This window comes from Falco rusticolus, chromosome 3 (genome assembly GCF_015220075.1).
Source record: "Falco rusticolus isolate bFalRus1 chromosome 3, bFalRus1.pri, whole genome shotgun sequence".
NCBI lineage: Eukaryota > Metazoa > Chordata > Aves > Falconiformes > Falconidae > Falco > Falco rusticolus.
The window spans coordinates 21,252-143,147 of NC_051189.1; the positions used below are offsets into that span (position 1 = coordinate 21,252).

At 42.3% G+C, this 121,896-nt stretch overlaps 4 protein-coding genes and 1 non-coding gene across 7 annotated transcripts in view; 2 read left to right on the forward strand and 3 right to left on the reverse strand.

Moving 5' to 3' along the window:
* Positions 1-17,297, reverse strand: part of LOC119144062 — a 19,566-nt gene extending 2,269 nt beyond the window's left edge. The window contains exons 1-7 of the mRNA XM_037378912.1: positions 17,204-17,297; positions 13,518-13,755; positions 12,532-12,676; positions 11,485-11,518; positions 907-992; positions 376-464; positions 143-260 (exon numbers count right to left, since the gene is read on the reverse strand). Of these exons, the coding sequence (XP_037234809.1) occupies positions 143-260; positions 376-464; positions 907-992; positions 11,485-11,518; positions 12,532-12,608 (404 nt within the window). The 5' untranslated portion in view covers positions 12,609-12,676; positions 13,518-13,755; positions 17,204-17,297. The remainder of the gene's footprint in view (positions 1-142; positions 261-375; positions 465-906; positions 993-11,484; positions 11,519-12,531; positions 12,677-13,517; positions 13,756-17,203) is intronic.
* A 25,711-nt stretch (positions 17,298-43,008) lies between these two features.
* Positions 43,009-81,315, forward strand: LOC119144781 (heat shock factor protein 5-like). Of its 3 annotated transcripts, none has more exons than XM_037380556.1 (4): positions 43,009-43,019; positions 54,483-54,857; positions 63,217-63,735; positions 81,006-81,315. In XM_037380556.1, the coding sequence occupies exons 3-4, from the start codon at positions 63,226-63,228 to the stop codon at positions 81,066-81,068; spliced, it is 573 nt and encodes a 190-aa protein (XP_037236453.1). In that variant the 5' UTR covers positions 43,009-43,019; positions 54,483-54,857; positions 63,217-63,225; the 3' UTR covers positions 81,069-81,315. The 3 variants fall into 3 exon arrangements, 2 of the variants coding, with proteins under 2 accessions (XP_037236453.1, XP_037236451.1); XR_005103210.1 differs by lacking the exons at positions 43,009-43,019; positions 54,483-54,857 and adding exons at positions 58,202-58,257; positions 73,989-77,818; XM_037380554.1 differs by lacking the exons at positions 43,009-43,019; positions 54,483-54,857 and adding an exon at positions 58,202-58,257.
* TRNAL-CAA lies at positions 51,249-51,356 on the forward strand. Its single transcript has 2 exons — positions 51,249-51,286; positions 51,311-51,356. It is a non-coding gene; the product is annotated as a tRNA-Leu (tRNA).
* LRRC6 (leucine rich repeat containing 6) lies at positions 78,024-109,335 on the reverse strand. Its single transcript, XM_037380553.1, is given in 12 exon segments — positions 78,024-80,574; positions 80,576-80,610; positions 87,423-87,518; positions 88,318-88,387; positions 89,933-89,998; positions 92,729-92,806; positions 96,400-96,588; positions 97,708-97,907; positions 98,911-99,083; positions 101,071-101,148; positions 105,930-106,097; positions 109,290-109,335. Coding segments are annotated over 12 exon segments (1,212 nt in total). The 5' UTR covers positions 109,300-109,335; the 3' UTR covers positions 78,024-80,525.
* A 4,905-nt stretch (positions 109,336-114,240) lies between these two features.
* On the reverse strand, positions 114,241-120,496 carry TMEM71 (transmembrane protein 71). Its single transcript, XM_037382375.1, is given in 8 exon segments — positions 114,241-114,340; positions 114,501-114,554; positions 115,066-115,141; positions 115,685-115,864; positions 116,382-116,551; positions 117,305-117,517; positions 118,622-118,679; positions 120,169-120,496. Coding segments are annotated over 8 exon segments (915 nt in total). The 5' UTR covers positions 120,233-120,496.
* Between the last annotated feature and the right edge of the window lie 1,400 nt (positions 120,497-121,896).

The window sequence follows — 121,896 nt, forward strand, 5'->3', positions numbered from 1 at the left end:
CACAACAGGGGAAACAAGCACATAAGAGCCATGCGGCACATGTCAGGGACCTTGCCGCGTCCCTGCAGCCGGAGTGTCCGGAGGGGATGTCTCTCCTCCACGGGTGCAGGTTCCCTTTCATCCCTTCCCACCAGGGTCTCACCTCTCAGAAGTCTTCTTGCCCAAGTCTTTCTGTCTTGTGCCTGGCCCCTGACTTGGCAGTGCAGCAAGGGAAAGCTTCCTCCGTCTCTGCAGCAGCTTGCCAGGATGCGCCTCTGCACCTGGCAAAGGAGGAAACTCAGCAGAGCAGCCCCCTGGGGAGTGCCTTTTGACGGAGCTGTGGTCACCCAGCGCGGGGCAGGGCCTCAGCTGGGCAGCAGAGACCTGTTCCCATACCTTGTCTGAGCCTGGACTTTGCTGCAGCCTTCTTGGCCCAGGCGGACAAAGCCTTGGCCACTGCTCTGCTGACCACCGTAAAGCAAAACCTGGGCAGTAAATGATGACACAGGCTTGAAGAAGGGTGACCCCTACCCTCTTGCAGCTTCCCAGCACTAATCCTCACGACTCTCGTGTGAGGCACGGCACCTCCCTTCCTTGTGGCCATGCAGCCATGCATGGGTTTTATTAGCAATCTCCCCCCAACACCGGGCGGCGTAGCTTAAAGCCCTCCCTGTGTGCAGATGGCTCTCTCTGACGGGAGTGACGGGCAGGCTGGGCATGAGAAACGCAGTGACGCTGCCCGGCCACTCCAGGAGAACACACGTGTAACCCCAACTCATCGTAAGTTAACCAGAAACCAGCCCCTTCAGGTCAGGCCCCCTCCCAGACTCAACGTGCAACGCCGAGCCCCGGCAAGGCGCACTCCTGATCAGGAGCTGGGAATCCGCCCGCTTGGTCAGTCGAGGGCTGCAGAGGAAACGCACTCACCTGGGGAAGGCGTGGGCAGGAGCAGCCTGCATCCCCCGAGTGCTGGTTGCTCCAGCGGAGACGGCTGCACCGGGCATCCTCAGCCTCTGTAAAGTGACACAGAGCTGCTAGAAGGTTTCCAAGGCACTTTGCTCTTGGCTCCCAAAGGAAGCAGACCTGTCTCCTGCTCCAAAAGGAAGCCACTTTTCCAAACCCCTCCTCCAAATCTTCCGCCGTGAACATGAGCCCTTGCTCTGCTCTGGAGAAGCTGCACTCCGTGTCCCAGCTGGAAAAGCCCCTGTGCCGGCTCCCCTGCCAGCCCCCAGGGCAGCACTCGGCCCCACAGGGAGTTGCCGCTCGGCTCCCAGAGCTGGCTGGGGAGCGCACTGCTCCGGCCATGGACCATCCTGTGTTTTAACCATCATTATTTCAAAAACACCAGCCGCCTTCTCAGGGTCGTCTCGGTAATTTCCTGCGGTTGCTTTTGCAATTCTTCAACTCTGTTATTGAAAACGGGACCGTCACCGTAATGGGTCCTTCATTTCCCACAGCCTGGCGCAGGGGAGCCTGTATCACTTCCCCTGGTTTGGCCCGCTCCCACCCTGCGGCTGGGCTAAAACCTTCTGCCCCACTAAATCGCTCTCCCTCATCACAGCCACTTCCCTGTGTGAAATGTGTTCATTTGATTCGTGTCGATATAGAACAATGCTAGGACCGCAGGATGAAATGTAACCTTCTGTCTGACAGACCCTTGTATAACCACACGCTTAAGAAAAACAGAGTGATCAATGTCTATAGTTCCTGTATCTTGCAAAGAACATCTGGCTACATACCTCATTTCTGTATCTTAAAAAGGACATCTGGTTACACACCCTGATATGCAGGCTGAGCTGCTAACAGCAGAGTGTTAAGTAAGAGAAGTTTACAGGGCGCACGCGTAAAATCTAGGGTCATCCTAAGGGTGAGCCGAGGAAGACTGCTGACTTCATCCACCGACCGCCAGACAGGGGTTAAGAAGACCCTCGGAGATAGAAAGAGCATGCGCCACGAAGTACACGCCTGTTCCAAGGACCCATTGACATAAACCGACCCTTTCTTAGAAATAGCTAGGAATATGTCTTAGTTTAGGAAATATAAACCAAAAATAAACTTTGTACAGCGCGCGTCTTGGTGGAGCGGAGGCTCCCGGCGCACCCAGCGCTGTTTGCTTGCCTCTATTTGCTTAATAAATTGCAAACTTTGATTGTAATCCTATTTTGGGACTAAGTTCTTTTCACACCTGGGGGCTCATCCGGGATGGCTTTGGTTCCTGAATTCTGACTTGATCAAGGAGGGGCGCCCCACCATTTGGTGGCTCCTGTTCGAGTCAGGTCGGGACTAACGCCATCCTGAACCTGAATAAAGGCAAGCAAAGAATTTGATTTTTTTAATGAGCTCCCTTGCTGGCTGCAGCACTATATTTTCCCCGTAATTCTGCGTGCAAAGATCCGAACGAAGACAGAGTCGTAAGTATTTAAGGCGCATACCGTTCCCTTGGGTGGGATTCGGTTGCCTGTGTGTGTAAGAGTGTGACTGAGACGGAACTTTGTTCCAAAGCCATTGTGGAGGTCTTCTAACCGCGGTTCCAATCTCCCGCGAGGGACTTGGCCGGTGAAGGACCAAAGCGATTCCTATAGGATTCGTGGGTGGGTGATGGGTCCTAAACCCCCTGCAAGACACTCCTACTAAGGTAACCAAGGGCTGTAGGAATTGCCACAGTAAAATTCCTAGATGGGCCAGACAAAATCGAAGACCAGGGACCACGAGAAAGGGAGCAAATTGCCAGACATACCACCAGAAAGTCCATTAGCAATAATGATTAGAAATTGGAACAACAATTCCATATTGTTGGCCCCATAAAAGGAAAAAGTAAATTAAAAATGATCCAGTATTGTATGGTAGAATGGCCAAAGGAGCCTATAAGACCACATGTCTTTTGGCCTGTTTTCGGTTCTTTTGAAGACTGGATTTGCCAGGCCTTAAATATGCATGTTAATTCAAAGGAACCTTTTAGTCAGGAGGAAAGTGATTATGCAGGATTATGGATCAGGACTTCACGTCCTTTTCCAGCCTCAATACTTACACTAAAAGCAGAAGAAGAAAAACAGGAAAGAGAAAAAGATGATAAATGGGAGCCATTAGATAACCTACCACCTCCATATCTTAACAATCCACCCCCGGCGGCAGCTCCCCCTCCGGTGGCCGTGGTATCTCCACCAGTACCACCGTTGCCCCTGCCTCCACCACCAACAGCACCCGAATTAGATCGACCCCCGGCTGCACGTATGAGAAGTAGGACTGCCGTATCTGAGGGAGCTTCTCTATATCCCTTACGAGAGGTACCCCTCGGAGGCAATCAGGGAGGCATCGGGTTTGTGGCAGTCCCATTAAATACTACAGATGAAAGAAATGGGGACCCTGTTAGGTGATCCCTTCGGAGCAGCTGAAAAACTGGACCAGTTCCTAGGCCCCAACACTTATACTTGGGAAGAAATACAGTCCGTTTTAGGGATCTTATTTACTGCTGAGGAGAAGGGAACGATTAGGCAAGCTGGAATGAGAATTTGGGAAAGACAGAATCAGGCAGGACCCCCGGGAGACCACAAATGGCCAAATGTGGATCCCCACTGGGATCATCAACAACGCCAAGGAAGACAGAATATGAGGGACTTGAGAACATTAATCATACAGGGAATAAGGGAAGCGGTTCCCCGAGGGCAAAACATTAATAAAGCATTTAATGAACAACAAGGGAGAGATGAATCTCCAACAGAATGGTTGGAGAGATTAAGGAAAAGCCTACAAATGTATTCTGGAATTGATCCGAGTACAGTGGCCGGAACCACACTCCTTAGAACACAATTTGTGGCTAGATCCTGGGGGGACATAAGAAGGAAATTAGAAAAGTTGGAAGACTGGCAAGAGAGAGGATTAGAAAAGTTACTTAGGGAAGCACAGAAAGTATATGTTAGGAGAGATGAGGAAAAACAAAAAGCAAGAGCCAAAATCTTTGTAGCAGCAGTAAGAGAAAGCCAGAGAAATAAGACCCCGTCTGGAGAGAGAAGGGAAAAGGGAATAGAGAAAACACCCAGGGGACAATCTTATCGAGAAAGATCCACAATTCCTGTCTGTTACTATTGCAATAAGAAGGGACATGTTCGGAAGAACTGTCGCAAGCGGGAACAGGATGAGAAAGTATTCAAAGAAGAACAGAGGTGTCAGGGGCTATATCTTCTGGGGACTTCAACATCAACAGAGCCCTTGATAAAATTATTAATCGGTCCCCATAAGGAGGAAGTTTTATTCTTAGTGGACACAGGGGCTGAAAAATCCACTATTAGAAAACTTCCAAAAGGAATAGAAAAAGGGAAGAGTTATATGTCAGTAGTAGGGGCAAGAGGAGAACCTTTTCAAGTACCTGTCTTGAAAGATGTAGAAGTAGAAACAGAGAAAAAAAATTGTCTTAATGGTTTACTTTTGCTCCCTGAAGCGGAGTACAACTTACTAGGAAGGGATCTGATTTTGAAACTAAACTTGAGGATGCAGAGTCAAGGGGACAAACTGCAGATTAAATTTCACACTTTAACACAAGAGGATGAAGAAGCCATTAACCCTTCAGTATGGTATAAGGAGGGGGAAACTGGAAAGATAGAAATGGGCCCCATAAAAGTGCAAATAATAGATCCGCATTGTCCCATTAGAGTCAAACAATACCCTATACCAATGGAGGGTCGAAAGGGATTAAAACTTGTACTTGACAGACTTCTGGAAAAAGGAACTTTAGAACCACGTATGTCACCTCATAATCCACCCATCCTCCCTGTAAAGAAATCTGATGGGTCATACAGGATGGTACAGGACCTGAGAGCTGTCAATCAGCAAACAATCACTAAACTCCCTGTAGTGGCAAATCCTTATACTTTACTGAGCCATCTATCCCCCAAACATACTTGGTAGAGCGTAATAGATTTGAAAGATGCCTTTTGGGCCTGCCCCCTGGGTGAGAGATCCAGAGATTATTTTGCCTTTGAGTGGGAGGACCCTGAAACGGGATGAAAACAACAATTAAGATGGACTGTACTACCAAAGGGGTTTACAGAATCACCAAATTTATTTGGACAAACTTTAGAGAAAATCTTACAAGATTTTACATTACCCAGGGAGGTAAAATTATTGCAATATGTGGACGATCTATTAGTAGCAGGAGAAACTGAAGAAGGAACCCGAGAAACTACTATTAAGTTGTTAGATTTTCTAGGAGAAAAGGGATTAAAGGTGTCTCGATCAAAATTACAGGTTGTAAAACAGGAAGTGAAATATTTAGGGCATTGGCTGAGTAAGGGAAGAAAGAAGTTGGATCCTGACAGGGTATCTGGGATCCTAGCCTTAAGACCCCCACAAACTAAAAAGGGAATTTGGCAGGTATTGGGATTATTAGGATATTGTAGACCATGGCTTGAAAGCTACAGCGAAAAGGTTAAATTCTTATATGAGAAATTAATAACCAACTTCAGGGATTCACAGAAGATGATCAGAAATTTGAGGAAATAAAAAGGGCATTAATGCAAGTGCCTGTATTGAGCCTCCTAGATCTGGGAAAACCTTTTTATTTTTTTTGTGAATACATCAAACCAGACAGCATATGGAGTCCTTACTCAAGACTGGGCAGGAATTAAGAAACCCGCGGGGTATTGTTCTAAGTTACTTGATCCGGTAAGTAGAGGATGGCCTGCTTGTCTCCAAGCTTTGGTCGCTACAGCATTACTAATAGAGGAAGTTAGGAAGATTACCTTTAGTGCTCCTTTAAAGGTGTATACTCCACACAATGTCAGAAGTGTTTTACAACAGAAAGCGGAAAAATGGTTAACAGATAGCCGGATCCTAAAGTAGGAAGCAATACTAATTGACTCCCCTGACTCAGAACTGAGGGTAACCTCTGCTCAGAGTCCAGCACAGTTTTTGTTTGGAGAACCATCGGAGAAATGACAACACAACTGTTTAGAGGTAATTGAAACCCAGACGAAGGTAAGGCCAGATTTAAGGGATACTGAATTGGAGAAAGGAGAAGCACTGTTTACAGATGGCTCCTCCCGGGTATGGAAGGGAAAATAAAATCAGGATATGCAAGAATTAATAAGGACCTAGAACCTGTGGAATCAGGACCTTTGAGTCCATCATGGTCAGCTCAGGCTTGTGAGCTGTATGCCCTGTGTAGGGCCCTGGAATTGTTAAAAAAGGGGAAAAGCGGGACTATATTTACAGATTCTAAATATGCATATAGGGTGGTCCACGCTGTTGGAAAAATTTGGGAAGAAAGAGGTTTAATTAATACTCAAGGGAGGAATTTTATACATCAGGAATTAATAGTAAGAATTTTAAGGGCATTAAGAGAACCAAGGGAGATAGCAGTGGTACGTGTGAGAGGACACCAAAAGGGATTAGATTACCAAACCAGAGGAAATAATTTAGCAGATAAAGAAGCCCAGGAAGCAGCCTTGAGGACTCAGGACGTAGCACAGGAGGAAGAAAGACAAGAGGAAGAAGAAAAGAAGTTTACCCCTGAGGAACAAACAAAATTGGAGAGAATAGGAGCTAAGTTAGAACAAGGAAAATGGACCCTGCCCGATGGGCGAGAGATGTTGCCAAAAGCCTATGCTAGGCAAATATTGGAACATTTGCATGCACAACACATTGGGGTACAAAGGCGTTAAGTGATCATTTCCTTAAACAATTTGGCTGCATTGGGATTTTTGAAATAGCAAAGCAAATCACACAGGGTTGCTTAACTTGTCGGAAGATAAATAAGACAGTGTTTCGACAAGTAGCCATGGGGGGGAGAAAACCAGCTTGCAGACCTTTTGAGAAAGTACAAGTTGATTTCACTGAATTACCAAAGGTAGGGAGGATAAAATATTTGTTGGTAACAGTAGATCATTTAACACAATGCGTAGAAGCTTATCCTGTAGCACGAGCTACGGCACAAACAGTGGTAAATATTTTATTAGAGCATTTGATACCTAGATATGGGATAATCCAGTACGTTGATTCTGATCAGGGCACACACTTTACTCCCAAGATAATTAAATTATTATGTCAATCATTAGGTATTCAGTGGGAATACCACATTCCGTGGCACCCACAAAGCTCGGGGAAAGTAGAAAGAATGAATCAAACAATAAAACAACAATTAGCTAAGTTAATGATCGAGACACAAATGCCCTGGACAAAATGTTTACCATTGGCACTTTTAAACATAAGAACTAAACCACACAGTGAGACTGGATTATCGCCATATGAAATGTTATATGGCATGCCTTATTCTCAAGGGATGCCTCTAGGGAACAGTGTAGTTGAGGATCATAGTATCCAAAAATATATCATTACCATCGGAAAGAGATTAAAAGAGCTGAGAGAAATTGGGATGATGGCTCAAACACCACCTCTAGGTTTTGCAATGCATCAGTTGAAAGCGGGAGATGAGGTGTTGATAAAAACATGGGAAGAAGAAAACCTATCTCCCCTCTGGTGATTTGAAGAATCAGTCAGCAATATGCAGGCGGGCGGAGGTTATCTTTATTCGGCAGCGCTGGGTGCATGGGGGATCGCTCCACCAAAGTCATGCACACCGAGGGGGCTTTTCAGTCCCCCCTTTATACAAGCTACTCAGACGTCTTCATTAGTTTTCCAAGAAATTGTTTATATATTCATTACAATTCTGAGAATCCATTTACATATCTCGTGCCTGCGCAATGTCCTTGAGGAGTTGTCTCTACGCAGACTCTATTCCTTAGCGGCCATGTTTAAAGTCTCCATCTTCGCCACATCGCATGTACAACAGGAATCTAAGACAAAATGTCCCTTCTAAAGATAATCAACCCAAGCACTTAGCAGTCTGTGCATCCGTCATGTGGCAATAAGGGTCCTTGGACATTTCCCGACTTTCAACTAAACATAGGTGTGTCATCCTTTAGATAAGTGGTACGGCATTCACTATTCACTGGGAAGGACCTTTTCTTGTTTTATTAACTACAGAAACAGCTGTAAGAACTGCTGAGAAAGGATGGCCACATGTTTCGCGAGTAAAAGGTCTGGTGAAGGAGTGGAAAATAACATCGGAACCAGGAAGAACTAAACTAACCATCAGAAGAACTTGACGAAGCCTTCATCAAAGAGCATAAGCTAAGTTGCTGTGGGAATTTCATTGTAATTACTCCTGTAGAATTAAGCAGTAACCGGGAACAGTTAAGAGCCAGTAATGTATTAATGTATAGGAGGATTGACAAAAAGTCGTACCCTCTCAAGCCCCTGGAGAGGAGCCGGTACTAGTGCCTGTCCGTCGTGTAAACAGTGTTGTTTATTTTTAAGGGCTAAGTGTTCCAAATGTTTTAAGTATATTACTTCCCCAGGAGGAGGACAGGAACACTATCTAAATAACAGCTTAGAGTTTCGGTGTATTCGGTACAAAGCCACCACCCCCTTCCATAACCTACCCTGGGTAAGGTTTTATTGTTGTTGATTTAATCAAGAAGTGTTTTTAGGAAATAAGAGGCAGTAATAAGCTATCCACAATATATACCAAAATTTTTGGGACGCAGCATACAAATTATCTCATCTGGCTGTTTAAAAGAGGCGATCCCTTAAGATTAACGAAGAGGGCAAGACCGCATAGGGAACTGGTGCTGCGGCTTGGAAGGTCTGCCAAGGGCTGCAACCCCTTCGGGCTGTGACCATCGATCGCTATAGCCCTTACCGGACCTCTTCTAGTCCTGCTTGGGGTGAGTTCCTTAACCCAGGCTACGACCAACAACTGCAATCAATGTATAGTAACTACTAGAAGGGGACGGGTAAGTTCCCAAACCTTGGTGTCTCATACGGTCTATGACTGTAAAGACCAGAAAATAGGAAACTGCATTCATAACCAAACCCAGTATGCTCTGTGCAGAAAAGGTAACAGGACCGTCTGCTATGATCCAAAAGAACTCCCTTCTCAATATTGGGTGGAAATTAAGACAAATTCGGAAGTAGGTAGATTAATTGGAACAAGTCGGGTTATAACCAATTTGAACACGTCAGTATCAGTAATCTTTGATGCATGTGATATTATAGATGATGATCCAGACACTAATTGTGGGAGTTTGGAGTGGAGACGGTACTATAGTAATCAACCAAAATACATCTGCCCCGGCGGACATCAATGTCAAATAAACCCTGATCATGTACCTAGTCAAACCGCGAGGTATCAATTGGCACACCTATGCCGAAGAAGGGGATGGTCCTGTGTATGTTGGGATACTGCAGGCTGGGGATATGATAATCCACGTGGAAGTTTACAAGCTTCAATCACAAGGGTACAAACAGACAGTAATTGTACAACCCGTACCTGCAATCTAGTAAATTTAACCTTATAAATTTAGAGATTTGGAAACAGAAGAAAGTAACCAAAATTGGACTTAAGATATATGGACCTGGAGAAGACCCGGGAGTAGTTATTAATATTAAAATCAAAGAAAGGATAAAAGAGTCAGTGCAACATAGACTGTTATTCAACTCATTTTATCATGAAACAGAAACAGGAGTAAAATACGAAATTCCCACAGTTGCTAAAAATCTATTTATAAATCTTGCTGAAAACATTGCTAAGTCATTGAATATAACTAATTGTTATGTTTGTGGTGGAACAAATCAAGGTGAACGATGGCCATGGGAGGCTATGGAGAGCAACATCAGCAATCCCCAAGCATGGGAAACAATGAAAAAGGGTAATAGAAAACAACAATGGGTACTCCAAACGAGTATAGTTGGAAGACGTTGTTGGCAAAATCTAAAAAACCAAACGAAGACAAGTAGGTAACCTGGAGTGTGAAGGAGGTTACCTATGGAATGAAACTCAGAATAGCTGGGATAAATGGGGAAACCCACGGGAAATGAATCATCAATTTAAGAACTGGACCAATGGAACAAACACACCAAACGGTTGGCCAACTCCTGAAGGACGTTACTGGATTTGTGGCAAACTAGCCTATGCATATTTACCAAAGAACTGGACAGGATCCTGTGTATTAGGAACTATAAGACCCAGTTTTTTCCTGTTACCCAGAGTTCGGGGAGAGCGATTAGGGGTCCCAGTATATGCTGAAGCTGATGAGCTAAGGAAAAGGCGCCATAAACGAAGCTTACAAATGGAAATTGGAAATATAATGAATGGCCTCCTGAAAGAATCATTGCCTATTATGATCCAGCTACGTGGGCAGAAGATGGATCCTGGGGTTATAGGACCCCAATATATATGCTTAATAGAGTAATTAGGCTACAAGCTGTAGTAGAAATAGTTGTGAATAAAACCGGAGATGCACTTGGATTAATTGCAAAACAAAATACCAAAATCACTTAGCTCTGGATTGTTTGTTAGCACAAGAAGGAGTCGTCTGCGGAAAATTTAACCTTAGTAATTGTTGTTTAGAGATTGATGATGAAGGAAAAGCCGTAAATCAGCTGATAAAAGAAATGAAGAAAATTCCACATGTCCCAGTTCAAACTTGGAATGTAATCAATCTAGAAGGATTGGGGGGGGGAGTGAAATTTATAGGCGGTGGTTGGCTTACTAAAATTGGGATCATTGTATTGGGGATATGTGGAGGATTGCTAATCATTCCATGTTTAACACCTTGTTTTACCAGATTAATACACTCGGTTATACAAGGGATACAAATATCTGCGGTACCTGTTCACCCAGAACCAGGGAAAGAGAAAACCCATTCCCTGATGATAATAAAACCAAAAAAAGATCCAAAATTGACACCAATTCGACAAGTGTTGACTCGACTGGAAACGAAAACACGAATCAATACCATAAAAAAGAAGATGGGGGATGGTGAAATGTGTTCATTTGATTCGTGTCGATATAGAACAATGCTAGGACCGCAGGATGAAATGTAACCTTCTGTCTTACATACCCTTGTATAACCACACGCTTAAGAAAAACAGAGTGATCAATGTCTATAGTTCCTGTATCTTGCAAAGAACATCTGGCTACATACCTCATTTCTGTATCTTAAAAAGGACATCTGGTTACACACCCTGATATGCAGGCTGAGCTGCTAACAGCAGAGTGTTAAGTAAGAGAAGTTTACAGGGCGCATGCGTAAAATCTAGGGTCATCCTAAGGGTGAGCCGAGGAAGACTGCTGACTTCATCCACCGACCGCCAGACAGGGGTTAAGAAGACCCTCGGAGATAGAAAGAGCATGCGCCACGAAGTACACGCCTGTTCCAAGGACCCATTGACATAAACCGACCCTTTCTTAGAAATAGCTAGGAATATGTCTTAGTTTAGGAAATATAAACCAAAAATAAACTTTGTACAGCGCGCGTCTTGGAGGAGCGGAGGCTCCCGGCGCACCCAGCGCTCTTTGCTTGCCTCTATTTGCTTAATAAATTGCAAACTTTGATTGCAATCCTATTTTGGGACTAAGTTCTTTATCACAACAACATAAACACAGTTCCCATTTAAGTGATTAAAAACTGATAGAAACCGTTTATCAAGAAACCAGTTTTACAGTACCTTGTTCTTTTCACTCCCGGTTGTTGCTGCAGGTCTAGAAAACAGAAATATATTTCAGTACTGAAATGCTTACATTGATTATGAATAACACTACAGTTGCTTTGAAAACTTCACTGCAGAAATGAATTAAACTAAAATCTAGTATAACAACTTTGTTAGATGTAGTTGAAGACTGAAACAGTTACTGTCTACCATTATGTCTATTGGAAGGCTATTTTTCCTGCAAGATATTAAGCAAGTAGTTGAAATAACTATTCTCTCAGCTTCACACAAAGTGACAGAAATCTTACAGCTACAGACATGTAGCTATACGGTTACGTGCATTCCCTGTTTAATACCAGGGGTTTAGCTCTCTTCAGTACTGAGAATCCTTCTCCTACAGGTCAAAGAACTGTAATTTTGGATTCTCTGGTGTCCTAGGTCAAAGAACTGTAATTTTGGATTCTCTGGTGTCCTGGGTCTGGCTGGGATGCAGTTTATTTTCTTCACAGCAGCCCACACAGCGCTGTGTGTTAGATTTCTGACCAAAACAGCGGTGATAACACACCAGATTTTTAGCTAGTGCTGAACAGTGTCAACAACTTCTCTTTCTCACTTGGCCACAACCCACACAGGTAAGTTCAGGGTGGGCAAGAAGTCAGGAGGGTACGCAGCTGCAAGAGAAAAGGTGGAGCGGGGAGCAGGGCAAAAAATCCTGAGATACCTGCAGTGAAAGAGGAATTTTGCTTTTCTGTAAGTCTCTCCTCGCCCTTTTTAAACACATGTAATACTTCTATGCCTGTGCACACACTCATGTAATTAATCAGAATTTGTGCACGTGACCTCGTTGTTGACTTGGCCAGCATGTTCAAGGCACTCTAAACAAAAAAGAAGTGTTTGTCAACACAAAGCGCATCAGGTAGTGTGGTCACACGAAAGAATAAGAATCTTCATATGCATCAGATTTGCCAAAAAACCCCAAATACAACAAAAACCCCAAACTTGCCTCCAGCTCTCAGGTCAGTTTTTATCAGTAAGTTTTATTTTCAACATTCCTTATATGCATACCTTCCTTCATCCTGAGACGTTTCACTGGAAGTGCTATCGTCCGGTACTTGACCATGATTGCCACTGGAAGAGCTCATCTGCTGATGAGCCTTCTGCTTTGAAGGCTGTCTTTTACTTTCCTTTGCACCTTTGGCATTCAGGGCAACTTTAGTGCATTACACGGAAAGAAAGAAAAAAATCACCGAGTGAGTAGGTTTGCAAAAAGTATTTCTGTGAAACAGACATACTTAAGATGATGTCCAGAAACAACTGAGACGACAAATATCTATGATAAAACCACAGACTTGACTGCAAAGATCATGGAAGATGCCCAAGTGCTTAAAAAACCTGCCCCTAGGAGTGAGGGGGACACATGGAATCTGAGCTAGATCCAGGTTAAGCTGGACTATATCCAAATAGCCACGGTACAGAAAGCATCTAGAGCAGAGATTCCTTGAAGGACAGACAGGAAAAAACTCCTGCTTAGGTTTACATAAAAAGATGTGTGCCTTCTTTAGACTTTTGAGACCGGTTCGGTAATATCATCTTCTCCTGACAAAGGGCATATTAACTTAATGAAAACACCAACTGCACGGAGATCACTAAAATCACCTAGAAAAGGGAGTAGTAGCAAACCCCAAGTTCCTACTTTTCTTTTCTAGGTGGCCGTTTCCTACAAAAGTAACTGCTTTTTCCAGTCTGCTTTTCTTTCTGGTTTTGAAGATGCATTTTGCCTCAGTATTAACATGTAAATCACAGGAATTTGGGTGGGTTTTGTTTTCTTTTTTTGTCCCCTTTTCTTTTTTTAGAGCAGGCAATAAAATTGAACCTCCATCGTGAGCTTCGTGTTTTCTAAAAAGAAATTTTCTTCGCTTTTTGAGAAGCAGTGGACTACTCACTAGGGCTTTCACCCCTGGGGAAACTACTTCAACTACTACAGTATTAGAAAACCTAAGACACTTACATAGCACTACAAATAAGAATTAGAGATTATTTCCTTAGCTTACCCTTTCATTGGCATTTTAATCAATTTTGAGCTCTCCCCAGATGAAAAACTCTTTTTGTTTTTTTCTTCTATAGTGTTTTCATTCTCCATTTTCAAACAGGCGTTCTTCCTTAGAGTAATCTTTTGCTTCATTTGCCAATTAGTCATGTTGCCTGGTGGTGTATTTAATTTATCCAGGCATTCCTGTTTTGCCACCGCCTGTGCTCTTGAACATCTTTCTTTGCTTTTTTCTTCTCAACCTATAAAAACAAAGTTAAGCTTCATGTATTTCTTAGTATTTCTAGAAGACAGAAACACCACATCCAAGATGGATTGATTCAGGGTTTACCTTTGAAATAATACAAAATGAAATCTTTTTTTTAATCCATAGAGAAGCATTTTCACAAAATTACACTACAAAGTGTATTATGTCATTGAGAGTTCTTCAAATTCACTCATCATGAAAGACATAACAAAAATACAGCCCTTAGAAAGGAAACAATAGTGTCTCTTAAAACATGAACAACAAAAAAGTGAAAGCATTACAGATGGACAGTTAGAAGGACTGCAGCGTTAGTTGTAACACCACCAGAAAAAAATCAAGTGGAACTGTGCTGGGCTACTGCTCCCTGAACAAGGGGAGGAAAGAAAAAAAAGATCCCAAACCCACAAACACAAATGGTTTCACAGGAAAGAGGAACTTTCACAAAAGACAATGAAGACACACCATGCAGATAGCACAGCACATGAATTAATAGTCAAGACCCTGTTCAGAAGCTATTTTCATTCTTTGATTCAGAATCAGAACCGACATATTTATATGGATTTCTTTTTATGGCAATGAAGTGATAACTACTTGCACTGGAACCGAGTGCCACCTGCTGTTAAACTGGAACAATAATGCATTCCGTTTTCCAAAAATGGGGAAAAAGACAACTCTCCACTGCCCTCTTTATTCACCAGTCACCTATTTCCATTAGAACAAAACCCAATTTGTAGGAAGCATCTTCCCTTCGTGACAAATAGCTGAAGTGAACAGGACCATTGATCCGGAGCGAGATTAAAGAATAAAGGAGTAGCAGGTGAACTACCTCTTTTGGCAGCTGTACCTTCTCTTTCTCCAAAGCCAGGACTACTACTTGCAGCATTCCTACCTTACCCTTAAATCTTCCCGTATCTTGTTTTAGTTCTTCATCAAGATTCCTTTTCAGCATGGCACATGATTGCTGAGCATTTGCAAAAAGACTTTCCATTTCTGTTTCTCCTATTTTGTTGTCGATAAAGCAGTCCCTGGGAAAATCGTCACTAAATCCAGAGTCTTTTCCAGGTTCCCTCTCTGTTACAAAAAGTGCATTTTCATCACGTGTAGAAACTGGTCTTATTTTAGGAATCATATTAGAAACGTCATCCAAAAGACTTGGGTTTTAAGCTGTATCTCAGGAAGTATTCACAACCTCCCACTGCATTTCTGCTGCTTCCATCTTCATTCTCTTCCATTTCCATAAGAGGCTTTTTTTTTCTCTCTCTCCATTTGCTAGAGGCACCTTTGTATCATTGATATTATTTGTGCAATCTTCTTCATCCGTACTCCAGGTATCTTCCGTGTTTGCATTTCAGTTATCTTGATCAGAAAGGACACCAAGACTCGGATTACAGTTTCCATTTTGGGTACTTTCCCACCTAGCATAAGTTTAATATCTCCAAATTCACCTTTACTTTCTAAGCTGTTACTTGACTCTGTTGCATGAGATGAAACAACATGAGAACTCTTCAATTCATCGCTGAAGCCATCTTCTGACACTTCTTCCACAAGGGAAGTAGTTTTCCCAGCTTCTTTAATTTCACCAAACAGCTGCTTTAGTTCTGCTGTAACGTTTTGAAAACTTGTTTTCAATTCCCTTTTCTCATTTTCAACCCACATTCTTGCATACCTTTCTTCCCAAGGTTTTGAACGTAACTGCTTGTCAGCACTGTGCAATTCCTCATTTTCCGATGTAAAATTTCTGCCTTATCAGTGGGATTTTCACGTGCTGGTTTTTTCTATCAAGTTGGTAGTTTCTAAAATATATTTATCCTTAAGTAAACAGCTACAGACAGAAAGATTATCAAGAAAAAACAATACAGTTAATCGATGCAATTCCTGTTGCAAACTCATCCTATAATAGAAATAAGGCATTTTGAAAGCCATTTTTATAATAAAAATCAAGGGATACTAAATGAAAGGTTCACTGCGTCACCATCTTCTTAACAAGAGAAGGACTCGGAAACAACAGTTTCTTGGGTTAGATTTGCCTAGGCATTAGCGCTGCTTTTACCTTTTCGCCTGCTCGCTTTCTGTAACTGCCGGCATTTGTCACAGAGCATGTTTATTTTTCACGCTTTATTGCTTTAATACCATTTTTCATTAAAACTGCCAACATTTTTCTCACCCACCCTCCTCCCTCCATCGCGCTCTACTGTCTGGCATTGTACAGTCCCCGGCCGTCTAAGCTAACCCAAGGGGAATGAACATGACAAGCTTTTTACCGTTCACCACACAGAGAACTGGCTAAGGGAGGATTATTTCTTCACCCAAGCTTCAGAAATAATAAATTCCACTCCAAGGTGCAAAGGAAAGGATTTATTAGGGAAACCTGCCTGCTCCTGCCCTCATCCCAGGAATCAGGAACCCAAGCTCGCAGGAAAACCGCACCATGCCTTAACCCTACCCAGCCCCCTCAAGCCCCTGTCCCCACGCTGTTTCTCAACAGCTCCGACTGCTTCTGCCCCGTGTCACAGTCCTGCCCACACGCCTCCTCGGCTCGTGGTGCCTTCTGAACAGGGCCTGCAGCCCTGGTGTCCCAGCGGGCTGAGACCCTCACGCTCCTCGCGCTCCTCTCGTCAGCCAGGCCCTGTTCCCCCGCGGCAAAGACCCCTCCGCTCACAAGAGGGAAGGAGCACCTCAGCCAGCCACCACCTGTCTCACCCTCCCCCTTCCCAAGCTCACTGGCCAACTACTACCGCCTTGCAACAGGCTTAAGTCCTGCGCTTTGCCTGCTAGAATTAGGCACGTCCCTCTCTCGTGATGCCCGGCTGTGGGGTGGAAATCATTTGCTACGCTGTCCCTTCGGGTGTTCCAGAGGACGCCAGACCCCGCTGCGCAGCCCTGCCCCGCACGCCCAACACAAGCAGGACGCCTGCCTTATTCCCCTCTAGGATACCCTCTGAGAAACCCTTTTCAAACACTTCACGTGGCCAAACAAGAGCGTATTTTGCAGAGGCTGGGGCAGCATCAGAAAGGTCACCACATTTCAAGGCGTTCTCTTTGATCTTTGTCTTACAAAGAGGAAGACCGGCATGTTTCATCAATCAGATCAGCCTATTACAGACAAATCTCCCTCTTCACTTGAACGTGCGTTTTGCACAGGCAAAAAAACCCGCATTTGCCCGCACTGTTTCTCAGCAGTGCACAAGAGGAAAAACACCGCTCAAAATTTAAGCAAACCAACTGAAACCAAATCAGTGTAACAGCAAGCATCCGGCATAGTGACAAGGATTTTACCCCACCATAAGAAGACTGTATCCAACTTTACTTCAGACTGTGATACAGCCTTCACCTACAGGACTCTCCCTTCAGCATTATTCACTGACTGGTAAGTTTTCTTAACCTTAGTGTATAGTACAACTTACTGAATCAGACTGCAATCCAAAATACTTGGGTTTACATACCCACACCCCATAATATTCAATGGCATCCTTCACGTCTTCTTTCTCAGCTGATGATGACGTATGAAAGGTAGATCCTGAGTTCTCACGTGCAGTGAAAAACCACACATTTTTATAACCAGCATGACTTAATACTACTTATTTACACCTAGAGTGCATCTTGAATCATTCTACTTGTGACAAAAATCTTAACACAAAATAAAACATCCCCTCAAATTTGTGCACTCCTAGAGAGAAAATTATCATCATACAGATTGAAGATGCATCTGTGTGAAATCCTTTCTTCCAGGGCATTATACCTTTTAACGTATACGGGAAATTGGCTGAAAATCACTATATATGGTCACAACTAGGCCATTCCTGTTTCTTAAACATGCACAACCTCTCTCTCTCTCATACGTAGATATACACCTCTGTATCTCTGACACACTGTGCGCCACACAGGATTCCTCCAGCAATTTCCGTTTCCCTGTGTGTTGTGCACAGAAAATCACGAACAACAAAGTCACAGGCTTGAAATCTTCAAGACCCCAGCTTTATTCCTTGCCCGACACAAATGTGTCTCTAGACATGGATCTAGACAGAGTATTTCAGTCAAACTGCTGCCCTGACAATAGATGCCTGAGCAGAAGACCCACTGATGTTGCTGGAAAACTGAATTGTACTTCCAGACATTGCGATACGGATCCTGTAGAAGTGATCTTGTAGAAAAGAAAAAAAAAAAAAATCACTACGAAAAGTTATATAAATGTATTACTGACATGGAACAAGACAAACAGAGCGCAAGTGCTATCGGCTGCTCTCCAGAAGAGTTGCACCCTGGGTTTCTTCTCCCTTCTCTGTCGGTATTTCAGCTGCTGCTCACAGACTGGAGTGACGCTGACACAACATGGCACATCCCAGGGTGACAGCGGGTGGGTTACATGAGAGCGGCTGCCATTGCTTCCCCGCTCCCCCAGCACCCAGCGGTTCTCACAGCGCGCAACAGACGAGCAAAACCCGTTTCAGGCCGGGCTGGGAAGGCGAGGGGCAGGGAGAGGTCACTCACGGACTGACACAAACGCCCACACAGCCCCAGCCCGAGCCCCAGCCCAGCCTTCCCGGCCCTGGCACTTTGCGTTCAGGGGGGCAACTCTCACGGGAACCGGGGGGCTGGTGTCAGTGGCCTCACACAGGGACCATCTGCTTCTGACATGACAAACGGGCTCTTCCCCGTCAGGCTCTCCTCTCCCTCCTGACCCTTGCCCACAGGTTCACAGACAAACCACAGCCGCCCCACTCGGGCTAAGGATCCTCTCACTAGGAAGCACACCCGGGAGGAGGCGGCACACGGGCTTGGGCTCCCAGGCTCCCGGGAGCACAGATAATGCAGATTGAAAACTTGACATCTGGTCGTCTTCAGCTCACCTAGGTTTTTGTGCATCTTCATAGCTCCTCCCAACTCACTTCACACGCCATTTGTCTGACAGCAGAGGAGCAGGTAATCCTGACACTTAATTTCCACCAGTTCAAAGGGAAACAGCTGGTGCTGAAACCCCTTTTATTCCAGGAGTCCTAGCGCTGCAGCTGAAAAGTGCTTATAGGTATAATTTCTAATGATGGGTGTCTTCAACATAGAATGATTGCTTGCCACGTTTTTCTAGCCTCGGTATCTCTGGCAAAATACATGTGCAAATCTTACTGCATAAAGTACCAAGTCCCTCAGCATTTCTAGAGGCCACATTCCTCCTCAGGGCGGGGAAGGGAGAATCACTTCCCTATTTCCCTGCCTGCTGGTTTCAGATGAGGTGCGACACTTCACAGCAGTGCTGGGGGTAAAGCTGGACGGCGTTATGCAAACCTAAATACTCTGCCTGGCTCCAGAAGGCTGCGGGTCTCCCCAGGCTCTTTTACACACGCTCCATCGCTGCTATCGCTTCAGCAGCGGTTTTACCTCCCAACAGAGACTTCCTTAAAAACGTGTTCTGACTATCCTGAACAGTGGATTGTATCTCACAGTTTCATTGATTTGCACAGCAGAATCCTGCAGTTTCCGTTGAAGCTAACAAAGACCGTGTGCTTTCAAACCCAAGCACATCCAGCGCCTCCACCATAACTCTGAATTAGAGCTATTGCCTAAACCACTACATGCTGCACACGCTGCCCGTGCCAGCCCTGGCTAGCCCAGCCCTGTTTTACCGATTCATCCAGGCACTTGCATCAGTGCCTCTGACTTGGTGCATTTACACATGAGAAACCAGGCCTTTCTGACCAACACCCATGCACCGGTTATTTTTTAATTAATGACACATTACTAATAGTCAAAATCACTTGCGCCGCAGATTTTCCCTGAATTTCTTCACAGCATCACCTATGATTGCTGTTGTCAAATACATGACTGCTGCTTTCTTTACCTGCAGGAAGCTTGGCACAACACGTACAATATTGTACAACATACAGCTCCAGCTGACAGTCAGACCAGAATGACCTTCCTGCAGTGCAGGCGGGCTGCATGTCTCCAGTAGCCCCCACAGCCCCAGCCTGCACTGCTTTAGAGACAGCAAAGATCCGCGCTGATGAGAAACGCTCTCACGCACATGGCATTTCACCTTGTCCACGGATTTGAAACATGGGTTGCTTCGCAAAATTTAATTTTATGGTTTCGTTCCAAGGCAAAACAGACTGTCCAACAACTTTTGACTTACACTAAAAACCATAAATATCCACCGTCCGTATGAACGGATACATGCCAGGATATGTACTGCTGATGAATTTTTTCACATGTTGCTGGGGAGCAATACCTGCACGTGTTCATCTTTTTGTCCATCTCTGCTGGGATTCCTTCTAGCTGGGTACGTTGCATCTCAGGGTTGTATGGAGGGGATTACCTCCAAGCAGCGGGACAGATCACCAGCCACCCCTGTCGCTCCTAAACTGCCTCTGCTGAGCATCTCAGTGCCTCCCACAGTGGCGGCTTGCTCAGGAAGAGGTGGCCTGTGATGGCTCCTCTCCAGTGCACATGCCCACAGGACCACTGAGCAAAGGACTATCCCACACCATCCTCCCCCTCTCTGAGAAAGAAAGCACGTACCTATCTATGGCTAATCTCCCTTCTGAAGCAGTACAGCTCAGCTGAGACCTCAGACTGCTTTTCTGCAGCACCTGGGATTCTTACCAACACTGTCTCCGTGGACTCTACCCGGACTCAGTTTTGTGCAGAGGAGGTGTTTACTGCCGCATGCGCAACAGCAACGGCAAGGGCAGGCAGCGCAGCGATCTCCTGTTACCGAACGTGCTGCTCTGGGACTCCCAAACAGGCGGTCAGTTATATCCCTGGCAAAGTTCTCCAGCAAAGCCACCCCCGATTTGTACCCACCTCAGCTGTACAAACACGGTGTAAACAGACGCGCAGCGGCTCTTTACCTCCAGCACTCTATGTCCCTTTCCTTCCCATGTCACCACCACCTGCAAAAGCGCTCACGGAAATGAGCAAACCCCACCCGCCAGAAAGAGGCAGGGCTTTCAAAGGGAAGGAGGGTATTCAATGGAAGCTGCAGATGTGCCCTGCCTGGAGAAGGCACCACTGGCAACCCCTCCTCTGTGAGAGCTGGGGAGATGCAGAGGGGGAGGAAGGCAGGCGTCGGGGAGGAACTAGAAGCCCTGGTTTGCTACTGCTGCAGTAGCCCTGGCTGTGGGGACAATAGAGCTCACCATGAAATGACGATCAACCAAAACATTTCAGAGGGGCACAGCAGGGAGCACAAGCTGCTGGGCGTCAGCAAAGGGCTGTGCTCAGCTTCTCTGCGGCAGGTTGCCATAGGCAAGGTGAACACGAAGCACAGTTCTACCTGCCTTGCAGGGGCTTGGCCTGAGCTCCCCCTTTGCAAACCAAGTCACCCTCCCACCACACGGCACAATCTCTGCTTCATGTATGTCCCAGCAACTGGGGTACCACATGCAGAGAAATCTGAGAGGTCCCCCCTGGTCACAGCTCTAGTCATCACTGGTTCCAACAACTTCTGATGCTCAGGGTGTCCCCTGCGCCAGGGGTCCTCCCTCCAGGCGCCCCTCCTCCTCTCCATTTGCCCTGGAGTAGACGAACTCAACATCACACCCATTCTGGGGAGATTTAAGCCCCAAAGAGCTCAGAACTGCCTGAAGCCAGCACAAAAGCCTATCTTCTTGAGAGAGAGAGTTGCAATGTCCTTACACCCTCCCTGTCCTTCCCGTCTCGATCAGAAACCAAACAGGGGAAGCGGTGCATGCAGATACACAGAGAATACTGAATGGGACACACTGGCTCCTCTTCCAACTCCTTTATTGTCTCAAAGGTGTTTTCATTCTGTTGGAGGAAAAAGAGAGAAATATGTAGAGTCCCCAGGTTTATCCCTGGTAAGCACTTTCACATGTTCATTTAGTAAAGCAGATTAGATTGATTCCTCAGAGATTTTTTTTTTTTTTGGGGGGGGGAGGGGATTATAATGAACTCATTCAGTTTTTAGATCAGGCTTAGGAGCCACGACTCACTGGCTATGAATACATGTACACACATGCGTGCACAGGACAGCACAGAATACTCTATTTACTCATATGGGTCTGAAAAGACATATTTTTTTTTCTATCATTTTTTGTTCTGTGCATCATTTACGGCTGGACTGCATGGACAAGGTGGTTTTCTTAATTCTGTGAAAACACTTGCATCTATTGATGCCTGCACCTCTAAACATAGTGACATGGTCATACAGCCAAATCTGCAAAGCGGATTACTGTTCTTACACCATTCTGGGCATAGCAGACACACCCACAGAAACACCCCTAACGGCCTAATGGTCATGCCTATTTACACATTTATTTCTGCTATTTTATCGTCTGTAAAGAACAAGTGCTCCTTTCCTCGACCTGTCTCAGAAGAAACCTGAATACTTAAGGAATTAAAACAGGTAAGTCGGCCAAAGGAGAATTTAAACATACTTACTTTAACAATGCCAAGGTGTTATTACTAAAATGCAAGCACTTTGACAGTAGGTATCTTACCAGTGCTGTGCAAAGCGACACAGAAAAGCCTCAAGAAAAATCTACTAGAGTTTGCATCAATCCACTAAATCCCAGCACAGTGGTTCAAGGGTAAGGGCACTTTAAAACAGAATGTGTCCTGAATCGTGTTAGGAAGAAGACAGAGAACATATCCTGCTGGGAAGATCATTCATGATTAGGAAAACTTGATCAGGCTACTATAAATTTGTCCCAGGTTAGAAAAGGCCAAGAATCTTTCAAAGGACGCTACAAAAAAATAACATTTAAGACAAAAGGCAGTGGAGTAGCAAATGGAATTAAAAGGAGTCCTCGAAAGTAAGTCTTTCCGTAATAAGCAAGGCTAATAACAAGCTAGGGCATAGAAAAGATTAGTTCAGCAGCAGGATGCACAGCAGATAGGAGAGCAAATTAGTTCTGTCTTACCAAAATGTAAATGGGGGGGGGGGGAAATTCAGAACTTAAAGTGTTTCTCTTTATTTTTCCTGCATCTAATTTTTAACTGTTAAGAGAAATAACACAAGAGCTTTATTTTTGCTAATGCCAGGCAACCGGAATCTGGAATTTAAATTAATCCTTTACACACTGCCATTTGGGGATCATTTCTACCAGATCCAACAAGGATACAAGGGATAGGACAAGAGGAAATGGCCCCAAGTTGCCCCAGGGGAGGTTTTCAGTGGACATTAGGAAAAAATTCTTCACTGAAAGGGTTGTCAAGGACTGGAACCAGCTGCCTAGGGAAGTTTCAGGGTGGCCTCACCATCCCTGGAGGCACTTCAAAGATATGTGGTGCTCAGGGACACAGTTTAGTGGTGGGCTTGGCAGTGTTGGGTTAACGGTTGGACTCAATGATCTTAAAGGGCTTTTCCAACCTAAATGATTCTATGATTCTATGCTGTTCAAAATGACCTACCGCCTTCCTTCAAAAAAGAGGGGGTATACTGCTGTTCCAATTGTACTGGTTATCAGGTAATCCAGCCTCGTAGCACTCTTTAAATTAAAGTTTACAAGCACCAAGATATCCCCCAGTGTCTGCACTTTAGCTAGTTTGATACTAAGCTATACATTTTTCTTAACGTGATGAGCAGCATATCTCAAGCTATGTTTGAACATATTCTTAGGTGAATATGTTCACCTAAGACCAGACGGGGGGCGAGCCCCGGGAAGGGACGCTGTCGCACCGGGACGTCGCGCAGCCCCTCTGAGCGCCGAGGCCGGCCGGGGCTGGCAGCGACCGTCTCCTCGGGACCTGATGCTGCCGTCCAACGGCCGGATCCCATCGCCCGCCGTGCAACGGATCGAGCACCTGCATGGCCGAGGGACCAGGTACGCGTCTCTGCGGGGACGGGAGCTGGGGGGCAAACCCACAAAGCTAGCACAGCTCTTTGCAACAGGAAGATGCTTTATACACCTGGAAAAACCGTTTACGATGACCTTTAGTCACACTTGATCCTCACTGGGTCTTAGGAGCCTCGTCCCCATTTAAAGGCACAGCGGTCTTTACTTTCACTCAAGTGTTCATGCACAGTTCAAGTAATTTCTGTTTGGTCCCATTAACCAACTGGTTCTCCCTGAGCTTACCTTATGCCCCAGCTTGACCCATGGCGTCTGTTCCCTCTCCCGAGGCCGTGTGCTGCCAAGCGCCTGCAACACGCTCTGTCCTCCGGACCCTCTGCTGTGCTTCGCTGCAGGCCCTCACATCTTTTCCCTACGCTGCCACTTAAGGCGCAGAGCTGCCTTCTGCTGACCCCCTACGTGCAAGCCGTCGGTCCGCAACGCTTCCCGGGGCGCCGGGGGCTGCCTGCGGCGCGGCGCGGTGCGGGGCCGGGGGCGGCTCTGCGGGGGCTGCCGGCGGCTGAGGCGGAGCCGCGAGTGCGGAGCCGCGGCGCAGCCCCCGGGTTCGCCCCCTGCGCAGGGCTGCCCGCTCCCTTCCCTGCGCGCTCCCCGGCGCTCGCCGCCTCGCTCCGGCCTCTCCCGGAGAAGGGGTCCGCTCTCCGGCTGGCAAACGGCTCCCCCGAGCCGGGCACGGCCAGCGCCGCCGTCGCAGGAGCGTGTCGGGCCGAGGGGCGGCGGCGAAACGTCTCGAACCTCGGCAGCGACAGCCCCGACCGCGCGGAGACCCGGCAGCGAGCCCGGGCCCCCCGCGGGAGGCGGCTCCGGCTGACCGGCACCTTCACGCCGCACTCGCGGCCTCTGCCGCGGTCGTGCCCGTCCTCCGCAGCCGCTCGGGGGGCGCCCGTCACCCGCAGCTCCCCCGGCTCGCCCGCGCCGCTCCCGCAGCCGCCCCCGGGCAGGGCGGGGGGGGACGGCGGAGCCCTCCCCGGCTGCCGTGCGGGCTCTGCGGCCCGGGCACAGCGGCCCCGCCGGTGCACCCCGCAGCGAGCGCACCGCGGCGCCGGGGGGCGGCGACCGGGCTCCAGCCGCCGGCTGTCCCCGACGGAGGGGCGGGCGGGGTCGCTCCAGCCCGCGGCACCGGTGCCGGACCGCCCGCCGGCCGGGAGGGGTGTCCCCCCGCCCCGGGTGTCCCCCCGCCCCCCGAGCCGCCCCCCTCTCGCAGCCCGGGCTGCTGCCCAGCTCCGCTGCCGAGAGCCCGAGGGAGATCGCTGCCCCCCGGGCCCCGGTGCCCACCCGGCGCTGGAAAAGCGCAGCCCCCTGCGGCGTGCTTACAGGCACCAGGGGCTGGGGGCTGCCTCTGCCTGCCTGTGCGGGTGTGTACACCGCATAACCTAGCGCTGACCCTACCTGCATGCACACGTGTGTGTGGCGGGCATGCCCGCTCGGCACGCGTGTGCCCACTGGAACACACTTCCTTGGCCGGAGCCGGGGCGGGGGCTGCAGCAGCCTCCCCTCTCTCCTGGGCTGATACCTCTGGGAGGACAGATTTCCCTCCAACAACGAACATTAAAGGTAATGCTGCGGAGAGGCAAAACAGTTCGCTGACTTACACCCAAGCTGGTATTTCTCCTGCAAATGCCTACTCTGTTTAAATCATGATTTCCTTACATCATACCTCAAAAGCATCATTTTCCTGGAGCCAAATCATGACCAAACACACGCAAAAACTACGCTGACCTTAACGCCGAGCGGCTCTGCCTTCCGGTAGGCAAGCTGTAGCGCTCAGGGCCGTGCCCCCCCGACCCGAGACAGTGCGGTGCCCCCCGAAAGCCGGGCTGCAGGCAGGAGCCGCCCCGGGGCCAGCAGCCGTCGGCAGGCGGGCAGGAGCCTCCCTGCCTGCAGAGAAGGGCTGGGGCTCGGCCCGCTCAGCGCCTCGGGGGGCAGCCAGGGCAGGGGGAGCTGAGCCCCACCGGCGTGTGAATACGGAGCCTGCTGGCAAGGGCCTGCTAGCTGCTGAAAGAAAACAGGCTGCTGAAAGGGTAAGGCTCAAGGACACCAGGGTACAATCACTGTGGTAGGGGGAGATCCCGACCTCCTACTCAAATGGGCCCCCCGAAGAGAGTGAGTCCCCCCGCTCGGGGAGCACGGGGAGTAAATTTAAAATGAACTCTACCTTTAAACTGAAGCGAGAATGCAACTAACCGATAATTAGCTCCTAGGTGTAGACTTTGGGCAGAACTAACCAACTTCACTGTGTAAATATGTATCGTGAGTAAAGCTACGTGTGCAAGCCAGGAGGAGCGACCCCCCTTGCACCCGGCACCGCAATAAACACACCCGCTTTATAACTTACCCCGAGTTACGGAGTTTAATTCCGCACGTCAGACGGAATAAGCAGCCTTTTTACTAAGCAGTTGGTTCTTCACCTACCATTTCCCCAGCCACTCTCTCACCTGAATGCGCTCAAACATCGACCTGCAGTAAAACTCTCCTGCAGAGCCTCTGTGCCTGCTCTGCAGCCTCAGGATTTCAGGCAGGGAGAGCAGTTTGCTGCCGCTCCTCTCCTGCCCCTCCAGATGCCTTTGCTCCTGCTGCTCACTGCCTGCTGCCCGGGGGGGATGGGGGCGGTGGGGGGGTGGTGGTGATGGCTCACTCCCACCCATTGCCCTGCAGGACAGAGACATCCACCGCATTACAGACAGGGTCGGCCCGGCAAGTCTCTGCCTCCTCTTTCATGAGGTCAAGGGTATCGTAGGGTAAGTTTTCACTAGTCTTAACTTATGAAAACAAGATATGAGAAGGATACCAAACCGGAAGATAGCATTCACATAAAATCACTTTAGGAAATGCTTATTCCACCTACTCAGATACCAAGATGTGGAGACTGCAGCATTTGCTTGCTTGATTTTTAAGTTGCTCCTAAGTTAAAGATGGTTTCGTGTGGTCCCCTTCTCCCCCCCTCAAAAAAATCCCACATTTTATAACCATGCTCGCTGTCAAGGAACCTTACGGGCATTTCACCCAATATGAACTTTCTGTCAAATCATGGATGCTCTTCCGGCCAGATTATAATGGCACTGTTAAAGGTTCTTACTGAACCAGCAAATACTTAGCCATCTTCTAGCTTCTAATGCAAGATCCTATGACATGCTGATGTACATACCGTGGGAACATAATTTGCTTGACTGAAAGAATTCCAAAATAACTTTAATCAAACTGAGATTATTGGGGCAAATTGAAAATTAAAGGTCAACTTTTTTGATTTAAGCTTCTGTATGTGATATTTATGTCTCCCCCATTTCTGGGGGAAGAATTCCCCCGCCCCGGCCCCCGAACCCCCTTTTGTTTATTACCTGTAATTTCTTACCTCAGTGAGCTACCAGAGATTTTCATAAAATAAATTTTCTGAAACTTATTATATCAGAGTCACTTCTGCTTATTAGAGGACAACAGTCCCCATAACAAGGGTCTCTTTAATCTTCATCTGCCTCCAGTTACTACCTTTGTAGGCAAGAGCTCTGTGTGCTATATATAGAAGCAGGGAAACAGTAAGGTCGCTACCGAAACCAGAATCCAGATACTCCGGTTCTCTCAGTTATTAGAATTAAAGTAGAAGCTTTCCTGGCTGGCAAAGAAAGACTTTCAACTTTCATGGCAGACACACACACAATATTGGACTACTGTCAATTTTGTATTATTTTTTCCCAATGTTTTAAGTGAGTTAGGAAGCTTCCTATCAGGACTTTTAGCTTTAATACCACATCACACAGAATTACAGCCTGACATACAAATGTTAATATAACAGCAATTAACCCTGTAAGCATCTACAAATTCTGATCTACTAATGACTGTCAACATGAGTCAGTACCAATAGCAAACTTGGCACAAGAAATATTTTAAATTTTTTCCACAGGTTGCAAAAAATTGCTTCTTCCACCCTTTTGGTTTTACAGCTCTAGGTTCCCTCATGCTATTTAAACGTAATTTTGGAAAGTGTCTGTAGGGATTTCCTCTAGAGTTTCTGAGCCTCCTCGTTCCCATGGATTAGTTACATCCAATTTTGCATTGTTATAAATCTATAGGATTTGTTGTACATTGAGATCTTGTGCAGCTCTCCATCTCTACAGCAACATTTGCAAACAGAAAGCAAGATTATCCTCAACAGATATAGGTGATAGTTTTAGCAAATGACTAAAATGTGTCAAGCTAAAGTATCAACCCTGTTGGGCAAGACCCAGACAAATTAAGAGTAATGAAGGCGCCAGGCAGAGTTTAGATGGTCTTGCTTATCAGCACATCAATGTCTGTAAGATTTCTGCAGGTCTAATGCAATGTTTTCAATAGCCTATTACCCCCCCATCCCCAAAAGACAACAGGAATTCCTTATCAGGCTGGAAAATGGGCCTGAGGCTTTCCTCAATGAAGAAAAAAAATAGTTTTGAAAACGACCAAAGAGTGCTTCAATCAGATTACATTCTTCAAAAACCAGGCTAGTAGATATGGTAGATATACCCCCTATACTTCAATAGGAGAAAAACTCTTCTGAATATTTTCAACAAAAATGTGGAATCATTCTTGGAGATAGTTTTGTGTAAGTTTTAGATTTAAGAAAAAAATAGTTACAAGGATCGTAAGCATTAGAACATCAGAACTTTCACATGCACTGTTCTTATAGGACAATGAATTTCTACTACACTTCACACTATCGTACTTTCTGTAGGTATAGGAAAACTTAGATATTTTTTTTCTTTAAATACATTCTCTTGATGAAAAAACGCTAGGAATGGAGAATTAATTTTTCATGAGAAAACATGGCTAAGGCCAGGACAGGGTCAAACTCTTCCCCTCAAGACCTGCCAGTGTGCCATGATTATTTCCTTGAAGAGCTACCATTTGGAGTCAAATTGTGGAGAAATATTCAAACTCTTTTCCTTGAATGTTCTTCACTGATGAATACCGAGAAAGTTCTAGTTATCTGTGCAGGAACAGAACCAAACATCTTTAAACACGTTTTTTTTAAAAAAAAAAAAACAATTAAACAATCATATTTCTTGTTATTTTTTCAGTGGCAGATATGTTCTGAAAGCCTCCAAACAAGTTCCACTACTCCAACAAGTACTTAATTTTCTTAAAAGCATCTGAAGGAAAAAATCATAAACCTTTTATCAAAATTGGCAGGGTGTTTTTTCAGTGCCAAAGATCCACAGCAGATATTTAGATATGTCAGCAGAAAAGAGATACAGGTGTCTTGCTTCAGGCTGTAGGATAGCTTACATTTTCTTCTAATATATATTTTTGAAATAGATTTAAGGTCAAGCCTGCCTTCTAGCAGGACCTATTCAAGATTTATCATAGTTAGTAAAGACACTGCAATTAGTAAAAACTATCTGATGACTTCTCAATAATGAATGCCGTACCACTTATCTAAAGGATGACACACCTACGTTTAGTTAAAAGTCGGGAAATGTCCAAGGACCCTTATTGCCACACGATGGATGCACAGACTGCTAAGTCCTTGGGTTGGTTATCTTTAGAAGGGACATTTTGTCTTAGATTCCTGTTGTACATGCGATGTGGCGAAGATGGAGACTTTAAACATGACCGCTAAGGAATAGAGTCTGCGTAGAGACAGCTCCTCAAGGACATTGCGCAGGCACGAGATATGTAAATGGATTCTCAGAATTGTAATGAATATATAAACAATTTCTTGGAAAACTAATGAGTAGGTCTGAGTAGCTTGTATAAAGGGGGGACTGAAAAGCCCCCTCGGTGTGCATGACTTTGGTGGAGCGATCCCCCATGCACCCAGCGCTGGCGAATAAGGATAACCTCTGCCCGCCTGCATATTGCTGACCGATTCTTCAAATCACTTCTAAGAAATGAATGAGGGGCTTTAGACCAGTTCATAACATACAAACACATTCCCCACCGGTGATTTCAGCAGTGAGACCAAGGACTCTATTTAACACTGTCCCAGGCCAGCAGTTCCTTCCAGATCAGCACAAAACGTGCGTGTGGCATAGATAAAGGGCATTTTCCAGCTATGCTTTTAAACAATCTTTTCCTGCTCAAAGCTTAGAATGAAGCTTCCACTCTGATCCTGCTTAGTCTGGCAGCCACTTAAAACTTTTTTGCCCCAAAGTCTGTATCCTTCTATTCTTTTAGCTCTTTTGATTCTGAATCCCTGCTCTCCTTTCATATTCTTCTATTCATTGCTTCAACAAGCTGTCACTACCCTCTCCCGTATTCGCTAAGATTTTTGTGGATGCTGTATCTGTCAGAAGCAATCATTGTCTACCTCTCTATTTCAAACTGGATTTCTCTCCAAAATGTCTTGGCCCGTCTGTTCAATGTGTGAAAGTATGACGCACACATGAAGCTCAACACAACTAGGGCAGCGTATCGGATTAATTTTCTTTCCTAACCATTACCCTGTCTCTGCTCCCAGTCTTTCCTATTACCAGACCTATCTCCAAAGCTAGAAGCAGATGTGAAACCATGACGGCTACACAGATACAAGGGCAGCTATCCATCACGTAACCAGTAGCACATGCTACCACATGCTTAATAGCCTTCACTGTCTTTCCTCTAACAGCCTCCCGTTTCATGTCCTATAAAGAGGTTGTCTCCCTACTACAGTTGACCAGTTTCATCACATTTCCAGCTGTGCCTATTGATCAATCTTTCCATACTGTCCTTCCCCCTTTTGGAGAGAACTCCTCAGAAACATTCCCTAGATCACTTCATTAGCAAGCTTAACATTTCCTTTTAAATAGCCACTCTGACATCTAATTTGTTTTGCACAAAGAAAATGCATTGATAGCAGGCTGCTGTCTGCTTGTACCACACCTAATGGACAGACCAACAGCAGCCTGTGCTTTCTCTGCACTCCGTCAACAGCATATACATTTGTACTATAAAATCGTGATAATAAGAACAAACTGACTTTGTGATTTCACACTCTAATGTGAAGGTCATGATTCATGACAGACTCCTGAATTTGTTGGCAAAAGTGATTCTAATAAAATAATAGTCTCAGAATGAAGATCTGTTATTTTTGAGGTGATTGCATTCGATAACTCTGAGTCTGTGCAAGATACATATCCAAAAGAGAAAAATAAATTTAAAGTTATGATATAAAATTATTACATTCTTTCATTAGATGTGAATCAGAGTTTAAGCCTCACTATTCCTGTAGTCCTGCAGAGAAATCAGTTCACTGAATTCTCAAATCCTTCATTTCTAAAAGATAATTTCCAGCTGTGTAATTGGCTCCTTTAAAGATATACGGAAGACAGATCAGATATTTCATGAAATAGTATATTTGAGTTTAATATTCTCAAGATATTATTGTTATTAAACTATTTCCTGTACCTGATAAAAATAATTGTATACCATTACTTTGTCTCTATTATAACAACAGATTGGGGTCTACATAATCAAGATGTCCAGTTTTAATTTTATTTCTTTTTAAACCCTGTGCAAGTTACATAGACACTTTTCTCAAGCAAGTACTGAGCTGTAAGAGATGGCACTTTCTTCCTGCTTACTGGCCTTTCTAAATACACTAACCTAGCATATCAAATGTAGCTTCAGCTTTTTACCCTAACGGTCAAGCAGCCAAAAGCCCGCTATAGTCCTTTCACTCTGGCATTTCCTTTATTCTTAAGGACACATAAATTTCATGATGAGTTTGGAAAACTAAGCTCTGATCCAGAGCCAAAGAACTTTTCTGCCAAGTTACCCTTATAGGTAGAAAAAAATATATACCTCAACTTAAAGCATAATTTGCAAGTTATCCATCTTTTAAACACTCCTGTGCTACATAATCAAGTCGGAAAGCAAATCAGACAGGTACCCTGCCCTTACAGGTGTTCCTGGATCACACTATTTAAAAAGGAAGTAGCTAAAAATCCATTTGTAAGTGGGATTTCATCAGTTTATGAAATATCAATAACATTTAACATAAGTCTGAAATCTGCATTTTCTGTCTCCTTTCCACAGCAGATGTTTTGCTCATCTTCCCACGATTTACATGCTAGAGAGCACACATCACATTTAAATTGCGCTTCAGTGTCCTTCCCATCTCAAAATATTAAAATGTCTTTGTTTTCCTGCCAAAATGGGCAAAATTCCAAAATGGGCTGTTACTTGTGCCGAGTGGTAGTTTTTTCCTAGAGCAGTTTCATGTATTAATCGAGAACAGGAGCATTACTGTTTGTGAACATTTTCTCATTTGCAATTTATTTGTGAAACTCTTGAAGGGTAGTGCAAGAGCAACGTAAAAATCACAAGACTGTAGTTGAAAGGTAAAGAGCACATCATGAACAGGAAAGACAAATATGTCACCCTGTTTACAACACGGCTTAGATCCATAGTAATCCTGCTCAGCTCTTGCAATCCTAAGGGATTGTCCTCACCTTTCCTGGAGTGAAAGCAGCAATTCAGTCAATGAGACCAGCCTGTTCGACTGCGGCCTCCACTACATGTCCCACACTGCCTTCCCAGCTCTGATAGCAGGTCCAAAAATTGTCCTGTGAAAGTTCATCTCACGATCACCACAATGATGAAGGGGTCAAGAACATAATATTCAAAATTGTATGTTCCTTTATCATTAACAGTGCATTACAAAGCCACAGAAATTGTGACTTTTTTTTTAGCGCTTATCAGTGCTTGTGGAATTGTTGGGAAGCACTTAACTATTCTGGCTCAGCACCATCATTTCAGTATGTATTTTCTCTCATGTTCATATAGTATACTTTTGCTTCTAGCTTCAGCCCTAGAAAAAGTTCAGTCTCCCCAGAGCCAACTGAGAGGCTTTCTTAGCTAACCAACCTTCCAACCAGTAAAGACAAGTGACTCCTCTTAAAGAATTAAAAGTAAAGTTTCAACTTAACACATCCATTCCAAGTTATTACAGTAGAAACCCTCATATCACACACACTCGCACAGCCCTTAACATTCAAGAAGTGGCACTGTCGTCTTTGTCATGCATGCATTCAAGTTTTGGAGCTATCGAATAATAATGCAAATGATAGAAATCACAGAGGAGGGGGAAGGGGGGGGGGGGAAGGAAATGGGAAAGCTATTAATAGCTTTCTTCCAGGTGCCAGAGCATTTCATTCCATTAGTTTCAGCAGGACTTTTGAAAATCTAGTGCTTTAAAAAAAGGCAATAAAATATTTAGTGGTGATTGAAAACTTGTCTACCTCTATATGGACACATAGATTCCTAATCTGTTCCTAAACTCAGTCTTTTTGAAGTAGAACATACACCTTATGTAAATTTATGCAAAGAAAAAATGCTTTATAGAAAAAAAAAAAAAGTAAGAACACATAAAATCATTTTGATTATATTTCTGGCCGTGCTGTGGACTGAATGCATGACCTATTGTAAAGTCTATAAAATCAATTTTCAAACCTTTGGCATGAGGATACACAGAACCAGTTGAAGACAACAAAAGTTATGTTTAAAAATTCTGAATCCTTGGCTTTTTTATTCTTAAGACCTGACACAGTTCAGCAATGTCATAGGAAAGCTCTAAAGTAAACCGATCATAAGTTGCAAAGAAATATGCAGCCCAGATTATGTTATATTACTACTAATTTAATCACAAAATTAATTACCACAACAAGTGAAATAAACATCATCTCAGAAGTATTGATGAGGGAATAAAGAAATAAAGGTATTAAAATAATCATTGTGCTTCAGTGACTATACTTGTCTAGTGCTTGGATACTACAAGAGTATTCTGGAAAACTATTGTTTACCCACTTTTCCTTCCACCACGTTGCATTCTTCCAAGAATAACAAACACAAATCTGGCTACACTTACCCTGTATCATTGGCATAGGGGTCTGGGAGGAGCCCTGACAGCAAATGCATTCAGTGAATTCTAAACTCAGCATCAGAACAGCACATGCTGCTTATCTCATGTTGATGTCAGTATCTAGAAGAGGGGGAAATGAAGAGCAAAAATACTGGCTTTTTACAAGACACTTCTCTGACATCAAGGTGTACATTTGGAGTCAGCGGGAACAAAGCTAGTCCTGAGCAGTGATGAGAGAGAAAAAAGAAACGGTGGGAGAAAGTAAGAAAGAACAGGACAACTTTTGGACATAAGCTAATTGCAGAAGTTAAATAGGTTAAAACTCCTGTTTTATTATTACAAAAATAGTACTGTACACCATTGGGTGTGTGTGTGTGTGTGTAAAAGAAATCACTCAGTAAGCCTGCCGAGCACAAGCTGCAACAACTGTAAATACCAACTCTAAGTAAATATTTGTTTCATAATAATTGTTGGTACTAAGTTGGCAGCATTCAGAAGTTTGTTAACCCATGGCAGGCACAGCCTGGCTGACAGCACGACAACCTGAAATGTCAGAAGCCAGTGTGCTACATAGTCCTGCAATTATACCTCCCAGTGGTTTCCTCATTTCCATAAATCGATGCAATTCCTCTGTGTTCAGTTTGAGTTCTAAAGAAATTCTGAAGTGAAAATTTGAAAATTTCTTTAATCCTCTCCACAGCTGAAACAATGGATTTGCTCACCACCCTCCTTTTTTGGTTGTCATTATCACCCTGTATGCTAGACGGTTGCCGATAGTTATGGAATTACTTCTCCTTGTTTATGTAACTCCTACTTGGGTCATTCATTCAGCTCAGCTTCAGCTGTCTCATTAATGTAATTTCTGATGAGCCTTCTTAATGGGAACGTGTTCTACTGATGGCCACTCAAGCAGAATATAAAAATAAAATTAGTCTTACTTCATATGTATTTATATAAATTTATTTATTACTAAACTTTAAAGAGTTCTATTCTCAGCATTAGGGACTGCTGACTTTAATTAATTAAGGTTGATTCATTAATTGTTTACTAGTGTCTCTTTCTTCCCTGAATCCAGGGACTGAAAAGGCCATATATGTAAACAGTAACCTTGCATAACCATCCTGATCAAAATGACACCCTTAAAAATGTAAGGAATACGGTCTCTATTTACTTTGTGTTGCTAGTTCTGCAAAGATGATCTCAAAGAAGAAGCTTCCAGAGAGAAAGTCAGACTTCCAGACCTCCCTGATCACTCTACCACTTGCAGAGGGGCTGAAAGGAAGTTTCCTTCAGACGTCTGAGTCAACTGTCACATTATCAAAGGCAAGATGTATGTCTCGTTCCCACTTTTCCACCCAAAAATGTTCACTTGTACATTCTGTTCCACAACACTCTTGGTTTTGGATTAAGGAAAACAACATCAGCTGTTCTTGGACTGAAAGCGTAAATCAGAAAAGCTGCTCTAAAGTTAATCTGAATTCAATTTATAAATATTTAAAAAAAATATTTTTGAATTGAAGTAAAAAGGGAACATTTCAAATACTGATTGTTGTAGTCTACAAAAGAAGGTTTGAGACACCATAATATTTTACATTAGGATATTCTTTTAAAATCATGTCTTTCATTCATAACAGAACTTTTTTGAAAAATTTGAAAAAGAAATTGAAAGGAAAAAATAGTTACATTGAGTAGTTAAAAGTATTTTAAAGAATGAGTTGACACTACACATCTCGGTTCAGGTGTAAGCATGGAACTGTTCTGGCTAATCCTGAAACTATCTTTTTCCTTCCATTATTTTTCAATTCTACCATCAAACTGAACGCATTCCTTTCTTCCTCTTCTACTGTATTGTGCTGTTCCGCTTTTCCAAACTGCAGCAGGGGGAGCTACCAAGAGAATATTTATTTGAGTAAGCTGTTAGACAAAGAAAGGAAGGCAGCAAGAAACAAAGAAGTAGTCACTCTCCTGACATCGGTGGTCCCCAAAATGAAATAATAGCATGGACACAACAGAAGTACATTCTGTTATACCTGCCTGGGGATTTCTGATACTTATTTCAAATCAACATTTTTTAAAGTTATTAATTATATCCCTCTCAGATAACGATGGGAATGTCACACCTAAACAAAACTTTTAAATCTGCCTTGACTCTGTTGTATCTAAACACGGGAGCAGATGCCCTTTATTTCATTCATCAGATGTTTCTGGTCAGGAAGCAAGTGGTTCCACCACATTTCTCATGGAGATCTCCTGTACAGAAAGGTTTCAAGAGGCTTGGTATATCTTCAATGCATTGAAATCACTAGGCACACATGGGAGAGCCGATTTGCACACGTATGCATTCAGAAATTATTTTCAGAAAAAGTAACAGAATATTTGAAAGGAAACCTGGGCATCGGCAGCATTGCTTATGAGGAATCACACCTTTAGAAGGATTTGTTAAGGGTCATCCAGAATGACGTTCAAGACGCCAGCTAATTAGAACCCATTGATGAGCCATCATACCAAGAGCAAAACAAGTAAAGGTCTGCCTGAAAGAAGCAATGGAGCGGTTAGTGGTCCTGACACACAACAAAGCTTCCACATGTCAGGGCCGCTGAAGAACAGCAAACATTACTGCTCACTGTATCTGTAACCTTTGTGTGACTCCAAGAAACCCATGGCTACTGGTTCACAATAACGCTTAAGCCAGGCAAAAGAGACTGTGAAACCAAATTCTGAGGTTTGCACTTAACGTAAAAATGAGCAAAGGAAAGACAGGTTTTATGTAAGAGAATAAAAAAAAGGTGAAAAGTTTGTGAATGATCTAAGGCTGAGGACCAATCTTACTGTTTCCCAAGGCTGAGATGAGCGTAGCATACTAGGTTGCAACTGCAACCCAAAAGTAAAAACCCAGAAAGAAGTTACTGAAAAAACACTATAAGCTATCAACAAACCATTAGGAAGCTGCTAAGTAAAGTCACCCAGTCCCAACTGTAACTTACATGGGATAGATTACGATCTGTCATGACAGAGAATTCAAAATGACACAAGAAAAACACCTAGACAGAAAATATGTGAAGCCCAGAAGTCAAAGTCAATACAAACAGCACATGGAACTGCACACGCTGTGACAGTGCCAAGAAAAGTAATGCTTTTCTGTACTGTGCAGGCAATCCAATCACCTTGTGCTTTACAAACATTATTCCCTCTATTCTCTCATGTCTGTCTCGGTGTTGTCGACAGTCCTACACAAAAACATATCTTACCTATTTCATCAGCCTCCATCATTTTATGGTAAATATGCTTTAGTTTTCTTTTGAATTGCATCTTTTCCAGGAATTTCTACTCACTCAATCCCCCACAAGTGGGTAATTTTTCATATTGCGTTTGCCTCGATAGTTGTAACTGCACAAGGACCAATAGCCTATCAGTCAAATACAGAAATGAAAATTTTATTCTGTTTAAGGTTAAACCTAAGCAACGAAGATCTATTGTATAATTGGTCATTATCATGCCCATTGTCGCAGCGCTCTCCAAACTATCAAGCTGCAACAATGTCTTTTACCATTTCATACCAACACACTCTCCGTGCCAGTCCCTCTGCTGCCTTCTCCTCGTCTCTCCTCATCCAGGGCGTGTGTTCGCTCTCCTCTTGCTTTTTTCCTCTCTCCCTTGGCTGCTCTTTCTTCCTTGGCTCTCAATCACTTCACAGAAACAGCCACACCTGCACTTTAGCTACATCGGCCAACCCACCGCCCCTGAAGCCAGCCCACAGTTGTATATTATCAATGCTAATTAACCCAGCTTCATTCCTCTACAGCCCATCACCTTTATAACAATACCATTTTATAACCCATGTGAGATCTATTTCAGAAGTGAGCCCTCAGCTCCAGTGTGCACTCAGAAACATTGACTAAAGTCATGGAAATCAACAACTTGACAGAGCAGGCAGAAATACACAATTTGAAAAATATTGTGCTACAGGTTGAAAACATGGAAACTTCCATGCAAGTTTTAAGGAAAAAAACCCCATCAACTATGTTGTACAGATGTCAGACAAAAAGGTGACCTAAAACTTGGATAGTGGGAGGGTGGGATACAGGTGGGTACAACACATCACTGCAACTGCATGATTTTGGGGTATGAAAAATCCCTTTTTTGCAGCTCTGCACAAATACCGTATCAACTTCACTCCATGAGAGGTGCAGATATCAAAGTAAAACATTTTTACCGAACGTTTGTTTAAATGAAAACATTGTTTTAAAAAAAACTCTACCAGTCTGTAATTTTTCAAGATGTTTGCTCCCATGATAAAACAACCTTGCAATCTCAGGGGACAAGGCAAAATGTCCTAAAACCCATACCATTCTTCTACCCAAGTCTACCGAACAGGGCGTACATTTCTGTGAAGTCTGCAAGATTAAGTATCCCTCGCCCCCAACCCCAAAACAGCTTTGATTTGCAAGAACACTTAAGCTAATACAAAGTTTCTTTTCCCCTTAGCTCCTTTACTTTCTTAAGAAAATCGACTGCTTTTCCATCAGCTTTTATGCCACTGTCAGTGTATTAAAACAAACGGTATCCTCTGAAAGTCACAAGGTCATCAGTGGGAGAGAAGTAAAATTAGAGATGACAACCCCTCTCCTTGGCCCCCACTGCAACTTTCATTGCAATATCCTGGTGCAAGTATCATGTTCTATTGTGTTACTTTAGTTTCTGAATATATACGCTTAGGAAAATTGAAATAATAGGCAGCATAATTTTATATCAATCAGTCTAGGTCTGTTAAAAAAAACAGAACTCCAAAACCACAAAAGCACACCATAATTTCATATAAATACAGTTCATATAAAGTCATCCTCAAAACCCATCTGTAATTAGAATTCTCCAAAGCAGTCTAATGTCTTCCTCTATGGTATATTTCTAGTGAAAAACTAAAGAGGTACCGTATAAGAGACTCTTTGAAAGTAAGAGAGAGGGAGACATAAATAAACCATACTTCCTACACACCAGAATCAAAAATTAATGTATGTTTTCTCTGCTTGTATTCAGTTTTCATGCCTTACCACTCCCAGGTGTCCTAAATTTTAAGTTATAGAAAACACTATTTCCCCCACTTTTCCTGCTACTACTCAGCTCTTGCACTAGTCCAGCAGCTCTTATGTTAGTAAAAGCAATTAAGACTGTCAGTTTCCAGGTTGAGATCTTTTACTCCTACTACTTCCCTTCCCAAAGTCCATATGCAAATCACAGATATAACTAACTCTATTTGAAAGGTTGTCTTCTAAAACAAAACTGAGAAAAACCCGGCAAATTTTCTTTTGAGTACTAAGATCTTAGGAAGGAACAAGTTAATGCTGTTTTTCTAGACTTCGTGAAACAATTCAGTAAATCACTAAAATCTCAACACTCAACGAGGGCCACATTCCTCCGAGGCAAGTCCCTGGGCCACACAAAGCACGGTGGGTTTAGCAGGGAGCAACACAAGAGCCCTGGTTCTAAACACACTGTGTGGTACACAAAAGCTTGTCATGTAGGCAGTGTGATACATGTGGGACACCAGTGGTGTTTCATACCTAGCGCTACAAACAACATTATGATCATTCAACCTATTCCAGATTAACCAAACACAAAGAGAGAAGCAAAATCCTAATAACTGGCTTTACAGGCAATCGTCCTTAGATGTTTGCAGTGCATAGCCTGTGATAAAACTCATTAATTCCATTCAGTGAAGACATGCTCTGTGGAACAAGGACACACCAATGTCAGAAAATCCCCAACAAAAAGACTTAACATGCAGCTTCTAACACTCCTTTCTACGTAAATAGCTAGCAAAAGATAAGTCTCTGAAGGGATGAACACTGTGACAAGACTCAGAGAAACATGACATTTGAGTGTCATCTTCAAAGTTCAGTCAGAGTATGCAAACGTCTTGTATTTGAACGGTTTGCTCCAAAGCAAACCTCCCCACGAACATGGTGACTATCAAAAAGTTTATGCTTTAGTAAAGCAAACAACACCTTCAATTTCCTTTGCGTACTATTAATTAGTAGCAAATAATGATATGGAGAAATAGTGTGAAATGGGGACAATGGACATCGATTGTGATTGTATATGTCTGCTCAAGGAATGTGGGTATGGTGACTAGTCATGGGTGCGGTGTCTGGTCACATAGGCACACAGCCTTGAGGAGACTACAGTTTGGAGGAGACGAACAAAGGGGAGACGCCTGCCCTTCTTCCTCTAACAAAGGGGCTATTTAAAAAAGAATGAGAAAAGGATGAGAGATATTCCAATGCTATCTAGAGGGAGGGAGTGCTAAGTCTCCTTGCTGGAGAAGATCGGATGGTCACAAGAACATGAATCACCTACAAACCTGCAAGACCACCACATTCCAGGCAAAGGACTGATAAGCTAATTAACATACGAAGCGGGGTTTAGGTAAGGAATATGTATAGGTGTTAATTGAATATTCATTTGTTTCATTGTATAAATGTGAGATGGTTCGTCACTTCGGGTATGCACGCTTGTGGAGGAGAGATCCCCCGTGCATCTGCGCGCAATAAACATACCTACTTTATAACTTTCGAGTTATAGAGTCTAATTCCGCATGTCAATAAATTATAGTCAGCATTTTCAAAATTCAGAGTACTTGCACTGATCATGGAGTTCTGAAAGGCAGAGATGAAAGAAAAAAAAGAGATCTTCTGTCTTAAAAGATTTAAAGTGTGGTTTTTTGCCAAACTGAAATCTAGTTTAGAGCACAGGCCTAAACGCAGTTGCATTGCCCAGCTGAGTGTAACAACCTGTAGTGGTTGGTAAAGAGAATTAATAGCTTGAGGCATGTCAGGATACTGCCCGTCCCATATTACACATAAGTACCAGCAAACCACCGTTAGCTAAAAATAGCTTTTCTAACTGAAGATAGACTCTGTTAGCAATAAATTCTGCCTGACTCATTTCTGCCCACAGCTGGAGAGCTAGCAAAATCAGAACTGTGCAATAATCTGTGGGTTTTTTTATTTTAATTATTTTTTCTAAAATAAGGGATCATACCAGTATCCTGAAGGTGAAGTGAATTATTGGCAGGGGAAGTAGTGATATGGAGAAATAATGTGAAATGGGGATAATGGACATGGATTGTGATTGTATGTGTCTGCTTAAGGAATGTGGGTATGGTGACTAGTCATGGGTGCGGTGACAACCACAGTTTTGAGGAGACACCTGCCCCTCTTCCTCTAACAAAGGGGAGACGCCTGCCCTTCTTCCTCTAACAAAGGGGCTATTTAAAAGAGAATAAGAAAAGATGAGAGACATTCAAATGCTATCTAGAGGGAGGGAGTGCTAAGTCTCCTTGCTGGAAAAGATTGGGTGGTCACAATCACCTGAAGAAGATCGGATGGTCACAAGAACATGAATCACCTACAAACCTGCAAGACCACCACATTCCAGGAAACGGACTGATAAGCTAATTAACATACGAAGCGGGGTTTAGGTAACAAATATGTATAGGCGTTAATTGAATATTCATTTGTTCATTGTATAAATGTGAGATGGTTGTCACTTCGGGTATGCACGCTTGTGGAGGAGCGATCCCCCGTGCATCTGCGCGCAATAAACATACCTACTTTATAACTTTCGAGTTATAGAGTCTAATTCCGCACGTCAGTTTGGCGAGCCAGCCAGGAGAATTTCTGCTCGGCTGAGGGACCAGCTGCGGAGCGGACGCTCCTAGGCGCGCCCCGGGAGATTTCCTCGGAGGAGCCTCCTCTTCTCAGCTGTTCACCCGGGAGCAGAAAAGAAACCCCTGGATCCACGGATAAAACGGTATGTTTAGTAACGGGGCGGCTGGTGAGACGCACGGAGACGTCTGGCGCGCAGCGTAGTCCCCAGGAGGAAAGGTACCTTGGGAGGGGGTTTGCTGACCAAGGGGTGGCCGCTAGCGATCTTGAGGGCAGATCGAGCAAACCCGAGGTTACTGCCTTTCCTAAAAGCCCGGAGGCCTCGTGACTGAAAGCGGGGGGCGGGACGGAATAAGGCGGAATCTCACAGGAACAAGAGGGACCTCACAGCAAAAGTAGAAGGGAAACTTTTGCGTAGGAAAAAGAGGAAGCTAAAAACTTCCTTTAGGTTGTCTTAAGAATTGGGGAATTCCTGGAATGTAACAACTGAAATAGCGCTCTGTGTCTTGTTTGTTCTATGTGTTGTCTTGTTATATGTTCAAAACTCGGAGTTATGAAATGTATGTTGAAAAATATTAACATTCTGGTAATTTGTGGCAAATAGCGGAAAACTTAACACTCTGCTTAAGACCAGGAAAAATTGGTTTTTGTTTGTTGTTTGTTTTTTGGCAATTGTTCATTGAAATACATACTTTGTGAACTGTTAGTGTTCCTAAGAGTTTGTACATAAGTGCACGGTACCGTATAACATACTGCTTGTGTGACTGCAGGCTGCCCGGAGAGTGTGAATGGTGTGATTGAGATGCGCATTTTGATTTTCCGTGTATAGCTTAATTATTTTGACTAAGTGTGAGTGCAAGAGTGCTTGAGACAGGCGTTTGAGTGCAAAACGAGTAAAAAGCTCTATCCGCGTTTCCAACCTTGGGTGGCTAAGGCGGCCGGAGAAAAACAAAGTAATTAAAATTGCAAAATGGGAAATGGAAGGAGTAAGCCCTGTGAAAAATCGCCTTTGGGTTGTATATTAAAACATTGGAGTGATATTGTAGGACAGGGTGGTACCGAAAATAGAAGGAAATTGGTTAAATATTGTAATCAGTGGTGGCCTTTGTATAAATTGGAGAGCGATGCGAAATGGCCTCAGGAGGGAGGAACGTTAGATTATAACACTCTCCTGCAATTAATGTTGTGTCTGAGAAGAGAAGGAAAATGGGACGAAGTATCGTATGCAGACATGTTCTTCGTCCTCCAGGACAAACCTGAGTGGCAAAAGGACTGCGGCTTAGTACCCCCTCGGGATCCTATGGTACTAGCACTAGAAAAGAGTGCGGGATTAACATCACCTGATCTTTGATTGTGGCTCTAGAAAAGGATAGGAAAAAACTGAGACCTAAACTAGAAAGATGTTCTTGTTGAAATTTTTGTGTTAAAAAGCTCAGGTTGCGGTTCCTTCTGTGGAACAACCAGAATGAAACACGTTGTAAGATATAAAAACTTGTACTAATGTATGTAAAACCCGAGGCGTGTGAGCAACCAGAATGAAACACGTTGTAAGATATAAAAACTTGTACTGATGTATGTAAAACCTGAGGCATGCGTGTGTGTGTGAAGAATCAAAGACCCTGTGAAAGTGTTGAAGTATTGGGGTGAGTTTGTACAAACCCCTGTACCCCCTCGAAGGTGCGACTGAATCATGCTGGAATGCATGGCAGGATGTTTTCTGTTTGCCTGCAACGGCATGATACGTAATAACAACAGACTTAAAGCAACAAGTAGCAGATTTGCATTCAGGGTAAGAAAGAGTTAAAACAGAAGTGCTGCTGCAGAGGCAGGCTTGTGTAACCTGCAGAGCAGGAACAGCATCTCCTGCCCCGAACCCTTCTGCTGGTAAGGAGGAGGGGATTGCTATTGCTGACAATTGAGCAGAAGGACCTGACAATGTCACCCCAATTGCTGCAGCATTTGCAGTACAACAGGACTGGTAACAGCCCTTCTAGGGCAGGGAATGGGTATGAGGTGGAATTTTAGTGAATACAAAACCAACTTACTTGTTAAACTTCAGTAAAAAATAAATAAATAAATAAATTTGTTACAGTTGTGGGAGCTGCTGGCCACCAGGAAAACATCCTGAAACCTTTAAAGTACAAACTAAAAAAACAAATAAGAAGGCCAAATTCACTAAAATCTTTGTTGGGATGAGATTTATTAGAACATCTAGACGTTTAAAGAAGGGGAAATGAAATTAAAAGTTAAATATGATCAAGTAATTGAAATATTGAGCTTATCTTTAATTCAACAGAAAAGAGGAAAAGAGGACCTCCCTGAAATAAAAGAAATTTTTAACCAGGTGTATCTGAAAATAAATTCCAGGAAAGGTGAAAAATGCTTTACCTGTTACAGTAAAATGATAAGGGGGAGGCTTGCCCAGTTCAGATAAAAACAATATCCCTTGGTCAGCAAGGCTGTGGGGATATTGGCAGAAAAACTGAAATAAAATACACTCTGTAGTAGTTCTACTAATGTAAATCTGTGTGTTTTGCCATGACAGTGACTTGTTATGGGATGTGCAGATGAAACTGCATTGACAATGAAGTACAAGGAATAAGGTTGGTCAGGTGCCTCCTACCATAGTCAAGGGCAAGACTGGGTTGGCCTCTGTGTTTGCCACCAAGAAGAATCTTGAGCTCCGCTGTTGGCTGCAACCCAGCAGGCGTTGAGCGGTGGGAACAAATGCCATGCCAGACCTTGATGTGAGGCATGGCCCACTCTGAGGCACTGATTTGGAAATTGGAAACCGCCTGGCCGACCATGAGGCCAGACGAGTAACAGAGGAGGTAGGAAAGGAGGAATTATCCTTAATACCAGATGATAAAATCCAAACTGTAAGTACAGATCAAGAGCCAAACTATTCTAAAGAAAACTTAAAGGTAATTCAGGACATGAATTATAAAATAAAATTAAGTAAGTGGATTTATTTAAGGGATGGTTGTATAGTGGTACCATCCAATTTAATGTGGACCACAGCCCTATTATTAATAAGACGCATTGGGGAGCTGATACTTTATATAAAAGTCTAAATCAGAAATTGAAAGGGCGAAACTTGTATACTGTAATAAAACAGGTGACTCAGCAATGTGAAATGTGTTTACGCAATAATCCCAATACAGCAAATAAAATAAAACTAGGGAACATTAGCAGAGGGAATGTTCTAGGGCAACATTGGCAGATCGATTTCTCAGAACTTCCTAGAAAAGGGGGGTATCGATATTGGTACTAATGGATACCTTTTCAGGTTGGCCAGAAGCCTTCCCATGCAGAACTGCTTAAGCCCGGGAAGTGACCAAAATACTACTCCAAGAGATAATACCTAGGTTTGGAGTCCGAGTGGTAATGTCCTCGGATAGAGGACCACATTTTGTGTCCAGAATAGTGCAACAGATCAGCCACCATCTAGGAATAGATTGGCAATTACATACCCCATACCAACCACAATCGAGTGGCCAGGTGGAAAAGATGAATCATCTAATCAAACAACAGATTGTCAAGTTAGGTCAAGAAACAAATCTAACTTGGCCCCAATCTTTGCCATTAGCTCTTACATGAATTCGAACTAGACCAAGAGCAAAAGAGGGGCTTAGCCCATTTGAAATTTTATATGGACGACCCTATGGGGTACAGGAGGGGATGTCTTCACAAATTGGTGAAGAAACAATGACTTCCTATATGGTGGCACTAAACAAACAATAAGAATTGAGAAGCATGTGATGGGAACACGCAGTAGGGGTCTGGATGGACCTGTTCACGATATACAACCAGGAGACTATGTATACGTTAAGTGTTTTGCAGATAAAACCCTGGAACCACAGTGGACCGGACCTTTTCAAGTCCTACTCACCACCTACACTGCAATCAAGGTTGAGGGACAGAATTCTTGGATTCACCATACCCGGATTAAGAAAGCCCCTGCAACTTCTTGGAAAGTAACCCCAGATAAAAAAGAACTGAAACTCAAATTTACTCGGACAAATGGGAACAATGTGGGTGGCAAATTTTATGACAATGCTACGGAGGTAGAAAGAAAACTCCAGTCATGGTGGAATATGGTGAACTTTACCTACGACCCCAACACACACACCATCACAGCTTTTGTATTAACCATACATAATGCAGTAATAATTACCATACACCCCATTGTAGCCCTTGGAATTAACCATAATGGGGTGCTCCTATATCCTTTTGAACATAGAACATGGGCCAGAAAGATAGGCGACAAGTGGCAAACAGTAGATTTAGAATCTTGTATTATGCGAGAACAGCAGGGCTTCCTCTGTGAAAGCAATACTATAATGGCTCAGGATACTTGTTTAGATACAGATCAGAAAATATGTCATTTTGAGGCCCGACCAAATGCAAACTTGAAAACAGTAATTATATATGCAAGGAAGGGATGTGCGTGTTTGAGAACTAAGTGTAACACAATAACCATAGATGGGGAGGTAAAAGAGACTGCACAGTATTCAAATTATTGTATCTGTAATTTTACTACTATCACAGGATGCGATTTTAGTTACTCAGCCCCAGTAGTGTCTCATCAATTCTTAAAATCCAATTTTACCCTATCACAGATAATAATTCCTACCCCCATAGGACTAAATATAAGCAGTATAAAAGAACTATTAAAACATGCAGATTTACAACGTATACTGGAAGAAACCAAAGAAAAGGGACATGAAACTCTTCTTATGATCCATCATGATGTAGAGGGGATCAAGAAAGTTTTAAAAAAAGGTAGAACAGGATGGAAACCATAATTGGTGGGATACTCTCTTTGGCTGGTCACCCTCTGCAACAGGAATTCTTAACACTCTGGTACACCCCATTGTGATCTTATTGATCAGTTTAGGAATTTCCTTAATACTAACCATTATGTTATATTTGTGGGTTTGGAGAATGTTTAAAAGAGTAACACTTATGTATGATGCTTTATATCATTTGGGAAGGCTGCTTAAGTAAAAGAATTTACTTAATTTAATAGAAAAGGGGGGATTGATATGGAGAAATAATGTGAAATGGGGATAATGGACATGGATTGTGATTGTATGTGTCTGCTTAAGGAATGTGGGTATGGTGACTAGTCATGGGTGCGGTGACAACCACAGTTTTGAGGAGACACCTGCCCCTCTTCCTCTAACAAAGGGGAGACGCCTGCCCTTCTTCCTCTAACAAAGGGGCTATTTAAAAGAGAATAAGAAAAGATGAGAGACATTCAAATGCTATCTAGAGGGAGGGAGTGCTAAGTCTCCTTGCTGGAAAAGATTGGGTGGTCACAATCACCTGAAGAAGATCGGATGGTCACAAGAACATGAATCACCTACAAACCTGCAAGACCACCACATTCCAGGCAAAGGACTGATAAGCTAATTAACATACGAAGCGGGGTTTAGGTAACAAATATGTATAGGCGTTAATTGAATATTCATTTGTTCATTGTATAAATGTGAGATGGTTCGTCACTTCGGGTATGCACGCTTGTGGAGGAGCGATCCCCCGTGCATCTGCGCGCAATAAACATACCTACTTTATAACTTTTGAGTTATAGAGTCTAATTCCGCACGTCAGTAGTATGGAATGAGTTTTGAGTAGCTGGCTGGAGAAAGCAGCCATGAGCAAAGGTCTGACTGATTGAAGAAAATCCCTGTGAACATCATCCAACATGTCTGAATAAAAGGGTTTCCCCATAAAAATCTACATTCATTAAGCCATCTCACAGAACACCTGTGCCTAAGCAAACACGACAGCCATAGCAATGTGAATTCTGTTCCCTCCTCATTTTAATGCGGTGTTGCAGTGAATGAAGAGATGGGATGCTGCTTGATGCAAGCAAATGTCAGTTTGTTGCACACAATCACGAGTTTATATATGTTTTCAGAAGCTGCACGCTTTAAACAGATTGGTTCTTTAAGCTAAGCATTGCATACTAGGCCATCCCTGATTGGTGGTGAACTACAAACAAAGGACACTTTAAGTGTTTACATCATCTATTAACAGCAAGGTGTTACCTCTCCTTGGCCCATCCATGCCTCATTCCCTCATCTTCTCTCGGCCTGACTCACCCTGTTGGTTGTTATCTGTTCACACTCCTTGTCCTCCCAGGGTTTGTGGCCTACAGGCTTGAGCACGCTCCTCTCAGCTGACTGATCGGTGCTTATGGCCCTGATTTCCAGCCCCTCCGGCACGGTGTTAATAGCAGAGCCTGCTAGAGATCGTATAAGTGCTAATATTGCTAAGCAAAACCACAAAAGAAACAAAAATAAAGTCAAATAATGTGAACCTTGTCACTGTGCAGTGCCAGCTGCAGGAATGTGAACTGCACTTTGAGGCAGAAAAATCTTGTATCTCCGGTGCTCCAGAAATGACACCACGTGCTTGCCAGCTTCTCTGACCAGCACCTTCCCAATGTCTCCCGTGGTGCCTGAGGACACATCATGTCACAGCTGATGTGACCCATACAACCCTGCGACTGGCTCTCTGCAGCCCTGCTCCCTCCTGCTTGCGCTCCTGGTGTCTGCAGGAGATTGGCACCTGCCAGCAAAGCAGCAGCAGAGGAAAGTCAGAGGGAACGGCGTATATTAAAACCAATTAATTCTATGGTGGAAAGATTCTAGACAGCACCTTTAATACTAGAAGAAAATTTAAGCTTAAACTGAGCTCTGAAATCCACAATTAAGGTACCTAAAAAACATTTGAGTTTCATAATATTTCATAATATTATGAGGAGTATGACACTGGCACACACTGGGCCTGAACTGAATATATTAAGATTTCTTTAGTAGAAATACAGTACTTGTTTTTTTGTCTGTTTTAGAAATGTTATTATAGAATCATGAAATGGTTTGGGTGGTAAGGGACCTTTAAAGATCATCTAGTCCAACCCTCCTGAAACTCAGTAGTGAATAATGAATGCCGTACCACTTATCTAAAGGATGACACACCTATGTTTAGTTGAAAGTCGGGAAATGTCCAAGGACCCTTATTGCCACACGACGGATGCACAGACTGCTAAAGCCTTGGGTTGATTACCTTTAGAAGGGACATTTTGTCTTAGATTCCTGTTGTACATGCAAAGTCGCGAAGACGGAGACTTTAAACATGGCCGCTAAGGAATAGAGTCTGCGTAGAGACAACTTCTCAAGGACATTGCGCAGGCACAAGATATGTAAATGGATTCTCAGAATTGTAATGAATATATAAACAATTTCTTGGAAAACTAATGAATAGGTCCGAGTAGCTTGTATAAAGGGGGGACTGAAAAGTCCCCTCGGTGTGCATGACTTTGGTGGAGCGATCCCCCATGCACCCAGCGCTGCCGAATAAAGATAACCTCCGCCCGCCTGCATATTGCTGACTGATTCTTCAAATCACCAGTTTAAAGTTGCTCTGCAGCTTTAACTAACAGGCCTGGGTTGTCCAACCCAGACAATGGTAACATACGTCCTTGGTCCTTTAAAAATCCCTCTACACAGGAGGGGATATTTTGAGTATTGCAACGGTGGGGAAGCATGTGGGGGTCTCTCTGGGGCAATAGGGCATCCCCCAGGTGGGAAAGTGGGACACCGGGCTGGTTGTCCAATCAGCATCAGGGATGGGAGCAGCGCAAGCAAGAAATTAGGTCTTGCACCTGGAAAAGCGGCCCAAACCTTGTTTTCATCACGTGGCTGGTACAAACAGATTACTCTGCCCCCCTAAAAGCTCCAGGCTCGGGAGTCATGTGCTTGGGGGTGGGCAGGAGGGGGAATTCCCACTTACCAATTTATCCCTCCTTGTTGCTGGAGGAGATGACCATGAAAGCCAAGGAAAACACAACTCTACAAACAAGACAAAGAAATGCAGCAGGGGAATGAGAGAGGAGCCTGGATTTTTGCCTCCAACAACGCCCGTAAGATTTGAAACCACGTGGATGCTTTTCTCTACGGTGGGTGCAGGGGGTTTGGTGGTGGTTTGATCCCTCCTTGGCTGGGAAAACCGGGGAGCAGAGAGGAAACAAAAATCTTAATTTGGTTTTGAAAGAGTGCAAGGGTGGGGAATTATCTCTAAATCCTGCCCTCCCCAACACCCGGGGATTTAACCCCTGCCTCTCCGCTGAAGGAGGGAGCGGAGCTGATTTCTGCAGTCTCCCTGCTCCATCACTCCCCAGCTGGTGGCAGTGGGTGGAAGTTCCCGAGTGTGGCCATGGGACCAAGCCTTGGTGCTGGGGGACACCAAGCAACCTTGCGTTGGCTCTGGGAGCGTTGCAGCTCGGCTGCATATGGGAGGACACAGGAAGGGGTTGGATCAGGTGAGTGCTGAAGGCGAAGGGGAGAAGGGGTTGCTCCAGGAATCCTGGATGCGCTCCGAGCAGGGGCTGGGGCAGAGCATGCTGGTGTGGGGCAGGCAGAGCCCCGCTGCATTGCCAGGTCCATCGAGGCACGCAACAGCCCCCTGCCCCGGGGCTCTGTCCGCACCAAATACTGAGCCAGAGACTCCAGGCGATGGGCACAGGGAGGGAGGGAGAGACCGACACGGGGTGCCCTGCCTCCCAGTGCAGCACCAGTCCCTTTACTGGGACCAGCGCAAGGAGCAGAGAGAGGGAGCACCAGTCCCTGCCCTTGCCCTATCCCCATGCATGGGGTTGTGCCACGAGGGGGCATGGGGAGACCAGAGCTGCTCCCAGTTCCTGGCTCTTCCCTGGAGCAGATCTGTCCCAGGAAGGTGGAAAAGGTCTGACAAGGCTGAGCTCTGTCGGGCAAGAGCTAGCTGACCCCTTTTCCTGAGGGGGAAACCCTGCAGAAATGAAGGAGGCTGCTTTTTCCCTTGCACAGATGCCCATGCAAAGGGAACTGCCCAGGATTGCCCAGGATTTATCCCAGCTTTTCCCCCCAGGGAAACAGCTCAGCACCTTCTTCTTCCCACATAGACTCCAGCAGAGCATCCCCATTGCTGCTGAGAGGGATGGAAAAGCATGGCCACGGCAGAGCAGCCACAGGTGATGGAGAGTCTCTCCTTTGGTGTGGGCAAATGCTTTCTGGCTGACCTAAAACATCAGTACCAGGTACCTTTTGCCCAGTGGGGTTGTACAAGCTTCTCTGTGACTGTAGCTGTGAGTTACCACCTTCCTGCAACTCCTTTTGGATCAAGAAGTCCCCATATACCAGCAGTGGATGGTCAGGATGCAGGAGAGGTGGTGAGGACCAGAGGATGGCACCCACGGTGGGCATGCTACAAGGCAAAGCCTTAGGTGCAGGACGCCCATCTCAGAAACACAAGGAAGGTGGAAAGTCACAGCAGGGCGTGGGGTTGTGTGTCTCCAAGAGACAGGAAAAGGCACAGAGGTCAGGGTGGAGAGGTTGAGCCCAGCCTGATTGAGCTCCTTCAGCTCCATCATCCCTGTCAGGCATTTCTGAGCATCTAACAACCCTCAGTATTTTGCAGTGTCTTTGTTTTCCCTCCCCATAAGCTTAGCCAGCTGCTCTCTGAACCTTTACCATCTATGATGTCCTCTGTGTGTGTGTGCGTGTGTGTGTGCATGCCCATGGGGAGCCCAGGCACACAAGGAGAGATACCCATGGTGAGAGGACAGGCCCGTGCTACCCAGTTCTACAAGATCTGCTGGGGATGAAGGATGCAAAACACAGTCCATTTTCACCTTTCCTAACCTGATCCACAACAGCCTGCAACTCCAAGGTACCAATGAGGAGTCCCAAAGTGACCGGGAGACATCCAAGAGGCAAATAATAAGGAAAAAGTGGTTAATTTGGTTAGGGAATACAAATAGAAAGTAAAACTGTGTTGGTGTTAAATTAAATTAACTTGGGGATTTTACTAGCACCACGAGCATGTAAACATGCATCTTATTTTTTCATCTTTATCCTAATTTTTCATTTTAGAGGCGCTGACCAAATTGCAGCCAGGATGGCAGCATGTTGCAGTGTAAATTGGGCTGGTCTGGCTCTTCCCCAAAAATAAATCCTTGCGTTATCCTGAGTGGGCAACAGAGGGTGTGCAGCCAGGGATGGAGCGATGGAGTCAGAGGAGCAGCAAACAGCCAGAAGAGGGTTTTACTGCTGCAAAAAATAAAGTGGCAAATTTGGGGGGCATTATAAAGGAGGCAGGAAAGGTCAAGTGGAAGGGTTAATTCTTGAGGATGAGAAGGGTGAAGAAAACTTCCAACAGTGTCAGGATGGCCGAGTGGTCCAAGGCGCCAGACTCAAGGCTCTGCTGCCTCTGCCTGGGGGTTTCTGGTCTCCGAATGGAGGCGTGGGTTCAAATCTCACTTCTGACCCACCTTTTCTCCTGAAAGCTGACTTTGTAAATAATTTTAAAAAATAATCCTTCCATTATGCCTGCACCTGAGTTTGGCAAAACACCAATTCTCCATTTCCTCCCCGCCACCCGCACCCCCCCCAAACCCATGGTGTGGTACCAATCTCTACTGTTCACCCATCGCCAACTGCACCCACACGTGGAAGAAAACCACATGGAGGGACAGGTGGTGGCAGCGGGGTGCGCGCGGCCCCACAGGTGGTGGTCGGCACCAACACCCACCTGCTGCTCCCCTGGTGGTCTAGTGGTTAGGATTCACCACTCCTGCTGCCGTGGCCCAGATTCAATTCCCGAGCCAGGCTGATCTTGCTTCTTTTTAAGAATCACTGCTTTAATTGTCATGGATAACAAGTTGATGAGGGATGGGCTTAGTGGAACTCAGTTATCACTATCCTGGGGTACCTTAGACCGGTCGGGCTTCTTCCCCAGCTTGCAGCAATTCCCATCACCTGCTGGTAATTAAAGTATGCATATTCAAGAATATATAACCGCCTACTTGCAGCATGGAGGCGGTGAAAGCCTGTATTTCTCTAAGGTAAACAAACACTGACAGATTCTCAGTAACAAAACACTGAGCCACAGCCCAGACCCTCACCATCCTTTCCTTCAAGAGAACCCACCACCACCACCAAAGGCTTCTGCATTTGGACTTTATTGCAATGCTACACTGACTCTTTCATCTGGCAGACTCCCCACTCCACCTGGCGCATTGCTCTGAACTTCCCAAACTGGTGGTTGCACAGATCTTGTCAGCAATTGGGGAGCCTTGGGGGCTTCATTCCTCTCCCTGGAGCTTTAGAACTTGTTTGTCACCCAGCCAGACCTCAAGGGAGGGATGATGTTGTCTCTAGCGCCTGTTTCTAGGTCCCAGCACATCACCTTCGCCTGCATGCACTGCGAGGCAGCTTTCGCTTGCTTGAGGCTGTTGGCAAGGATGTCCTTTGGCCGCTTGGTCTTGGTCAGCCCCTGTCCATAGGCCATGACAACAAGCCCTTCCTGGTGGAAGAGAAGCCACGTGGCCTTGGCGTTGGTGCGGAGGGCACGTTTCAGAGTCCTTTTCCTCTGCTTCTTTGTAGGCCGACGCTTCACCTGGCTTCCCTGACTTGGACAGGGATCTCTTGTGTCCAAAAAAATCTTGTACCCGGGTGATGCACCCCATGAGTGTAGAGCTGTAAGGTGCAGTGTAGGAGAAGTGGCAGGACTCTGCGACCAGGGGAAGGGGAGAAGCTGTTGACGGTACTGCTCTCTGCTGCACTGGCTGGCATTTAGAGCAGAGTATCATGATACTCTTGGTTACTGTTTCGGGGTAGGAACTGTCATCTAATTCAAGTGGTGTTTTCTGTGATGTGTGTGGAACTGCACGTGCAATACCAAGAAAACAAAATGAAGCATTTGAGAAGGGATGGAACTTATTTCAGTAGGGAGGCTAGGAAGCATTTAAATTAATGACTTGATGTTAACGTTGTTAAGGCTAAGATGAGTCATTGCAGACTTCAATGAAATGTGGTTTGTCTGATGTAATGCAGACCACTGGTAAAGGAAATTATGAGAAAGAGATGACTTTTTCATTTTTTGTCCTGTTTTTATGGCTGCAGTTTCAGAGTTTTTGCTCTAGGAGTCTCATTTTCTAGAAAGACAGAACAAGGAAAACATTGGGGTTTCTATGCAGTCAGGTTCTGACAGGCTGACAATGTACTGTGCGCTCTGTACTGACTATTCAGCGGCACGTCTTTGCTGTAAATGTGAGGTAATTTGATAGATAAGAGATACTTGTGTTTGCAAAGCGTCAGTCTGTTCCCAGTGTCTTGCAGCATGTAACGCTGTGTTAAACATTCAGGAGCAATTCCTGGACAGCAACTGGAGGTTGGTAACTTGGCATCCTGTGGTGTCTTGTTTACGTGTTAGAACTAGATAATCTTCATGTCCCTATCCAAAGGTAAAATATAAACAAAAGAATTTTCATACCCCTGTACCTTCTCTGTTTATAAATGGTGAAAGTACTGAACAGGAAATAAACGGTCCTATACGTTAAGTCTTAGCAAATCTTTAGGGTCAGCTGGTATTTATTTAGTGATTCTTAATGGTTAAATGTGAACTTGCAGAATAATGACTGTATGTTATTGATTTCCTGAATTAGCTTTCATCAGAGGAGTGCAAGAGGTAAATGTGAGGCTATTTTTAAAAAAAGTCCTTTTGAGTGAGAATTGGAAACTACAGGTCTGAGAAAGCCTGGCTTCTAGATCAACCCTATTGATGTGAACCATCCTGAAACTCGTAATTCTCATGGCTAAATGCAATCCTGCAGGGGAGTCACAAGTGCTGTAGTTCTTACAGAAATCAATGAGCTCAGGCGTTCGGGGTGTTACTGTCAGTGTTTCAACAAAGTCACCAAGACAGAAGTTGAGCTGTCATGGTATAAAAACAAATACCATTTCATGAAACAGTAACTGTCTGAGAGAGGAAACTATAAAATAATAGAGAAGAATAAAAGGACTATCTAGGAAATAACAAAATGGCAAAGTCTGGGATATTTTAGTCTGCACTGAACTAGTTGAGCTGACTGAGAAAAAATTGGCTTTGAAATTTTTTTCTTGACCAAATAAATGACTTGTCATAAAGTACTTGCAAAGTCCTTTGGAGGATTTTGACATTGCCCTTCCCTTAGCTGTTTGTGAGCTCTCAGTAGAGGAGTTTGGTCAAATCTTGCTTTATGATGTCCCTTTTTTAAAATGTATTGTCTGATTTAACACACAGTACTTTCAAAATTGCTTTTGTTTGGTTTAGTGAGTTACTACACATTTTGATTTATAGCACATTTCTAAATATGGGTAACTCATTACTACCAGTTTAAGGAGATTGAATGCTACGCAGACACCTCTGTGTTGGCGCTTCGCTCGTGTGCCACACAGCAGTTACTGCATGCTCGGGTCTAAGAGTACAGTCTCCTTTCTGGATTAAGTACGCTGGAGCAAAGGCAGTCTTTCCAAATCATGTTGTAGAGCCTTGGCTCCTCATATTGCCTTTCTTTGCCTGTGAAAACTCCTTTCCTTAACACTTGTTTCGCTTTATTTTGTACCCACTGCAGGACTGCTGACTGGAGGACAGTTTCATCAACTTTACGGTCAAGGTGTTTTCTCTCCTTACTCCTACACGGCAACCTCGTGCCGAGCCCCCAGCACTTCACCAGCACAAAGATTAGATCCGACTCCAGTCCCTTCCACTTGGATCCAGCAGGAACCACTTGGGTTGCTGCCAGGGCAAGGGGCTTCCCCAGCTTTTCCAGATAAAGGGGCTGCCTTTCCTGTACTCCAGACACTTCCAACAGGAGCCACGTACACCCTCCAGCCTGTGGCTTCTCTTCCGCCACTTCAGCAAGGGACTCAAAGCGTTGCTGCATCCATTGCAAATTGCAGCAGCTCTGCATCTTCAGTGCCGTACTCACAAGCCTGCTATCCAACAGGTATGAAAAAAAATTTCTGCATTTGCTTTTCAAAAATAGATTTTAAAGTGAGACTTTCAAATATTTTTCTACAATACTCTGCCATGTGTATATCTCAAGTGAGAATTAGAAAGTGTCAAGTCTAAAAGGAAGATGGACCTAAAGCAAAAGGAGTTTCTGTTTGGTATTCGTGTCCTTCCTCCAGATTTTGTGTGTCCCCTGGTGATTTTCTGGATAGCCTTTCTGTTGAGGTGAAAGGGCGAGGAGAAGAATATTTGTCCAAAACTAGTCGGTGTGAGGCTAACTTTCATTTTTGTTTTTTTAATTAAGCAAAACTTGGACAATGATATTAAAGCACTGAGACCTTGTTAAGAAGTAGTATCCTAGGCCTTGGTCTCATGTTTTTCCAGGTTAAGGTTTTAAACTCAAAGATCAGTCAAAAGTATTGTGCAGAACAGGGGTCCTCAAACTTTATAAACAGGGGGCCGGCACGCAGATTAGATGGCAGGAAGTCATCTGCGGCTGCTTGGTTTCCCCCCCCAACCCCCGGCACGGCTGGGGGTGGTGTGGGGGTTCTGTAAATACGGGGAGCGGGATTGAGGACCCTGGGGGGCCATATCCGGCCCGTGGGCCGTAGTTTGAGGACTCCTGGTGTAGAATATTTCATTCTGCTCATACTATTTTTGTATCTAAATTTTTTTTCTTGCTTAGCTTCTTTATGTTGTATTTTCTATGCACTGAAGACTAGAAAGTACAAAAGTCTTGGCTCCTTTCTTTTTTCTAAATTATTTCTGCCACAATTGTCAGTCTCACTTAATCACTCGATTACAAAATAAACCAGTCTCACTTAAGTGTTTTTATTCTTCAGAAGAGGAGTTGCAGCAAAATACTGTTCTTTTCCTTGCCCTTACCTTGAATTGGAAAAATCACATGATAGGGTATTTTCTGGGGAGTGGTCATGTATTTGTTGTGGGTTTGTGGTGTTTTTTTTTAATTTCCCTAAAACTTCTGAAATTCAGAACAGTGACTCTTTCCTTGAACAAACTAAAACTCAGTTATTATTCCTTCCTTCTGCCTGCTCCTCCTTTGGCAGCCGCACCTTCACAAAGACAGCTATCTATCCCTGTTTAGAAATCCTACACAGTGAAATCATTACATCTTTTGTGCATGTCTTCTGAGACCTCTGCTGAGAACATTTCAGACAATAATCAACAGTTTCCATAACATCATTTTTGTCAAGGAAGGGTTCTGAGGAGCTGGGCATTTCTTGTAGACACACTTAAATGTTTAAGAGACAGGCAACTTCTGCCACGTGCCCCTTGCCTTGTGCTCCTTATGCAGAGATTACTGTGGTGGCCAGAGTGTGGAGCCTGCCTTACCAGCTGCTAACTATCAAGTCTTCTCCCAGGAGCAGGTGTCCTGAGAGTCATAGAATGGTTTGGGTTGGAAGGGACCTTAAAGATCAGCAAGGTCCCACCCCCCTGCCGTGGGCAGGGACACCTTCTATTAGACCAGGTAGCTCCAAGCCTCATCCAGAATACTTGCTTAATTAAGGTGGGAGGTGGGAGGTGGTCCCCGCTTTGCGTTTCTATTGGTTACAGAGCATAGGCTGAAACTCATCATGATGAATTGTAGTTGTCTCTGTCTCAGCTAAGGCCCCAGCCCTCTCCCGTAGTCAAGGGAAGGAAAGGGGCGTCTCGGGTGCGATTTCACGTAGCTCGGTTTAGAGTTTGTCTTGGGGTAAGATTACTGGTGTCCTGGAAGTGCCTGTTTTGAAGTACTGCCTGTAGGGGAGCTGAGGGAGACCAGCGTAGATTTAGACATGAATATGGAGATCTCTCTCACTGGATGACGCTCGTTGCTTTAAGTTTAAAGGATAACTTGGCTATGTTGCTCAGGTAGAATCTTCTGGGGTGGGAGGTGGGTGTGAGAACGCAGTGAAAACATACCAAATTTTGCAAGGTGTAATCAAAACTAAAATACAGAAACTTAGGGAATCTGAGGCGTTTGAAAACTCCAGTGAATTAATTAGCGTTTCTGAGAGTGTAAGTGACATTTCACTGGAGTATGATAAATCTTTTAATTTTCACTGTCACTCTAGGACTGTCTCAGCGGTTTTACTTCTGTGCCTGTGTATCTCTTAATCTCTCCGCTATCCTTTCTTCTATATATTATAACATACAGAATGCTGAAAGCGTGTTTCTTCAAATGTCCACATGAAAAAGTCTGGTTTCCTTCATCATGAGAGCACAGCAGCAAGATTAGTTTGTTTGGAAAGTGATAGTTAACCTTAAGATACGTATTTAGTAAGTGAGAGAACTAAAGAATGTATGTTCAATCTTATTCTTGACTCTATTCATTTCACTTTTGAAGTCCCATTAAATGAAATCAAAGTAGAACTTTGTCAAAAGATTTCTTTTTGTGTGTATTCAAACTTGTTTGTTAACTTCCGTGACAAAAAGATTTCCCTGGTTTTTCATTATGATTCTTATTGAAAAGTCAGTAACATAAAATATGCTCATCTAAGTCTTTTTTTCCCCACTAGCCTTAGACCATAATTAGTTTAAGGATTTAGTTCTGTTTACTTTCAACTATCTGCAAAACCTTTGACAGTAGTAGAATCGCGTCAAAGAAATGCGTTGAAGCTTTATTATCTGAGAGTGTCTAATAATGAAAAATCAGTCATGGAGACCATGTGAGAAATATTAGTTATTGGTGCCACCTGACAGTGCAAGTCCAGTCGCGCCTTTTGAATGCATCTGTGCCTGTAGGGTTCATTTACCTATGAAGACCTTTCTGGTGAGTGGTAGTTTAGGAGTAGTCATGATATTCTTCGGAATGATACACTCTTGGTTAAGATAATTCATTTTCTTTGTAAGTCTTAAAATTCACATGGTCACAAGTGTGTATGAACACCTAGGCTCAGCTATGTGAATACGCTTTCTGTGGTGTATTGTGACAAGAAACTCAAGCAGCCAAATCAGAGAGGTGATACTAAGACACAAAAGACTCTGATTATGAAGTTTCTGCATGTATGTGTGTGTGTTACCAATTTTACAATATATATTTTTAATATATCTATACATATCTTAAATATTTTTAAGGTTAAGAAATTGGTCTTAAAATGACTTGGGAGGTAACAATAAATTTCTGGAATGTCGTTTACTGTGTGATTATTGAAATGTTTAATCAAAGTAAGCAATAGAACTCTGCACACCAGACACAAGTTCCGGCAGTCTGATAGCTGTGTTTGAATTCTTGCAGCCACACCGCAGAGCTGTTCAGCAGCAGCCCACACAGATCCTCTGGCTGGCTGTGCTGGTCCTACTGCTTCAGCGTGCACCCACGACAGCTTTCTCCAGGTGAGCGTAGCCTACTGAAAGGAGGTGAAAGCGAAGGAGACTGTATGAATGAACTGCAGGTTTATACACTTGTGAAATTAAGGATATAAATTTGAAAATTGATCTGCTTGATAAAGTGAAAGTGATGTGGTTTACAAATACCTATTTCAAAGAACCACTGAATGTTAAACGGGTAGTTTTGTAATTCAGGTTAGGTTTCAGGGTAGCAGCATAGTGGGTGTCCTCATCAGTGGAGTGTTTTTGCTTGACTTCACCAGAATCACTTTTAGTTAATGAGCCTGCATTTGTATTGGAAGAATGCTCTTGCCTGGACAAAAAGAGATTCTTTAATATTATGAAAATACTGAGAAGCAGCTCCACTTCTTTGTCCCGGACAGCTTCCTGCAGTCCTGAGTTTCATTTGATGAACGAGAAAAACTAAGGTGACTTTGTGGAATGGGCCCCACCTCGGAGATCTCTTATTAAAGATAACTCCAGTACTTCCTGTAAATGCTTTATGTAATTTTAGTGGAAACTGCGCCTTATTTGGAGGGCCTGGCTTATCAGATATCAGAAGATCTGAAGTAAGAATGCAAGAGCTTCCTTTTCTATTACAGCATAACGCATATACTTTTTTCCCCCTCACAGAGGACAAGCGAAGCAAGTTATGCTTATGTGTGTTGAAAAAGGGTTGACCTACCCAAGCTTGATCATCCAGTTTCCTGTCTTGCAAATATCAACCTTTGTCTTTTATTCATGACTTCTTTTAAAAAATAAGCTTATCCAAGATGGGCAGGTTATGGCCAGGATAACACGTTAGTGTAAGGCTATAAATAGCCAACAGCCAGTCATGCCGTCGATATTGTAGTATTTATTTTTCGCACAGTGCATCTTTGTCCTCTCACTTTCATTGTGAGCTGCTTTTTTCATCCAGGACATGAGGATCCGTCTGAGCGATGGGCAGTCACAATTAAATAGCTTATCTCGGAAGGCCGAGATCCATGGGATAGTAAATCATTCCAAAGGAGTTGTCAAAGGTGGTGTTGTGGCTAGATTGAAGGATAATATACAGTGTCCAAAGGGTCTAGTAAAAATCAGTTGTTTGGAGAAGCAAGTCCATGGGCAGTGTGTGGAGTCAGAAGAGCTTTAGGCCACTTGCTAGTGGTTGCTTTGTTTCCTGGAAACCCCCAGCAAAAAGCTGCCGAGCATCTGGGCAGACTGCGGGAAGGCGATCCTCTGCGTGAGAAGGCCAAAGGCGAGCAGTGCCCTGTATCAGTTCCACCAGGTCAGTAACCGGCTGTCTCTGAGCAGGGTAACACAGCTATCGTACCGCGTGGATCAACGGGACTTCTAGAGATTTCTGAGTCTTAGCATAGCATAGGTCATTTCTCCTGGAACGTGGTGACAGGCTGTGCAGGTGGTACAGAAGACAGCAGTTTGCCTGCGGTTCTTGCTGAGCTGTGGGGAATAATCAGTTTGCCTTTTGTGTGTTCTGGGGCATATACTTCCCCAAACTTCTGCTGGGGGATGTGGCAAGCTGCAGTATTGAGCATCCTGCCCGGCTGGTGTATTGATCATCCATCAGTAACCACTTGCACAAATCCTCAAAAGCGGTAAAATTCATCAGCCCTGGCTGACTAAGCATTTTTATTGTTCTTCACAAAAAATAGAACTATTGCATGGTATATTTCCTATCGTTCCACTCAATACCTTCTACCAGTTGCAGGAATTCAGTGCGATGCTGTTGAAGCGTGGTTTGCGGGGCGTTTTAGGCTGTTTGGTCCCGCTGTGTGCTGCTAGATAGGAGTGGCAAAGCCTATACGAAACTGCTGGACCAGTCCCGAAGACAGCGAACCGTATCGGCGCACTAGCAGTCAGCAAGCTGGTTACCAGCCCCGTTTCTGTTGGATCCAGACGGTGCTTTGTGGTCTCAGAAGGAAAAGCTGGCACTCTCGGACAAGGAAGCTTAAACCTTGTGCTGTTCCTTACTGGGTCTTGCAGAGAGCATCACTTTTAAGTTTAGGAGAGATTAAGACAGGTGGAGTTTCTGGGTCTTGGAGGCCAGCTGCTGGGCTTGTACAGTACGCACCTGAGCTGCTGAAAGTGTTAGGTGACCCTGACTGGAACACGGGCAGACCAGGCCGGTAACTAACTGGTTGGTTGGCTGCAGTTTGCTCTCCAGGAAAAGCTACAGAGAATTACTGCGTGGAATGGCAAGGGGACATAGGTGGTTATACCCAGACATGGTGGCTGATGATGGTGTATCTCACCAGGTTTCTGAAATCGGGGTTTCAGAGGTTTGTATTACACTCTCATCACGGTTGGTTACAAAACAGGGAGCTCAGGTACAACTTCTTACCCATTTTTCATTTGGGTTCTCTTAAGTGGGGTTTGGATTAGTGTGATGAATCAGTATCCTTGGGTAGGAATGAGTCTTTTGAGAGACCTCCTGCTATCTTCTGCAACAGCAGTGCTGGCAGCTCACAACCATTAGCTCAATACTTCCCCGCTGCTTTATCATAGATGTGAACTGAGGCTACATATTGGATTTCAGCGATTTTTAAATTTTTTTTTCCTGCCCCCACCTCGTTTTGTTTTTTTTTAATAGCAGCCCTGCTGTTTGATTATTGCTATTACCAGTGGTTATTAAGCTGTCGGTATTTCCTTGTGGAACTGAAGCAAGAGGTAACGGGAAATGGAAGAAATAAACGTGCAAGAAAAAAGAAGAACTTTCTGACCTTAAAAGCAGTCCTAAGTAGTTTGCTTTTATTTGTAATAAGGAATGATAATCAGCCATGTTATTTCAAAAAGAAATCAAGTCTGAACTAATTCCGATTGCCCAAGCACTCAAGCCAGATTTGTGTAGTCCTAGCGGTCCCTGAAAAGGTGTGGTTGTGCTTTAATTCCTGCACACGCTATGCTAATCTTATAAGTGAAATGCCCATCTTCTCTTTCACCACTTCTGCTAAGTTAGACCATTTTTCCTCTTGAGCTTGCATGACCAGCAAGCTATTAGTCTTTCAGGCCCTGACTTCTCAATCTTTTATCGGTTTTCCTTGTTTCGTTGCTGCCTCCCCCCATCCTTCTCCAGGTGAACTAAAAGGATTTAAATTGTACCTTTGCGTGGCCCCTTTCTCCTGTTGGAAATACACACGAGATCCTGTAGTGCATCCAAGAGGACAATATGTGCTGTAACAGCTTCAAGCTGAGGTCCCCTAAGAAGAGGCAGAAAAAGCTTCAGTATGGGTGGGTTGGTTGGTTGGTTTTTGGCAGGGATGATCTTATTCCTGGACTGGTTTGGTAACCCAGATCTTACTTAGAATCCTGACTACTTATGACACTAAACAAGCAATGCAACAGAAATGAAACACCTTGTTAACATTTTAAAAAAATAGAACTGAAAAAAAAATCAAATGAGAGGAATAATGTTTGAACCTATCTCATAAAAACATAAAGGTGGCTTAGCCTTTAATGAAAAGATTTAGCTTAACTTAACCTAAATTTCTCAAATTCCAGGTTTTATTTCCCCCTCCGTTTCCCCCCACCCTCCACAGTTTGTGGCTATCTGCAAACTGGCACATCTACACGAATCCACACTAGGACTTGACTTCACACACCCAGGAGACAGGATCTCATCTCTTTGTGGTATCTCCATCAGGGAGAGACCAAGTCCTTCACTGGCATTTGATCTGATACGGCTTTCCTAGTAGGTGATCCTGTAGCTTCCTGTTCTCTAATTTACTCGTCTCTGGAAGTAGCTTTTCATTAACCATGACCTCAGCTAGAAGGTCTAAGGATAGTCAGGCACTAAGGACTACTCCTTCATACTGGATCTCTTCCAAAAGAAGGCTGTATTTTAAATAGACCTGAGTTTCTGTTCAACATCATTGTATGACTTGTATTTGTCAGAAGAAATGACCCTTCTAGTGTCCTTTGACTGAGTCACCTCCAGAAGAAGTAGCAGTACAGACACTGGCTGTTAAAATGTCATCTATCATTTCACTTGGGTAGGACTTGCTGCTTTGGAAAAACTCTTTCATTGTCTTCATTCTGTTTTAAAGGTTATTCGATATATAGGAATGCTACTAAAAAAATCATCACTGGATTGCTGATTGTGTCCTGTCGTCCTGTGATGTCATTACAGTGAAAAATTTTAGTAGTGTTCAGACCTGATCTGTGATGGCAAAGGCAGTCTCTGTAGGTTCTACAAGAAGTGTTTCTGACCTGAAATTCTGTCGGGTTTTTATGCAGATCGATGCAGACTTTGAGTTGTGCCTCTGTGGGACCCTGTCATGACAGGAGAGTCCAGATGTGAGGCTGTGACAGGCAGGGCAGTTTTGCAGTATTTGCTGTCATCGGTATTTGAACTCCCACTCATCCTGGGACTGGGGCGTCCCTGGGGGGCACCCCTTGTGTAGATGTGCCTATGGACAATCACTTGAGGAGGAAAATGGTATTATTGGTTAAGAAGCGGTGAGTTCCTCAAGTTGTGTTGTCCATATGCACATTTACAGCATGTGGACCTTTTTCTTTTGCTTAAAAATGTTGTGGTTTATACTGATTTATTTATACTACAACAACAGGAATGCTTGAGTTTTAGAAGGAACTGAAGGCAGGTGGATTTTCTCTCTCATTTTCTATTACGTATGTGGCACGTGAAGAGGGTGGTTCTAATGTACCCCCACAGGTCCTACTAAGACCAGAAGTCTCTGATTTGAATGCTTGGGTATATTTAACACCTGCGGTGCAAAGGGTGTGCAGACAATGCATCTGCAGGCATACACCAGCTCCTGGTAAGTAACCTTCTCTCCAGGATAGACCATGAATAGAAGAAAGGAAGCGTGCCAAGAGTAAGGTGGTTAATGAAAACCAAGACAAAGCAGTAGCTTTTTTCTTTTTTCTTCTGGTTAAACTTGCTATTTAACTGAGAATAACAGACAATCTTTCAAGCTTTTGGATAAATGGATAAACAGAATCAATACACATCCTGTCATGGTAATTTTTTGATACAAAAGTTCACTGTATTTTGTTTTTTCCAGAATCCTCCAATGCAGTCATCTTATGAAGCTGAACTGATGCCGTCTGACTGGCTATGTAATATATCTGAAGAAAACAAGAAGGCAGAAGTCAGTCTTGAAGCCATGTTTCAGGTTGCCGCTGAGGTGCATTCATCATGCAAAGCTGAAAAGGTGGGAGTGGCACCTGTAGAGAGCCAGAATTCAATCCTGGAGCTTAATGGAAATCAGGCACTGCCTGTTAATAGTTACACACCTTCTTCAACTGAGGAAAGCCAGCTGGAATGTCTCACTCCTGTAACTTCAGACACGTCATTTCTGGTGGCAGCAGATGGAGCACTGAATTTGTCTCCATTACAGCCTTCTGACATTCTTTGTGCTGCCGATACCACTCTGTCTATAGAAACTGCTGCTGCTGCTAAAATACTACAAGAACTTCTGACCACACAGGAAGCAGATGAAAAACGGAGCAAAGAACCAGATCACCGCCCAGCTGAGTTCTCCCTCATGTTTTTTCAGGAAGAATTGTTCAGTCCAGAGCAGGTAAGGGGTAAAGGGAGGTAAACCAACATCTTTCTTGAGCTAACTATATTTGATAGTAATGCTAGGGTCTGGACCGATAGCTTTTCAATATTCTTGCCTGCTTAAGAACTGAAGGCTTCTTTAATTAAGCTTTTAATGGACAGTGAAGGGTTTGCTTGGTAAAGCAAGATATAAAAAAGAAGACGGAATGAAAAAGTATCCCATGTTTCCCATGTTAATGAGCATGACATGTGTCAGCCTGTTGGCCAAGTTAGGGTGCTCATTTGCATGGGAAACATGCGTAGTGCAGGTGTATTCGTGGTGATGAAGTGGATGCTTTTTTAGGTTGTAACATACCATCTTTAATCTCCAACAAAGAAGAGTATTTTGAGAATTGCCACTGGAGGCAGATTTTTGCTTAAATTTAGATAAACGGTTAGATTGTTTCTGATAAATAGTTGTAAGTTCTGTTTTCTGTGGAAAGTATAGTTTATTGACATTTGACTGGTATAAAGCATCTTCATTGGTTTATACTTTGTGGTGTACAACAAGTTGTAATTGTACTTCAGTCTACCTGTACCTGGTCTTCCCTGTATGTAAAATTGTAAGTCTCATGAGGAGTGAGGGGCATTCTAGATGTTACTCTGTTAAGGCAGCAAATGCATGCTCTGCTTTTTTTGTGTGTTTTGTTTTGAAAACAAGGTAAGCTCAGGAGATTGACTGCATCTGTTTCTGCTGCATGAGACCTACCTTGCATGTAGGCACTCAATCTCATTTTTGTGTATGCATTGAAGCTACTGTTTTATTGTTCTGTCGGTAGCTTGACGCCTTCACTGAAGTTTCTAGATCGGAAATCATCAGCTGGTGCAAACCTCCCATTGTTGCTTTCAGCGTTATAAAGATTAGTCATCTTCCTCTTGGGTATCTTTCTAGAAAGGGATGTGTATTCTGATCAAGCCTCTGCATAGCTCAAGCCTAGACTAGACTGTTCTGCTCCGTACTGTGTAGGGAAGAGCACATCCCTGTGCTAGTGCATAGAGTTGGCAGCACTCCTTAATTGGTGCCCACTCATTATATTAAGTGTTGACCGCACTTTAAATGTTGTCAGTTTTGAGAATTTTTGAACTGCATTTTTAGAATGATAGGTTGTCCCTTGTTGAAGGCCTTTGGAGTCCGTGACCCGAACTTCCTTGTCAAGAACTGGGGGAATTAAGCACATGAACCACGTAGTTGTTTGGGAGGGAGGTTTTGTATATTTGTGAGAATCCTGATGTTGGTCCTGGACTGTAACTGGTTAAATAACTGGCCTCATTTTTTGAGCAATTGAAAAGCAATTCAGGGACTGTTCAGCGTTTTGTTTGACAGATTCCCTCTTTCTGTTAGAACTACTCTTTAACTAGTCTCCTCCTCCCAAACTCGGGAGAGGGAAGGTTAACTTAACACCCTGCTTGTCCAGAGCCTGGGGTCATGGCAGGTGCAGAACTCTCCAGAGGAGGCTTCTGTGCCTGTACTCCTCACATCAGGCTCCAGCACAGTTTTCTTCCTCATCCCTGAATCTGGAAGCACTCAGGCTTTCAGCGGCTGTTGGTACCATGTGTTTTAGAGCAAGCTTGTGACAGAATAGTGGGCGTGCACAGAAGACCGCTCTGTTCCTCTCTATACGAGCAGAGGGGGAGCAAATTCCTCCACTGTTCGTACAAGAGCATCAGAACAGCTCTGCTGGGTCAGATCAAAGGTTTGTCTTGCCCAGTGTCAAGTCTCAAAACAACAGCTGTAACCTGATGTGTAGGGAAGAGCAAGAACAAGGAGCGCAAACAGAGCAGGGCATTCCTGCTTACACATTCCAGCTACTTTCAGCCCGAGGACTTGCGATGATGCTGTGTACTTCATCTTGGGTTTCTGCTCTGTGGACTGAAGTCAGCCCTTGAAACTGTCGGTTTTAGCATACGGGACCTTTTGACCAAGCTGGTACTGTTTTGTTTTCTGTTTCGTTCACAGTATTTCCCAGCATTTAATTACTCTTGTGACCAGCACTGAGCCTTGAACTGTCTTCCTCATAGAAGTAACAGTTTAGTAGAAACCTGCTTTATTCTGCTTTCCCGATTTCCTAAAAGACAGCAAATTAAAGAGCAGCTCTTTACATGAAAAGAGTTAGTACATTCAACAGTTCAGATCCAGCGTTGTCCTCTCAGCCTCAGTGAATTTCTGTCCTAGACTTTTAGAGGCTTTGGCCTTCAATGGGCATCTCTTATTCCACTCCTACTCCTAAGAAATGTTTTATTTTCTTCTTAAAGTGGAAATAGAACATTTCTGTAATGCTTGATCAAGAGGAATTTGCCTCCGATTTCGTTCAGTCTCCTTGGCAGCATACCTATGTGAAGGCTGAAACGCTTGCTTTCTTTGGGGAAGGTGAATCCAGCAAACCCCGTTCATGCGAGTTGCTAATTTTAGTACCTCAGCTTCCCATCATGGTTCCAGCTGGGTATAGGTATAGTCCAGTCAGTGTCTCGTAAGTCGTGTAAGTAGTGAGATGCAGCAGTTTTGGCGTTTTTCAGTAACTGAAGTGAAAAGGCAAAACTTTCACGTCTGTCAGCTTTGGTAGCTTTGCTTGATTCTCCGCCAAACAATGTTTCGGACTCTGAAGCTGCAGAAGTATCAGACCTGAGTGGAGGGTCTGTCCACAGGTGCGGTGAATCCATGGTCAGAAACATGTTCGCTTAAAAGACCAAACAATAAAAAAAAGGGATAGCTTGGGAACCAGACTTGTGTGGGCTAGGCTGATGCTGTTAGGATGAAAATGGTATTATTACCTATTACATTAGATTACTGAAGAGTTGGTGTGTAAGATTCTATAAACACAGTGATAAAAAGAAATCTGAAAGGGGTGCTGTGCAGTATGACTGCTCTTCAGTTTCCACACACGCAGCTGTAAGGGTTAAAATTGGACACAGCATTGGAAGTACAGGTTCACCAGTGAGGGGGAATGAAATTTCCTCAGTTTGCTGGCCACGCTCGTCCCGGTGTAGCCCAAGGTGTCGTTAGCCTTACTGGGCACTGCAGCATCCCCAGGTCCTTTGCAGAACTGCTAGTTAGAGTGTCTAGACTTCTTTCACCACGTAGGCTAGTAACAGTTTCTTGATAATGGTTATCCCAATATGCATGTTATTTGTTTTTTCTTTATCAAACACTGCAATTTGGTTTCTACATCCCCTGCCTGGTATTGCTCTTCATTAGTCTCTTCTTTTTAAATAATGAAGTTTGCAGAATTGTTTCTAGAGCAGTTGTCCGGTGGAATATCCAGTTTAGAATGCTTACCTGAGAAATCTTCCCTTCTCTCACTACTTGATGAAGGCTGCTCACTAATTTTCCTAGAACTTACTATTATGTAAATGTCACCAGGAATAGAGAGGTCATCATCACTCGTGAGACTTGGATTCTAGCTGGTGAAGGTAGTGACCTACAGCCTGCCTTCCTTCTTTGTTTTTGTGCCTGGGAAGGAGTTGTGGTTCAGACATCAGACAAAAGGCACTGCTAGCCACGTGTTTTACACATGGCCTTGTTAATAGTACTGAAGCAATACATCCAGACAGCACATTTCAAAGAGGAAAAAAAGAGTCAAGTGGGTATCCAGCAAGTGCAGGAGGTGTGTTGGAGGGAACTAGTTCTCCCTGGAGTACTCCATTACTGTATTTGCACAGGCCTTTTTGAATGTTATTATACAACTTTGTCAAGGAATGTATGTGTGTTTCTATTGATATGTATACACATAGCCTGTTATATACTCAACACTGAGTAATGACAGACTCAAGGTGGCGAGCGTGATTTTTGGAAAGACTATCTTATTACCAAGTGTGACCTCTTGTCTTCTGTAAACTCACACATAATGGTTTTCAAAAGCTTTTTTTCCCCTTAATAGAAGGAAACATTGCAGGCTCTGAGCAGTCATTCATCTTTAGGTTATTGATGGATAAGATATTTGCAGAAGAGATGACTATTCTAGAACAGGTGATACTGTGAAAATTTTTCTGTCTAAAGGTAGATTCCAGGTGCTTAACTTTGGGCCTGTACTGCCTCAGTGAAATAGAAACAGAACTTGGTTGTTCGGGCCTTTTTTTTTTTTTTTTTTTTTTAAGCTACAGGTTTTTGCCACATGATCATGGAAATGTACCAGTTTGCCAAATGGTTGCCTGCAAAATACATGTAGAGCAGCAGCAGAGGGCTCTAAAAAGCAAGCAACACGTTATAACTTAATGTCTTAACGACTGGATGGGGTGGGGTGAGATTCCCAACCAGAAATGTGTGGTTCACGTGTGGTTCTGCATCACACAGCTCTGTCAAGTTGTTTGAGCTAGATCTGTCGTTATTATTACACGTGCTGGTAAGAATGAGTGCACCTGTATTTCTTCTAGCTTATTTCTTCTAGCTAGTTTAATAACTGAGGGAAAAGTTCAGACTGTGGGGACATGTACCCTAACTTTGTGTATTCTAGTTTTCTGATCTCATATTTTGCTTAATACGATATTTTGTAAGAGGTTGTTTCAATTTAGCAACCTTAATTCTGAGTTAAAAACACTTACTATGTCAACTGTCTAGGCAGTGTTCACCACCTGTTAGATGCCCTTTTGGAGTGGAGAAGAATAGCTTTTATTTTGTTTTATTGGTTTATATTAGTTTTATTATAAGATAACATTGAGTGATCTTTGGTTTTATTTCTTTTGTTGTTGTGTTGTGTTTTTTTAAGGAGGAATACTAGTGTTAAAAGTGAATCCAGGACATCGGAGACAGAAGAGAGACAATTCACTTCAGGAGCTGAGCCTGTGAACGAATCTGTAGAACAGATAGATTCATCTGTAAAATCTTTCTCCAGGAAAAGACGCGGTTCAGACACAGGCAACTCTCTCGGTAAGAGAGATTCTACGTTTTCTCAGAGATGTCAGCTGGTACTGGCGGGTGGGGTGTCAGATAGTGAGCCATGGAGGTGGAGTCAGTGATGAATAGTGAGCCATGGAGCGGAGCAGGTATGCCAGATAGTGAGCCATGTCAGCCACTACTGGAGGGTGGGGTGCCAGATACTGAGCCATGGCGGCGGGGTGCCAGATATTTAGCCATAGCGGGGGACGTGTGTGCCAGATAGTGAGCCATGTCAGCTGGTACCAGCTGGCGGGGTGCCAGGGAGTTGCCATGGTGGAGTGTGTGTGTGCCAGATAATGAGTCATATCAGCCGGTATCGGCAGGTGAGGTGGCAGATAGTGAGCCATATCGGCTGGGAGGAGTGCCAGATAGTGAGCCATTGAGGGGGTTGTGTGTCTTTGTGTGTATGCCAGATAGTGACACATGGAGGGGGGCAGATGTGCCAGATAGTGATCAAAAGCAACTGGTACCAGCAGATGGGGTGCCAAATAGTGAGCTGTAGGGGGGTTGGGGTGGGTGTGCCAGATAGTGAGCCATTGTTCAGCTGGTACTGGCGGATAGGGTGCCAAATAGTTAGCCATGCCGGTGGGTTGCAAGATAGTGAGCCATAGAGGCGGGAAGGGCTGATGCCAGGTAGTGAGCCAGGGTGGTGGGCAGGTGTCCCACATAGTGTTCCATTAAAGCCGGTACCGGAGGGTGAGGTGCCAGATAGTGAGCCAAAGCTGCAGGGTGTGTGTGCACGTGTGTGCCAGAGAGTGAGCCATGTTAACCGGTACCAGTGAGTGGGGTGCCAGATAGTGAGCCATGGTGGAGGGGTGTTGGGGGATGCAAGATAGGCAGGCATCGAGGAGGGTGTTTGTGCTATATAATGAGCCATGGCAGACAGTACTGGTGAGTGAGGTGCCAGATAGTGAGACATGGTGGGGGGGTCAGTGATGAATAGTGAGCCATGGAGTGGCGCGGGTGTGCCAGATAGTGAGCCATGGAAGCAACGGGGAGGGAGGGGGTGCCAGATAGTGTGTCATGGGTGTGTATTAGGGGTGTGTGTGTGCCAGATAGTGAGCCATGTCCGGGCTCATGGGTGCCAGATAGCCATGGTGGGAGAGGTGCCAGATAGTGAGCCATAGCAGGCAGTACCAGTGGTTGTGTTGCCAGACAGTGAGCCATACTGGCGGGCTGACAGATAGTGACCCATGACGGTGGCATGGTGCCAAATAGTGAGCCACAGAGATGCCAGATATTGAAGTATAGATGGGATGCAGGAACCAGATAGTTAGCCATGGACTTCGGGGGTGCTGAATAGTGATCCATAGTGGGGGGCAGGTGTGCAAGATGGTGAGTCATGGAGGGGGATGGGTGTGCCATATAGTGGGCCATGTCAGCTGCTACCGATGGGTGGGGTGCCAGATAGTGAGCCGTGTGTGTGTGTGTGTGTGCGCCAGATAGTGATCCATGGCTGGGGGCTGGTGTGCCAGACAGTAAGCCATGTTGTGGGGTGGGTGTGCCAGATAGTGAACCATAGAAGCTGGTACTGGCAGGTGGGGTGCCAGATAGTGAGCCATACTGGCGAGGGAGATGGTGGTGGTGCCAGATATTGTACCATGGGTGTATGTGCGGGTGGGGGTGTATGTAACAGGTGGTGAACTATGGCCATTGGCAGGGGTGCCAAATAGTGAGCCATTGTGTGGTGCAGGTGTGGCAGATACTGAGCCAGCGTGGGTTTGGGGTGTGTGTTTGTGCCAGGTAGTGAGGAATGGCAGGGGGTGAGTGTGCCAGGTAGTGAATTGTAGAGAAATGAAGGCTGTGGGTTGATTAACGCTGATAATCTGCAGCCGTGGCCTTGCCTGGAAGGCAGCAGGTTGATTGACATGGATGATGAGCAGCTGTAGCTCGTTCGCTAAGTATTTAAATAGCCCTGAGGCGTGTGGGGGGGGAGGGGAGGGGACTGGTGTGGTGGAGTGGCCTAGCCACAAGGTTGCCTGCCGTTGCTACACATGTGGGCAAGAAGGTCACCTAAAGAAGGACTGTCCAAAGAGATTGAGGCCAGGAAGGGCTGATGGCTCTGGTTTGGTATGCGGTCGATGTAACAAACCGGGGCATTTTGCAAAATACTCTAGATCTAAATTTAGCAGTCAAGGACAGTTACCTGCAGGTGGCAACAGAAAGCAGGGAAATGGGGGAGGAACACGGGGAGGGACCGCATGATGATGCAAATGAATCCTCCACAGCAATTCCAGGCTTATGCAGCCAACTCACAGCCCAGACTTCAGGGAGCGTCGGATTGGATGTTACCACAGCAACCACCATCAAAACAGAGGATGATATTAGGTCCCACCGAATGCTGTGGGATCCATCGGCAATAAATTGAGTGTGCTGTTGCTTGGACATTCTAGTGTAACTTTGCAAGGGTTGTTTGTCTTACCAGGAGTCATTGATGCTGATTATATGGGTCAGATTCAAGCGATGGTGTGGACCTCCTCCCCCCACGTCAGTTCCTGAAGGGAGTTGGATTGCACAATCAATTCCTTTCCGGGTGCAAGTTAATTATGCCCATGACAAAGTCCGGGGCAAAGAAGGGTTCGGTTTGACAGGAACACCACAAATTTTCTGGACTCAGAGTGTACAAAATGCTCGCCAATTCTAACCTGTAAAATCACCTTTGCCAAAGGGACCCCTCTGGCAATACGGGTGACTGGAATGATTGACATGGGAGCAGATGTAACTGGTACATCTGCACACATCTGGCCTTGCACTTGGCCCGTCTGCTCAGCAGGTTCCATATTGGTGGGAGTGGGTGGTGTGACAGTGTCCAAAGTCAATGTATGGTGCAAGCTCAAAATCCTGAGGGCCAGACAGCAACGATCTGTCCCTACGTGCTTGATGTCCCTCTGAATTTGTGGGGACAGGACATTTTGGGACAATGGGGGTTATTATTGGTACCCAGAAGGATTTTTAATAGGGGCCACTGATGGAGGGTGTACAAAGAGCTACCCTGCCTTTGACTTGGCAGATACCCCTCTTTGGGTGGAACAGTGGGCCCTTCCTGAGGAAAAATGTGTAGCCCTCCAACTAATTAGTAGAAGAACAATTAGCACAAGGACACCTAGAACCTTCCCATAGTCCTTGGAATACCCCTGTGTTTGTGATAAAAAAGAAATCTGGCAAATGGCATGTGTTAAAAGATTTAAGGAAAGTAAAAGGTGTAATGGAGGGAATGGGAGCCCTGCAATCAGATGTGCCTTCCCCGATGATGATCCCACGAAACTGGGACATTTTGGTAATTGATTTAAAAGATTGTTTTTTCAATATTCCTTTACATGAAGCTGATAAATGTAAATTTGCTTTTTCAACACCTAGCAGAAACAATATGACTCCTTGTAAGCAATACCAATGGATGGTGTTCTGCAGGGTATGGAAAGCAGTCCTACTGTATGTCAATGGTATGTAGCAAAGGCATTGTCACCTGTATGGGAACAATTTCCACAAGTGCATCGCTATCATTATATGGGTGATATTCTTGTACCAGCTGCAAATAAGGCTGAACTTCAACAAGTGTATCCAGTTTTGCAGCAGTCGTTGGTCACCTTTAGGCTATGTGTAGCATCAGAAAAGATTCAGCAACAAGCCCTGTGGAAATACTTGGGAGTTAAAGTGCTGGATCAAACACTTGAGCCACAGTATCCAGCTCCGAGTAAATGTCAGAACCCTAAAGGATTTGCAAAAATTATTAGGGGCCACAAACTGGGTAAGGCCATACTTGGGCCTTACAACAGAACAATTGAAACCACCCTTTGGTCTGTTGAAGGGTGACACTGATTTAATGTCTCCCCAATCACTAACTAAGGAAGCCAGCTTAGCCCTAGAGAGGGTGGCCAATGGTCTGCAACAAAAAAAAGAGTACACAGTGTAAACTTAGAAACTCTGATAAGTTTATATGTTGTCATTGTTAACTGTCTTCCCATGGGATTGTTGGGTCAATGGAATGAGGGCTGGCAGGATCCACCACATGTCTTAGAGTGGTTATTTTTATCTGTACAACCATGGAAGACAGTGAGCACTCAGACTGAACTAGTACCAAAAATCATCACCAAAGGACGTACACAGTGCGTTTCAGCTCACGGGCCAAGATCCCAATCACCTGATAATTCCCATTGAATGTGCTGGTGTTTGGCAAACAGTTTACTGTTTCAGTTAGCTCTGGAAGGATTTAAGGGACAAATATCCTATCATCTTCCCAGTCATAAGTTGTTACAAACTTAGTTGGACATACAAATACTTCAAAAGCCACCGGTAGCAGATAGCCCAGTGCAAGGCCCTACGGTCTTTACAGATGATTTGGGGAAATTGGGAAAGGCAGTGGTCACTTGGTATGATGGGAAGCAATGGCAAGAATTGATACACTTGACACAGGGGTCACCTCAGTTGGTTGAACTTAGTGCTGTCCTTGTTGCCTTTAAAACACTTGCTCAGTGTGCTGTAAACATTGTTACAGACTCTGCTTATGTTGCGGATGTTGCGTGACACATTGACCGTGTGCTGCTTAAGGAGGTAAATTCAGAATGACTTTTTAAATTAAAAAAATTATGGGTAACAGTAAACCAGTGTACTCATAGATATTACATTCAGTACGTCTGCAGTCACACTGGATTGCCAGGATTCATCTGTGAAGGGAATGCCCGTGCTGATGCTCTTGCAGCTCCCGCTTGGACTCCTCCAGTGCCTGATCTGATATGACAGGTCCTCACGTCTCATCAATTTTTTTATCAGGGGGCTTGGGCACTGGTCTGTCAATTTTAAAATATCTTTTATGGATGCAAAATCCATCATCACCACTTGTCCAGAGTGTCAGTGATTGAGTCCCAGACTGACGTTTCCACAAAGGGTCAATCCACATGGATATCAGTCCTTGGATCTGTGGCAATCTGACGTCACACACGTGCCTTCTTTTGGTCATTCACAGTATGTTCATGTCTCTGTTGATACCATCTCAAAAGTTGTGCGAACATTGGCCCATACTGGGGAGAAGTCTCTGGATGGCTTTTCACATCTTTGACAGGCTTGGGCTGCTTTGGGGTTTCTGAAGCATCTCAAGACAGACAATGGACCAGCATATTCATCTGCACGCATGGCCAAGTTCCTTGCCTCTTGGGGGGTGGAACATGTTACTGGCATCTCACATTCCCCAACTCATCAAGCCATTGTGGAATATGTTCATCATACTTCAAAGCTACTTCTTGAAAAACAAAAAGGGAGAATGGGTTCTGAGACTATGCATGCTCTTCTGTGGAAAGCTGCGTATTTAATTGACTGTGCTGACCAGAAAAGACTGTCCTGTGATTATCTCACATTTCTTGTCTTTGCAGGGAGGAGATCTTCTTATCTGAGCAAAGGTCTTAATGAGAGACCTACTGTCATGATCCACTCAGTGGACTGGTGATGGTTCATTTACTATGATCTCAAAGCACAAAAAATCAAGGCGACCATGCCAAGAGGTCATGGTTTGATCAAACAGCACAACTTTATTGTTTTTCCATAAAGCTGCATGTGATAGAGTAACAGGAAGGGAAGGAAAGGTAAAGTAAAAAGAAAAGGAAAGAGGATTATAGCTACCACCACAGGTCCAAGGTGTGCCTATGGTCCCAGATCTAGGCAGCATCCCGCCAGTCCTGATCGTTGGGATCCTTGGTGGGGAAGATCTCCAAAGTTCAGTTGCTAAGGAGTCATCCTTTATGCCAAGCAACACACCTTGCTGCTCCTCCGGCCCATGGACTGTTGCCAGTCTCCACCTTCTCAAGCAAGGTTACCAGCATGTCTAAAGAGGGGTGCCTGAGGTGTGGTTTGCCTTAGAGGCAGGTGGCTTCAGACCAGGAGGTGTGGTTTTGTATTATAATGAAGGAAATTCACCTGGAGTTCAAGTTTTCTGGTTCATTTCTGTGACAACAGTTGTGATCCATCTTCTGGACAGCTGTTATGCGGCCTTACTGTATCAGGGACCAGCAGAGCACTCCTCGTACCGTGCAGTTCTCCTTCCCAGGGTCTCTGGGTCTCGGTGTCCATAAGGACCGCACTCCATCTCCAGGTCTCTGTTAGCAATGTTGAGACAATATCATTCTCTTTGGACCTACTCTTACAGACCCCCGGGACCATTGCAGCTCAGGACTGGGACCCCTGGGACCGGGACCCCTGCGGCTCAGGACTGGAATTAGGAGCGGGACCACCAGGACCAGAAATTTGACCCCGGGACAGGGATCCCCAGGAGCTGGACCCCCTGGGCCTGGGATGAGCCCAGGACTGGGACCCCCATGGCTCGGCACTGGGACTTTGACCCCAGGGACTGGGACCCCCGGGTCTTGGGACGAGACTGTGACTGAGACCCCCAGACTGGGACTCCCACAGCTTGGGACTGGGAGCAGGACCCCCAGGATGGGGAACCCCACAGCTACGGACCAGGAATGGGACCCCTGGGACTGGGACCCCTGCGGCTCGGGACCAGGAGAGGGACCCCTGCAATGGGGACCCCTGGGACCCCCTGGGACGGGACCAGGAGTGGGACCCCATGGCCTGGGATGAGACCGGGACCAGGACCCCTGGCACAGGGACCCCTGCAGCTCAGGACGAGACCATGACTGGGACCCCTGGGACCAGGACACCTGGGTCTTGGAATGAGACTGCGACTGGGATGACCAGGATCTCTGGGACCCCTGTGGCTCGGGACTGCGGCCAAGATGCCTGGGACCAGCACCCCCACGGCTCGGGATGAGACCACGACTGGGACCCCCATGGCTCGGGATGAAATCGGGACCGGGATCCCCAAGGCTCAGGACTGGGAGTGGGACCCTGACTGCACAGGACCGGGACCTCTGGGGCTCAGGATGAGACTGGGACCGTCGTGGCTCAGGACTGGGACTCCTGGGACCAGGACCCCCGCAGTTTGGGACCGGTATTGGGACGAGGACTGGGACACCTGTGGCTCGGGACCGGGACGGGGACCCGCGGGACCCAGAATGGGATGGGGACTGCTACCAGCAAGGCTCTTCCCCGCGACTGGACCGGGAAAGGGACCGAGACCCCCGCGGCTCAGCCCATGGATGGGGACAGGGACTGGGACTGGGACCAGAATCGGGATCCCCGTGGCTCGGGAGTGGGACAGTGACCGGGACCCCCGCAGGTCTGCCCCAGGACTGGGACCAGGACTCTTGCGACTTGGTCTTGGGACTGGGTCCGGGACCAAGACCCCCTTGGCTCTGCCCTGGCACCAGGACAGGGACCCCCACGGTTCTGCTTGAGGATCGGGACCGGTACCGGGACAGGGACCCCTGCGGCTCAGGACCGGGACTGTGACCAGGATCAAGACCCCTGCGGCTCAGGACCGGGACAGTGACTGGGACCCCTGCAGCTCTGCCCCGGGACCGGGACTCCCGCAGCTTGGGCTCAGGACTGGGTCCAGGACTTGGACCTGGACTGGGACCCCCGCAGCTTGCTCCAGGACCGGGACGGGGACCCCCTCGGCTCTGCCCCAGCACCAAGACTGAAACTGGGACCGGGACCCCCATGGTTCTGCTCAGGGTTTGGGACCGGTACTGGTACTGGGACGGGGACCCCTGTGGCTCGGGACTGTGACTGGGACCGGGACCCCTATGATCGAGACCTTTGTGTATTGGAACCAGGACCCTTGCGGCTCATTACTGGGATTGGGACCGGGACCCCTGTGGCTCGGGATGCAGACTGGGACCGAGACAGAGACCCCCGTGGCTTGGGACTGGGACAGGACCAGGACCGTGACCCCTGCAGCTTGGGACCAGGACGGGGATCGGAACTGGGACCCGGACCGGGACCCCCATGATCAAGGCCCCCACGGCCCGGGACCAGGATCCCCATGGCTTGGGACCAGGATCAGGAGCAGAAGCGGGACCAGCATCCCGGCAGCTTGGGACAGGGGATCCCTGTGGCTCGAGACCAGGACCAGGATCCCCATGATTGAGACCCCAGCGGATAGGGACCAGGACCAGGATTCCCGTAGTTTGGGACCAGGACACCCGCAGCTTGGGACTGGGATCGGGATGGGGACCGGGATGAAGATCAGGACTGGGACCACTGGGGCTGGGATTGGCTCTGGGTCCTCCGCGGGTTGGGACCTGGATGGGGACCGGGACCAGGACTCCCGTGGGTCGGGACCAGGACCCCCACAGATCGGGATCGGGACTAGAACACCCGTGGCTCTGGCCCTCCTCCCCTCTCCCTCCCCTTTCCTCTCTCCTCTCCTCCTTTCTGCTCTTTTTCTCATCCTGTCCCCTTACCCTTCCCCCACCACTCCACTCCTCTCCTCGCCTCTGAACAATTCTGCCTTCCCCTCCCCTCCTCTCCACTCTCCCCTGGAGAGGAGAGGGGAGGGTTGGGGAGGGGAGAGAAGGAGAGGAAATGAGTTCTCCAAGGAAAGGAAATGAATGCTTGTTCATCACTGTGAAAATGTAAAGTATAAAGGCAGTTTTGTTGATGAGTCTTATGATGACATGCTTACGAGAAAAAAGTTGGAATTAAATCCAATACAGTGATTAAAAACATCAAAGTTTTCTTGGCCCCAAGTTTAATATAACTTACAGGAAATATTATATATTTGATGTCTCTCCCAGCTAGTGCAATCTGGCTGACACTGAATAACTTGTTCAAAGGCATTTATGGGTGAACATCCCAGCAGCATATGATTGTCTTTTGTTTCCCCCTTCAGGATCCAGATTAAAACAACAAAACAAACACACCCCCACCCTTCAAAAAAACCCATCAAAGTACCAACTGAAAAAAAAAAAGCACCACAGATTACATACTACGACTAAGAAATTCTTCCAGTAGAATGTAAGTCAGATTTCTAACCTAATGCGTTACATTGTATTTTGTATAACACCTGCTGTTTTAGTCAACCACTGCAATCTTACTTAGATACAAGGATAAAGACATTTAACAGCAGTCAGATTTGCAGTGCTTGAACTACTTAAATAGAAATCAACTCCTTATGTTCCTTATTTCATTATAAAAGATGTGTATAGACCAGAACTCGCTGATCTGTTTTTAATTCTGCTTTGTCAAGAACCACAGAGGGTTCTAAGGAAAGCTATGCTCTTAATCCACAAGTTGCCAACTCTTTTGCTGTTTGGCGGAATCTATTTGGAAGAAAGATAATATCAGTTATCTCATGAAGGTAGGTCTATATTTCTCCTGGAAAAAATTTAAGAATTTTTCAAACTGATTTCTTTTAATATATCTGAACCTTTAGCTGTAATTCTGTGGGAAAGAACCATTCCTTTTGCAAAGTAGAATCATAGAATAGAATCATAGAATAGTTTGGGTTGGAAGGGACCTTTAAAGGTCATCTAGTCCCAACCCACCTGCAAAGAGCAGGGACATCTTCACTAGATCAGGTTGCTCAGAGCTCTGTCCAGCCTGACCTTGAATGTTTCCAGGGATGGGGCATCTACCACCTCTCTGGGCAACTTGTTCCCATGTTTCACCACCTGCGTCATAAAGAATTTCTTCTTTATATCCAGTCTCAATCTACCCTTTGTCAGGTTAAAACCATTACCCCTTGTCCTATCGTTACAGGCCCTATTAAAAAGGTCTGTTTCCTTCTTCCTTATAAGCTCTCTTTTAGTATGAAAGGTCACAATAAGATCTCCTTGGAGCCTTCTCTTTCCAGGCTGAGCAACCCCAGCTCTCTCAGCCTTTCCTCATAGGGAAGGTATTGTATCCCTCCGATGATTTTTGTCCTCTGGGCCTGCTCCAACAGCTTCATGTCTTTCCTGTACTGAGGACTCCAGAGCTGGATGCAGTACTCTAGGTGGGCTATCACCAGAGGGGAGTAGAGGGTGAGAATCACCACGCTCAGCTTTTGATGCAGCCCAGGATCTGGTTGTCTTTCTGGGCTGCAGTCACACACTACCAGGTCATGCCGAGATTTTCATCCACCTGTACCCCCATGTCCTTCTCTGCAGGGTTGCTCTCAATCCTTTCATCTCCCAATGCCTGTATTGATACCAGGGGTTGCCCTGAGCCATGTGCAGGACCATGCACTTGGCCTTGTTGAACTTCATGAGGTTTGCACAGGCCCGCCTCTCAAGCTTGTCCAGGTCCCTCTGGACGGCATCCCTTCTCTCCAGCATGTCATCTGCACCACTCAGCTTGGTGTGTCATTGCCAAACTAGCTGAGGGTGCACTTGATCCCACTATGTCAATGATGAAGATATTAAACAGTACTGGGACCAGTACAGAGGGCAGCACTTGTCACTGACCTCTATCCGCACACTGAGCCATTAACTACTACCCCTGGATGTGACCATCTAGCCAATTCCTTACCCACCAAAGAGTTCACCCATCAAAGCCATCTCTCTCTAATTTAGAGAGAAGAATGTTGCGGGGCACAGTGGCAAAGGCCTTACAGAAGTCCAGATAGACAACAACCTTAGCATTTCCCTTGTCCACTGATGTACTCACTCCATCATAGAAGGCCACTAGGTTGGTCAGCCAGCTAGGCTTGCCCTTGGTGAAGCCATGCCAGCTGTCTCAAATCACCTCCCTGTGCTCCATGTGCCTTAGCACAGCTTCTAGGAGAATCTGTTCCATGATCTTCCCAGGCACAGCAGTAAGTCTGACAGGTTTGTAGTACCCAGGGTCCTCCTTTCTAAAACCTTTTAAGAATGAGTGCAATGTTTCCCTTTTTCCAGTCATGGGGATTTCACCTGACTGCTATGACTTTTCAAATATCATGGAGATTAAGCATCCAATGTTTGCTTTGAACCTTTTAAAAATATTTGAAATACTCAGTAATCAAGACGGTGCACTGGTACAATTACTGTTGTCTAAGCAAAGGGTGCAGTGCTTGTGGCTCATTAGGAATCCAACAAGTTCTTAGAGTTGCCCTATCATGTCCTCCTCATCATGCAGGTTGTTCAAGAAAAGAAGTCATGACTGACATTTATAAAAATTAAGATTATTAAAATTAGTATTTTTAAAATAAGAAATAAAGCACAGAATTAATGACAACTGACTCCTGCAGAGCCATTTTGCCAGTGTTCTAAATATTGAGACCAAGAATGCACACAATCCATAATGCTATATTTTCACTAACATTACATCAACATTCACCACAATGAAATCAAACACAGAAACAAATGCAGCACTTGAAATATAAACAGAGAAAAATAAACAAACTTTATTGTTACTACATTGGTATAAATACCATTGACTATTGCAAGAGGAAAAGGAAAGATTAAAAGATACATCACAGTATTTGTATTTAGGCCAAGTGTCCATCAGCCCTAGTGTCTATCTACCACAATAGCTAGTAACACTAAGACTAAAAACAAAAAATAACGCATCACTAATATTTGTTTGCTTCTGGCAATCATTAACTACAAGATTTCAAGAACTGGAGTTTACATCACTTTTAATAGACTGGATATATGTTATAAAACCTCACAGAATTTCCTTTTGAACCTATTTATTAGTGCAGCAGCTCAACCTATATACAAGCAAGAAAACACATTCATGAGAGATTTTCAAAATCATTGCTTTCTAAATGGTTTTCAGACTTGGGTTACATAGGAAGGAGCTCTACAGAGGCAATTCTCAGTAGGTGATTTAGTTTTAGTATATACCAGTTTAATAATATGAATGAGCTGACGGAACAAAACTGATGGGCAGAAGTAAGTGCTTTTTTGGCTTTGCTGTTGGAGCAGACCACTTGATAAACGGCACCAGACAGGCTATTAGTCTAAAGATTTTAGACATAGTTTTTCTCTACACAAAGCAATAATTTCATGCTTTCAACAATAACATAATAAGAAGCATATATTCTGGGAGATGAATAACACACAGACAAAAAGTAAAACTAATGCAGAAGAAAAAAGGAATTACCTTCTTGTATTTTTTTCCAGTGTATTGTAGTTAGAATGTTTAAGTTGAGACTTTTTGCTTATCCAAGATTACTTCTTTAGCCTAAAATAAAAATAGGCAGAAAAATAATTCTCATAAAAGCTGATATTTATGCTCACCAGCATTTAAATAATCTCTCAAAAATGGAAAAATTAAGTGGGTCTAAATACATTTTCTCTTGTGATATTTACCCTTTCTGTTAGATTTTAACACTCTTCACTCAGCTTGAAACACATACATAAAACAATGTTAACCCAATGAACTGAATGAAATTATATTAAAATATATACGTGTGTGTATATATATATATATACACACACGTATAATATTTAAATATATACATACATTTCTATTTAAACATATGCTGTCATGTTTAGTACCATGTTAATAATGGACATTACTGATTTTCTTCATAGCTAATTAACTGGTTCATGATGTGTCTCTCATTTGCATTTCAGTCCTGGTGTCCATGTGCTAAATCAGACATTTTTATTGAAGAATTTGCTGCTGAAGAATATTGAAGAAGACTGGACTTCTCCTCCCTCTTTATATAAGGAACAAGTGACCACAAACTCCCTCAGCTCCTTTGCTAAAGTTCGAAGTCCAAGTGAATTCCCTTTCCCAAAGAAAATACATCCATCGCCATTTTTTGGAAGATGTGTTATTGACAAAAGGGTATCTCAGGGCAAAAGAGTATCTTTTTCCCTTCTTAACAACATCATGGGAGAGGGACCCAGATGACAGAAATAAACTATACTAAATAGTTCATTTTATCGAGTATTTCTTAGTGCAAATTATTCAAAAGTAGTCTGTTCCAGAAGCCCAATGAATTTAAAGCCTCTGTTCTAAAATCTGGAAGAAGTAAGACAGAGCTTGTAGCTTTTGTCATTTGGTTCTGAAATTCATTGTGAAAAGGCTGATCCCCTCTAATTCTGTATATACTCTGGTGAAAGTAAATCTGTTTCTTTGGACCTTCCCTCTGTTCTCAGGAGGCCCTCTGGTGTTCTGTTCCTTTAACAATATTTCATTCCTTTGATCCCCTTGAGACTAATGTTCCTTACTTTGCCCTCAGAGCATATCATCAACGATGGGAAGGAAATTTGCTGATTTTGCAATCAACAAAAAAGACTTCCTTGAAAAGAAGTGATCCTGGAACTTAGGAAAGGGTTAGAATTTTCCTACTAGAACATCTATTATCCATTACCAAATATTGTTTGATGTAAAAGCTTCCCTGTTCAAAAGATGTCCTCCTACCTCTGTTCAAGAAAATAAATAAATTAAAAAAAAGTGATACTCTGTAATTTTTTTTATTCTTTTTTGAAACACAACTCTATATGCAACAATGGTATGTGAGCTTCACCAAACTGACTGTCCACCTCCCAGTGACAGTCATCAAGTGAGGATAACTCTTCTGGAAAACAGAACTGCCATAGCTTCAACTGTGGCCAAAAATAAGGTTTTGGGCTCAGTAGAAAGATAACTGTATGAAACATAAAGCCTGTGGTATACAGGAAGATGAAATAAATTAAGATAATGAAGTTTTCTTAAAGTTACTCTATGAAACTATTGCCAATATCTGCATTAATCAGAAAACTGAAAGGAGACTGCTTTTAAGATCACTATCAGAGAATTCTAGAAATGGATGTGTTAAATAGAATCTGGAATATATTTGAGAAAACAGAATAAATATGTGAAAACTATATTTTTAAGCTGAGTCATTTCTTCAGTCCACATGTTTTTTCTACAGTGGCTTTCTTCCTTTACAGTGGGAATTCCACTGAGTAACAATTTCCCTGAAACACATTTATTGTGAAGGATGAATATATTTCTAGGGTTCCACAGCTGTATGTCTCCATGTGCCTTTTATGGTAACAAAATAATTCTGCAGTTACCATACCTAGGATAATTGAGAATGATATAACGTAATTCTATCAAATAACCTTTACACCCACACACATAATACATACCACTCCTATTTCTAAATTCATTAAGGAACTTAACTCAGTAATCTTTACATTTCTAAAGGCTTTTGAAGGTCCAGGCAATCAAAAGCTGTCAGAATTCTTTTATGACTGCATCTATAATAAAAAAATTAAACAAAAAGTCCAATTTATTCTCTCTGATTCACTGAAATAAAGTTTTAAAACATGATACAGAGTGTCTCAGAACACCAAATAGAAACTGCTTGCTAATAACACCGGGGTTTGAGGTTTGGGTTGTTTTCAGACATTATTTAAAATGCTACTGATGTAATCTACTGATGACATTTTATAAAATCACCAATGTAATATGCCAATTTTGTTCAAAGTCTATTAAAGAAACGCAGGTTTTAATTTTCCTGCATCATCAGCAAAGATAATACTGCCAGAGCATAGATCCAAAGTTTGAAAAGCATCATGTCATAAATATTTTTCCCAGAAAATGAAGCATGTACAATGTAGTCACTGTCAACTCCTTACTTGTGCAAAATCTCTGCACAGATTATTATTAAGGCATAAACACTACACTTTAAAAGTGTCACAATATCATTTCACTGAATGTCGTGTCCTTCAGTTTGTTTTGATAACCTTCCAAAATACGTTGGTAGACACTGCCTTAGAAAGACACCCATTCTGCAGTGATTTGTTGTGCAGTAAATAGTACAAGAAAAATGTTTCTAGAAAAGAAGGTTAGAATTAGTTGCTTTCTTTTACGTCATGTGGAATTTAGTATCTCCAGCATCTCTGGTGTGGCAAGGTCATCAAAGAGGCAAGAAAAGAGGTTTTGTTTTTCATTTTAAATGCTAGGGAACTATGAAAGGGCTGGAAGATGAATGGTGAAATGTTTAGTAACCTGATCAGAAACTCACTAAAGCAAGTGAAAAACACTTACTGAACTCAGTTAGCTTTCTGTTCTGTTACTGAGGAGAGAGAGATCTTTTCAGGATAGTGTTGCAAAAAGCATATTACAGGAGATTATTTTTAGTTTAATAGCATTTTTAACATTTTAATTGCCTAAGGAATGTGCTAGGCCATTTATCGAGTTGCAAATAATTTTATGTTTGTAATAATTGTTTATCAGCAACAAAAAGGTTAAATACAGTGCAAGGTAGTCATTAGGCTGGTATTATCACTGATACAGCCTGAAAGAAGTTGCATGAACTCTGTTCTTCCAATTATCTTACTAAAAGGAATTCATATTAAATTAATGATCTCAAAATACTATTTTCAAACGTTGCTGATAATCTCAGCCATAATGTTCTGGAAGAAAAATATCTACTGGCCTTCCAGCTTTTGCTAATCTTTATTCATAATACTTTGCTGCCTAGGTTGCATCATATTAATATCAATAAAATTTGTATGGATAGAGAGCATTTGAAAAGAATATGTATCCCAAAAATATAACTTGTGCACTCAAATTCAGTCCTGGGGGAAGAGAACAGGTTCTGTGACTATAATACAGAACAAAGAAGAATAGGTTAGTGTCTGTTAACATGCAATTGCTGTGAAGTAGCACAAATCCAGCTTTGGTCAGCAAATCCATGGAGTTCACAGAAACTCACAGAATGGTTGAGGTTGGAAGGCAGCTCTGGTGGTCACCCGGTCAGAGAGGGCCACCTAGGGCCAGTTGCCCAGGACCATGTCCAGACGGTTTTGGAATATCTCCAAGGAGGGAAACTCCATTACCTCCCTGGGCAACCTGTGCCAGCACTCAGTCAGCCTCACAGTAAAAAAGTGTTTTCTGATGTTCAGAGGGAACCTCCTGTGTTTCAGTTTGTGCCCATCACCTCTGGTCCTGTCACTGGGCACCACTGAGAAGAGCCTGGCTCCATCCTCACTGCACCCTCCCTTCAGGTATTTATATACATTGATAAGATCCCCCATGAGCCTTCTCTTCTCTACACTGAACAGTCTGAACTCTTTCAGCCTTTCCTCATAGATGAGATGCTTCAGTCCCTTCAGTATCTTCACGACCTTCATCCCATTGCTGTATTCTCTCCAGTATGTCCACACCTTTCTTGTACTGGGGAGCCCAGCAATGGACACAGTACTCCAAGTGTGTCTCACCAATGCTGAAGGATCAGCTCCCTCAACCTGCTGGCAACGCTCCTAATGAAGCCCAGGATACAATTAGCCTTCTTTGGCAGAAGAGTACATTGCCAGCTAATGTTCAGCTTGGTGTCCACACGACTCCCAAGTCCTTTTCTGCAAAGCTGCTTTCCAGGATCCAGATTGTTTTGATCCATTGACAATGAAGCTATTAGAGTATGCAGCACACCATTCATGCATCTCTCTTTGTGTCCCAGTACACAAGTATTTTTTAGCCAAAACAAGGCAAAGCTCAGAACATCAACTCAGTTATTCTACAGACCTTCCCTGTTCTCAGGTCTCACAAATATCTGTGAATCATGAGATTCTGAGATGAAGGAGGCTCCGGACCCTCAAGACAGGTAAAATACGTAGGTGTGGCTAAAATGTTAAGGTAGGTGAAATGTAGGTGAAATATAAACTTAGTCATGGAATAAAAGCAGTTCTCACAATATGAAGAGATAATATTCATTTTTCTGATTTATGTATGACTTTGCTAGGCAGGCAGCAGAGTTAAATATATCCAGAGACTCTTCAAAATATTTACATTTTCTAAGGCACTGATCATCCACAAAGACACCAGCAAGATGTATGAGTAATAAAACAAGTTACAGGATAGAAAACTGATAATACTTAAAATATCCAAAAGGCAAGTAAACAGTAAACAAAACTGTTCAGAAACATTTGAAAATGTTATCCAAAATGGCAAATGTCAAGGCCTCAGTTTCAAAGAAGTAAATTTAGGAATAAATGAATTCTCATATAATTGAATTTTGAACATTAACAAAATATGGATCTTAACCAAATGAGGAAAATTTTCAGCATTCTTCAAGCTCCTGATGAAACTGTATGCTTGATGTTAGAGTGACAGTTTGTGATTTAATGAGAGGCTGTCCATGCAGGGATGAAGCATAGAAGAAAACATAGAAGGTGTAGAACCACAAGTGGAAAAAGCCAAAAGCTGAAAAATAACTTTTTACTTCCAGCTACTAGTTTCATAGTCTTACAATTAAATCAGAGCACAAAGAGAAAGAAATGACCCAAATAATATGTGGCTGAAGGTTCTTCCTTCAGAAGAAAATGTAATTGATATGCCCCGGCAGATTCATATGCAGCACAATTTCCCACTGCTCTTTACACAGCAGAGAAACTTACTAGAGGCCAGAAGGTAAAGCTAGAGCACCAAGAATTTATCTTTTTCCTATAACTATCCTTGGGCATGGTTACCTTATTTCTGAAAGCCAAAAATATATGATGCAGTCCTAGAGGCCTTAAAAGCAGCTCAACCCTCCAAAGACATAATGACAGGAGAGAAGACGCTGAAGTTGATTAAGCTCTCCCACGGTTACCAGAACCCCACTATTTAATCCATTCTCATCTCCAGAACTCTGCCTTTCTAAAACTTCCAGTTCCCTGTCTACTCCAAGCCCTTCAATCCATCTCTGCTCTTCCTGCCTGTCCAAGAACTCAGTCTTGTACCAGACAACATCAAGCCCCACCTTAAATGCCTTCCTGTTTTTGCCATCGTCCCACCTGCTAAGTCCCAAACATAAAGATACCTCTGCCACTCAGATTCTCTCTGCCCCTTGTCCTCTATTCTGGTTCACGCTGCTGCACCTTCCCTGTGTTTAAGCTCTAATGTCCCCTAAACTATCGCTGGCTGCTGGCTGGCCACCTGTTAACTTTCTCCCTGTCTACTTCAATAAGGCAAGGTGACCTCCATGTCTTCAACTGTTCCTCATTACTGATCATTTCTTCTTTAGTCTCTAATTTTTTGGCAGATGTGTAGGAATGGGTAGGAGGTGTCCTGGTTCCACCTCTGATTCTATCTCATCTACTCATTATGTCATCCCACAAATCAAAATACCACTTATGTATTTACTAAAACCATAGGGAGACATGCACTGGAGAGGAAATAAAGCAGACATACCTATCAGGTTGCTTTCATTTACACTGCAAGAACTGGGCTGTGCAGGGGAGAGAGAGAATTAAAAAAACCACTGCAAGCCAATTTGCTTTTAATTACCAGAAGAACTCTCAATTGACTTGAATCCTGATCAGCATCATACCATACAGGCAAATATCAGTGCGCAGGTGAGATAGGAGAACGAGGAGTTTGGAATATTAGGGGTATATGACTTCTATCCAGAATTCTTTAAGTACAAGGGACTGCTGTGCAGCATTTTTTCAGTTGAAACACGATGTTGCTACAACCTTTTTGCTCTGTGATTACATATACTTTGTACAGCTGGTCAGTAGATCCTTTCCAGCCAGAGAGAGGGTGAAGGGAAAATGAATTAAGCAAGGCTTGTTCAGATCACCTGTGACGTGAATAGTACATCATCCCTGTCCTTGAAACAAAACATAATTTTCTTACATATGCATGCCTTACAATTTTTGAAACTTTGATCTATTATTTCACAGGAAGAAAAGGAAAGTAGGTAAATTGCTTATTTTCAGTTATTTAAAAACTCCATTTTCTTACACATTTGCACAACACTGCATGTTTTGCAGAGCCTCTTTTCATATATGAAAAGCTGGTTTTGTTGAAAAGAAAGGAAATACAAATAGCTCTATTAATGCAGATTTTCATAATGTTCTTTTAAAGGGATCTTAATGCCTAAGGTTTGGCTATATGAATAATTGTCTTTCTGGAATGTTCCTTCTTTGGAAAATATGTCCTGATGGGAAAGGCTAGACAGAATAACTTTAGCTAGTCAGATGTTACCTGTGGCTCAGAAACATTCTCAAAGTACTCACAACATTTAAGTATCTTTGCATGATGCCTCCTCAGATTATTTTACATACCTTTGGCATGCTGACAACTAAATGACCAGTTGTTTGTGATCTTTTAGCAGAGCTGCTGTCTGGCTTCACTTCCTCAGGGAGCACCAACTGAAATGGCTATGAAAAAACATGGGATTGGAGAAGTATATCATGCTAAAATATCTTTTGTACATCACTGTCACATCCTTTGATCTTCAGGACAGTATAGTTTAAATCCTCTCACTTTATATGTAGTATTACTAATCCTAATAAATTATTAGCATGCTAAATAGCTTTTACTTATAAGTATAGTCATATGTATATTCCTGAATTGCTGTCATTTCTGAAGTGAAATTTCTAAAGAAGGTTATAAAATGATGCATGACTTACATTAGCAATTAAATGAGAAAGATTATCCAGTCTATTTTAGATGTAAAGTAATTCTGAAGTTTTGTTTATGCAGTTAGCACGGTCAAAAATAGGGATTTTAGTTTACTGCTTAAGTACTTTGAATTTAAAAAAAACCTGATGATAAAATTAAAACCACTGAGAAGAGGGAAAACTGGAACGACATTTTAAAAGCCCTTTCAAAAGAATATACATCCACTTGTTTCTGTCAACTATAAATTCCAGATTGTGACGTTGCTAAATTCTAGCCTAGGGCAACTAGCAAGCTCTCTTCTTAAGTGAATTATGGTACACTGTCTGTGGGGAATAAGAGAGAAGGAGAGAAAGAGAGAATAAAATTTCATTTCAGGCTTTGCACATCTTCTGGTTAGGACTTCCACAGTTTATGTACAGTCCAAAATAATGCAAGTGCTTTTTCTGCATTGGTGCACAAGGAGGTAACTCAGAAAAGTCAGATCCAGAGTCCACTGAATAACTATGATCAGCATTAACTCTTGACTTGAAATGAATGTAGTAAAAAAATACTAACCTTTCCCTTCACCAGTACTCGTATGTAAGTTGGCTGGACATCAACGTCAAGCAGCGAACTGTCCAAATGTCTTCAAAATTAAATAGAAATAAATGAATCAATGTACAATCTAGTCCAGTAAATAAGCAGCATGGACCATATAGCTCTTTACTGATGATTTTGCAGTTTATAAACTACAAACTTCAATTTCAGTTATTAAGTTATATGAAATATTATTAGGATTTAACATATCTGAAAGAAAAACATGACCTTCCTGTGTGATCACAGAATGTCCATTAAAATAATGTCTAAATTCTGTCAAGCCCACCTCATCAGCTATTGTAAAATTGCAGGAATTCAAAATCTTTGTGGAAAGTGAAAAGGTCTTCTATTAGTTTAGTGCTTTACATTTGAGTAAAATGTAAAAAATATGTAAATATGAAAAAAATACAGTAATACAAAAATTAATCTACTTGCTATTTACTATTGTAAAAGTATTTTGCTACTTTTGTTTTCTGAAGGTTTAACTAGTAAGTGTACAATAGAAGTTCCTTTTTTTGCACAGAATTTGCTGGAAAACCATGAACAGAAATACTTTACATTCCCAGAAAACACAGTACTTTCCAATTTCAGTACTGTCAAACAAAATTTGTGAACTGTAAAAGCTCCGCTTAAACATCACAACTCATGTGAATGCATGAGGATGTATTCTATATTTCACTTTATTATAATGTTACTTCTCAGGTGAATTTTTCAGACCTTTTAGTCTGCATTTCTTACAAATGAGCACAGAATATTACAACATATCCAACATTTTATTGCACCTAAACAGATTTTCTCAGACTTTAAAAAAACCCTAATTGTTATAATTCAAAAACATGGAGCAGGTCTATTTGAGGGAAATTAATGAGTTTTAAGGGAAGAACCTCTGGCATGAATAGTGTTTCTCTGCCATAAAACTAGTTCAAACTTTACTCTAACAAGTTCCTATTATGGGTAAATAAGCTTGTGGGTTTCCAAGCCCTTCACAAAGTGGGGGCAAGGCCACTGTACTGCTTAGTAGTATGTACTACCAAATAGTTATCAGGTTTCCTTGTCATATTTTGGCCTGGTTCAACCAAATTCCTTTCAGGGAATGGCCTGGCACAGTTGAGGCAATAGCATGGACCATGGACTCTTTCCATAAGCAAGGAAAGTAGGACAAGGCTAACCTACTGTCTTGGGGAGAAGAAGAATTTAACTAGAAGGACATGAACTGTACTGGAGCACTGCTAGGGCCAAAGAATGGGCAAAACCCCCCATTCCTTACAATTCAAATCTGCAAATGAAGAATGAAGAATATTTACATAAGTATAAAAGGACAGATGTGGAGGAAACCTGCCTGTGGACTGCAGAAAACATAAATTCCAGAAAGGACTATTAGACACAGTCCTCATTCAGGAGCAACAGAACAGTCTGAAGGGTCTTTGGTTTATTCAGCTTCATTTCTTTGGCACAGGCTTCAGGACTGATTCCATTACCCTCTATGTTATTCGTTTTCCTCTTGAAAAGTCCCCATTACAGAGGGGAGTATAACTGAAACACCGCGTATTAGAACTTAAGGATGGCAAAAATTAAGATACAAAAAAATTCTAACCTGTAAACAGCAAGATCCAAGACGATCCGGTTATTTTCTTCATCGTCTTTCAAAGAGAAATAAAGCCTAATAATAATGACAAGAAAAACCTCCAGGGTAAATACAATTGGAGTGAATAAATGAACATTACAGCATACTTCAATTGCCAGCAATTTTAGATGAATACAATACCATTTAGACTATATGTCACATGTTCATTTTAGAAACAGTTGCCTTTTCCTCATGAACTGAAAAAATACTGGTATTTCAATCAAAGTCGTTCTTACACTCCTTTTCTGTTCTCTTCACCCAACCCACAAGAAAAAAACTGAAGGTCAGCTAAAATGAAGATCAGTCTGTCAGTGCAGAGAGGGACACCTGCTGGGGATATAGGTCTGCTCTAGCCACAGCTCCAGAGACAAAAAAGTTCATGAAAAGCATGAAAAGCCTGGAATTTGGTAATTCTAAACTTATATGCTTATTAAAAAAAAAAAAATCACATCTTTGTTCACAGCAATTAATTTGCCTAGAATATAAATATCTGCCTGTGCATTTCCAAAGCAAAACATGATTTACACAATATCCTTGACTCTACAAGCTTTATAGTATTTGTTGAAAATGAGACTGTAGATTGTATTAGCTGTGTGCTTGTGATCTGTGGGCTGAGTTCTTACAATTGTGAAAGAATCTTACCAGCTATAAACTCAAAACAATACCTATTACTACAACTGTAAGATCTAGTCCAGACTTACAAGTTCTGCTCATATACCCCAACATTTCCCAAGTATTTGAGAAAAAAACAGAATAAAACCCACATAGAAATGAAATTATTTTTATAAAATAGTTATTAGTATAAAATGAGAGGGTTTTGTTTTAATGTGATTTATCTGAAATATTTCAGTGACATTAAAATACTTAGATACTTCAGGTTCAGGTAACAGAAAGAAGCTCAGATGCTAACTGTTTAGATGATAAATTTTTTTCAGCAATAAAAATATTTGCCAGATATACTTTTCACTCTTTGCTCTCCTGTATTCTGATCCAGTCAATTTGCAAGAAAACTTATCGAGCTTTTAGTTTATGGGTATTTTTTAATGGAAAACTGCAAAGAATACAAAATAGCTTTGCTTCCTGCTCAGGCTTTGTTCTCTTACTGCATCACAAATTCTGAGAATTCACTAGAACACGAAGGGTGAAAAAGAGAAAAGAATTGTAAAATTTTCTAGGTGCAGATGAGTTAGAATTGAGGAAGAGAAGCATGCTGTTCTCAGCAGCATGCAGCCATTTCTTTTGCTAACCTTCAAAAAGAACATTAGAGAAGCTTGGACATTGCTATGGGCATTAGACTTTCATGTTGAAGCAAAAACTTTGGAGAACACCATCTGTCTACTTGCATCTCTTCCTTTATGTCTCTCCAATACACTGCCAGATTGAGCTGAAGAGCTGTGATATTCTTGTTGAAGCCATGACAATAACTGCTCATTGATCTGGGTTTACGTGGGCACAGAAAAAATTCTCATTGAGAAAACTTGGGTGACACAAACAGGACTGCTACTAACAGTGGACTCCAGGGGACCATATTTCTTCTAAAAAGATAGCTAGAGCTTTATTCTAAATGTCTCTGCTTTTTAAGAGGCATTATCAAATTCTATCAACATAAGATTTAAAGTATTATTGACTTAGTTTCTTTGACCTAGAAAATTAATTAATTTTTTTTCACTCAACAGATTTTTACAAAAAAAGTACATCGGTACAATGGTAAGTATCTCCTGGTACAGATGGAATAAACCTGAATTCTTCTGCCACTACCTTTAACTTTCCCTATACCACTGAAAATTGTACGCTGCTCCTATAATGTAGGTTTTAAAATTCCTTGAATTTGTATAGATTTAAAAATTTCCAAGATTTAGAAAGCATTCTTCATGCTAATGATAAGCATGTTCTTAGCTTTTGTTTTGTAGCTATATCAGTCTTAAGATGGAAAAACTTGCTCAGAGGGCAGCAGACAGGTAAATGACCCTTTGTAGGCCACTTTTTGATCACAGTCTCCTGTTGGAAGCTCGTGGGGGAGCTGTTTATAAGGAAATATTTGCACTCTGTCTCCTGTTTTCCCTTAGAAAAGGGAGGCTTGGGTCAAGTGAAACCAATGGTAACGCATGGCTGATATCCCTGGAAACTCGTTCCAAAACACTTGGATACCCAGGTGCCTTTGTCAATGATAACATACCAGAGACCTCCCTGTATCACTAGCCTGTGTTGCTAGAGACCTCATGCAGTGTCAAAGGACCTCATGCTGCAGCAGTTAATTAAATATCCTTTCCAATTCTGCCAGTTTTACATCTGTCATGAGAGGACAGAATTATTTTGTCCAGAAATATTACTTGGACATATTTTTCTACATATCTACTCATACACATTTATCTTCAGTAGACAAACCAGTTAAACTTTTTCCACTATTAGCAAGATGCTTCAAGAAAGAGAGCCTTGCCATAGAAGGAAAAGAGTAAAATGCCTTATATCTTTTACAGAAAAACAAATTCTTTAGTCATCAGAGACCAATATGTTAAATTAAACAACGTTCAACACTTTATTCACTGAAAAGTAATTCTTTTTCCAACATCAGAATATAAATTTATGTCAGTTTGCCCACGAGGAAAATCATATTCTAATGATAATTTTTCAGCCCTCTTATTTTTATGGTGTTATATATTTTTATATTATATTTACATATATATTATATATAATATATATTTTGAATATAGTTGCCCAAACCAACTATGAAGAGGTTACCCTGTTTAACCTCTTAACCTTACATACTTAGGAACATTCACATTCAGAACTTTTCCTTCTGCAGTGATCAGTGTCCGAAGAGGTTTCTCTCTCTTTTTTGATTCCCTTTAAAAACAGAACAAAAAATGATTTATCATTTCACATTCTGGTAGTTTATGTTTAATAGCAAACAAGAAAGAAAAGGACAGCAAGGGGAAAGAATTATCTGGTTTTTGATACTAAGATTGCAACTTATTTCAGGAACAAAACAGATTATATCAAATGTCCAATTCCACATTAAAAGCATCATGTATAGATGAGTAAATGCTTTGTAATATCACATCTTACACCAATAATAAGTTCTGTCTGTTACAATGTCCACTATCCCACAGTAATAAATCAGATTTATTTAGTATATCTTAAGAAATCACTGGATTGCTTAAACATATAAAATGGGATGTTTTTCTAGTTATGAATAGCCATACTAATCGTGAGGTATCCTTACTGTTAACTGATTTGATGTATGTGCAAGCCATTCTAAAGAATTTTTTACTCATGATAACTTAATTATTCTTACTGAACAAATGCTTAGCCTATCTGTAAATAACATGTCTATCAATCACTATTCTGCACTAGTAAAAAGAATTTTAATGGTCAAAAGATTACAGGCAGTGCCAAACAGGATAGAGCATGACGACAGTGCATACACATAGATTATTTGTTGATAAATCTATTACATTATTTGTTGTGTTCTTCCTTCAAAAAATATACCAATGGAGACTTCAACCTTCACTGTTTTTGTCCAGCCATCAACAACTAAACTGTATCTGGTTTTCATTTAGTGCAATGAACAAGCTAATTAAATTTATCTGCCATAACAAAGCAGATCACTGTCAGATCATTAAGACTTGTAGTACTGATATTTTCCTGTATAAATTACTTGGTCATGAGCAAGTAGAGAAAGAGTAAGGAACATGAAAAATAAAAATCTGCTTGCATGTAGCTAAAAAATGTCTATGCTTTCTTTAAAAATACATCTCTGTAATTGTCACTGTATTAATCCACTCTTCAGCTGGTCAATCTAGCGTGCATGGCTACTTGCCATGCTGTAAAAAAGCTGACATGTAAAAACCTGCCATTTCTCAAAAAGACAATGCAATACATTGCTTTTTTTTTTTTTTTTTTTTTTTTTTGTTACCAAACCAGTTTCTTACTTAAGTTCAAAATTATGAGAACACTAAAGGTAAATCACTAATAAGGGAAATAAAGTATGTAAAATTTAGACCAGATAGGGGAAAAAAAAGCATAAAAAAATATTTGGTCTATAAATACAATAGATTTGAAGAAGAAATAAAAACATTCAAGTGGAGCTACTGGAATGACTACATAAAAATAAGTTGAGGTGCTGAAGTGTGTCCAGAGCAGGGCAATGAAGCTGGTGAAGGGTCTAGAGAACAAGTCTTATGAGAAGCAGGTGAGGGAACTGAGGCTGTTTAGTCTAGAGGAGACTCAGACCGGGGACCTTACTGCTCTCTGCAACTACCTGACAGGGGCTGTAGGCAGGTGGGGGTCGGTCTCTTCTCCCAGATAACAGGATATGGATATCTGGGATATCTCCCAGATAACAGATAATAGGACAGAGGAAACGGCCTCAAGTTGTGCCAGGGGAGGTTTAGATTGCATATTAGGAAAAGCTTCTTCACTGAAAGGGTGGTCAAGCATTGGAACAGGCCGCCCAGGGAGGTGGTGGAATCACCATTCCTGGAAGTGTTTAAAAAGTGCATAGATGTGGTGCTCAAGGACATGGTTTAGTGGTGGTCTTGGCAGTCCTGGATTGACAGACGGACTTGCTGATTTTACAGGTTTTTTCCAAACTAAATGATTCTATAACTCTATGATTCACAACTATCCATGTGTTAATACGCTATTCCATAGTGCAGATTAGAGCTTTAATGTGGGATTTATGAGCTAAAAGTTTCTACATCTGAATCACCATTCTTGACACTTAAATGCAAAGTGAATGAACCACCATTCTGTTCTAAACAGGCAGTTCTCAGAAAGACTTCAGGAAATTATATCCTGCCACCTTCCAGCTGTTAATAATCTGTTCCTAGATAAAATCTGTCTGCTCATGTATACCATTTTAAAGCAAATTCAGTCATGTCATAATCATTAGTTTAAGATGACTTGTCTGACTTTGTGCTAAGATGAGCCAAAAGGCCTTGTTCTGGCAGCAAGTAGCTAAAGGAGATACTGTGCACCTTTCATCTGCAACTGATTTTACATTTGTCTGAATTTTCTGTGAATGAAACCACAAGTATTCACTCATTTCACAACAGCTGAAGCTGCTCAGTTTATTATCAACTGTGCATAACACACCTGGTAAATTTAACATGTGCTAACATGTCATAGGTAGGTTCAAATTTAGCATTAGTCTGATTGAGTTCATGTAAATTTTATACTAAAATAAATATCTTTTTGTACTGAATAACTTATATTAAAGCTGTATTTTAGCTCCTGTCCACCAGCAAGAATGATTTGAAGTTGTCAAGGGAGGTTTTCTGTCATCTTTCTCATGCTACCTAACAAAAATCTTACCACCAAACTTCACCAAAAGTGAAGTGTGAAAGGATTTTTAACTTCTTTAAAAGCCTTCAAAAATTATAAAAATCTAGAAAGGATTTATTCTGTCTTTATTATAACACTATTTGGACTGTCCTTGAATATTTAGAGGGAAGCATTTGGAACACATTTGCTCTTGACTAGAGCAAGGCACGCCAAACAACAAAATTCTAACTAGTTAGAATCTGGGTTTCACAGTAGTTCTTCTGGAAAAGTGCTAGACCTTGAATTAATAATAGCAACAAGTTATGCAGATTTCCAGATTCCTTGGAGATTTCCCTAGGAGTGACTTTTTCAATACTTACTCTTGATACATCTTTTGAAAATCATGCCCTCTAAAAGAACAGCTCAAAAAATCTCTGGCACAAATGGTTTTATATAAGAAAAAAAAAAGACATTGCTAACTGTTTGTGGAACTGATAAGACAGCAGCAATAAAGTAACTTTTTTTGCTGGTATCTGCATTAATTTTCCATGTTCAGCAAAACTAATGGCAACTTCAGAAAGTTTTAAAGACATTTTAGGGGTCAGACATTTTCAGATTCAGCGTGCCAAATAGCACATATAACATGAAGAAACTTATTACTCAGGACAAATATCTTTAATAAAGTATGTAAAAAAATTACTAAAGTTACATAGAAAAGCTGCTGGCAGTGTCACTTGTGCAAAAATTTTGTAGCATGGCCTGTAAGGAATTTATACAATGCAATCTGCACACTGGATAAATGCTTTTTGCAAGAATTTAAACATTGAACTACATTATTGAATATTGGATATATTGAAATATATTAGTTATCTGACAGAAAATTGAAAGTTCTGAAGTCCATAAAATGGAATTAAAAAGAAAATTTATATTTAAAAACTTTATTTGAGAAAAAACAAAATTAAGGGCATCAAATACATTTTAGAGAATTAAACAAACCAAAGTGAACAATCTGAATGTTTCATTTAAATTTTACAAGCATATTTGCGCAGGCAACAGGGATTTAAGCTGCCAGTCTCAGTAAATTTAACATGAGGCAATCACCTACCTCTCCTCTGTACCGTTAAAAATTTCCCCTTCTTCAAGTCATAGAATATATTAAAACAAAAACATACCTTATATCATCTTTAGCTCTCCGTTTTTGTTCAATATATCTGTGAGTTTCTAATCTAGATTCTGGAGTATATGGTGTAGGCTCCTCCCAAAACCTTCTGTCTTCTTCATCATCTTCAGCTGTTCTCCACGTTTCTTGCTTTCCATCTCCTTCTTCCTGATGCTTTTCTTTGTCCTGTAGGGAGTCTGGGCTACACAAGATCACATGGAATATTATCCCAATGAAATGAAGAAAAAGTAACAGTACTTGCTAATGGATTCTTGCAATAATATTTTTTGACTCAATACTAATAGCTGTATAATCTCTACCAAGAAGGTCATCTTATATATTTGCATAATGTTCTCTGTTCTGTCTCTTTCATTAATCAAAAAAACATTCAATATAATATTTTTCAGTGACTTAACTAAGAACTGACAATGTGGTTATGCCCAGCCCTCTGAAATCCCTGATAGATAATGCAACAGATTTAATTTCAGGAGCAGAATTTTCAGATACCCTCACAACTTCCAGGTGAAAAAACTTCAGTCTGTGTGATGTTTAAGTATTCCTAATATCAGCCAGCAGCATAGAGATTTATAGGGTAGCAATATTTTATTTAGGCACCTCCTCAAGTGCCAGCTTAGAACCTGAATAATTTTTCCCGCTCGCCCTAAGCCTCTGTAATCTTCAGAAATTCTCTACTGATATATAGAGAAAACTATATTTATGATACAGCTGTGACCTATGAAGACAAAGTTCCATAGCCAGCTCCACAGAACTTAGTCTCTATTGGATTAAATATAGGATGGATGACAACTGTAGTGGAAGACAACCCCAGACAAAAACCCTTCTGTTATCTAGACAATCTCAGTGATAATAGGCGGAAGAAGTATAGAAATAACATTCCATAGCCTTTTACGTTGCAAAAGATCTGCAATATTCAATTTCAGTCTTTCTATCTGATAACTCTAAAGCCAGATAGCTGAACAGCTGCTTTCTCTGGAACCCCTGCATTACCTTAAATAACAATTTCCAGCTGTTCTCCTGAAAGAAGCTATCAATTACACTATTTTGGCACTCAGAAAATTTAGGTTGGAGTTTGGAAACAAAAATTCTATTGTACTATCTGCAGGTCAGTAAAATTATGTTTGTAACTAATTATATTTTTCATTAGAACATGCATGAGGAGAAATAATTCTGCTAGAATCAACAATAAAACCAAAAATATTTAAGTGGAATTTTATAAACTATTCAATGAGAAAAAACAAAATTCTTAATGAAGATAGAGAAGAGCGACATTTGCTCACAAACTGTTCTTGCTTACTGCTACCTGTTACATTCAAGCTCAGATTCCACTTGTTTTTGTTTCTTGTCCTTTTTTTCTTGCATCCTTCTTTGAGTTTCTTCTTTTTCTCTGGTCCTTTTGAGAAGGTAAACTTGTTCCTGTTCTCTGATTTTCTGTTTCACTTCTGGATAGTTTTGAAGTGCTTGAATCCTCTCTGAACGTTCTATTTCTTTACTATCCAAAAACTTCCCAGAGGGGAAAAAACCCAACATACATATGTGAGAAATTTTAAACATATTCAAATCAATAAATACATTAAACTGCAGGTTAACTTTGATAGATTACCTTCTCTATAAATTTAAAAATATGCCTTTCAAGCCTCCATAGAACTATGTAAGTTATGCTGTATTAAAAAGAATTAAAAACAAGTTGCCATTCAGATCTGAAAACAGTGTTGTGCATGTGAGAGCTGCTTTTTGCATTTTCCAGGGGTTTTGCATTTTCAATTGGTCTTATTAAACTATGTAGTAGAAAGAGTCCCTTCAGCCATTTCTGATATTTGTCTGACCTTGATTCAGCTCATAAAGCTATTACAAAAATAATTCTTTTGATGTGTTAGTTTATTGCCAACTAAGTGAGTTGAATCTAGTCTTAATAAGTTAAGCAGGTGTCTGTGCTTCTTCAAGGGAAATTGTAGAGGCATATTTCAGGACTGGGATTGCTTGTTTTAATAACAGGAAATCATTACATCTGATCAGTCATTGTACAAAACCTCAGTCTCAAAGTACCTATTTACAGTTGATGCAATATAGTGCATTTTTACACCAACTTCTATCTTTTTATTACACTGTTGGTTTGGTGCATATTGTTGGTATGGTACCAATAATGTGGTAACTTCCTTCAGTCATGAAAATAATTTAAAAATACAATGTGTATATAAAAACCAATGAGAAAAAAAGCCATAACCGTACAACGCATTTGTTTTTTCAAAACTTTGTTTAAGGTTCTCGAATAAAAATGACAGAAAAGTTAACAAATGCATGTGGTTTAGTCAAAACAGAACCAGTTTATTATCACACTATTTACTGTAGTTACTCATTCTTCAGAATAGGATTTAATTCCCTGTGGACAGTAAGAAAAATGTTACTAGCTTTCCTATCACAGGCATTTATTTTGTTCGGGATTAGCATGTTCAGTTGACAATGCTCATTATTGATATGGATATAAATTTAATTTTTAAAATCTTACTTTTAACTGGTGAAGAGTTGCCACTACAAATTCCCTGTAACCTTCAAATTCAGTACATGGGTTACCCACTAGAAACAATTCCTTCAGATGTATATTATATTTTAGGGCTTCAATACTGGAGAGTTCACCAATGAAATTTGCTGTCAGGTCAAGTTTCTTCAGTTCTTCACAACCTGTATGAAAAAACAATTTGTCTATAACATAAATGTACACAACATACACACACGCACGCACGCACGCACACACACACACACACACAAGCACACACTTGAATATAAAACTGTATGCATTTATTGTCCATATACTAATTTCATCCTATCAGATTACATCTTCTGCAAGCCACAAGTGAAAAAGTGACTCACAGCTTAAGTTTATGAGGTCACAACATTTATAGAAAGAAAAAGAATATCAATAAAACCCAAAATATTGAATCTTAACACTATCAAAGTTTTGTGGTCAGTGCTGGTACACTAGATAAGCTATGAAATTTACATATTCAGATTAACTGGACTTAAATTTTCACAGTCTGATTGCCTTGGTACCTCTCCTCAACTGAGTCTTTAGTCAGCTAAAAGAGTAGCTAACTGCCTCAGGAGAGCATGATCAGTTATGGGGTTTATTTCTGTGTAATGTTAATCTTAGCTAACATTATTCAAGTGTAAAGATAAGGTTTTCTAAAAATTCTTTCCAAGTCAAGATTAGGTTTTCCACTCTGTGGACTTGGCTATGGTGAATACTTTATCACTGATTATATTGCAAATACTGGGGAGAAAATGTTTGTTAACCAAAACAATTCATTATAAACAGAAACTAAATTAGCTCACAAGATGCCAGAAAATCTGGAGCCAAAATTTATCAGCCTCTCCTTTTGTCATAATCTCTCCACAAATCATAACCTTAGCTCTAAGAATAAAAAAGTTTAGCTAAGAACAAACTCAACTTAGGTGCTCATCACTGTAATAATTTCTTTCCCTTTGCAGGTCTATTTGGCAATTATTTTGTGCATAGTGGAGTGGAAAGAAAATAAACAACTCAAACCCATTTCTTAGGTGATTTAAATAAACCAAATTTTTGCAAGTCTGCCTCCCAAAGGTTCTGACTCCTAAGTAAATGACAAATCACAGCAATAAATAATGCAGTCTGATAGAGAAACTTAAAATTCACTGGCATGAAAACAGACGTTGCTCAACAAATTGCCAAATATGTCATGTACTACCTACTTTTTCAACTTTTATAAATTTGTGTTCAGCCTATTTGTGTATTTTTTATTCGATTTAAGCCATTCTCTTGAATCAGCTTGTAGACTTAAAAATCAAACATATAAACAAAATGCAGCTTTTTTTTTTTTTAATTGTTCCCATGTCAAAGTGGACTTTTTAAAGACTCAGCAACTGGAGGAATCAGGATCAAGGAAAACAAAGCAATGAAATCAGAAGTTATTCATGTAATATGGAACGTGTTTATGGGTGGCTCTAAGTCTTAGATTTTGGTACTGGAAAATGCTAGATCTTTGTACATGGAACTACAACAGGATAAAGGATTAAACACAGATAAAACAGACAGGACTTCATACAGAGAAAAGGATCATGCGAAAAACTCTTTAAAAATACCCCAGACTGCCAATGCAACCTGTGCACAGTGTAGAACCTTCTTGTGTGTGACATTTGATTGCTGAATTGAAGATGACTGTTGAAACATTACACAAGAGACTTTTTACAGCCTGCATAGCATTAAAACCAAACCAACCAACCAACCAAACAGAAAAAAAAACCCAAACCCCCAACATTGCTCCACCTAACCTACATAAGAAATTATCTAATCTTTACAGTGGGGAAACACCAATTTCATGAAAAATTTGGATTCCCACTTTGTAAAGTATTAAAGAATAGAGCTATTGTACATGGCAACGCTGGTGAGAGAGTATGCAAAAAGTGAGTGAATATACATTTAAGGAAGTTCAATTACATAAATTCAGCAGTAGGGAGCTCTTCCTTACAAAAAAGCATTTGTTGAAACACTGCACACAAAAAGGCTCTTTCTGAATGTCATGAAAGTACTTTTACCGGTGGATATACTTAATGGCTTCTACCCTTTTTTACATTAGGTCACAACTTCAGTGTTTCAATACGAAAAGGTTAAATGGTTTGTTTAAAATCTGACCTTCCAGGTTTTCAATCCTTTCAATGTTGTTCAAAGCTACATTTAAATATTCCAGCTTCTTTAGTTTGCCCACATTTTCTGTAAGAAAACGTAGATCTGTTATTTCAGTTTTCTTCATTGGAAAAGACATTATCATTTTACTTGCAGACTTTACTTCAAAGAAACAATACAGCAGAAAAATAGGAAGGACAAATCAGAATATGTCTCAGATTACTGAGCATTAATAATTTAATTTTAATGAAAAGACAAACCCAGGAAATTTCTTTGAAAACACAAATTAAAATAAAAAAAAATAAAAAGAAATAAGGAAGGTTTTAAACACATTTTTTATCAAAAATTCATGTAATTGTAAAACATATATAATGCAACAGGACTGGCAAAAACCATGGTGAAACATTCCATTTGTCATGAAACTTAGAAAGGACCAGGCCACACTTAGTCAATCTTTATAAAATCAGAATTTTAAACTGACTTATACAGAAAAGAATGGCTTCTTTAGTACAGATTTAGTTTTAAAAGATCTTTTATCTACCGGATTAATTCCAGAAACTTCCTCTCCTCCCTTTTTAAAATTTCTGCAAATAAGTATATATATGGCTTCAGTATGAACAGAACAAAGCCACACACATCCTTCTAATCTGGAATTTAACCTGTATTGTGTTCACCAGAAACTATTGAGATTATCAGTTTCACAGTGTGTAGTGTTGTGTCAGAATGGCTAGCATTTCCTCCTTTGAATACACAAAGGAAGTAAAGAGGGAATAGGGTTGTGGGAAAATCACATTGAGGGTGGGAATTAAAGAAAATTGGGTCCTAACAGAAGCGTAGTATTACAGAAAGATTTTTTAGAGTAAAATTACAGGTATCACGTTCAGGACAGTTAGCATCCACAGAATCTACATCACCACAGTTCCCTAAGCCACACATGCTGATAGGAGCGATGGAGGATGGAGTGGAGTGGAGACACCGTGGCCATGCCCTGTTGTGCTCCCTGCAGGAATGGAAACTCGATGGGACCACACAGCTGATCAGCTGCATAGCAGTTGTCACATGAAGAATCCATGAGAAGTCTGTGGCTGAGCCAACCGTTGTGGTGACATTACTTTCCGCCAATGAAATAATCTCATTGTAATACTAACGCACACCTCCATCTCAAAGCTGCCTGCTTCCAAGGTACTACTACACCTCACTGGGCACACAACACCAGTTAGTAACAACAATATGTATGACTAGAGTCACTCAATCTCCACCTAAATGTGATGGAAATGGGCTAGTCCTGGACTGAAATAAATCCAAGGGGTGGGGGGTGGGGGTGGGGGGCGGGGATTGTTGTCTAAACTCTCAGATTACCCAGCTCTGATTCAGTGTTCACACAGCTAGGTCAAGCTGACTCACTCTCTAAAGTTATCATGAAGGGACTTCTGGTCAAGGTAGTCAGCCTTGGGGAGCATGAGAAACAAAGAACAGATAGTGAAACCACCGTTACCTAAGTTATGCAGAAAGAAGCCTTCAAGTGAGGAAAGTTCTGGCTCCGAGAAGAAACAGGATGATAAGATGTTGCAATCCACTCACATCAACAGACAATTAGTTGAAAATAAGACAAAGCTAATTGTGGTAGTGGGAGATCATGACCTCCAACTCAAATAGCCCCCCTGAAAGAGGGCAAAACCCCATTTGAGGAGCATGCGTAGTTAGCAGAGAACTTCAGTAGTGCTGTCTGAGGGTGCGTACTAATTTGCATTAGAAGCCAGAAACTTGTAACTAATCCTGTGTATGATGAATGAATATGCAATGTACTATGAAGTATAAAAAGTGGACAGGAGAGGGGAGAAGTTAGGGAAGACTCTGTCGTAACTCCTGGGATCAGTCAACGGGCTAAGCCTGTCTTCTCCCCCATAGGAACACCTATTGGGTAAGAACTTTGCCTTATGCATGCTAAATAACTAACTCATTCTAGCTGTTATTAGTGATTATAATTTAGTTGTATGTAATTTTATCACCAGTGATCATGAACCTTAATTTGTCACAATTTAATATTAATAGTGTTATTCCCTAAGCTGTTAGTGTGAGTCCTTTGTGGACGCTAGCATTTGTCAGCAGCAGGTAACACATTTAAACAAAGCGGGCAGACCCACTGAGGGGCTCCCCTCATGCTGTCGGTGTGTTTCCCTGAACAAGGCAGTGGAATTGCCCTCCGATCCAGTGGGACTGTTCAGTGAAGGGTTCTTATAATGGGACGCTGACAGACTGGTTAGACAGAAGAGTCTTGGCTTTCCTGAGGTGCTAATAGTTAAAACACCTGGGGTTGAGAGGATTCCTCCTGCCCCCCGACACTTCACATGACAAGGGTAGCAAATCTTAGTAATTTCCAAAAATGTCTGAAAAAAGCAAATACCACTTGAGATACATGACTCACAGGTCAGAGACATAAATCTGAGACAACATACATAGTATAACTTGTGTCACAATTCACCAATTCCTCCCCAACCACTAGATATTTCAAAGATCTGATTGGAAAATCTACCCAATGAAGTTATAAAGTTTACCTCAAACTCTAATTCACAAGCTTCTCTGATCAACTGCTGTACAAACTGTCCCTGCTGAGACAAGGAAAGAAATTGAAGCAGAGGGAGCTTCATCTGACCAACTTAGATCATGTCTACAGCTGAGTTAGTTTTCTAGGCTTGTCTATAATCAACAAAGAAAAATAGGCTCTTCAAGGTGCAATATGTCTTATCTTAAGTTGGTTGTCTAGAACCAGTGAGCCAAATCATGCTCAAAAATAACGCCTTTTCTTCATCACTGGTTATAAAAGGAGGTTACAGTAACTGCCTAAGACACAGACGTCTAAAAGTTTGGTGACATGAATCCTATCACTTAGTTTACTAAAGCCTTGGAGAGATATTTTCTTCATAATTCACAAATGATGAAATTAATTTCTCAGCAAAGATTTGTGCAGATTAGGCTGGCTGTTCATTTTTCTTACTATTTCTGTAACAGCAGTGCCTGTATACATGAAGATGTGATAGAGACAAGTGTTGAAGCCAATGGTATCTTGTGGAGTTTTTTCTGTGTGCAGAAAAGAACCAGCACCCATCCATAGAGTGGTTGCCTTATAACTTGTTGTAAGTCTGATCTTGAGGGTTGCGTAAAGATTTTCTTCAAGAAGAGAGAAGGCACATCCCAGTAGAGTCAGTATAATCCGTGAGGCTATGCTTATTGAAGAAAACCATGAGACTTAGACTAGTATTACTTTCTAATAGATTCTGGAGGAGGCTTGTTCATGAAACTGAAAATACCCAAGGAGATAACTTTATTTTACGTCCCTTGAAATTTACTACAAATCCTCATTTTACTGGTATTTCTCTTCACATTACATGATGTTTCAAATAAACTTCTTTCATAAAATGCCTTTCAATGTCCAAATGACCTTTATTCTTGCTGGAAGCCAGCTCCCTCTCCAGTATTTAATACATGCACACACACATTTTGAAGCATGCTCAGAACTGCTGTGTGCTCTGCATGGACATGTTGATATCCACTGGGAAGAAATACTTCTCAAATTCAGTACTTTGTAACCCAGCCCCTATGGGCAACCCTTTTGGTCACTACTTATACAGTGCTGCTTTTTGTTTGTTTGTTTGTTTTGTTCATTTATTCCTGATTCATTATCTTGGAAAGCTGTTATAGTATACAAGAATATATAAAGTAGTAAGTTACATACTTTCCTAACTCCTAAAGTTAGATTATGTTAAGATAAAAATTGGATACACCAAAAATAATGAGATTGCTTAAAAAATCTTGTGTCCAAAAAGCAATAATCTGAAAGGTAATATGATATACCATACTAACCTAAAGGAGCTATGAGTGTTGAAAAAAGATGAAGTCTTGCACCTTATTTAGGGACACAGTAACAGAGGGAAAACCAACTTATTTTAGTCCCATTTTTGATGGGGCAGAGCAGCATAAACCAGTTTCAACAATCTTATTCTCTCTGGGAGAAGATTCCTCCACTCTAAGAAATGCAGATGTTACCAGTACAGATACAGTTTCCTGATAAGCCCCTCCAGAGAGTTTAAAGCCTTTGCTTACAAGTCCTGAGCACAGAATTTCACCCTAAAACTTCAGAGATGTTTCTTTCTTCCTCTTAAGGGGCTTCAAAGAAATACGCTAATATAATTCCTGAGCACTTCTGACTTTTCATTCTTCACCAACACACTACCTGCAGAGTCTAAGCTTTTCCAGCCCTAGGCTTGATGTCATATCTTTCTGTAGAGAGCACAGCAAACATGTGAACCTATAGCACAAAACAGACCATATGAACTTATACAGTCCCCAGTGGTGCAGGAAGACCATTGAGACTTCATTGTAAAAACTTGTCTTTATGCACAAAAGCAAGTATTTTATCTGAATGAAAATTATTTAAATGTTAACAAAACCCACTATTTGTATAAAAATTGAATTTTAAAACAAACCTGAAGACAGCTAGTCCTATATCACAGTCCACGGTATATGCTAAACTGTCTGTCTATCTGTTTCCCACAAAGACAGGACATTTAAGTCATACCTTGACTTTTTTAGTTTTTAATGAATCAAAGGTGTTCCACACTCATATTCTACTGACTTGTATCTCAGTACCGTCTTTTTCATTTAAAATTTCCCTTGCAAATTTCTAAGCTTCTGAACAAATTTACCAAAGAGACAGGGAAAGAAAATCTTGTAGGAGCAGATCAACAAAGAACTTTTCTGTAGTTACTTACTCTAAATTCCCTTAAAGTATAACTCAACAGATACTTTTTTCTGATTTCAAAATTATGCATGTAAATCCATTTAAAAAAAAATATCCAGAAAGCACTTACCGATTTTGGGAATTAGATTATTCTGAAGATAGAGAATTTTTAAATCTCGACACCATTTGTCAAGATACTCTAGTTTTTCTATTTCCTGCTGATGTAAAGAGATCTCTTCCAGTGAAAAAATTTCACAGTTGTTATGTTCTGCACGTCTTCTAACAAGATCTTCAGTAACTGAAAGAAACATCTGATGTCATATTTCCCTTCAGTAATTTTCTGCCATCTGACTTATGAGCAACTTACAGAATCATCAAAATCTTTTGTTCCACCATACCAAATAGATGTCTGGTAGGAACACCAACAAAACTAAAATCACCTCGAAAAGACATCAAGTACCAAGTAAGTTCATCCCACTCTGCCACAGTAAACATAATTTGTGGAACACACTCATGTCACCTGTAACATTTAGAAAAATCCATATGAAAATTGCTGAGTCTTCCATACATGTGATACAACTCTGGCAGAAATTAATCCAGCATCCACTACCTTCAGCACAGCTTGCGTGGCAGATTGATTCATGTCGACAAGCAATGGAGTGTTTTACGCTCTTTTATTTCCTGATGCCAGATGTTCACCTCATAGACAGCAGGGGGGGAAGTAAACCAGCTACTGTGTGTCATCATATTCTTTTGCCATCATGATGTGCACAGAAATAAGCAGAATAAATGTTGAAAGTGGGCAGGTATTTTTTACTTTTTTTCATGCTTGAGGCAAAGCCATAACTAATTAATGCTTATAAATATTTATGTTAGAATGAAATTTAATCCTCACTACCAGCTCATTAGCAGCCAGCAAAGGAGTTTTTGGCCAATTATCATGCAGTAACATTTAATGCCAGACAATCTTTCAAACAGTGAAAAGGCTCTGTATAATGAAGGTAAAGGAATTCTGAGGACCAGCACTCAATCTTGAGCTAGATATTATTACTTTGTTTCCAGTCCACCGCACCAAAAAAGCCCTAACATTTCCCTTTCCTTGACAAGCAGTGAGCTACAGTGAAGTACGGATAGGGTTTTATCAAATTAGCATGGGTATGTTCATGATTGTTAATAAAAAAAAAAAAAGAGAAAAGACTAGCCAGCCTTCCTAAAAGGCTCTGAAGAAAAATAAGTAAGAAGAAAAAAAAAATCCAGAAATCTGTGAAAACAATTTTTTCCTACTATGCATTAACTAGAAGTATTATTGCACTGCTTCTTTGTCTCAGGAAGGTTTTGTGAATTCATCCAGTTTTATTTGTGGTCCTGGAATGGCTGCACACATTCACTGGTCTGCTACAAGCTGGGTAATCTATGTACCACAACAGCCCAAACTCACAAGTGTCAGTGAAGCTCCTCTATCTACAGCCTTAGGGAACGGGGTGAAACTGGGTTTGCATATATTATATTATTTGCAGATGAGCAGAGTTAAACCTCCTTTCTCTTCAATAGTTTCATCTGACATGATTTACAAAATTATATAGTGGTGATACTGATGTAAGAAGAGATCCTGTCTGCACATCAGGCATAATGGGAAAGGTAAGTATATTTCTTTTTTAATCATGTTGGGCAGGCTCGCTGTATCTAACAAACATCTTCCCTTCAATAGCTCATTGATTAAAGCTGATTAAATTAATAGAGAAAAGAGAAAAAAGTGGCAATAATAATGATTAAATATTTTAGTCTTCATAGAAAATATTAAAATACAAAAATATGAAAACCACTGACATTTCTAATAAGTTACTTGGCAAATCTGCTGGAAATAATAATTAGAAAGTCCTGCTTACTAAAGTGTTTGGTAGCAAATCTTTCAGTGCCAGTATTTCCAGTGCAAACAGGTATTTCTGAGCGAGATAACCCCACAATCTGCATACTTATGCATTGGAGACAACATTATAGTCTATATGCTTTATACAAAATGAAGTCATACAAACTATTCCTGACAGTTTTATTACAACCAGATTTTCCTTAGCTGATGAAAAGAAAATTGAAGTGATTGTTGGAGTGATTATTCAAAAACATCCGCTTCCATTACCAGGTGGTTTGCAAAGCAGAGGCAATCATTCACAATAGAAGCTACAGTAAAGCTTTAGAGACCTATTTTGGAGACCTGCTGTAGGAAACGGAATGAGTATTTGATATTTGGTAGGCTATCTAGCTCATGGAAGAAAAATGAGGGAAACAAACTGGCAAGAGAAAACAAATTTTAAATATAAGCTTTTACCCAGGACATTGATGAAACACATTGTAACGTCACTTCTCACTAAGAAGGTCATTAGCCAGATCAACTGACGTTGTGCGCCCTAACAGAACAGACCAGTGACCTGAGAGATCACAGCTACTCCTGTGTTCCCGCGATGGCAGGAGGAAATAAGGGGTGGCATCAGTCAACTGGAGATAACAGATCTTAAAGAACTAATAGCTGCATTTCCAAAAATTACTTGTTTTATTCAAAACAGAGGAGATATGAAGGAAGGCATTAAAGAAATTGAAAGAATAAGCAGGCAGACAGCTGCAGGTATATCAAGAAACAGTGGGGGGAACCTGTATTTCAGAAAAGTGAAGTATGCAACCATTATTTCAAGGCTCAAATTCTTGCCACACTGTTCAGGAGATGAAGCCATTCTCCTTCAGGCAGCACCAGCTCAAAGCGGGCCTATGCCAGCTTCATGCAGAGAGAAAGAGTTGCTTTCCAAAGCACTGCTTTAGTCCAGCAAGGGACTGGCAGTCCAGTGATGGTACACAATCAAAATAGATTACAGGGAAAATCAGAGAGGAAGGAAATCCCTCAGGAGTTTTTTTCCTGATGATATGTATGAGTACCCAGTCTTTTTGGTCATGTTGCTTTACCTGTAAAAGATTATGTGTTCATAAGTAATAGTATGATGTATTTTAATCTCATTCAGGGTTTTTTGACATCTCTGATAAAGTGTCTGCATTGGCTACTTCTACCTTAAAAAAATATATATTATCACCTGGCGTTGAACGTTTATGACTGCAGGGAAAGGACAGCAAGGCCAGCTCTAGGCCCAGATGCAAGCCATCCAGTCACACCTTCCCCTTGCAGGGCACTGCCCCACACACGGAGGGGTCCCCACTGGGGCCAGCCCGCTGCTGGGCCTCTTGGGGGCTGTTTCGGGAGGCAAGCACGCCCCTGTGCTGTGCTTGGTGGGTTGCTACTACCAGGGAGCAGGGCAACCAGGTAACCAAGCAAAGTGAGGAGAGGAAGGGAAGCAGGAGGGGAGAGGAGCTGCTACGGGAGTATGGGGATGGCAGGGAAAGAGCACAGGCATGGGAAGAGGGAACACGGTGGCCAGGGAGTGGGGCACGTCCTGGAGAGGAGGGAAGGGACACTGGGGAGGGGAGGAAAGCGGCTCTCGGCGACACTCACTCCGCACCATGGCCACCCCTCAGATTCCGGCCGCCGCCGCCGCCGCCGCCATTACAGGACGCCGCCGCGTTGCCTTGGCAACGGGGTGGGGCGGAGACCGCGGCCGCTACGGCAGCTCCGGGCGCTGGGGCGGGCCGGCCCCGGGCCCCGCGCTCCCCGCCCGGACGTTCCCTCAGGGCCGGCGCGTTCTGCTCCCGAGGTGGCGTGTCCCTGCGCAGAGCAGCCAGCAGCGCTGGTGTGCCCGCCCGAGAGGCAAAACGGCTTCTGCATACTTCAGAAGTAGGATTTCTACTACTCGGGTTGCTCCTGACTCCTTTATTGGCTGAGCAGTCATATATAAAATGCCTCTTCCTCAGGCATTTATCTTTTGTCTGTTCTTTGATACTTTTGTCTTCCTCGTGTATTCATCAACTAGCTTAATGTATCGCATTTTGGGCTGAAAACATGTTTTTTGTTGTCTATGAAAGCAGCCTGTTCTCATGATTCATAGAATCACAGAATCATTTAGGTTGAAAAAGACCTTTAAGATCAAGTTCAACTGTTAACCCAGGACTGCCAAGTCCACCCTGAAACCATGTCCCCAAGCTCCACATTAACACATCTTTTAATGCCTCCAGGGATGGTGACTCAACCACTTCTCTGGGCAGCCTGTTCCAATGCCTGATAATCCTTTTGGTGAAGAAATTTTTCCTAATATCCAATCTAAACCTCCCCTGGTATAACTCCAGGACTTTTCCTCTTGTCCTACCACCTGTTATCTGGGAGAAGAGACCGACCCCACCTGCCTACAGCCCCTGTCAGGCAGCTGTAGAGAGTGATAAGGTCCCCCCTGAGCCTCTCTCTCCAAACTACCCCCCCCCCCCCCCCCCCCAGTTCCCTCAGCTGCTCCTCAGAAGACTTGTGCTCCAGACCCTGCACCAGCTCCGTTGCCGGTCTCTGGACACGCTCCAGCACCTCAATGCCTTTCTTGTAGTGAGGAGCCCAAAACTGACCACAACATTTGAGGTGCTGCCTCACCACTGCCAAGCACAGGGGGATGATTATTGCCCTGGTCCTGCTGGCCACACTGTTTCTGATACAAGCCAGGATGCTGTTGGCCTTCTTGGCACCTGGGCACACTGCTGGCTCATGGTCAGCTGCCTGTTGACCGGCACCCCCAGGCCCTTTCCTTTACAGGGAATGCTCCTGTCCTCCACCTTTTGCCTGGGAGATTCCCCCAGCAGGTCACTGCCTCAAAATATCCCTTGCCACTATATGTAACTCACAGATCAGGTCAAAGAGCAGGCTAAAATTTGTCATGCTCTGGACATGGATATTTTGCCCTCCTGAAGGTTTTTGTGGACTCTCCTTCCATTACCACACTATAACTTCACCCTTGGTGAAGTTACCTTCTAACAAAGCTAATGAGTAAGAGTTATGGCTGGAGGCCTCAGGCAGCTGCTCAGACAGCTACAGAAATTCACACGCCTGACATTTTCTGTTTTGTAGTTAATATAATGATGTAGCATTGCTTCACACGCTTGATTAAACAGGTTCCCAACTGGCAAAGTTATGGCACACTAAACCTCAAAGAAACTAGATGGGACTACATGTTTCAAGACATCACTAATGAGCTTTATGGAGTCCTTCATCTAATCCTGACCTGCTTATCACCAGTTTGAATTCAGTCCAATTCAGCAGTGGAGAAGCAGTCCAATATAGTGTACATTTGATCACAAGATAATGAAGTTGGGCTTTTTTCATACTTAAATTCTTATTTTCTTCTTCGTATGTTCATATATCCTGTTCATTGCTCTGTCATGCCTTGATCACAGCCTTCCTAACAGCCCTGATTGATGACTCCAGAACACGAACTAGCATAACTGTCACCATTCAAAGTGGAAACATCAGGGAAGTCAGTATGTTTTTCATACCTCTTTGCTAACACAGATCTTCATTAATATAAAAGCCTAATCAAACCTAAAGGTTATCTTCTACTAGCAGGAAATTCACATATAAGTTTAAATAAGGCTGTAAGATTTTTTTTTTATTATAAAATTAATTTATTAAGTCATTTACCTCTGATGTAATACATGGAACTCCCCACAGCCACACTGCAAATTTCTAACTGTATTGCGATTTAGAGGATAGGATAAAGCAGGTGTCATTGAGTTAAAACTCGTAAGTTTTGTGCAGGTAATGAGACACAAAGGAGCAGAAGTAGTTTATGCACTTTAGCTTAACTCCATAGTATTTGTCCAGGTCTGCCTGACTGGGTCAGTAACAAATCCATGCTGAGGAGAGGGATGTTTACGCAGCTGGTTGAATGGCACCACTGTGTGGCCCAAGGCCACTCCACAGAGCCAGAGAATAAAGGAGGGCCACTGGCAAGGCCTTGCACCTGCCCATTTATTTCATATTAAAATGCAGGCCCCTTCAAACAACGACCTTTATAGCTGTACCTTTTGCTAGTACTATTAACTTTTAGTTGAGAACATAGCTTCAATTCAAGATAATAAATTTGAAAAAGAAAAAAATCCTGTTCTTTCTGTGTTCAGTATTTTAAATGATGTATCTACACCATATTGCACAGAAATACCTGTTATTTTGTTATGCTCAATACCAAGGGGTTTGTCATCCCTTTTGTAGAGATCCTGTGTGATAGTTCTGTAGAAGGAAATACAAAATTCACAATTATTTAAATTGCAGTATACTAAGGTGTGGTGTGGTGACCCTGGCTAGCTGCCAGGTGCTCACCCAGCTGCTCTCTTACTTCCCCTCCTCAACAGGACAGAGGGAGAAAATACAAAGAAAAGCTCAAGGACTGAGATAAGGACAGGGAGATCACACACCAGTTACTGCCATGGGCAAAACAGACAGAACTTGGGGAAATCAAATTTATTGCCAGTTAAACAGAGTAGGACAATAAGAAACACCTCCCTCCACCCCTCTGTTCTTCACAGCTTAATTTTACTCCAAAGCCTCGTACCTGGTTGTCCTGATTTAAACCACAGTTTGTTATAATCAGTATATATGTAGGTCCTGGTTTGCCAAATTCAGTTAAGCTGTAGGACTTCTTGTCTGAGCAGGTAACTTCTCACTTGTGATGAGCATAAAAGAAGTATTCTCTGTGCACTAGTGACTGAAAAGCTCTCAGAGCATATTTGTTTTCCTCTTGTGAAGAACATCTTTGTTTATGACTCAGGGTTAAACTATTCCAGAAAGCAGTACTTTGGAGCATGCGTCTGCAACACACTAGTCCTAACCTGGTGGACTTGAATTTATTGGGCATGACATAGTAATAAAGTGTAATATACCATCCTTGAGTATCCGAGGTATTGGGCCAAGACCCTTGGGTGCTCAAAACACGAGACTATCATTGCAATATGGCTCTCCAGGTTGTGCCATCTTGTCTCTAACTTCCAATATACTCAACTCAAAGGTTAAGAGGTCTGCCAGATAGACATGTTGCCCTTGGGACACATTGAGCTCCTGCACCCTGACTCAGTTTCAGAAACAATGTCCCTTTTGAGCTTCACTTTCACCACACAAAAATTCAGATAAGCCCAAATGTTTTTAGTCTTGGCAGCATTTTAGATTTTACCAACTCCAAGGAATTTTCTGACACATAGAAAGTGAAAGAATGGTAATTCATAAATCCAGCACAAGCACACATGCTTTCAGCATGGAGCCCTACATGTAAGCTTGCTCACATAATTCAGAACTGAATATGGAAGTCTTTTTCTCCAGGATTTAGAAGCTACAGCTTTGTGCAAAGCTTGAAATAAAGCAGTTTGAAACAGCAACATCAGCACCTTTATTCAATGGATCAGGCCGATTTAATACTTCTAAGACATTTACCAGACTAAAATATAAGCCAAAGGCAAGCTCTGACCTGCACCTAATGATGTATTGGGTTAGAAGGGCCAAGTCATATCAGTTCTGTAGTCCCTGAAAGGTGTTGATGGGCCTAGCACCAGTTAGCTGTTCTGATTTTTTCCAGTGGGGAAAAAAAAAAAAAAAAAGGCTTGGTTTGTTGGCCTGCAAGTGCACTTCACTTCAGTGCAAGGCTCAAAAGCAAACCTCAGGATTCATAAGAATTTACTATACTTGGTTTGTCTCTGCATCTTCATGTTGTGGCATATTAGGTTTATCTTCTTTTTTCTGCAATTGAATAGGTGTTACAACATAAATTGCACATTATGAAAAGGCAGTTTTTCAAAATAAACAGAAAGTTTCTATGAACACTGTCCTCATTTCAGCTGGGATAGATACAGTGCTGTGTTTTGGCTCTGATGTGAGAAAAATGCTGATAGGACACTGATGGTTTTAATTGTTGCTGGGTAATGTTTGTACTAAGTCAAAGATGTTTCTGTTTCTTGAGCCCTGCCAGTGAGAGGGCTGGAGAGACACAAGAAATTGTGAGGGGCCACAGCCAGGACAGCTGACACGAACCAGCCAAAGAGGTATTCCATACCGTATGACAACATGCTGAGTATATAAACTAGAGGAAGAAGAAGGAAGGGGGGGGATGTTTGGAATGATGGCGTTTGTCATTGCAAGTAACCCTTAGGTGTGATGGAGCCCTGTTTTCCGAGGATGGCTGAACCACCTGCCTGCCCATGGGAAGTGGTGAATGAATTCTTTGCTTTGCTTTGCTTTTTGTGTGTGTAGTGCTTTACATATTAAATTGTTCTTATCTCAAGCCTCAAGTTTTACGTCCCTTTCCAATTCTCCTCCCCATCCCTCTGTTTGAGGGGAAGCGAGCAAGTAGCTGTGTGGTGTTTGGTTGCTGGCTGAGGTTAAACCATGACAAATACAAATCAGAAACAGGAAAAGCCAAATCCTCCATCAGTAACTTCAGATAATGCCTGCTATCTTTTGACATGAAAATAACAGAAGGACTCTCTCCTTCCTTTTCTTAATTTAAAATTTCTAAATTCTTCTATTCATCACATGACACTGGAGCCACTTACCAAAAGTTAGTTGCTTTGGAAAATGTGTCAAGTCCAAAGAAAGATGACATAGCAGCATCTTGGGACAAAAGAAATGTGAAATTCAAATGCAAAATCCTGTAACTGATCGAAGGTTACATTCTGTCCCCATATGCCAACATACTGCTCTTATAAGCATTAATAAAAGCTGTGGATATACATCCAATGATGGATTTTGGTCCTCAGATGTGACTCATTCAGTAAAATATTTTGTGTTGAATATAAAGAAAATCTGTACTTACAAACTAAAATTATCAGCAACAAAGTGGAAGCCAATGCTCCCAGAAAATACCTGAGAACACAATAATACCCATAAAGGTTAGAAAAACCCAAGAGATGCATATTGGGTTAATAGACATGAAGCCTGGGTGGGAGGAGAGAAGGTTCTTGCAGATGAACCCTCTGAACTCTGGTAGGTCAATTGCAGTTGGAAACTTTAAATTACTTAAGCCATTGAGGATAACTACCTAGAAAGAAAAAATATAGCATTCCCAGACTTAAAGAATCACCTATGTTGGTCACTTAGAAAGAGATGGATCCATTCTGGTTCTTCTCAGCCTTTCAGAACCCCTGCCCAAGCTCACTTGACATAGTGGTTTTCACATCTGTATACATATTTCTTACTTTTGTGCAGATCTGTATAGCTCAGATATTTGCCTGCATTGACTGTTATGTGAAAAAATGTTTTCACAGTAAGATACATCTAACTTTGAAAATGTGACCCTTAATTTATGTTTTATTCACCAGTTGAAACAGAGTAAGTACTAATATCAGAAACAACAAATCAAAGAAATAACAATTACCTTGTACACATTGAAATTATTAAATGCATGATCAGTGCAGCCATCTGAGAAAGGACATTTTGCACTGCCCTGGATTCTAAAAGACAATTCAGAAGGATTATTTTCATGAGTTTTCAGGAAAGTAAATATATGACAGGAGGTGTTTGCAAAGACTGCCTTCAGCCTGTGAGGCCAGCCTCTTCAGTTTCTTTTTAAGGGAGTTTGCTTACAGTGATTCAAAGCAGAAACCTAATTTTCATGCTTTGAGTGTCTCTCAGGAGTCTTCCCACCCCCCACCACAGAGAGACTATGCCCTCCATGCTCTCAGAAAACAAGCCTTTCTGAATAATTGCCTGTTTCAGTTTTTGCTCCCATGCCCTTTCCTCCATTTTCCTCTTCACTTTTTTCTTTTTCCATTTATCACTGAAAATAGGAGAGGCAAAGATGTGAGCAGGAAGGAATGAACAAGTAAATATAAATGTTAAGATTTTATTTTTAATCAGTCATTTAAAAGGTATGTTTCCGGAAATAGGTTCAATTCTGCAAAGGGGCCATATCAGTATTTTTAATGCACTTTATTATGCATTTTTAATGCATAATATTTTAAAATAAGACACATCAGAATAAGAATGTAACATACTTGCATTGCTCGAAGTCTCTTCATTTGCATTAATCATAAATGGAGAGCAGGATTCTGAAGCACAAAATGGTTTCTTGGGCTGAAGAAACTCATCACCTTTGGTGAGAGAGGCTCCATTAGATGCTAGAGTTTGCCTCTGCGGCACATGGCTATTACACTCAGAAGAAAAGTCCGAATCACCTACAAAAAGCACATATACAACTGAGATTACACAAAAGAAGAGCTTTGAGCCTTTGTGTTAATGAATTGGGGGTGGGGGGTGGATTAATTAATTAATTAATCACAGGGATGTTTCCAAATTGTTAAGGGTAGGGAATTGGCAAGTTAAATGTATGTATGCAGGAGAAAATATGCAGAGTAAAGACAAAACTGCATAGAGCATAACACAGTGAAGCTATCCCACCAGCCAGGTAAAAGCTGACTGTGCCAGATGTTAATGACAGCAGCATAAACATCACTGGTGACAACTTTGGATCCAAATTCAGTTTAAAAGTTGTTTTTTGGCACAAAGGTCTTTGCGGACTCATACTCTGTTTTAAAGCCCGGAGCTCAATTCACCACTTAAAATTCTGTCATTCTTTACCTGCACATCTTGGCAGACAGCCTCTGCAAAACCTATAGAAAGAGATGCTCAAGCCCCACTAAATATAGACTGTAATGTTGTAGCTCAATTACTTGGCACCCGATCAGGGCTTACCAGTATCATTCTGACTGGCTTTTAGTTTATGGAATCCGTCAAGCCAAGGATCATCTACATGAGAGGAGTCCGTATTGCTGAGGACAGTGCTGCTGAGCCATGACCTGGAGGCACTGAGATTGAACAAACTAGCAAGAGAGTGACAGATTTTTTTCCTTCGCCTGAATACACTAGAAAGAAAAGACACATTGTCAAGTAATAGAGTTAATTACTCTTGTTTAGTGGAGACAGAGCTCTAAAGCTTGCAGGACTGACATGAAAGACCCAGGTTCTGGGTGCTGTTCCTAGCCGTGTTCTTGACCCTGGGTATGTCACCAAGAATGACTGCTGCACCCTGCAATAACGTCAGCAAATGTATTAACAGAGCGGCAATATATCATGCTATTGTGACACTGGATGTACTACAGTTATTGGGCTCTCCTACTACTGTGAGCAGTCTCATACTACCCACGAGTTTCACCCTATCGTATCCCATTTGGTGCAGCCTGAATCCACTGTACTTTCTGGAACTACATTTTATATACCTTCCTAAACTGATGTTTTTCTGAAATCACAAGATTTTTCCCTGAGTAAGAATTCCAGGACTAGACCTTTTTCTTACTTTTTTCTTATTCCTTATCATGGTAACACCCCATTGGCAAAATGAGCTGTAGCTCTCCTTTTTCATTATTGCACACAACTCCAATTACAGCAACAACTGTGTGCTGAAGAGTTTTTGGGTAGTAAGATTAGACATGACTGAAAATCAAGTTATTTCAACCACTGCACTCTCCAAACTAAATCAGTTGAGATGCTCCCATTAAGAAGCAATGCTGACCTTATGCTAAGCAAAATGTAGCCAGCCACACAGATTCCTCTGGATAAATCCAGAGATCTGGAGGCAATTGCCAACACTGAGTAAAATCTGCATATAGGTCACTTACCGGACAAAATTCTCTTTATATGTAACACTTGTCTGGGATGGTGTCAGTGTTATGTTGCCCTCCTCATCAGACAGAAAACTGTCTTCCATCAAAATGTAATAACCATTAGAAAGTAGTTGAGGGCTGAGGCGACATGTGGAAAGGGAGCCTGCCAGAGGATTAGTGGAACAATATTCTTAGGCAGGGTCATTGTCCAAAAAGGTGCAAGCATAACTGAAAGGGAGAAATTAAACCCTCCAATTTAGTGAATGTCTAGACAGAGCATACCCATGATTTGATAATAAAAAATTTACATTACCAGCTGATGGGGGCTGGTAATGACATAGATTTAAAATATGTGGATATAATAATGATATTACTTCTGGACCTAGGGGGTTTCAGCCACCTAGAGTGTGCCTGCATCACACTTTACAGAGCTTCAGATTATAGGAGGGCTTCATGCCATGTGGTGCGTGCCATGAATGCATGGAGCCAGCTTGAATTGAGAAGTGCAAGGTGTATTTCTGTGGCAGTGCACTTGGCCAAGGAGTCCTGCTAGATCTACACTTACCTGGAGCTGTCAGAGTATTAGAGTATTTTTTTGCTTCTCTGAGTTACTCTGCATGGCACAAACCTGAGTGCCTCTGAACCTGGCAGGATTTGTTTGCTTTTTATAATCTAGCCATATTTAATGAAGATTTGAGGATACATGACTTTCAATTCTCACAAATCCTAGAACACCATGCAGCTAGAACAACATGGGATAAAGTCTACACATGGTGATAACTTCATCCAGCACTGCAATATAATTGACTTTGAGATGAAATACAGCACAGAAAAACACACTATGTGGTATTTAAAATAGGGGTACCTCAGAGTACTGTAACGACAGAGGTGAAAGGATCTAAATATTTCAGACATTTAACTCAGCTCAAGTAAAAATGGGTTTACGGATAGTCCTTTCTCCTCAACATCTTTGAGTTCCAAGTGGCCATGCAGTGACATCTGTGGAAAGAATAGACTGGATTGATTCAGTGGCTGACGTGGGTTTCAGTAGCAGTTTAACTATCCCATATGGCATGTCACACAGGGAGACTGTAATTTCAGTGGAGGGAAAAGCAGGTGGAACAGAGGTACTCCAAAACCTTGTAATTGCCAAGCTAATGCTTCCAATCTCCACAGCAGTACTTCTGGACTTTCATTTAAAGCAGTAATTAAATTAAAATCAGCACTATAAATCTAAGTATTTAGTTTTGTATAAAAAAAGCCCCAAAGGGATTTTACAACATCTCCAATGAAATAAAAATAAAATTAAACAAGTATAATTTTCCTCAATACCTTGGAAAAATATGTTGTGAGAGGCTGCGTCTATGTTCACCATTAAACGCTGTTGAATCTGCAGAGGCAAAGGCCAAATAAGAAGGAGTCATTATATCCAGTGACAGCTCAAACAGCTGACAGGTCTTCACTGACAGAAACCTTATGCATATCAAAAAGATCATAAAAGAAGTTAAAAAAGAAAAGGACATTAAGGGAGACATTAGAGGAGATAAAACAGATGAAAGATTGTGGGAAAAACGTAGTGTATATTGGAAAGTCATCTCAACCAGGACAACACAGAATCAGAGCCAATCATAATCAGACACTTGTACACTGCACAGCTTACAACCTTGAGAAAAATAATTATGGACACAAACGCAATAGCTGCAGTAATTTTAAGTGTTTTCCCAGAAACCTACTTCATGCAAAAATTAGTACATGTACTGGTGATAGATAAAGAGTAGAATGGAAGTACCCCCATTACAATATATTTTTCAGATGAAAATTGCAGATATAGCACAAACAGGCATAGGGATAGCAACACTGACAAAGATTTGACAATAATACTGTGGCAGGATACTAAGGAAATAGGATTTGTCTGGATTACCATGGATCAAGTCTGCAAAGTGCTACCAGATGTTCAGCATCTGACAGAATCAATCTTAAGAAATATGAGCAATGGTTATCCATAGAAAGAATTTATGTCTGCAATTACATAGAAAGATAAAAGATATGATCTTTCCCTGTAATACCTTGCCTCTGCTGTATCTTTAGATCTTCAAGCTTACAATAGCATTAGTAAAAGCCCACCATTCACCTACAAGAGGAGATAGGTCTAAGAGAAAGTTGTTTTTTTTTTTTTACATGTTCAATTAAAAGCTGAGGTAAAGAAAGGACATGAAGGTCAGTGTTTCCACTTTGGTACTCTTTTTTATTTTTATCTGGAACTCAATTGTCAGTCACAGCCTAGATGTGAAGGCTGACTGAGCCTTGGGACCAGGCAGGGTCACCAAAGATAGGAAGTAAAACCTTCCAGAGTACTTTTTACCACTCAGTCCTATTACCCTACTCCCATACGTGCTGTTTCTCCTACACTTTGGGGAAAAAAAACCAACCCAAACCATTCACTTTACCATGAGAAAATTATGCTCTAACCCTTGCAAAAACAACATGAGGAAGAGACAACTGGAAGAAACTTGGTGGAGGTACAAAGAGATCAAGTAGTATTAGTCAGAATGCCACACAACCAGTTGTACAAAAAGGGAGAGCAGTGGTATATTTCATAGACTGACATGTTGTAGGCCTATTTTTTTCATATACAATTAGGTCCTGAAATAATTTCTCTTATTTTAAGTAAAATCATTATGTTAAACTGTGCAAAAACAAACTGAAAACCAAGAAATTAATCCAAACCCTACAAGAAAATACAGGCAGAACTCCATAGGTGGTTTTCAGATCTGGATATAAACTAAAATCAGCAAAATTCCAAATCTTATCAGTCAGACAAGATTTGTTCCACTACAGAGGTTTTTATTGAAAGCTCTGACAAATGTGCACAAATTTACTTGCTTCTTGCGTCGATGCAACATGTGATATTCCATACATCTTGAAAAGGACTGTTTCATACATGCTGGGCTAACAGTAATATGGATTGTGTGTAAAAGCATTTACAAAGAAACAGAAGTATGTTTTATTTTGTCTTTTCTGAAAATTAGGATGTGTAAGATAGTATCTTCAATATATATTACATAATTAGTTGTATTCTCACTTAGGCAAAAATGAATGACTCTAGGGCAGATTTGTTTGTAAAGGGATATAGAAATATACCTCACCATCAGTTATACCTGCTACAACTCTTCTGAGAGTGAAACTTTCCAGCAACTAAAACCCACAACACAGTTGTATTGCATGTGGTTTTTTTCAGTTACAATAATATAAGGTAACAACTGCTAAAAAAGAGTAACTTTTAAGAATAGTATCTTACCTATAGGTAGTGCTTACACTTAGAAAGTGTTGGCACGTACTAATCCAAGTGGCCGTACAAACCACAGTCCTTCCTTTACTAATTTGAATTGTCTCCTAAATTTGCAAGTATGTCTCTGCAGGATGCTTATTTATCTGCCACCCTCCAGAGAAGTAAAATCTAAGGTAAAATAGAGTAAATACATATGTTTATAAAAGAAAGCAAGAGCTATACATATGCAAATACATTACTGGGGAGGCGATGACTTTCCCTCTGCTGAAGAACAGTTAATAAGCAGTTGTAATTTGCTTTCAAACTATTTTAAGTAATAATAATACCAAGCTTTTTTAAACAGTCATAGAACAGGCAATCCTATAGATTCTTTTGCTACCCTTGATCATGAGTTTTATTTCTTTCTCATGCATTAATGAAGAGGGTTCCTGAAAATCATAATTCAATCAATGCTGGAGAAAGCATGGAAACATCATGCTGTAGATAACGCTGCACAGTGTTCTGCTTTCATTTAATATTCAGTCCCATTTCTGGGCAATTAATAGCATGAGAAGCTATGGTAACAATATAAGCAAGCCAAAACAAAGCAACTCAACCACCACTGTATGATAAAGCAGTAATATTATATCTCTAATCCACAAAATGAGCATCAGTACAGAACCTTTAAACTATAACATGAGAAAAGGCCAACAGCTTTAAGAAATCTCACTAAAAGTGAATCTGAGGTGAATGCAGCAATATTTGATGTCAAGAATTCAAATAAAAGTTTACGGAAAAAATTCCCCTTGAATTTCAAAACAACCAAAAGCCCATGTCATAATATAAACAAAAAGTCACTGTCCAAAATCGTCGGTTTTAATTTCCTTTTCATCCAAAAATCAAATAAACCTCAGTGCCAATGATGCCCTCAATTGGTAGCCAGGAGTCCCCTGCCTATATTTACATTCTAAATACTTACATTAGTCTGTACCAAAATACAGTGCTAACTATTAAATTAGCTGAAGCCCAAGCAATCAGTTTAATTCTATTGTACCTATCAAACAAGTATCTACAAAGATAGGTTTTTTTTGTTCGCACAGATTAGTGATTTTTGAAGAGTAGTCTAGTCCTTCCTCCCTGCAGGTTATGATAACAGTATTCACAAAAAACCAAAACTTCCTGAAGAGCGATATAGAAATTAATCCAAAGCTTAGTTATTCCTCAGCTGACAAATACATTAAGAGATAAATATGGGCAAAATCTTCCAAATCTTGAAAATCCATTTCACTCTTAACACATGTATGCAAAAAAATTTCACACCACCAACATGAGAGCCTCT

Bases quoted from the DNA above. Each gene is read 5' to 3' on its own strand.
- LOC119144781 (XM_037380554.1), top strand. The intron at 63,736-81,005 runs GTAAGGGGTAAA...TTTGCATTTCAG, and splicing joins AATTGTTCAGTCCAGAGCAG to TCCTGGTGTCCATGTGCTAA.